The 144,179-nt window shown below is 32.6% G+C and overlaps 8 protein-coding genes across 26 annotated transcripts in view; 6 read left to right on the forward strand and 2 right to left on the reverse strand.

Annotated features, from left to right (window-relative positions):
* Nucleotides 1-3,369, reverse strand: part of LOC117929022 (mediator of RNA polymerase II transcription subunit 15a-like) — a 15,194-nt gene extending 11,825 nt beyond the window's left edge. Inside the window, exons 1-2 of the mRNA XM_034849209.1 lie at nucleotides 3,199-3,369; nucleotides 2,264-2,340 (exon numbers count right to left, since the gene is read on the reverse strand). Coding sequence (XP_034705100.1) covers nucleotides 2,264-2,340; nucleotides 3,199-3,270 — 149 coding nt within the window. The 5' untranslated portion in view covers nucleotides 3,271-3,369. The remainder of the gene's footprint in view (nucleotides 1-2,263; nucleotides 2,341-3,198) is intronic.
* A 10,708-nt stretch (nucleotides 3,370-14,077) lies between these two features.
* LOC117927866 (pentatricopeptide repeat-containing protein At1g11290, chloroplastic) lies at nucleotides 14,078-16,813 on the reverse strand. Its single transcript, XM_034847562.1, has one exon. It carries the CDS (start codon nucleotides 16,772-16,774, stop codon nucleotides 14,318-14,320), a length of 2,457 nt encoding a protein of 818 aa, XP_034703453.1. The 5' UTR covers nucleotides 16,775-16,813; the 3' UTR covers nucleotides 14,078-14,317.
* Nucleotides 16,814-17,699: 886 nt separating this feature from the next.
* Nucleotides 17,700-24,288, forward strand: LOC117929187 (mediator of RNA polymerase II transcription subunit 15a-like). 2 transcript variants are annotated; one of them, XM_034849440.1, is made up of 5 exons: nucleotides 17,700-17,978; nucleotides 18,920-18,996; nucleotides 20,014-20,125; nucleotides 20,265-20,416; nucleotides 24,034-24,288. In XM_034849440.1, the coding sequence occupies exons 1-5, from the start codon at nucleotides 17,907-17,909 to the stop codon at nucleotides 24,038-24,040; spliced, it is 420 nt and encodes a 139-aa protein (XP_034705331.1). In that variant the 5' UTR covers nucleotides 17,700-17,906; the 3' UTR covers nucleotides 24,041-24,288. The 2 variants fall into 2 exon arrangements, with proteins under 2 accessions (XP_034705331.1, XP_034705330.1); XM_034849439.1 differs by having other exon boundaries at nucleotides 17,704-17,978; nucleotides 18,908-18,996.
* A 3,705-nt stretch (nucleotides 24,289-27,993) lies between these two features.
* Nucleotides 27,994-72,720, forward strand: LOC117927559 (mediator of RNA polymerase II transcription subunit 15a-like). 4 transcript variants are annotated; one of them, XM_034847124.1, is made up of 5 exons: nucleotides 27,994-28,113; nucleotides 29,243-29,346; nucleotides 31,668-31,779; nucleotides 31,950-32,089; nucleotides 72,503-72,720. In XM_034847124.1, exons 1-5 carry the CDS (start codon nucleotides 28,051-28,053, stop codon nucleotides 72,507-72,509), a joined length of 426 nt encoding a protein of 141 aa, XP_034703015.1. In that variant the 5' UTR covers nucleotides 27,994-28,050; the 3' UTR covers nucleotides 72,510-72,720. The 4 variants fall into 4 exon arrangements, with proteins under 4 accessions (XP_034703015.1, XP_034703014.1, XP_034703016.1 ...); XM_034847123.1 differs by lacking the exon at nucleotides 72,503-72,720 and adding an exon at nucleotides 41,483-41,697 and having other exon boundaries at nucleotides 27,995-28,113; XM_034847125.1 differs by lacking the exons at nucleotides 27,994-28,113; nucleotides 29,243-29,346; nucleotides 31,668-31,779; nucleotides 31,950-32,089 and adding exons at nucleotides 67,326-67,397; nucleotides 68,251-68,332; nucleotides 70,551-70,662; nucleotides 70,852-70,973.
* Nucleotides 56,970-63,061, forward strand: LOC117927556 (mediator of RNA polymerase II transcription subunit 15a-like). Of its 2 annotated transcripts, none has more exons than XM_034847110.1 (7): nucleotides 56,970-57,068; nucleotides 57,393-57,481; nucleotides 58,931-59,042; nucleotides 59,228-59,301; nucleotides 60,493-60,604; nucleotides 60,802-60,908; nucleotides 62,882-63,061. In XM_034847110.1, the coding sequence occupies exons 1-7, from the start codon at nucleotides 56,997-56,999 to the stop codon at nucleotides 62,886-62,888; spliced, it is 573 nt and encodes a 190-aa protein (XP_034703001.1). In that variant the 5' UTR covers nucleotides 56,970-56,996; the 3' UTR covers nucleotides 62,889-63,061. The 2 variants fall into 2 exon arrangements, with proteins under 2 accessions (XP_034703001.1, XP_034703002.1); XM_034847111.1 differs by having other exon boundaries at nucleotides 60,493-60,547.
* A 10,145-nt stretch (nucleotides 72,721-82,865) lies between the features above and the next one.
* On the forward strand, nucleotides 82,866-103,976 carry LOC117927555 (mediator of RNA polymerase II transcription subunit 15a-like). 4 transcript variants are annotated; one of them, XM_034847108.1, is made up of 9 exons: nucleotides 82,866-82,940; nucleotides 83,078-83,277; nucleotides 85,238-85,349; nucleotides 85,724-85,844; nucleotides 90,240-90,402; nucleotides 92,595-92,706; nucleotides 93,111-93,222; nucleotides 99,658-99,728; nucleotides 103,447-103,976. In XM_034847108.1, the coding sequence occupies exons 2-9, from the start codon at nucleotides 83,171-83,173 to the stop codon at nucleotides 103,813-103,815; spliced, it is 1,167 nt and encodes a 388-aa protein (XP_034702999.1). In that variant the 5' UTR covers nucleotides 82,866-82,940; nucleotides 83,078-83,170; the 3' UTR covers nucleotides 103,816-103,976. The 4 variants fall into 4 exon arrangements, with proteins under 4 accessions (XP_034702999.1, XP_034702998.1, XP_034702997.1 ...); XM_034847107.1 differs by lacking the exons at nucleotides 99,658-99,728; nucleotides 103,447-103,976 and adding exons at nucleotides 96,161-96,562; nucleotides 96,680-97,077; XM_034847106.1 differs by lacking the exons at nucleotides 99,658-99,728; nucleotides 103,447-103,976 and adding an exon at nucleotides 96,161-97,077.
* Nucleotides 103,977-118,460: 14,484 nt separating this feature from the next.
* On the forward strand, nucleotides 118,461-126,731 carry LOC117927558 (mediator of RNA polymerase II transcription subunit 15a-like). Of its 11 annotated transcripts, none has more exons than XM_034847113.1 (5): nucleotides 118,461-118,535; nucleotides 118,673-118,868; nucleotides 120,830-120,941; nucleotides 121,309-121,429; nucleotides 125,697-125,874. In XM_034847113.1, the coding sequence occupies exons 2-5, from the start codon at nucleotides 118,762-118,764 to the stop codon at nucleotides 125,789-125,791; spliced, it is 435 nt and encodes a 144-aa protein (XP_034703004.1). In that variant the 5' UTR covers nucleotides 118,461-118,535; nucleotides 118,673-118,761; the 3' UTR covers nucleotides 125,792-125,874. The 11 variants fall into 11 exon arrangements, 10 of the variants coding, with proteins under 10 accessions (XP_034703004.1, XP_034703005.1, XP_034703006.1 ...); XR_004653371.1 differs by lacking the exon at nucleotides 118,461-118,535 and adding an exon at nucleotides 126,472-126,731 and having other exon boundaries at nucleotides 118,548-118,868; nucleotides 125,803-125,888; XM_034847114.1 differs by lacking the exon at nucleotides 118,461-118,535 and adding an exon at nucleotides 126,472-126,731 and having other exon boundaries at nucleotides 118,548-118,868; nucleotides 125,774-125,888.
* Nucleotides 126,732-135,640: 8,909 nt separating this feature from the next.
* Nucleotides 135,641-144,179, forward strand: part of LOC117927561 (mediator of RNA polymerase II transcription subunit 15a-like) — a 33,608-nt gene continuing 25,069 nt past the window's right edge. The window contains 4 exon segments of the mRNA XM_034847127.1: nucleotides 135,641-135,750; nucleotides 135,888-136,089; nucleotides 138,171-138,282; nucleotides 138,652-138,772. Of these exon segments, the coding sequence (XP_034703018.1) occupies nucleotides 135,983-136,089; nucleotides 138,171-138,282; nucleotides 138,652-138,772 (340 nt within the window). The 5' untranslated portion in view covers nucleotides 135,641-135,750; nucleotides 135,888-135,982.

Raw genomic sequence — 144,179 nt, forward strand, 5'->3', positions numbered from 1 at the left:
GACCACCTATGTAGACTAGCTTAACCTAGACTAATATTGCTTTTGTTAGAATATAATATACAATATGGGTCCAATTCTTGATAACTTAAAACTTTGAGGAAAATTGATTACTTAACAATATCAGATTTGAGGTTATTCAGAGGTCTCGAGTTGAAATCACTCCCCCATTTATTTATTTGTCTAATTATGTGTAATCACAAATGTATGATTTATCTACCACTACTATGATTTGGGAGGATTGAGATTTGTTTGCTACTACCATGATTTATGCCTCTCATGGTAGGTATAGGTCCACATGCATGCCTGGCTTAAACACTCAAACACAAGAATCAATGTTTTTTTCTTTATCAGAAACAATAGATGTATTAATTGATGATAAGAAAACATAAGAAGGATGAGAAATCCTCCCCATCAAATACAAGAATCAATGTTGAATCCATAGTTTTAAAAGGCTCAAGGCACACCAAGGCGCAAAGTAATCCTGGAGCCTGAGGCACAAGGCGCACCTAAGGCGTGGGCTTTAGTGAAGTGAGGCGCAACCTATTTTCCCTCTATTTTTCTCCTATTTTTCCCCTATTTTTATTCTTCTTCTTCTTCTTTTTCTTCACTTCTCCAGCACGGCTGAGGCTAGGGTATGATTGGGAGTGATCTCGAGTTGAGAAAGACCAGAAAAAGAGGCTGGAAGGGAGGAACAGACCAAAACGGTGTCGTTTTGGCCCATTTTCTTTTTAAAAGGAATAGGCTCCAAACCGACGTCGTTTTGGCCTGTTCTGTTAAAAAAGAACAGGGGCCAAAATGACACCATTTTGGACCCACAAAATAATAAATAAAAAATTAGGGCTCTACAACCCAACGGAAGAAGAAGAAGAAGAAGAAGAGGGAGAAGGAGAAGGAGTGCGTACCTGGTCGAACTGTAGGAGGCGAGTCACGCGACTGCCTCGCGCCTTGCCAGAGGCGAGCGCCTTGCTCGCCTTAGTGGCGCCTTCGTGAAGGGGCGTCGCCTACCTTTAGGCGAGGTGCCAAAGGGTGGCGTCGCGCTGCCCCGAGCCTAGGCGCGCCTTTCACAACTATGGTTGAATCAATGAAATTCAATTGTATTCCCCAAACCAACCCAAGGAGTTCTAGCTTAAATTCCAATTAAACCAAGGATTACAACAAGTTCTTTGCTCACCATGCTTATTTCTTACCAATAAGAGAAACCGGTTTGGAGATTAGAGGCCAAGAATATTTTTAAGCCACCTATGCAAACTAGCCCAACCTAGACTAATATTGCTTATGTTAGAATATGATATACAATATGGGTGGGTCCAATTCTTGATAACTTAAACTTTTAGAAAATTGATGACTTAACACAATATCATATTTTAGGTTAATTAGAGGTCTTGGGTTTAAATCACTCCCCCAATTATTTATTTGTCTAATTATGTGTGATCACAGATGTATGATTTATTTACCACTACTACGATTTGGGAGTAGTGCGATTTGTTTGCTGCTACCATGATTTATGCCTCTCATGGTAGGTATAGGGCCACATGCGCGCAATGGCAAATATGCAATTTGTAGATCGTGGGAATAAACCCACATGAGTGATAAAAATGTGTGACTTGTCTATCACTACTACTATAGTTTGTCTGTCACTCTCGAGGTAGTACAAGAACATGTTTGAGGGAGGTGTTACAACATGATATACATTTGTCTATCACTATTGCAATTTGAGAGGGAGGTGTGTGATCATACATGATCACAAATATATGATTTCTTTGTCACTATTGTGGTTTATAAGTCTCATAACGAGAATGGTCCATATGCGTGTGATCATGGTATGGGGACACACATGAAAGGGAATTTATAGCATGATATATATTATGGATGCAAATACTAACAGCTTAAACTTAACAACCAGGCTATGAATAGCCACATCATACAACTAGGCTACTCATGATCATTTGTACATGTGTTCTAGATCACCTTCAAAGCTGAATATAGCATTTCATAAAAATGAGGACTGTTCTACAAGCACCAGAATGGTCTCATTAAGGCCCAAGTACAGAGGATAAATGCATATCAATGACATGTTCAAAATCAAATGCATACATAAATATAGATATGGTTGCATAATCAACTCCAATGAGTCAAAGTTTCTATAAAAAATTAAAATGGGTAAGTTGTTTCATTTCTTTCTAAATTTTTCTCCCTATTACTCTTTCTTCTGTCAAAAATCATTCAAATGATCTAAAACCACGCAAAATGAAATTGTACTCACATTTTGTTAACAATCCTCTGGCGGGCATAAGGAGGAAGTTGAGTCCTCCAATCGCCTCCATCCATGACAGGTTCAGCCTTAAAAAAAAGGGGGGGAAGAAGAAAAACTTGTCAGCTTTCTGTACTCAATCAAAAAAGAACCTGAGAAAGAAAATCATGCTATGACATTAAAAACTGAAAATGAAAGCCATAAAGAAAACCACTCGATGATATTGAAATCAAGTGGAGTATTAGTTTTCTCTTCTTTATCAAAAATGGAAAATGAAACCCTAGAAAGAATGCTACGCTCTGATATTAAAATGAATAGAAATAGTCAGTTTTCCCCAGCGAATCAAAAATGGAAAATGAAATCCAAAAAGGAAAATCACACCCTGAATCGAAATGAATAAAAAATTGGAATGAGTTAAGTCATCAATTTCACTACTGAATCAAAACTACCAAAAATAAAAGAAAGAAAGAAAGACAGAAACGAATGGAATAATCAGCTTTCTCAAGTGAATCAACATAGGGAGAGAAATTAATAGAATAATGATCAAAAATTGAAATGAAACCCAAGGAACGAAGAATGAATCGAATAATCATTAGTTTTCTCTACTGAATCAGAAATTGAAAAAGAAACCAGGAAAGAAAATCAGAAATTGGATCATCTGTTTTCTCTAATATGTCAAAAAATGAAAATGAAAGCCAAGAAAGAAAACTACGCTTTGGTGTTGAAATCAAGTTGAATTATTAGTTTTCTCTTCTGTATCAAAATTGGAAAATGAAACCCTAGAAAGAATGCTACGTTCTGACATTAAAATGAATAGAAAGAGTCAGTTTTTTTCCAAATCCGAAAAAGGAAAACACGCCCTGGATCGAAATGAATTGAGCTATCGGCCTTCCCTACTGAATCAAAAATTGAAAATGAAAACCAAAAAGGAGAAAGTAAGAAGGAACCCGGGGCCACGAGAGATTGGGATGAGAGAATGGTTGCACTGAAACCCTTGCATTTCTGATTGGGAGTGTCATGGCGTTGATCGCCTGGGCTAAATTTTTTTGCTTCTGTTGATGTATCCACTCACACCCAGCTGATTCTCCCCTTTCTGTACGTTCGTCACAGGAGGAGTTGAAGTGCAAGCGTGCGGGGTCGTGTCTTACATAGACGTGGATTCGACTCCGATGGGTCGAACCGACCCGTATGTGATGTGTCTTACTTAACCTCAAAACTTTTTTTAAAGCCGGGCTAATTCCATTCACCACTTTAAAGTTTTAGTTAAATACCATTAGTCCCTATTGATTTAAAAAAAAAATTAAATATCTTTTTTATTTTAAATTAGAAGGAAAGTAAATAAAAATATCAAATAGAAAGAATAAAGAACATATTTCATGAAATTTCAAATGAATAAACGTTAAATATATTTAGCTAAAACTTCAAAGAAATCGATGAAATAAATTCTAAAAATAATGTTCAAACTATTTTCAAATGTTGAATAATTTGTTCTATTAAGATTTTTCGTCATAATTTAAAATTTAAACTACTCTTTGTAAAGAAATTGAGAACTTAAAAATTCTCCCCCGCAAATCCTTTGAAATTACTTTAAGCTATGTTTGGTTCTCAGAAAATTTGAGAGAAAATGCAAGGGAAAGAAAATACAAAGGAAAAATAGAAGGAAATAAAAAGTGAAAGAAAATAAAAAATGGATTAAAAGTTGATAAGTTATTTTTATTTTTTACTTCAAACTCATTTTATTTATTTTAACTCATCAATATAAAGATTAAATAATTTTAAAATACATAAGTTTTTAATTAGTTTTAATTATATTTGATTTTCTTTTATATTTTTCATAGTACAACCAAACATGAAAAAATCATTTTCCTTTGCATTTTTTTTCTTTTCTTAGTATTTTTCAGGAACCAAACATAACCTTAATTTATCTCACTTTCTTAGAGTAGTTGTTTGTTTTGTTGGCTTATAGTTGTTAAGTTCTTTTTTCTCCTCAAATTCATACAATGCAACCATACAAATGTTCTTTGAGTTGCCAAGAACATTTTGGGAAAGAAATGGAGTGAAATTTGATTTTTGTACCACTTTTTTTTTCCTTTTTTCTTTTTTTACTATTTCAAGAAACAAATATGAAAGTGCACTTTGTTTAAGTTGTTTCTTTGTTGGATCTAGGAAAATTATGATAATAGAATAGAGACTTGTTTACATTTGGGAAATGGGTAACCAAGTAAACAATTTGTTTGGCTTCTAGGAAAATTATATGTCAAAATAACAACAGAAAAATGTCGCAAATTATTCAATCTTTAGTTTTTCTATTTATTTAATTGATTTATTTCTACTCTTTTCTTGGATTTTTTATGTATGACACTTTTTGTTATATATCCCTTTTTTATTTTAGAATAAAGAGTCATGACAATGTTAATTTTATTTTTAAAAATTAATTTTTTTTCATGATATTTCTAAATAAAAAGTTCAACCAACCATTGACTTTTTTTATAGTTTCCAAATGCAGAAGCCATTAAAGTTCTTTTTTACATTTTGATTACTACTACAAGGGTTTATTAGGGTTGATTTTTAATTTGTTGGACATGATACATTTTCCAAATCCCCTTTGGTTTATATTTTAACTTTTTCCTTTCTCTATTGTTTCACATGCATCAAATGATTTTATGCTTTAGAACTGCCATACATCAAGAATAATGAAAGATTAGAAATTAAGTCAAAATAGTGAAAACATGTCCGTAAAGGAAAATGTTGCAAAAATAATTGGTTGATGGATGCTTGTCGATATATATTCTATTTTGCTAAGTTGGTGTTTATTTTTTGACTGAATAGAAAAAAAAAATATTTGGCTTTTTCTATTAAATTAAAAGTAATCTATTAATATCAATCAATATGATGAAAGTAAACTTATTATTATGACAAAGTAAACTTATTTTTTCTCCATCTCGATATCCAATTCTTCTCTCTAGGGGAAGATACAAGATGAAGAACAAAATGAGAGGAATTAGCTAATCAAAGACACTCGAATATAGACAACTAGTGAACATGAGGATGAGTATGTTGTGATATTGATTATTGAAGAAACCAAGGCTACAACTAGAATAGTAACACTCGGAGAAAGTAATGACACTAAACTACCCAAATCTGAAATCAAAGCCCCCTACTCTTTAGTACCTAAAAACTCATCTCTTTAAGAATATTCCTTAAGCTCTACTATTATAACTTCTCCTAATATTGATTTAGATACTTTTATGGTTTACAACTTACCTTTTAGGCATAATTGTGGCAAGTCACCAAATTGGTACTCATCAAATTTCCAAGAGAAAAGATCCATATACCCAATTACAAATTATGTATCTACTTGAAGTTATCAAAATGTCTCAAGGAGTTTGCATATAAATAATCCTAATGCCACATTCCAAACAAGGTCCAAAAAGCTTTAATTAACCCCTCAAAATGGGTTCAAGTCATAAAAGAAAAGAAGGAGAACCTACAGAAAATTGAAATATAGACCCTTCTCTCATTGTCAAAAGGAAAACAAATAGTAAGGTATAAGTGGGTATTCTCCATCAAATATAAGATGAACGGGTCTATCGAGAGATACAAGGTGAGACTGGTGGTGAAAAGATATACATAGAAATATGGCGTAGATTATCAGGAGGTCTTATTACATGTGGCAAAATTGAATACCATCAGAGTTTTGTTATCTCTCATAGCAAATTTGGAGTGGTCATTACATCAATTTGATGTAAAAAAAAAATGCATTTCTCTATAGCGACCTTGAGAATGAGGTTTACATGGATATTCCACTTGGATATACTACATCCACTAAGTCTCGAGTTGTATGTAAGTTACAATGGGCTTTGTAAGAGCTAAAACAATCACCCCACATGTGGTTCAATCATTTTAACATAGCTATAAAAAAGTATGGGTTTCAATAAAGCAACTCAAATCATCCTTTGTTCTTGAAAAGCTTATTAGGAAAATTATTAGCTCTTATAATTGTAGACCCTCAATTTTGTCCCTTTAGCACATGTCTTTAAATTTACTTCTAGTGCTCTACGGTAGTTTCTTGGTGGCCCATTACTACTCGTACGACTTACCTTTTTTGAGTCACCCTGGAGATTTTGGCTGAGAGATTATCTGACCCCTTATTGTGACTCTTGGCAACCCTAATTTAGACTTAGGCTTTTCTTGCTTTTTTTAGGATAGCTTTTAGATACACTTGGCCCATTAGGCACCACCCTAGGCCCACTTAGTCTCACCTTAGGCCCGTTTAGGCACACTGGACCTATTAAGACTTTTTTAGCGTGATTTATATGACTTGTGTGTTTGCATGGCTCGAGGGGCTCAGTTTTTGTTTACTTGTTTATTTTTAATTTTAGTTTTAGTTTTATGATTATCGATCACTCGTTTTTTATTTATTTGTTATCTTCATCTTTATATTATTTTCCTTAACTTATTTATTTATTAATTGTTTAACTGTTTTTTAATTTGTTTACTTATTTAGTTATTCATTCAATTATTTACTTTAAAAAATTTCATGCTTTTGCAAGGAAACTTACCGTTGGAGTTTAAGGAAAGTGCGACTCTCCTTGGAAGGTTTTGGAGGGGGAGTTTGAAATTGGGAGGATTGTTTTCAAATGGGAAGATTGGAAGAAGAAGGGAAAAAAAAAAAAGAGGAATCTCTCACAACCATATAAGGAGTAGACTACCATCATGAGGAGAGGAAGAATTTTTTGGCAAAGAGAGAGGAAAAGAGAATTTTTTTTTTTTGAGAACACGCAAGAGAGAATTTTTCGAGCAAAGAGGACACGTGATATTCTTTTTTGAAAGAGAGAGGAACAGAGGATTTTCTAGGAGGAGGCATTTTAACGCATCAAAGGCAGATTTTTTTCATAACACAGGTTAGTTTTTGAAAGAGTTTTCATTTTTTTTTATTAGATGTCTTTTTTTCTTTTTTTTTTTAATTCCAATTTAATTTAGTATTAATTCATTTGTTAGTATAGCTTGAATGAGTTTGTGTGTTTTAGTTTTGATTCATTATATTAGAAAAAAGAATGATTTGATCCCTATTTAATTTTGATTGATTGCATCAAATTGAAAACATTCGAGTTTTATTTATTTATTTATTCATGTATTTGCTACTTTTTTAATTACTTGTAATTCATTTATTTATTTATTGATAAAATTGATCTCATATTTGAAAGTTCATATTTTTAGTTTGCTTTGATTTAATGTGGTTCAATTTAATTAGTTTAGATACTTTTATAGTTTTAGTTCATTAATAAAATTGATTCTATATTTAAAAGTTCATGTCTTTAGTTTACTTTTGATTTAGTTTAATTCATCTATTTAGTTCAAATACATTTATAGTTTTAGTTCATTGATAAAATTGATTCTATGTTTGAAAGTTTGCGTTTTTAGGTTGCTTTAATTTAATTTGATTCATTATAGTTAGTTTAGATATTTTTTATAGTTTAGTTCATTAATAAAATTGATCCCATGTTTGAAAGTTTCAGTTTTTTTTTAGTTTGCTTTGATTTAATAATTCATATTCATTATTTTAGGTGTTTTTATAGTTTTAGTTTATTAATAAAATTGATCCCATGTTTGGAAGTTCATATTTTTAGTATTCTTTGATTTAATTTGGTTCATTTTAATTAGGTTATGTGTTTTTATAGTTTTATTTATTTATTGATAAAATTGATTCTTTATTTAAAAGTTCATGTTTTTAGTGTACTTTGATTTAATTTAATTCATCTATTTAGTTTAGACACTTTTATAATTTTTGGTTCATCAATAAAATTAATTCTATGCTTGAAAGTACATATTTTTAGTTTGTTTTGGTTCATTAGTAAAATTAATTCTATATTTGAAAGTTCATGTTTTTAGTTTAATTTAGTCAAACTTGTTTTAATTAGTTTAGGCACTTCTATAATTTTAGTTCCTTACTTGAATTGATCCCTTTTTAGTTATTGTTTCAAAATCATTAATATTAGATCCTGATCACCCTTATCTAAACTTATATGCTTTTAAAATCCTAGCGGTTAGTTAATGAATTGATACTTTGTTAGTTTCAAATTAATACACTTTATTGCTTTCAAATTAATTTCTTTTTATTTTTAAAATATAACACTATTCTCAAAGTCTCATTTCCTTAAAAATCCATTTCAAAAATTCATTTAGAGTTTCTTAGAATCAAAAGATCCCTTTAACAATCCATTTCAAAAATTCATTTAGAGTTCTTAGAATCAAAATCTCATTTTTTAAAATAATGTGCAACCATGTTTTGATCGGTTCACATCTTTCAAATAAAATTACAGTTTTGAATAAAACACGAATCAAAGCTTATGGTCCCAAATAAATGGGATAATTCTAGGCTAAATTTGTGTATATCGATTGGGGAATTGGTGAAACCCCTACATAAGAAAATCTTTTCAAAATTTATTTTTATTGTCACATTTGACACTTGTTAAAATCATGTTTATCTATTTTTTTAGGAATTATGTACAAGATGTATGTGATAATTGATGATTCTGTATACTTTGATCACTTTTGCTATACTAATTAGATAACGAGCATGCTAGGATTTCTATATTTTATTATTTATTATCTAACCCCTTACAACTTGAGGAAGCACGTTACAAATTATCTATGTTATCCAAGTATGTCCTCTATTACCTACTTTCTGAATTCTGTGAATATGTTTGTCATTGTGAAATAATGCCTATGTCTAATAATGCTTGAGTGTTCTGATATACATGTTTCATTATTTGATTAAAACACATGCTGGATGATATATTTTTTAAATTAAACATTGATATTTTATGATAGCGCTTGAGAAGCGGTCCGGGTACACATCCTAACCTTCCTTTATTATGATTTGATTTTGTTTGGCATGCTATTTTTTGGAACCACCTAGCCAACTTAGGTACCTATAATTAACCAATTAATTGCCACATTTCCCTCAACTTAGTTAGTAGAGACCTTTATAGGGCTTAGAGGGGTGCTACCTTTTAAAGGTACCTTCCCAATAGGTAACCTAATCCCCAGACTTAGACTTGGGTTTTTCAAAAACACGCTTTTCCAAAAATTATGGAGTCATTTTTTAGGGTTTTATTTCTTGTTTTATTTTCCCTTAAAAAAATAAAATAAGTGGCAACTCCAACTTTTTTTCCAAAAAGTAATTTTTCACAAATAAAAAAGCGAGTCTCGTCGATCGAGTGGAGGCGTATGTGAAAAATGCGGGTCCACAATAATATATGTAGATGGTATAATTATTATAGGAGATAATATGGAAAAGATCACCAGACTTCAAGAACAATTGATAGTTGAGTTCAAAATAAAAAACCTTGGAGGGCTTAAGTATTTTTTGGGAATTGAAGTGGCAAGATTGAAATAAGGTATATTTCTTTCTCAAAGAAAATACATGCTAGACCTATTGTCAGAAGTTAAGCTACTAAACTACAAGTCGGCGAATACTCCAATCATTCAAAATCACAAACTTAGAGAGCATACCAATCATATACCAACAAGCAAAGAAAAATGTCAAAGGATAGTTGGTAAGTTAATCTACTTATCCCATACTCGCCTAGATATTCCCTATGTTGTAAGCATAGTAAGCTAGTTCATGCACTGTCTGAGTAAAGATCACATGGATGTAGTAATATGGATTCTTCACTATTTAAAGTCCTTTATGGGAAAATGACTAATGTTCTTCAAGAATAATCATCGTAATATTGAAGGGTACACACGGATGCAGATGAGACAAGAAGTATTGATGATAGGAAGTCCATGTCGAGATATTTTATGTTTGCAGGAGGTAATTTAGTCACACGGAGGAGTAAGCAAAAGGTGCTTTCCTTATCAAGTGTTGACGTTGAGTTCAAAGAAATAGCCAAAGGTCTTTGTGAACTTTTTTGGCTTAAAAGACTATTAACTAAAATCAGCATAGCTACTAGTTCCAAGATGAATTTGTGTTGTGACAATAAAACAACTATTGATATTACATACAACCCCATCTAGCATGATTGTACTAAACATGTTGAAGTGGACCAACATTTCATCAAATAGAATCTAAAGCCAAGATAATTCATTTTCCGTTTGTGAAATCAAAAGGTCAACTTACCGATATTCTTACAGAGGTTGTTTTAAGCAAGGTCTTCCACAACTCACTTGACAAGTTAAGCATTAGAGATATCTATGCACCAACCTGAAGGGGAGTATTGGCATGAGCTATCAATGAACTATCATTGATAACTAATTGAAATTATTTTAGGCCAGGTTCAAATTATTATTGAAATCCCCTATTTCAAGGGATATAAATGTTTTTTTTCCTTAGATAACTCTTAGTCATGTATAACTTGTATGCTCTCTTTTGTATTGCTATGTAGAGATGCAAAATGTTGCTATGGAATACAAGCTAAAAATTCCCGAGTAAACAAATCCATCAAATTAATTATAATACAATTATTCATAGAAGACTAACACTAAAAAGTAAAATATTATATATATATATATATATATATATATATATATATATATATATATATATATATATATATATATATATATATATATATATATATATATATATATATATTTAAAAAGAAGAAGTGTATAAATGAGTATACCCAAATTAATATGTGAAAAAGAAGTGGATACTTGTGTTGTTGCTAAGTGAGGCTAGTATTTCTACTTTCTTTAATGGTAGACTCATTTCTACATCTCCCTTTTATATGCTTGTGGTATTCCATAAGACTTGAACTTGTAAAGCATATAAGGGACACAAAGTGTTCTTCTTAAGTCAAGCAAATCTTCAACTCTTCTTCCTTGCATGTGGAAAGTACCATCAGGACATATCACATGTAGAAAGGGAGAATCAAAGATTCCTATATACAGGGAAACCATGCCTTCCTTCCTTGGTGCCATATTGCCAAGCTTGCAACTTTATTGAAGATACTGAAAGTTGTTGCAAAAGGTGTACAAGGCCCCTCAAACCTGTTTATAAGGTTCATCGTTCAATTTAATTTTTATTCTTCTACTTGTGAGATTTGTTTGATTTGATTGCACACACTGAAATTTGTTGTCAAAAGTTATTTACATTGTGTGATTTTATTTTTATTTTTTTTTTGTTGAAGCCATTTCTTTATTCTGTTAGGTGTAGATTTATTTGGTTCTTATCTAAATTTCTTCCTTCAATTCCCACAAGCCACTTTTTGTGAGATTTAAATGTGGGTTTTGTAAAAGGTAGTGTGAAATCTAGATCGTTAAAATTATCAAATGAACTTTCATTGATAAACTAATCAAATTGTACACAAATAGTATGCAATAAAGGGGTACGTAGAGGCTTTCAACAAGCTAACATGAGTGGCCAATGTGTAGTGGTATGCTAATTTATGTGCAAGGATGAGCATTTTATTTGCATTAATATATATATATATATTTGCATTTATTTGAAAATAATCATACATAGAAGTTACATTATTATTATTATTATCAAAAACCATATTGGAAATTAAGTAAATGTATTCTTATAATGAATATTAAAGTATTTTTTTTTTAATATTGATATTGATAATGATAATGATTAGTGAATAAAAACTTCTATGTAATATAATAGTTGTGTTTTATTTTTTATTTTTTGGTGAAGTAGAAAAGACGACAAACATAAAAGTATAAACTTTTGACAAGACAAATATATAAATAACATAACACATACAATTACATATGACTAGTTAAAATTTGGAAGTAAAAATCAATTTAAATATTTAAAAGATCTATTTTTGTGGATTTTGTGATAAATTTATACATTAGAGCAATAGTTTGTGAATTGAACTTTTGGGGGGTGTTTGATACATGGGAATAGGGAGTGGGAATAGACATCTCATTCATTTTCTCCCTTATTCCTATGTTTGGATAAATGTTAAGAAGACGAAAATGAAATAAAAAATTATTCAGGCAGAAATCAAATCCAACTTATAAGTCGGATTTGCATTCATAAAAAATAGGTGGTATTCTAATTCATTAAACCCATTTGATAATATAAAATAACTTAAATTATTATTTTACCCTCTTATCTCATTCCTCAAGCCTGATGCTTATCTTCTTTGCAAAGGTAGAGACTCATTCATCGTCCACTTCTTATCTTCTTTGCAAAGTTAGAGACCCACTCATCATCCAATTCTCTGCAACAAGTGATTCTCAATCAAACCTTCCACGACATTTAGAAAAAAAATTTCAATTTCTAATTTCTAGGGTTTTGGATGTTCATTTTGATAAATAAAAAAAAAACGAATATTTAAAGTTATGGATTTTATCGGATATGATACTTGTTGAAAATTAGAATAAATTTGAATTCTTTTATTTATAATTTTATAACTACTTAAGTATGACAAATTATTCAAAATTTTAATAAAAATAATAATTGGATATTTGTATATTAGGGTTATATGATTTTTTATTTATTGAGTATATATATATATATTTAGTCTTATTATTTAATAACAAAAAACCTCTCAAAATTTTTTATTATTATTTTTTAAATTATTTTAAATTATATGTAAGGATATTATTGTAAATTTATTTCTTTTTCATTTCCATTCATGTTATTATCAAATATTAGAATGGAAACAAATAATCATTCAAATCTTGCATTTCTAAGTTCATCCAAATGTTATAAATTGAATCATTAAATTCATTTCATTCCACTAAGAAATAGGAATGAAAATAAAATATTCATTTTCATTCCCTATTCTACGTACCAAACACCCCCTTAATGTTTTAATATGGTATAATAATATAATTTAACTCTTTAAATAACAGTATCTTTTATGAAATTCGTGTTTCTAGTATATACACATATGTATATGTATATTTTTTCTATTTATTTTTAGGATATTAAAAACTTATGATACATAAATTAAATAAAATATATATATTTTAATAATTTAATCTTTATATAGAAGAAGAAAAATGAATAAATAAGTTTGAATTATCATATTAAAATAATATATTTATTATAATTCGTGTCACATGGAAGTCATGTCTTAACAAATAAAGATACAATTTAAAATTTAGAATTATGTTTGATTCTCGTATAAGTACAAAGTAAAAAAATAAATAAATAAAGGAAAATATGTATATAAAAAATCAAATGTAAATAAAATTAAATAAAAATGACATATTTTTAAATTATTTAATTTTTATATAGAAGATGAAAAATGAATTAAATAAATTCAAATGAACATATTAAAACAATTTATTAATGTTAATTCTACTTCTTTTTCTTTTTCTTTTTCTCATATATATTTTTTTATTTCCCTCGTATTTTCACTCAAAATGTCACTAGCCTAAATGTTCACATCCCTTATTCCTATAGGACATAAAGGGACTAAATAGGGCCATATTTCCCAAATATGTTATATAATAGATTGATTTTACTGTAATTTTTTTTGTAAATTTATTTCATCTTTGGTTTTATTATGAAAAAAAAAAAGTCAAATAAAATTAAAATTAGTAAAAAATTTATATATATTTAAATTATTTAATTATTATATGGAAGAGTTAAATAAGTAAAATGACTTTGAAGTAATTTATCAAAATAATTTAGTGATTTTGAATTTGTTTATTCTCCATTCTTTCTTTTCTTCTATTTTTCCTCTCTGTTTTCTTTCCTTCGTATTTTCCCTTAAACTTTTTGGGAACAAACCATGACTTAAGATGCTGGAGAAAAAGGTATTTGCTTCAATGAATTATGTGACTGAAAAGTGGTAAAATACATCAGTACATTTCATTACAATGCATAACAAAGAATCATGTACAGTAGGTGTAAAAGGCAGAATAAATATATAGACAATAATGTGGTCAATCTTACAACAAATTTATCAGTGTAGAAGGTGAGAAATAAATCAATAAATGTTGGAGCTTTCAGTACCTCTGGAGATGCAGCTCAATAAATTGATGACGTTTCCAAGTTGTCAAAGATCACAAAATTTGAGTGGAAACTTCATGTCAACACACCCAAATGGTTGCTACTCAGGAGTCAGGATTCTTGCAAAGACCAATTCACCAATAATCTCCACAAGAACAGGTTCCATCCTTGAAGTGATGAAAACGGCGCATATCCCTCACTATGATTTCTCGCTTGGTCACGAGTGAAATGTATTTCGTCGCGTTATGGCAGTCACCACAGACCCTGAGATTCTTGCGTAGGTGTATGGTTGTACCTGGGCTGGTATTTAGAAGTGAAAATGCAATAGCCAGCTTCTCACTATGGCTATTGAGTAACTGCTCCTTAACAACATCTTCCACATCATGAACTGAATTGGTGTCTGGCATGTAACCAGCAGCTTTGATCCTATTTCCAAGTGTCTCGAGGAAAGCATAGATTTTTTTGGCCTGGGGATGGCTTGTAGTTCCAGAGTAGAAAATGTGAACCTCATTTTGCAATTCTACAACACTCCACCCAGGGGTTTTCTGAATCCCTTTCTTCTCCATTGTTGTTCTCACTCTTGCAACTTTGTCCCACATTGAAGCAGTGGCATATATATTAGCAAGCAGCACATGGTACCCACCGTCATCTGGGTCTAGGTCAAATATTCTGTTTGCAGCCTTCTCCCCCAACTCAACATTTTTGTGAATCCTGCAAGCCCCCAACATGGCACCAAAAACGCTAATCGCAGGCTCGATAGGCATCTTTTGAATGAAATCCCAAGCCTCATTGAGCCGGTTGGCTCGACCAAGCAGGTCAACCATGGCTCCATAGTGATCCATTGCAGGCTCCAAGCCATAATCTTTCTTCATGCTGCCAAAATATTGGAATCCCTCTTCTACCAAGCCTGAGTGACTGCAAGCTGAGAGAACACATAAAAATGTCACCTCATTTGGTTTGATGACCTCCTTTTTCATCTTTTCAAACAGTTCTAATGCAGCTTTTCCAAGCCCATGTGTCCCATACCCATCTATCATAGCATTCCAAGTTGTGACATGCCGCTCATCCATCATGTCAAAGAGCTTCCTTGCAGTGTGAACGGCCCCACATTTTGCATACATGTCCACAAGAGCAGTAGCCACAAAAACATTCTTGTCCAAACAAGTTCTTATCACAAGACCATGGATCCACTTTGCTTGTGGTAACACCGATAACTCTGCAAGAGCAGGAATCACACTCACCATTGTGAATGAATCTGGTTTGATATTCTGCAATTGCATCTTGCAAAAATAATCTATAGCCTCATTTATGCGCCCATTTTGCGCATAACCTAATATCATTGCATTCCAAGAAACAAGGGTCTTATGCTGCAAGTTTTCAAATATCTCCGCAGCAATGTCAACTCTTTTACACTTGGAATACATGGAAATCAAAGAGTTCATCACAGAAACATCACTCCCAAGTTCCAACTGATCCAATAATTTATGAACGAACCTTCCCTGCTCAACATCACCCAAATCAGCGCAGGCATGTAAAGCGCCCATAACGGTAACATTGGTCATTTCCACCTGTTCATCCATCATCTTCTGAAAAATCTCCATAGCTGCCCCAGGATCTCCATTTTGCACATACCCATCAATCATGGAATTCCATGAAACCACAGTCTTACCAGTCATCCTATCAAAAATCAACCGAGCTGTGCCCACTGAACCACATTTTGAATACATGTCCACCAAAGCAGTAGACACATTCACAAACGACTCAAACCCAGCTCTCATACTATACCCATGAATCGACCTGCCAATTCTCAGTGATCCCATATCCGCTACAGCAGGCAGAATACTAACAATGGTGATGGAATCAGGCCTTTTTCCCTCCTCCTGCATTCGCAAAACCAATTCCAAAGCAGTTTTCCCAAACCCATTTTGCGCATAGCCGGAAATAATCGTGTTCCAGCAAACCAAGTCCCTCTCAGGCATTCTATCAAACATCTTATACGCTTCCTCAACAAGCCTACATTTGGCATACATATTCACAACACCAGTCATCGCAAACACATTCGACGCAAAACCATTAACAATCAACTGACAGTGAATCTCCTTACCCTTTCTAAGGTCCGCATTATCGCCACAAACTTTCAACAAATAAGTAAAATTATAAACAACAGGCCTCACACCATCGTACCTCATTCTACAGAAAAAGGACACGGCATCGTCCAATGAAGAATTCCTGGCGTACCCTTTGAGCATTGTGTGGTAAAGCTCATCGATTTTGTCCTCAATGGGTTGGAAAACTCGAGCAGCCTCATGGAGGCTACCGAATTTGCAGAACAAACTGACAAGTTTGGTCTGGAACAAATGCTCCGAATAGAGACCGTTCTTGATGATGAGGGGGATGAATTGGTGGAGTTCTTTCATGGAAGTACAGAGCTCGAGGAGTATGGCTGAGGGGTGCTTGTACACGTGAGAAGGGATGTAGGTTCTTGAGGATGGAGTGCGGTGGAGATTGGAGGTAGGTGATGGTGGTGGTAGCGGCAGTGTGTTGGTTGGGATGCGGCGAAGAGGGGTGAAGGAGAGAGGGTGTGAGCTCATTCTCCTTCTTTTGCTCTCTGGAATGGGTGGGGAAATCGAAATTGCCAAATGGCTAGCGCCATTGAAGTCAGGCCTCTCACTCATATATATATTCACGTGCATTTGATTGAAACTGTTTTCAAAACATTTTTTTTATTCTTTATAAAATACAGAACAATATCATCATGATGTTTTAAAAACAATTTTTTATTTTTAAAAACAGTTTTCTATTTTTTAAAATAAAAAATTATTTAAAAATTTTTTTAGTTGTTATTTAAAAACAATTTTAAAAAATAAAATAAAATAAAAAATAACTTTTAAAAAACAAGTAAAAGTTACTTTCACCGATTTTTAATATAAAAAGAAAATATAAAACTGTTTGACTATATTTTTCAAATGGGACTAATTTTGTTCAAAAGAAATTTTTAATTTTTAAAAATAATTTTATAATATTTTACTAGGTTAATTGGGAATCTAAAATGTTTTTCATATATGTTCTATATTTTTAAATATGTTCTAAAAATAATTCTTTTTATTTTATTTTTAATTATTTTTATATTCATATAATTATTATTTTTTTTAATTTTCTTAGCAAATATTAGAACCTTTTCTAGTTTTAAAAATAAAAATTTGACTTTTACATTTTTTATAAACAAAATTTAAAATATCAAGATATATCCCGATATATTCAATATTAATACATTTCGATAAAAATTTCTGATAAAATATATCCATTAATTAACATTTTTGTATATTTTTTCATTGTTTAAAACTCGAATCCAATGATTTTTTTTTTTTTTTGATATATTCGTAAAATCAATATCCTTTAAAATCGATCAAAAATGTTGTTTTTGTTTATTATGCAAAAGATAGGACATGCTTTAAAAAACAGTTGTGAACAGCGTCTGTCACACAGAAAACGGAAAAGAAAACAGTTTCTGTTACTGAAAACTGAAACCAGTGTTTTCTACAGACCAGTTTGAAGGTGGAAATCTATCCTTGCCGGCACTGCATTGACGAGTGCTATTGCTATTGCCGGCACTGCAGAGCATCAACGCCATTGATAAATCGACTTGGTGCTATTTGCTAGTTTCCAGTATTCCTAGTTTACTTCTCCCAGAAGCAAAAGCTTTTAGCCCGGACCATCACCGCCATGGCATTCCCAACCAGAAAATTTGGGGTTTCATTACGACCATTGTGTCATCCCTTTCGCTTCCGGCCCCAGGTTCCTTCTTACTTTCTCCTCTTTTTGTTTTTTTTTTCTTCATTTCACTTCATTCAATATCATGCACTGATTTTCTTTCTCAATATTTGATTCAATAGAGAAAGATGAATATTCCATTCGTTTTCTTTCTTAGGTTTCTTCTTTTTTTCTTTTTGATTCAGTAGTGAAACTGATGATTCAACTCATTTCGATATCATCTCCTGATTTTCTTTCTTTGATTATTTAATTCACTTAAATACCATGGCGTCATTTTCTTGTTTGGGTTTCATTTTCAACTTTTGATTCAGCAGAGAAGGCCAATAACTCGATTCATTTCGATTCAGGGCGTGATTTTCTTTTTTGTATTTCATTTTCCATTTTTGATTCGCTAGGGAAAACTGTCTATTTCTATTCATTTTAATATCAGAGCTTAGCATTCTTTCTAGGGTTTTATTTTCCATTTTTTATACAGAAGAGATAACTAATAATTCCCTTGATTTCAATATTATATCGTGGTTTTCTTTCTTGGATTTCATTTTCAATTTCTAATTCACTAGAGAAAACAGATTAACCAATTCATTTAAGTATCATGGCGTGATTTTCTTTCTTGGGTTTCTTTTTCAATTTCTGATTCAGTGGAGAAAACTGATAATTCAATTCATTTTAATATCATGGCATGATTTTTTTCTTGGGTTTGTCCTCAGTTTTTTTTATTCTCTGGAGAAAACTAATGATTCAATTCATTCTTGGATTTCCTTTTGAGTGTTTGATTCATGAGAGAAATAATTGTTCAATTTATTTGGGTTTCAATCTCAATTTTTGATTCAGCAGAGGATATGAAAACTGATTATTCAATTCATTTTATTACCAGGGCATGATTTTCTTTTTTGGTTTTCATTTTAAATTTTTTATTCATTAAAGAGACAAATAATTCTGTCCATTCTAATCAGAGACCTGCTCAGGCTGAACCTGTCATGGATGGAGGTGATTGGAGGGCTCATGTTCCACCTGATGCCCGCCAGAGGATTGTCAACTACATGTGAGTGTTTTATTTCAATTACCAAATGTAAATGACTCGGGCATCTTTGGAAAATTTCTATTGTTGGAATTTAATTCAATACGAATTCTTGAGATTGGTTAGGGTTTGAATCTACACCTTTTTTAATACATAATGCTTGAATTAATCTTTCAATTCCATGGGGTTATTTGTTTTTAAGACAATAAAGATACAGTCAAATTTTCTGTCAGAAAGGTTACTGGGGAAGCAGGTAAACAGTTCTCCTTTTTCTAGAACATTACATTCAGCTTTGAAGGTGATCTAGAACACATGTACAAATTATCATGAATAATCTAGTTGTATGATAAGACTATTCATCTGACAATGCTAGCATGATGATTTAGTATTCCACCTTGACATGATGTGATACAAGTAGTAGAAGTAATGAAATCTATGTTACATTGAAGCTGTTAGGATTTGAACCCACAAGATATATCATTCTTTGACATCCTTTCACATGCGTCCTCATACTATGATCACACAAATATGAACATACCCATTCTTAGAGGCACAAACCACAATAATTACAAAGAAATCACATATTTGTGATCATGTAAGATCACACGCCTCTCAAATCACATTAGTGATAGACAAATGCATATCATGCTGTAACACCCCCATCACACACGTCCCCATCCCACCTTGGGAGTGATAGACAAACTATAGTGGTAGTGATAGACAAATCACACATGTGGGTCCTATACACATGATAGACAAATCACACAAAAGCGATTACACATGGGTGGCCCTATACCTGCCATGAGAGGCATAAACTGTAGTGGTAGCAAACAAATCACACATCCCAAGGTGACTTAAACTTGAGTCCTCTAATTAACCTAAAATCTAATACTGTGTTAAGTTACTAATTTTCCTAAAAGTTTAAGCCAGGCAAGACACAATAAGTTATTGTGAGCATGAATTTGGGAGTTTTTTCTGATGAAAACTTTTCAATGATTGCATGATAATAACCCATTACAATTTAATGTTTTGTATGTCTAGCATGGACACATTGAAGAGAGTTGTTCCTGTTTCTGGACCAGAGCAACTGCATCAGCTAAGGAATCTTGCTGAAAGGTTTGAGGAAAAGCATTATTCTGCTGCCACAAGCAGGGTATATACATCATACTAGTATTTACTCAACCATTCCTCATGACCTATGAGCATATCTTAGTATAAAAGATCATAATGTGAAACTTGATATTATTTTTAAATTATTTGATGAAATAATATTATTTTTATTTCTAATTCAGTATGATTACCTGCGGAGACTAGCTGCGAAGTTGCTGACATTGGAGGGTTTGGCTAAAACCAATTATGCTGCTCAAAGCAAAAAGTCCTCTGATGGCAACAGATCCTCTGATGACCAGAAATTCTCTGCTATCAAAGAATCCCTCAGATCCAGGTAACAACATGAAGGAACAATGTGCTTTTTTGAAATGCTGCAATCGGAATTTTGCTTTTATGAAGTGCAACAATGGAAATGTTCCTTTTATGAAATGAACAACGGAAATTTTGCTTTTATGAAATGCAATGATGGAAATTTTGCTTTTATGAAATGTAATAATAGAAATTTTGCTAACTCATAAATATATCTTGTGTGTACCCTTGTATATAATTATTTTTTCTATTATCATGATTACACTTTCCTTTTGAGCTTCAAGTGCATTTCATAGTGTTTCTACTCGAAGTATTTTTAGGAGAATCACCTATCAAGTGTTTCTTCAGGAAATATTGTAAGTGATTTTTCAAATTTTTACAAGTATTTTCTAAATTTTGCCAAACACTTGATATTTTTTCAAAAATACTTTTTAGGTTAAAAGTATTTTTTAAATACACTGCCAAACGGACTCCTAATCTATGAAGGATAATTTGTATCAAAATGGTCTATGATTTTGAGCTCTTGGAAGCACAAAGGAGGAGTGGGTATAAAAGCAACTTTCTACTATTTCTTTGTCCCCCTTCCCTTGGGTTGGACGATAGGGTTATGGAAAGAAGTATGGAATTGATTGGAGCAATGGTCTATAATCTAAGCTCCTAGAAGTGCAAAGGAGGGGTGGGTATGGGAGTGGCTTATTGCTTTTTTTTTTTTCCCTTTCCTTTGGATTGGGTTAGGGGGTAGGGATAGGGTTGTGTATCAACATCTTTACTTGGATGATGCGGTATCAAGGCCTCATCAGATGGCACTTTGCACCCATGAGTTCCTATTCAACAAGGCAAGCCGATGACCAAGGTTTGATGAGAGATCATGTCAAAGGCTTGGTGGTTGCTCAAAAGGGCAATACGCAACATGTGGACTACCATGTGGGGCACCTTGACTTGGCTAGGCCAAAATTTAATTATTGGATTTTACCTAGCTGGTATTTTCCTTCAAAGAAAAGGCCTTAAGAAGGGGTTCCATGTGGAATTATGATTTTTTAGATTTTTTATTTTTTTGGAAAATTTATTATGCCTATTTAAGAACCTATGATGCGTCCTTCTGGTATTTTGGAAATGGCTCATAATGTTTTTTATAAAGAGGGTGGTTGGCTCAAAGGTGGTAAGGATGGCATGACCTATGCCACATTAAGAGCATAATGAGGGGCGAGCTCTAGGCATGATCAAGGGGTGATGATGATGACCCTTGCTAAGCACACACACATGGAATAGGGCATGGTGTAACTCATGGGCACAATGACATAGGGTGCCATTGTGGCACATAGATGAGCATGGTTGCTTCAGGTGAGACTGATCAGCATGCTTGGCACATACATGGGCCAATTTAGAAATAGGCCATGTGCTAGCATGTGGGCCAAGATGGGGCTTGAGACACATTAGCTGCCTAGAGACAAGCAAAAGGCTTGATGATGCATAAGGTTTGCCTATACATAAGGGAGGGTTGAACAACAAGCATGAGTTGACACTATCCATGGCATAAAGAGAACACCATGGCATTAGGACAAGCCCAAGCAAGAGGTTGTTAGCACTACATAATTGATGCTAGTGGGTTGAGATAGGTTGTGATGGTGCTAAACTCCTAGCACGAGCCAAACAATCTAACAAGCACCAAGTAAAAAACACTTGTACAAGGAACCAACTAAGTCCCTAAGATGGTGGAATGACAAGGGTGGTCTATTGTGCTTGGGAACATTTGCAAGCAATCAAAGGGCAAGCATTGCATGCAACCATAGGTGGTAAGATTAGAGGCAAGCATAAACATATGGCAAATGGTTGAAGCTTGAGGATAGCTTAAGACATTTGAATTAGAATTTGAATTTAAAGGTGTTTGCTCTTAGGTCGGTGGGAAGTGGTTGGTTCTAATTAGCCTATAATAGTATGCTATCAAACCTTTCTAAGACTAGGAACTCACTAATAGAGAGTGTGGGAGTCTTGCTTGAGACTTGAGAGATGGTTGAGTTGTTCTTATAATTCTATGTAGAGTAATATACAAGTTAGGGGAGAGTTATCCCATAAATCTATTGCTATGTGTGCTTTCTCTTGTTGGAATCTTGTGTTGTAGACATAGACTGGCTTGGAGAGCTTTTAAGCATAGCACAAATGCAAAAAAAATTCAAAGGGGAAATCACTCTTTTGATATTTTGGGAAGGAGTATGGGGGTGATGGTAGCAATGCTTTTCCTTGAGAGTTTGTGCACAACAAGCAAAGATGAAATATTATGAGTGTAAAGCACTTAGATAATATACTTGGATTATTATTAAGGCATTTTGAGTTAATGAACATATAGAAAACTTGAGTTAGGCGCTTAATGCCATTGAACCAAAGATTTCTACAATATTAAAGATAATATGACATATGTTCATGATAAAGAGTTGTATTAAAACATGAATTTAATACTATTGGAGGTTAATGAATGGATCATTGTTTCATCATTGTATGAATTTTTATAGATCACTATATTTGATTATTTTTATACCTTATATGACCTTTGACTATGTCATAAGGTAGAGAATTGGTGTAATGCTAAGTTAGTTTGTTGACTATGGTCATGAATGATGTGACGTACAGGAAAGTTATTGGGAAAGCAACTAGATCAAAGCTAAATGGCATGAGGGTGAAGGGAAAATTGTTTAATAACACATCTTAGTAGTGTGCTTACCTATAATGATTTATATTGCATCCTAATTTGTAATATATTTGTAAGCAGACTACTAAAAGTACGACCCTAATATAAATATTTTAAAATTTTCATATTGGTTAAGGACATCAATTTCCAACATTTTACATGTAATGAACCCTTCTCAAGTAGGTTGACCTTTTATAAAGTTGTGCGGTCATGGGCTTAGAGTGATAATGCTTATATGGGAGAGAATATGTCATTACTATCTCTGACCTAGTATAAGAGTTTGAGTGAGTGTTTAATTGATCTCATATTCTGTAAGACATGTTGATCGACGACATCATACTTGTATGGAGGTGATTGTGAGATGTCACATCAACAAATTGAAAAATAAGGTTTTGACACTTTACGTGTAGTAGGCCTCTCTTAACTATGTAAGCATGTTTTATAGTCATACGGGCCAAGGAACCATTATGGGCAAGATCTACATATGGAGTGGATCATTCCAAAGATGCTTAACTTGATGCAACTAAATATGTCTAAAGCATAACAATACATATTTTTGGAGATAAACTATGTTGGTCTATGTAAGATTTGGTGTGGTATTTCTACACCTTTCATATTTGCATCATAGTTTATTAGCCAAAATGAGAGCTTTAGAATAGAGATAACATAAGAGTTTTTTTTTTCATGTAACTTCATCCACTTCCCTTTGTTTCAGTTCTGATTAAATCTCTTTTCATATGGCTTGGTGTTAAGAAAGAAATGTTGCATCTTCAATTTGGGATCTTAAGATGCATGAAAAATGGTATCTTTGTTCTAAATTTTGGAATTTTTTTGATTGCTAATTTTTTGAGGAAAGCTGAAATTTTGGTTGTAATGTTTCTGCATGAGATAGGTGTAAAAGGTGTTTACCATAGAAATGTGTCATCTCTCATTATTTGCTTAACCATTATATTTTGCAGACTTTGAGACTGGAAAATGGAGTTGGTTGGAAGTTGCTGCTATCCTTGTTATTTCATAGGTCTACTATGATCTGGAAATGGAATTTTGAAATGTAAAATGTAGAATCTAACTAACAACTCAGTCTAGGCATGATGTGATTTCTTGATAAAATGTTGATATGATGTTTGAATGTTAAATGTTAGATTTGTAGTTGGAAGCTGATATGGAATGTTGCAGTTTTTACTAATCAATCCGGAACTTGGAGAGGAAATATTCTTCAAACAATACCAAATAAAACTGGATATAATGCCGAAAGTCACTGAACTCAATAAAATTAGAAAGTTATAGACCAAAATTCATTTTGAATGACTTTGCTAATTTCTTTTTTGCATATATCATATTTTTACAAATTTTTTCATTCTATAAAACAAACGTCAAATTAAGTAACACTCAATATGTTGAATTTATTCATGAATTTAGTAATTTTTAAAAATAATTTAAAATTCAAATAATAATTTAATTAATATTTGAAATTTATGGACTAAAGTTGGGGTAGAACGTTTTTATTATTTCTCTTCTACTATGAATAACCATATTTTCTTCCCCATTTTTTTTTATTTTTTAGATAGATATTGATGGAGTCTCCTCCATGTGAAAAAATAGATCATTAGGCAAAACAATAATAGATCAAATTATGAGTTCTGAATTTAGTGTTTCTCCTACCACATAACTATGTTTTCTAATTTTTATCATTAGGCAAATAAATTCTAGATTAAGTGATATATGATTAATAATTTAAAATTTTAATGAACCTTTTAATTTTTAAGAATAATTTCAAATTAAAATTTTTGATCCAATTAATAACAGATTAAATCAAAACATTCCAGAATGTTGTGCTCATAATTGAGTACTAAATGTATGCATGTGATGGAAAATTTAACTTATTTATATATTTAAAAAGTTAAAATTTATTTGTTATTCATTTTAAATAAAATATTATTAACAATTATTATTTTTAAATTATTATCATCCATTTTTGACAAAAAAAATTTAATTATGCTTTTATGAAGATATTAATATCCATATATTTTTTAACATATATATTTTTAATGAAAAAAATATTATTTATGATTTTATTATAATATTATTGTTCATGGTTTACTAAGAACTGTTTATTCTATAATTTATTTGTAATCACAAAACTATTTTAATTTCTAATCACTTGAATTAAATTTAATTAATATTGTATAAATTGAATTTGCAACGTCTTTACAAAATCAAAATAGAAGAATTATTTTTAAATGCAATTGGTTGAACACCTTTATTTTTATAAAATACTAAAAAAAACTCTTTTTTGTTTTTTTAATTTAAAAAACAAATTTTGAAAATAACCATTGAAAAAACATTGCCAAACCGGTCCAAAATGTATTTGAGAAAATTTCAACAAACACGTAATAGCCTATTTGGCACTGTGATTTAAAAATAATTTAAAAATTTTTTTTTATATAAAAAAAAATAATTTTTAAAAATTCTAATGTTTTAAAAAGAAGCATTAGAAAAACATGGTCAAATACACCCAAAGTGTCATTGAGAAAATTTCAACAAACACATAAGAGTCTATTTAGCATTGTGATTTAAAAACATTTATATAAAATCCTAAATAAGCTCATTGTTTTGGAAAATTGTTCTTTAATGTTTTATAACATAACAACATATTTGGGAATATAACATATTTTTAACTTATTTTCTATATTTTTAAACATGTTTTAATGTAATGCTTTATTTTTAATCGTTCTTTATATTCATATAATTACTTTTTTTTTTAACTCTCAAATAACAAGTAAAAACAAATTAAAATAACTAAAAGATGTTCTTTGAAAATATCTTTCAGTGATTACTTACCTAAAGGTTCTTATGTAGGTAACCCTAGATTACTTTGTTCCTAGACCCTAGATCATTAGGGTGCATAAAATCCTATTATGCTCTCTAGATTTAAGCATGGTGAAAACATGGTATTCAAAACCAAAAATAAAACTATAGATCTAGAGATTAAAGTCATCCTTGAGATATGTTCCTACATAGATTCTTGTTGGTTTAAAAAACTTCAAAATTGTAGAAGATCTTGTAAACATAATAGTCTTCCACCCAATAACTCTTTCTTAAGTCTAGGCACTGAGATAATGGAAATATGTGGGTTAGAGGCTAGGGTTCTTTCTCGAGACTAAAGGAATAGAATGATAAAAGTATGAAGTCTTAACCTTTAAGGAAGTATTTATTGGTTTTCTACTAGGCTTAAGTGACTTAAACCGACTTTAGGTTTGAGATATTTAATATAACCCAAAAGGGTCATCATTGACTAATTAGCCTAATTAGGTTTAAATTAATCAGTTAGCCAAATCCAAAGATGTCGTTTACTTACTCTATGCAACCATGTGTAATTACTAAAATGCATTTATGCACATAAGTAAAACAAAAACCAATCCAACCCTCATAAACCATGTCATTAAGGTATATGAGTTTAAACAAGGACCAAGTGGGACCCATAGGATAATACTAGCTCACTCATAGTCCAATTTTGAAGTTGACTCAACATCCTATTATAGATAATCAATTGCACTGAAATACTTTATATATATTACTACAAGACATTAAGTGTTTGAGTCCGTAACTTGTTATTCACGGTATATAGTCTCTTCATCAATTAGTGTTCGTAATCTAACAAGGTGAAAACTATTAGCCTCTCAAGATTACTTATGTTATCCTTGAATTATAGATTCTCCTATTATATGATGCTACACAATTCATGATACACATTTCATGGAGTCACACTATCTCAAAGTCCATGAGATATCATGGTGTTTTTATTGATAATACCTATTAATATCGACTTTCATCAACAATGATCCAATCCATAAGAAATATATGATCACTTTAGAATCTCACTCGTAGATCAAAGTCACTATTAATTTTGACACAAACTTAATCTCCTCTCAAGGTTGAGAGACAATACAACATAACAACTTGGTGAAACTATGATTATTTGATAGCCTTACTTCAAGATTCACCATAGATCTTGTCTAATATGTAACTGTACACGTTAGTGTACTCATCATAGCAACCTTATCTCAATACCAAAGATCGACCATCTATCTAATTAGGAGGTGATGCACTACAATGTCAAATGGATTGTCTAAATTCACAAACTAGTTGTGAATTAAGTAAGGAACTCATGATTGTGCAACTTCTAATATACTTAAATTATGTGCAATGCAAGATATGCTAAGCGAGAATGCTTATAATTAAAGTGTAATGCATGAAATAAGGATTGATAAAAGTGAAACTGAAATATCAATAAATTCCAAATCTATTACATCATGTTATATTTTTAAGAATTTTACATCTTAATTGCTAACAAATTCCAAATGTCGAAGCTGCAAACACCTTCTTTTCATTTATTCATCAATGATGAAAAAAATAGGAGATTTTAAAGAGATGCTTTAATTCTCGAAAAAATGGATGAGAAAAGAGAGCGTAGTGACGAGATTTAATTGATCCACTCCTCTCCAAGAGCAAAATGGGAACCATTTTAGGTTTATCATACCTGGGTTCTTATAAGAATTTCTTTCCTAATTAACTCAGATGTCCCATAAGTTGGGCCTATATTATTCCATTACAATCAAAATGAGGCCTTATTTAATTTGTCATTTTATATTTTTATTAAAAAATTATATAATATTAATTTTATTAATAATTAATTTCATTCACATACCTTATTTGAAATTTTATGAAATTTATAGGTGTATTTAGTCAAAATATCAAGGGTGAATGACATGTAAGTGGATAATTTTAAAAAATTATATAATATAATTTTATTGTCCGGCCTTCCACATAACCCATGACATGGGTTTTTATTTGTTTATTTATTTATTTATTAATAAAAATTCGTAGGTGCCATTCATTTCTCCGCAAGGCGAAGAGTTTTTCGTAGTCTGCATCTATCATAAGCAAAAAATAATTTAGCTTAGAGCATCAAAGCGATGACATTCCGAATCAGAAAGGCTAGGGTTTCGCTGAAACCGCCCTCTCATTCCCAGTCCCAGGTTCCTTCTTATTTTCATTTTTTTTTTCATTTCACTTCATTCGATATCATGCACTGATTTTCTTTCTCTATTTTGATTCAATGGAAAAAGCTGATTATTTCATTCGTTTCTTTTTTTTTTTCTTCGATTATTTATTTATTTTAATGACTCCGTAAAGAACTGATTATTCAATTCGCGTGAATACCATGGCGTCATTTTCCTTTTTGGGTTTCATTTTCAATTTTTGATTCAGTAGAGAAGGCAGATAATTTGATTCAATTCGACTCAGGGCGTGATTTCCTCTTTTCGATTTCATTTTCCATTTTTGATTCAATAGGGATAACTGACTATTTCTATTCGTTTTAATATCAGAGCGTAGTTTCTAGGGTTTCATTTTGCATTTTTGATAAAGAAGAGAAAAGTAATAATTCACTTGATTTCAATATCATCGCGTGGTTTTCTTTCTGGCTTTCATTTTCAGTTTTTGATATGCTTGAGAAAACAGATTATCTAATTCATTTAAATATCATGGCGTGATTTTCTTTCTTGGGTTTCTTTTTCAATTTCCGATTCAGTAGAGAAAACCGATAATTCAATTGATTTTAACATCATGGCATGATTACCTTCTTGTATGGTTTATCCTCAGATTTTTTTTTAAGTTTTATTTATTTATTTTTATTTTTATTTTTAATTCATCAGAGAAAATCAATGATACAATTCATTGAAAGATTGTGGTACAGTCTCATTCTTGGGTTTCCTTAGGGGTTTTTTATCCATGATAAAAAAACTGATTATTCAATTCATTTTTATATCATGGTGTAGTTTTCGTTTCTTTGGTTTTATTTTCAATTTTTTTTATTATTCTATTCATTTTAATATCGTTTCAGATTTCTTGGGTTTCACTTCCAATTTTTTGTTCAGCAGGGAATATGAAAACTGATTACTCATTTCTTTTTATTATCGTGGCATGATTTTCTTTCTTGCTTTTTATTTGAATTTTTTTTTCATTGGAGGAAATGGATAATTCACTTCTTTTAAATACCACGATGTGATTCTTTGATTTTCTTTCTCAGGTTCTTTTTTGTACAGGAAATTTATAAGTTTTTTTTTCCTCATTTTATTTTCTTTATTTTGGAATTGGGAATTAAAGGACACAAATAATCAGAGACCTGCTCAGGCTGAACCTGTCATGGATAGAGGTGATTGGAAGACTCATCTTTCTGCTGATTCACGCCATAGGATTGTCAATAAAATGTGAGTGTTTTATTTCAATTACCAAATGCAAATGTTTTGAGGATCTTGGGAAATTTCTAGTGTTGGAACTTAAAACTGCTTTTCAATAGGAATTCTTGATATTGGTTAGGGTTTGAAACTACTGTTCTTGGATACACAAATTCCTTTTTACTTGTATTTTAGACTTTGCTTAAAGATACATGATTCATTAATCTTTAAATTCCAAGAGGTTATTTGTTTTTAAGACAATAAAGATACAGTCAAATTTTCTTTCAGAAAGATTACTGGGGAAGCAGCTAAATTTGTCTGAGCTCTTGTTAAAATGAATATTTTTGGCTTGTATTTGGATGCATGTACAATTTCATTTTGTGTGGTTTTACATTTCGAAGTTTTGAGAACATATTTTGATTTGTGCAAGTATTCCTTTTGAAGTTTCACATTTCTCTTGGCTTGTATTTGGATGCATGTACAATTTCATTTTGCTTGTTTTTATATTTTGAAGTTTTGAGCTAAAAAATATTTTGATTTGTGCAAGTGTTCCTTTTGAAATTTCACATTTTCTCGCCTTATATTTTATTGACTATTAGCTTTCAATTTTAACTGATGAAGGTGATGTCAGTTAGAATTTCATAGGTGCAGAATATAAAGAATGTACTGTAATATTGCCAAATAAGGAGGAGAGGTTGTGGCAAGAAAATGAGGATGCCTGTATCTTAGCCTCACTCTGTGTAATTACACATTATATAAAAATTATTAAATCATTTAAAAGATTCTTGACAGAAGAAAGAGTGATGATAGGGGAAAAATTTAGAAAGAAATGAAGCAACTTATTCCTTGTTGTTGTTGATAAAAACCTTTTCGTCATAGTTGATTATGCCACCATATATTTGATTTTGAAGTTGTCACTGATATGCATTTATCCTCTGCACTTGGGTCTTAATGAGACCATTCTGGTGCTTGTACAGTAGAACAGTCCTCTTTTTTTATAGAATGGTATATTCAGCTTTGAAGGTGATCTAGAACACATGTACAAATGATCATGAACAGCCTAGTTGTATGATGTGGCTATTCATATGGCAATGCTAGCATGATGATTTGGTATTCCGCAAGGTTCTCAAGTCATTAAGTTTAAGCTTTTAAAATTTGGATCCATAATCATGCTCCAACATCCTTTTCATGAGTCCCCATGCTATGATCACACACATATGGACCATTCTCGTTATGAGACTCAAAAACCACAATAGTGACAAAGAAATCACACATTTGTGATCATGTATGATCACACACCTCTCAAATTGAAATAGTGATAGACAAACGTATATCATGTTGTAACACCCCCCTCAAACACGTTCCTGTACCCACCTTGGGTGTGAGAGACAAACTATAGTAGTAGTAACAGACAAATCACACATTTTCTATTGCATGCATGTGGCCCTATACCTGCCATGAGAGACATAAATCATGGTGGTAGCAAACAAATCTCAACCCTCCCAAATCATAGTAGTGGTAGATAAATCATACATTTGTGATTACACATAATTAGACAAATAAATAAATGGGGGAGTGATTTCAACTCGAGACCTTTGAATAACCTAAAATATGATACTGTTAAGTAATCAATTTTCGTCAAAGTTTTAAGGTATCAAGAATTGGACCCATATTGTATATTATATTCTAACAAAAGCAATATTAGTCTAGGTTAAGCTAGTCTACATAGGTGGTATAAAAATATTCTTGACCTCTAGCCTCCAAACCAGTTTCTCCTATTGGCAAGAAATAAGTATAGTGACCAAAGAACTTGCTTTAATCCTTGGTCTAATTACTGGAATTCCATGAATTGTTTGGGGGAATATAATTGAATTTCATTGATTCTTGTATTTGGGAGTTTAAGCCAGGCAAGACACAATAAGTTCTTGTGAGCATGTTAGGTACATTAAAAATCAATACATGAGGAAGTTCAAGTATGATCATTACAAAACAGGAACGAGAAAAAAGGTATTAGAACCTGGAGTAAATTGCAGGAGACAATCTTTTGTGTTTGACTTGTTCAAAGGAAGGGATGCAAGCATGGAATCCTATTAGTTAACCAGCTTTCTGGTTGTCTTACTCTCAAACCCTCTCTTATTATGGGATGATAGTCCCTTTCCTTTAATAAAAATATTCTATTTACTATAAATTCCTTGTTTCATGCAATATTGTTTTCTGGTTGGAAATTTATGTGACATGGTCAGTGCACAACTAGCATGATTTCCTATTGAAGAGTTTTATTTTTTTTGTTTTTAAAACTTTGCAATGATTACATGACAATAATTTATCACAATTTGATGTTTTTTTATGTCTAGCATGGACACATTGAAGAGACATCTTCCTGTTCATGGACCAGAGGGACTGCATGAGCTAAGGAAAATTGCTGAAAGGTTTGAGGAAAAGATTTATTCTGCTGCCACAAGCCAGGTATATCCATCATGCTAGTATTTACTCAACCATTCCTCAAGGCCTATGAGCATTTTTTGTATCTATCCTTAGTATAAAAGATTAAAGTGCAAAACTTATATTATATTATCTTAGTTTGTCATTCATAATTTGATGAATTGATATATTTTTTATTTTTACCTCTAATTCAGTCTGATTACCTCCGGAAAATATCTTTGAAGATGCTGACAATGGAAACAAAATCTTTTAATGCTGCAACCAATTCTCTGCCATCCAACTCTGCTGGTCACAGCAAGAAATCCTCTGCTAGGAAAAAATCCCTCAGATCCAGGTAATAACATTAAGGAGCAATGTGTTTTTTATGAAATGCAACAGTCAAAAATTTGCTTCTATGGAATGCAAGTGGAAATTTTGCTTTTTATGAAATGCAATGATGGAAGTTTTGCTTTCATGAAATGACACAATAAAAGTTTAGCTAACACATCAATATATTCTTCTTCCATTTTGTAGTTACACTTGACATGCATTACATTTATTGTGTGCACCCATGTATTATGTGTGTACACACGTGTATAATTCTTTTTCTATTACCATGGCTACACATTCCTCTTGTTAGGCAATAAAAAATTCGTATCTGAGCTTAATTTATGTAGGACAATTTGTGTTGAATTGGGTATGGAAGCAGCCAGTGGCTGCTTCTTTCCCCCCCTTTTCTCTGGGTTGGAGGGTAGGGTTATGGAAAGGAGTATGGAATTAATTGGAGCAATGGTCTATGATGTGAGCTCCTGGAAGCACAAAGGAGGGGTGCGTATGGGAGTAGCTTGCTACTTCTTTTTTTCCCCTTTCCTTTGGATTGGATTGCAGGGTAGGGATAAGGTTGTGTGTCAGCATCTTGACTTGGATGATACCGTACCAAGGCGACATTGAATGACACTTTGCACCCATGAGTGCCTATTCAGCAAGCAAGCTGATGGACCAAGGTTTGATGAGAGATCATGTGAAGGCTTGGTTGCTGCTCAAGCAGGCAGCAGATGACACGTAGGCTAGCATGTGGGGCAGCTTGACTTAGCCAAAATTCAAGTGTTTGATTTTAGGTCGCCAGTATTTCCCTTCAAAGAGGAGGTCCTAAGAATGGTTTCCATGAGGAATTATAATTTCTTCAGATTTTTCATTTATTTTTAGAGAATTCATTATGCATACTCAAGCACATATGATGTGTCCCAGTATTTTGGAAATGGCTTAGAATGTTTTTTGTGGAGAGGGTAGTTGACTCAAAGGTGGTGAGGATTGCATGAACTATGCGATGTAAAGAGCATGATGTAGGGGCATGACAATACACCTCTTTGGAGATAAACTATGTTGGTTTATGTAAGATTTGGTGTGGTACTTCTATACCTTTCTTATTCGTATCTTGGTCATAAGCTAGAATGAGAGCCCTAGAATAGAGAAACAACTTGATAAGTGACCCAGAGCCACAATAAGAGATATTTTAAATTTATTTATAATTATCACATGAGATAATCAGTGTGGTGTTTATTGAGCTCTTTAAATTTGATTTCCAAAAACCCATCCTTTATCTCATAGGCTCTATAACTAGGAGTTACTCTCCTTCTCTTAAATGTTTTGAGAAGCTGAGTAAATAGAATTGCTTGAGAGAGAGGGTCTCTTTTTTCATTGATCAAGAGATTTTTAGGCTATGGAAATATAGTGTATGCTCTATGGCATCACTGTTTGGGTGTTAGTATTGCAAGGAATGGCAGCGCATTCAATTGAGACTTCTGCTTCAGTCAAGTATGCTAATTTTATGATCCTTTAATTTTCTTTAAATGTCTTAACATAATTATGCTGTTTATGATTAAATTCTTAACAAGTGGCAAAACCAATCCCAAGAATTATTCTAATTTTTTCCCCAATAAATTTGTCCATTACTTTAACATCCGTTACATATTTGAAAGAACTAAAATCCTACCTCATAGGGCATATAGTTCTCACTAACTCCCATTTTCTGGAGGGTTACTCAATGAGTTGACAGCATTACTGTACTGACCTAAGTTTCTGAAATAACCAATTTCGAGTTTCCCATGTTCCAACAACCTATATTTACCATTAAAATTGTCTTTTGTTGGACTCGATGCTGATTCCTACCTCATAGGACACTATCATCTAAATGATTACTTGCTTTTTTCACTCACTCTACCCATTTGCCAGGAAGCCAGGAACCCATGAAAATGAGGGTGCATTCTTTTTCTTATCCACTTTCTGTGACAAACTTTGAATTTTAGGGTATTCTCCAGTTTATGACCTTTATCACACCTCCTTGAAATACATTTATCACCATGGGAAGTCAACATCAAAACGTCTATTTAAAGAAACAGAAGAAAAGGAGGGAACTTAAATTGTAATGGAGAATACAATATGAAAATTTTTGAATGACCAAAAGACTATCTTCATCCACAACTAACTTTCTACTAGCGTTTACCTTTGGAATTCCAACCAAATGCACTCTCAAATCCAATCTCCCAACATTGTAATTCATTATTCCAAAGTTCTTCTACCCATGCTTGCTTAACTTGAGTACAATCTGTACCTTATTGTCACAAGCTGATTCAAATGAGCCTCCCCATGGCCTTATATAGAGCCAGGAAGCTTCTGGAGACTCCTAGAGTGGGAAGAGTGTGGAAGGTTCTAGAGAAGCCTGGAGGAATCCACACAATTCTACACCATGGTGGAAGGCACGAGAGGAGTCCGGGGCTTTCTAGAGAAATCTAGAAGACTCTTGTATATACTTGTATATAGGCTTGTACCTAGAATGATGTAGGACATTCTAGAATAGTCTTGAGTTGTAAGGAACCCTCCAAGGTTCCAGAGAGTTCCATTGGTGCCTATAAATAGGTGAGGGCCTCATTTGGCCTAGGCACCAAGCAAGTGAGCTTCCAAGCACTTGTAAAGGCTTCTTTGAGTAATAAAGAGCTTCCATTCTTTAAGGAGTTGCCTACTAAGCTTCTTAAGCTTTCGAGTCGCGAGTGTCTTAGCCGAGCAAGCTAAGCATTGGGGATCAAGGCTGACTTAGCAAGATCAAGCGTCTTGACTTGCCTAAGTGCCGCACGAGCTTAGTGAACGACTAAGTCCGTGACAAGTGGTATCAGAGCGCGGTTATGAAGTGGGCATAGCAAAGGAAGCATGTCGGGCTCCAACATGGATGAGACTAGCGAGCAAACCCGTGGACGGGAGATGGAGCATACTGCACGGGGCCGAGGCAGGAAGGATAAGTCTCGTGACGCCTTAGCCAACATGGAGGCAAGGCTAGCCAAGGTGGAGCTAGCCATGGTGGACACCCGGGAAGGGGTGGACTTGATTGAGCAAGGCATGGAGAAGGGTTTAGAGGATCTAAGGGAGCAGATCCAAGACCTTCGCGAGGGGTTGCTAGGCTCACAAGTTCAGCCGGTGTCACACGAGGAGTTCATGTCCTTCCAAGACAAGGTCATGACCATGTTCGCTAGTGTGGAGTCAAGGATGGAGGCCTTGGCTGCACGCATGGATGCCCGAGACCAAGAAATTCGTCAAGAGCTGGTCATCTACAAGACTGTGGTGTCAGCACGAGTCATGGCCACTCATGAGGCACCAAGGGTGGAAGTACCCAAGCCACACACGTTCAGTGGCAAGAGGGATGCTAAGGAGCTAGATAACTTCTTGTGGCACATGGAGCGTTACTTTGAGGCCATTGCATTGACGGATGAAGCCACTAAGGTACGCACCGCGACCCTTTACCTCACTGATAATGCTACTCTATGGTGGCGTCGACGGTTTGCTGACATAGAGAAAGGGACGTGCACCATAGACACATGGGATGCCTTTAAGAGAGAAATCAAGAGACAATTTTATCCCGAAGACGTGGCTTATCTAGCAAGGAAGAGTTTGAAGCGTCTCAAGCACACGGGCTCGATCCGTGAGTATGTCAAGGAGTTCTCTACGCTTATGCTTGAGATACCTAACATGGCTGAGGAGGAGCTACTGTTTAACTTTATGGACAACTTGCAAAGCTGGGCCGAGCAAGAGTTGAGGACGCGTGGTGTCCAAGACCTAGCCACGGCCATGGCAGTAGCCGAGTCCATGGTGGATTATAGAAGGGGAGACTCTTCCAAGCTCAAGCCACCATCCAAGGGTAACCAGGCCAAAGGTGGGGGAGACAAGAGGTCGCAAGGCCACACTTCTAAGGAAGGATCAAGCAAGGGCCCTAGTGGTAAGGATGGCAAAGGCAAGGACAAGCGGAAGGAGTTTACGCCCAGGACCAATTGCTTCCTGTGCGATGGTCCGCACTGGGTACGAGACTGCCCTAAGAGGAAGGCTTTAAATGCTATGATCGAGGAAAAGGAGCAGGAAGGCGATGCTAAGGTGGGATCGTTGCAGCTCCTAAATGCCCTTAAGGCCAAGCCGATGCCTAAGACGCCTCAAAGCAAGGGGCTGATGTATGTGGAAGCCCTTGTGAATGGGAAGGCCACTAAGGCCCTGGTGGACACAGGTGCCACTCACAACTTTGTCTCGGAGGATGAGGCAAGAAGGTTGGAACTCTAAGCATCCAAGGAAGGAGGATGGCTCAAGGCAGTCAATTCAGCTGCCAAGCCATCACAAGGAGTAGCTCGCGGAGTGACTATGCACATCGGCTCATGGGAAGGAAGGGTCGACTTCACAGTGGCACCCATGGATGACTTTAAGATGGTGCTAGGAATGGACTTCCTACAGAAGGTCAAGGCCGTGCCACTACCTTTCCTACGCTCAATGGCTATCCTAGAGGAGGAGAAGCCGTGCATGGTCCCTACGGTCACTGAAGGTACGCTCAAGACCCCTATGCTATCTGCTATGCAAGTAAAGAAGGGGTTAAAGAGGGAAGAGGTGACCTACCTCGCCACCCTGAAGGAAGAAAGGGATGATGGGTCGGGAGAACCCATGCCTAAGGAAATTGAGGGGGTCCTTGATGAGTTCAAGGACGTGATGCCGCCCGAGTTACCTAAGAGACTTCCTCCTAGAAGAGAGGAAGATCACAAGATTGAGTTGGAGCCGGGAGCCAAGCCCCCTACTATGGGGCCATATAGGATGGCACTGCCTGAGTTGGAGGAGCTAAGGAGACAACTTAAGGAGTTGCTAGACGCGGGGTTCATCCAACCATCCAAGGCTCCCTATGGCGCGCCGGTCTTGTTTCAAAAGAAACACGATGGATCCCTACGGATGTGTATCGACTACCGGGCACTCAACAAGGTGACAGTGAAGAACAAGTATCCCATCCTGCTCATTACTGACTTGTTCGACCAACTGGGAAGGGCAAGGTACTTCACGAAGCTAGATCTAAGGTCGGGCTACTACCAAGTAAGGATTGCGGAGGGGGATGAACCGAAGACTACATGTGTGACCAGGTACGACTCGTATGAATTCTTAGTGATGCCCTTCGGACTCACCAACGCCCCAGCAACATTCTGCACCCTCATGAACAAGATCTTTCACCCATACTTAGACAAGTTTGTGGTGGTATACTTGGATGACATAGTCATCTATAGTAACACTCTAAAGGAGCATGAAGAACACTTGAGGAAGGTCTTTAAGATCCTGAGGCAGAACGAGCTGTACGTGAAGGAGAAATGCTCATTTGCTAAAAAAGAGGTGAGCTTCCTAGGGCATCGCATCAAGGATGGCAAGTTGATGATGGATGATAGCAAGGTGAAAGCCATCCAGGAATGGGATCCACCAACCAAGGTACCTCAACTCAGATCCTTCCTTGGTTTAGTTAATTACTACCGGCGGTTCATAAAGGGTTATTCGGCAAGGGTCGCTCCACTCACTGATCTTCTTAAGAAGAATAAGGCATGGGAATGGGATGAAAGGTGCCAACAAGCCTTTGAGGATCTAAAGAAGGCTGTGACTGAGGAGCCAGTGTTGGCACTACCCGACCACACCAAGGTCTTTGAGGTACACACAGATGCCTCAGACTTCGCTATTGGGGGAGTCCTTATGCAAGAAAGGCACCCAATCGCATTTGAGAGTTGCAAGCTGAACGACACGGAGAGGCGTTACACGGTGCAGGAAAAGGAGATGACCACTATTGTCCACTGCTTGCGCACCTGGAGGCACTATCTGCTAGGGTCTCACTTCCTAGTGAAGACCGACAACGTGGCCACTAGCTACTTCCAGACACAGAAGAAGCTGAGTCTTAAACAAGCTAGGTGGCAAGACTTCCTGGCCGAGTTCGACTATACGCTGGAGTATAAGCCAGGAAGTGCTAATCATGTGGCCGACGCCCTAAGCCGCAAAGCGGAGCTAGCGTCTATGACGAGTCAACCCCAAGGAGACATAATAGATCTTCTAAGGGAAGGGCTGCAACATGATCCAGTGGCTAAGAGTCTCATCGCCCTGGCTCATGAAGGGAAGACTAAGCGGTTCTGGGTGGAGGACGACCTACTCTACACTAAGGGGAGACGACTCTGTGCCTAAGTGGGGGAACATAAGGCGGAACCTGATAAAGGAGTGTCATGACACCAAGTGGGCTGGGCACCCTGGGCAACGACGCACAAGGGCACTACTTGAGTCGGCTTACTATTGGCCTCAGATACGGGATGAGGTTGAGGCTTATGTGAGGACTTGTCTTGTGTGCCAACAAGACAAGGTGGAGCAGCGACAACCTAGAGGCCTGTTAGAGCCACTACCTGTAGCAGAACGCCCATGGGACAGCGTCACCATGGACTTCATCATCGGGCTACCCAAGTCGGAGGACAGCGGCTCTATCATAGTGGTGGTGGATAGGTTCTCTAAGTATGCAACCTTCATAGCAGCCCCGACTGACTGCACTGCGGAAGAGACGGCGAGGCTATTCTTAAAGCACGTAGTCAAGTATTGGGGGTTGCCTAAGTTCATCATCAATGATTGCGACCCGCGCTTCACTGGGAAGTTTTGGACGGAGCTCTTCAAGCTTATGGGTTCGGAGCTTTACTTCTCCACAAGCTTTCACCCACAGACGGATGGGCAGATCGAGAGGGTGAACGCTTTATTGGAGCTATACTTAAGGCACTTCGTGAGTGCCAACCAGAAGGATTGGGCTAAGTTGCTAGATATAGCCCAGTTCTCATACAACCTGCAAAGGAGTGAGGCGACTAATAAGAGCCCGTTCGAGCTAGCCACAGGGCAGCAACCATTAACTCTTCACATTCTAACGATTGGCTATACGGGGAGAAGTCCAGCGGCTTTCAAGTTCGCGAAAGGATGGCACGAGCAAGCTGACATAGCACGCTCATACTTGGATAAGGCCGCTAAGAAAATGAAGAAGTGGGCTGACAAGAAGCGACGACACACGGAGTACAAGGTCGGAGACATGGTACTTGTCAAGCTCCTTCCTCAACAATTCAAGTCCCTAAGGCCGGTGCATAAGGGCCTTGTGAGGAGGTACGAAGGACCCTTCCCCATACTTGGGAAGGTCGGCAAGGCGTCCTATAAAGTCGAGTTGCCCCCGAGGTTGAAGATTCATCCTGTCTTCCACACAAGCTACTTGAAACCCTATCACGGAGACAAGGATGATCCAAGCCGAGGGTTGTCTAAGAGGGCACCTACAGCGGTCGTGACCTCCTATGATAAGGAGGTAGAACACGTCCTTGCAGATCGGGTCATCAGGAGACGAGGGGTACCTCCTGCTACATAATACTTAGTGAAATGGAAGAGACTACCAAAAAGCGAGGCTAGCTGGGAGCCAACAGAGGCACTATGGCAGTTCCAGGAGCAGATCGAGCGGTTCCGGGCATAAGGTGCGACGAGGACGTCTGCGGCATAGGTGGGGGAGAGTGTCACAAGTTGATTCAAATGAGCCTCCCCATGGCCTTATATAGAGCCAGGAAGCTTCTGGAGACTCTTAGAGTGGGAAGAGTGTGGAAGGTTCTAGAGAAGCCTGGAGGAATCCACACAATTCTACACCATGGTGAAAGGCACGAGAGAAGTCCAGGGCTTTCTAGAGAAATCTAGAAGACTCTTGTATATACTTGTATATAGGCTTGTACCTAGAATGATGTAGGACATTCTAGAATAGTCTTAAGTTGTAAGGAACCCTCCAAGGTTCCAGAGAGTTCCATTGGTGCCTATAAATAGGTGAGGGCCTCATTTGGCCTAGGCACCAAGCAAGTGAGCTTCCAAGCACTTGTAAAGGCTTCTTTGAGTAATAAAGAACTTCCATTCTTTAAGGAGTTGCCTACTAAGCTTCTTAAGCTTTCGAGTCGCGAGTGTCTTAGCCGAGCAAGCTAAGCATTGGGGATCAAGGCTGACTTAGCAAGATCAAGCGTCTTGACTTGTCTAAGTGCCGCACAAGCTTAGTGAATGACTAAGTCCGTGACATTATGCCCAAAAGACTAAAATTTTTACATTAAAATGGTTTATAATCATACCCCATTTTTTTTCCCCATTATTAATCCATCCAGAGCTTAAAGTTAAGAGTAAGATATTTTGTCTTTAGTTGGCTTAATCTTCTTGTGAAACACATTTATTTCATTCTCCTACAAGGATAAAATCCATAGCTTAACCATCAAAGTTCATTGTTAAAATATTCATGGCCTTTGATCCAGCAACTCCTGACAGCTTTCAATAGATTGAATGAAAATAAAATAATAATAATAATAAATAAAAAAAACATGAAACCCAAGGATAACATTCAAATACCCCTTCCAACATGTTACAGCAAATCATTCCATATATTGTAATGGAGGTTGAGATCATGCCCCCATTTGAATGATAAATCTCACTCAGTTTATATATTGGCCAATAAACAACCATCTTCCCTTTAGTCATCTCAAGCTCATGGCACAAGGGAGCTAATTCTGTTGGTTAAAATGATTAGCCAGAAAAACAATGGACTTCATGAATTTGGTGCTTCATCCTTTTTAACATCTACTTCTCATAATCCCATGAACCCTTGGAAGTTGTCATCACCTATCTCAGTATGTCCTTCAAAATGCCACACACCAGGCAATTAGCCTACAGAGATCCCTGTGGTGATGTTTTACCTATCAAGAAATCCATGGCCACCATCCCATGAATCTAGAAACTCAAACTACAGTCTTTCATGTTAATCTGCTAGCAGGAATGTTCACCAGACCTTGGAGATGCCTCAACATTAAAGGAATTTCTCATTTAATTATGGTAAGAGGCAAGTGGAGGAAACCAATCTCAACAGAAGATTCAGCCATTGGTAAATTGTGTAAGCACCGACAATTTTAAGAATCTAAGAGTAATTTAATCGATAACGTAGGAGTATTTTCATGCAACTTCATCCATTTTCCTTCATTTCAGTTCTCTGATTAAATCTCTTTTCATATGGCTTGGTGTTGAGAAAGAAATGTTACATTTTCAATTAGGGATCTTAAGAGGCATGAAAAATGGAATCTTTCTTCAGATTTCTTCTTAAGTTCCACAGATTTGGGAGGTTAATTCTCTTCCTTCTCCCCCTTCTCCCAACCAAGATTAGAATCTTTCCCAAATTCTATAACTCTAATTTTATCAACACTTCAAAGTTCTTAGTTGAATTTCAAATTAGGGAGAACTCAGGTTGCAATTTTGATCTTATTCTGAGTGGCATTAGTGAAATTTTGGTATTTTATTGATTGCTATGGAGGAAAGTTCAAATTTTGGTTGTAATGTAGTTGTTTATGTATGAGATAGGTGTGAAAGGTGTTTATTTGCTTAACCTTTATATATTTTGCAGACTCTGAGGCTGGAAAATGGAGTTGGTTGGAAGCTTCATAGGTCTACTATGATTTGGAAATGTAGAATCCAAGTAACAAACTTGGTCTATATATGCTTGATGTTTGAATGTCAAATCTTTTGTATTGGAATGTTAGATTTGCTGTTGGAAGCTGCTATGGAATGCTTCAGTTTTTACTAATAAAAAAGGAGATGGATGTCTTGTTTCCAGGTTTACCTTTTTATTTATACTTTATTTAATATTTTGCAAATATATTATTAAAATTCAAACCCTCTACAAACTATATTATGCAATGAATATTGTAAGATATGAAGTGATTGATTTACAATGAATAGACATTGCAAGAGCTTTTGTTGTGACAAAAAAAAAAAAAAAAGTTTTGGTTTTTTTTTAAAAAGTGAAATAAAGAATAATTTTTAAAACCAAAATAAAAATATAAAGAAATTAAAAAAAAAATCATTAAGAACAAATAAAATTCAATATGATATTCTTTTTCTTTTTTCATAATCCAATATAAATTTTGAAGAATTTTCATTAAACAAATAAATTGTAAATCAAATTTATTAAATTTTAAAAATAATTTGAGACCCAAAAATCAATTTAATTAGTATTAAAAAGTATCAGTAAAATTAGAAAATCATGGACTAAAATTTATTTTGAATGACTTGCTAGTTTCGTTTTTACATGTATTATTATTATTGTAAATTTTTTCAATAAGCAAATAAGCTCTAAATCATGTAAGATTTAATGTATTGGATTCATTAAAGAACCAAACAACTTTATTGTTTATCTTCTTTTTAGAGCCATATTTTTTTAAAAAATTTTTTTACTAGATTAAAAAATTTCAAATCAAATAATACTTAATATTCATCAATAATTTTTAAAAATAATTTGAAACTTAAGTAATGAACTCATTAATATAAGAAATTTATAGTTTAAATTTGATTCACAATGACTATTATTTCTTTTCTAAATATAATTATATTTTTATAAATTTTCTAACTAGATAAATGAACTTTTAATCAAGAGACACTCTGTGTTGAATTTATTAATAGTTTTAATAATTTTTAAAAATAGTTTGAAACTCAAAAAGTACTAGATCTAATCACTACAAATAATAATAATAATAAATCAAAACCAATATATCCTCATGACATTGGTGTCTTTCCTATTCATACAACTATGTTTTCTAATTTTCATCATTAGATAAATAGATTCTAAATAAGTGAGACATGATTAATAATTTAAAATTTTTAATAATTTTTTTAAAATTTTAATAATTATTTGAAATTAAAAATTTGGTCAGATTAATACATATTAAATCAAAGTATTTCAAAATAATGTGTTCATAATTGAGTATTAAATGTGTGCATGTGATGAAAAACTTGACTAATCTACGTATTAAAAATGTTAAACTTTATTTATTATTCATCTTAGATAAAATATTATTACCAATTATTATTTTTAATTATGTAATGAAAAAGTTGTTTATTTACAAATTAAAAAAGCTATATTTTATTTGTTCATAAATTTATTTTAAATAAAATATTATTAATAATATTAATTTTAAATTATTATTATAAGTGTTCATTTTTAACAAAAAAAGTCAATTATATTTTTACGAAGATGTTAATATCCATATTTTTATTATATATACTAAAATAATAATTTTTTATTTAAAAATATAATTTATGGTTTTAATAATATTACCATTTGTATTTTATTAAAAATATTAAATTTTAAATTTATTTAATTACAAAACAAATTTCACTTTTAATAAGACTTGAATTAAATTAAATTAATATTATATAAATTGAATATTAATTTTTTACAAAATCAAAATAAATAAAATTATTTTATCAACAACTTTTCCAAACAAGCTTTTAATTTTTTGTGTTTTTTTCTTTAAAAATTGCTTTTAAATATTTTCTCAAGTTCCTTCACATGAAGATCATGAAGTGTTGCCCCAAGGATTTTTAAACCTTACTTTGATGGTAAAATTAAAAAAAAAAAAAAGGATTGGTATTTAATCATTTTCTTGTAGTGTTGGGCAAACATTGCAAGGCTAGTGCAGACCCCAATTTTGGGCCCTTAGGAGGCACTTTTCTCACCACCCTTAGAAGCTTCGAGACTTCCATTTCTTGGCCACCTTTGGGGTAGAGAGAGCAGGTTTCTAGGTTTCTTTTGGCCCACCCGGGCTGAGACAGTGGAGGAGGAATATTTTCTACCGTGGCGGGTTGTTTCTGCAGATTGGTTGGGAAAGGTAGGCTGTCAGAGGAGGACACGTAGAGAGAGTGAGTTGGGTAGAGATTTTGGAGGAGAAACCATAGGGAAAAACCAGGGTGAAATCTAGAGCAAGAAGAGGAAAGGAGCATAAGATGATAGCCAAACAGAATACACTCAAGCTTCAGCTCTCCCAAACCAAACTGATCAAGAACTCAGCTCCCAATTAGTTACAACAACCTAGGGAAGTTAGAATAGTTGTACAATAGAGTAGTTAGTGTAACAGTTGAATAAACTAGTATAAAAACCATGATGCCGCTATTATATTCAAGTGATGAAATGAAAAACATAGTTTCAGTTCAATTTCTATCATGGTATCAGAGCAAACATTGAATATGGAAAGCAAATTGATTTTCAACCATTGTTTTAAATTTGATGAATTTGTGACTCTTTGCAATTGGACAAGCAGAACAAGCATCCCGTTTATTTCTTTGATAAACAATATTACAAGAATCAAGAGCTTTTGTTAGAATATCATCAGTTGGATGACCAAGCCTGGAATGCCAGAGGCTAGAAGTGATGTTTGACGTTGTAGGAATGTAGAAGACTGCAAGGGCATCATCAATCAAAGGAGGAAATTCATATAAGCCATTCTTAAGTTGTCCTTGAAGAAGAACTTGTCTTGAGACCTGATCTCTGACAAGAAAGAACTTTGGGTGAAACTAAAAAAAGACGTTATTATCGGTACAAAATTTGGAAACACTAATTAGATTAGTAGTGAGGTGAGAAACATGGTAGACTTTCTTTAAATGAAAATTTATGAAGGTGGACGGAAAGAATTTTGAACCAGTGTGGAGGATTGGAAGTTTCTTACCATTTCCAACAATAACTTGCTCATTTCCTTTGTATGCTTGAACATCAGAGAGAGTCTTAATATCTCGAGCTAGATGATGAGTGGCCCCAGTGTCAAAGAACCATGTCTCACTATTTTTCGGAGCTGGAGATGCAACCATAACTTGCGTTTGGTTGTTGTCGTTGGATGTATTATGTACAGAAGAACTATATGCAGATGTATAGCCTTGAAAATTAATATCAAATCTGTGATAGCACTTGTGAACGATGTGACCATATTTTCCACACAATTGGCATTATGGACGATCAGTAGAGATAACATGGTTTTCTTATCCTCTACCACTAGATGGATATCTTCTTGGTCTAGGGCCATTTTTGTTTTGAGAGAAACTGAATCTGTTGTTGTGCCTTTTGTTGCTGTTATTTTTGTGTTGAGATGTTGCAATATTTGCAATGACAAGATCACTTTCAGGTACTGTATTTTGGAGACACAATCGTTGCTCGTGAGTAAGAAGAATACCATGTATTGAGTGAAGAGATAGATCATTTTCTCGTGTTGTCAAAGAAGCTACTATGGAGTTATAATTAGCTCCAAAACCCGTAATAAGTTGAAGAATTCGGTCCCTTTCAAACACTGATTCTCCAATTGTTGCTAGGTTATCAAAAATATTCTTGATCCTGAGGATATTCGACATCCAATGATATTACTATCAGTAGGAGGAGGAACTAGCTGTCAGGTATGGTTTTTGTATGAGAGCTTTGTATTCCGTTTCCATGGCTGAAACCCAATTTGGATCCTTGGAGGCTTGTTGGAAAGAATAAGGTTCAGTAGGTTTATGAGCTAAGAGAAGCTTCTTCTTAAAGATTCCAGTTCTTGCCCGGGTGATCCTAGGATGTGAGTTGTGTGGTGCTGAGGGATTACTAAGAGAAGAACTGGAAGATGCACTGAAAGGAACTGGAATAGGGTCGTGTACAGGAAGTAAGAAAGCTGAATTATGGGAAGAATGACATAAATGGGCAGAATTAGACAAGTGAGGAGACTAAGATGTAGGAACTGAAGAGTGTGAAGTCTGAGTTGGTGGAATAGACAATGGTATAGGTAATAAGGTTGGAGTAGACGTGAACTGAGAAGAAGAAGATGCAGATGAGGTGTTAATAGTCTGCTGGAATGGAAATTTTGTCTCATGGAATTTTACATGTCGAGTGATATATATGCGGTTGGAGTTAAATTCAAAGCACATGTAACCTTTGTGAGTAGGACTATAGCCTAGAAACACACATGGACTAGAGCGATAACAAAGTTTATGTTTATTATACGGGCAAAAGTATGGATAGCATAGGCAGTCGAACATTTTGAGATGGTAATAGTTTGGAATTTTATTAAACAACACTTGAAAAGGAGATTGAAATTGAAGAACTTTAGTTGGTAACCGATTAATGGGGTGAGTAGTTGTATGAAAGGCATAAATCTAGAATTGTAATGGTAAAGAAGTTGTGGTTAATAAGGTAAGACCAGTCTCAACTAAATGTCTCATTTTTCGTTCAGCTCGACCATTTTGTTTAGGAATATAGGGACAAGAACTTCTATGTGTAATCCCATGAGTGGTAAGATAAGATGTGAAAGTTTTGAATTATCCACCATTATCATATTGCAAAGCTCACTTAGTCATTCAAGGTTTCACGCAAACTCCATGTTTGGATTACTTTGAAACTTTTAGTCATGTGATGAAAGCTTCAACAATAAGAATTGTGCTTGCCATTGCTGTTTCTTTCCAGTGGTCACTCAGACAACTAGACGTTCAAAATGCGTTTCTAAATGGTAACCTTGATGAACAAGTATTCATGGCTCAACCCCATGGTTTTATGGATCCTCAGTTTCCTTTCTATGTGTGTAAACTCAACAAAACACTATATGGACTTAAACAAGTCCCACGAGCTTGGTTTCATAAGCTTAGTCATGCTCTTCTTCAATGGGGATTCCAAGCCTCAAGAGCTAATAGTTCCATGTTTTTTTGGTATTCAGCAACTGATGTTTTAATCTTACTTGTTTATGTTGATGATCTTCTGGTGACTAGAAGTAATTCTTCTCAAGTTTCCTCTTTTATTTCCTACCTCAACTCTACCTTTGCCATCCGTGATCTTGGACACCTGAATTATTTTCTTGGTATTGAGGTAATACACCATGGAAGCAAGATGCACCTCGGTTAGCACAAATATGTCCAGGATCTTCTTGCACGTACAAATATGTTGGATTCCAAACCAGCACGCGCACCTCGAATGCTGGGCAGAACACTTTCACAACATGATGGTCCTCCATTTTTGGATATCAAGCTCTATCGTAGCACCGTCAGCACCCTTCAGTATGTCACTTTAACTCAGCCCAACATTGCATTTGTTGTTAACAAAGCTTGCCAATTCATGGCCAATCCCACAGAAACTCACTGGCTTGTAGTTAAACGAATCCTTCCTTACTTAAAAGACACCTCAAGTTATGGTCTACAACTGCACCAAGCTAACTCCTTTGATCTTCAAGGGTATACATATGCAAATTGGGCCTCTTGCCCAGATAACCGTCGGAGTACCAACGGGTATTGTCTCTTTCTTGGACCCAACCTAATATCTTGGTCATTGCCTAAACAAAGGCTGGTATCCCACAGCAGTGCAGAATCTGAATATCGCGGTCTAGCTTCTCTAACTTCAGAAATCATATGGGTCCAGTCTATGCTCCAAGAATTATGTCTCTCTCCCTCTGTTCCTCCTTTTGTTTGGTGTGATAATCAAAGCGTAGCTCATCTGGCTGCTAACCTGGTTTTTAATGCTCGATCTAAGCACATTTAACTAGATCTTCACTTCATCCGAGATCATGTCCTTCGCAAAAATCTCAGCATCCACTACATTACAAGCTGTGATCAAATTGCTGACATTTTTACCAGGCACTTACCAAACTCTCAGTATCTTGGATTTAGAACAAATCTTTCCATTGTTCCTCGCCCTGTGAGCTTGAGGGGGGATGATAGTCAAACATAATACACTCAAGCTTCAGCTCTTCTAAACCAAACTGATCAAGAAAATTCAGTAGACAAAGACTAATTTTCCATGGTTGCGTTTAAACTCTAGATTCATGTTTTCATTTTTTTAATTCAACATATACCAAAAACCCTTAAATCCAAACCAGTTGCGACTCTAAGCTATTTCATTAAAATTTAAGATTCAACTAAAAGAAACCAATAATGTCTCCATGAATATCATTGTCACATTATGCTATTTTCATTGACTTAAAAAAATTGAACTCTAACAAGCCATTAACACCATTGAGAACCAATATGCATTACCAAGTAAATGATTAAACAACAAACATGTGTGGCCTTTCTTACATTCACACCAAGTCACTATTCCTATAATCTAATAAAATAAACATGAGAAAGTGATTTAAAATTGAATAAAATTATACTAACCTATGTTTAGTGATGCTCTGAAGTTGATGGAAAGGGTGTATTATAGCCAAACCTCACACAGTGATGAAGATAACAAACAGTGGTGTGTTGATTCTCTGATAATAGTGATGAATGACTTTAGCAATAGTGAATTCAACGATGGATCAAACTATAAGTTTCGATGGGTCTCTAGCAATGGTGAAGATGCAAACGAAAATCTAAACCCTCTTTTCAGATGAAGACATTGGCAGTGGTGAAGATGTGCTAGAAACAAAGGAGCGGTATAGATGCTGTAATACCTGAGTTTTTAAGGACATGTCATATTTTAGGAGTATAAAGTTTTTTATAAAATTTTGGGTCAAATGGTCAAAAAGAGTTGTGAAAATCCACGTGTTAGTATCTAATTAGAAGAGATATTGGAAAAGTTAATCAAAAGTCAATAGTTTGAACTTTTGTCACGTAGATGTAAGGAGTTTGAATTTTGGAAATTAAATTTTGATTTGGTGAAAAAAATAACCATCAAATAATTGAGATTAGGTTTTAAAAATTTGAATATTAAGTATGTTATAAGAATTAATTTAATTATTATTGGATAATTATCAGAAAATTGTAGTAAGAAAAACTTGATAAAAATTTATATTATATCAAATTGTTATCATGGATAATTAAAAAGAAATTGAATTTAATTTTATAACAAATCAATTTAATTCTTATAATTGGAATTAAACTTTATAGAATTACAAAACATTAAACAACGTTGAATTGAAATTAAATTAAGATTAAATTATGATATGTGAATTTAGAAAAGATATACAAAAGGGGTAAATTAATTAAATGTGAATTTTATGAATTTAACTTTTGAAAATTTGATGCGATTTAATATTTTGACAAATGAAGTAAATTAAATAAAAGTTTTACCAAAGGGTTGAGAATTTGATTTTTATAAATTGAATTACTAATTAATTTATGGAATTAAGTTTTAGAATATTACTTAAATTTTTGTTGGTAAATAAATATTGATAAAATTAACAGGTTAAGGGTTATTATAAATTTCAACTTCTTGGTTGCTAAAAAAATTATTTTATGTTTTTAATATTTTTATGGAATTGAATTTTGTTAATAGTTAATTATATCATGTTTTAAGTGAATTTCAGAGTAAAAAAAAAAGAAAAAAGTTTCAGGTAATTATAGTCAAATTATACTTTTTTAAGAGCAGACTTATAGTAAATTAAATTACAAATACAATAGTATTTTTCATGTAGTGGAAAATCATAAGTTGGGTATAATTCATAATTCCGAAAGGTGAAGTTAAGAATAATGATTTTAATTTATTGAGAAATGGACGTGCATGGTATTTTAAAGTTTGTTTTAATAATAATAATCGTTACATATATACATATATTATAAGTGGCTTGCTGGGCATGGGAGACAAAAGAAAAAAGAAATGAAGGGAAAGTGAGACGCATGGGAAACACAGGGGAGGTTTTCCGTTGCATACCTCCATCGATCCGATGGTGCAAAAACCTCCGATCGTGACAAAATTTCAGATGGTGATAGTCTTCAACGTGGTGAACACTTTTACAGAATCGGATTTTTGATCCCACAATTGGATTTTACTGTATAAGTAGGAGTGTGTTTTTCCTAAATTTCTCTCTCGACTTTTTTTGGGCTTTTCCTTTTGCTTTTATTTACTTTAAAAACACTTCATGGAAATGGGTGAGTTGTTGGATTGTATAGATCGTCATATAATTTTTATTTAAGTTGTTTTTGGAAACCCTAAACGTGTAAAATGATTTGGTTTTGCTTTGAAAATGTTAAATGGGAAGTAAATGAAAGTTTAATGCAAGATAAAAATATTAGAATTGTTGGTATTTAATTGTTGTTCCTGTGACAAGATTTACTGGATTATTGTAGTTGTGAAAATTCTTTTTTATTGTAATATTGGTTAATATATTTTTGTGATTGTTGTTATATTAGAAATTATATAAATTATTGGTGATAAATTAGTGTTGAAAATAATGGAAAATATTGGTTGAAAATTTTGAGTATTGAGATATGTTTAAAATGATTGTTTTAAAATTATTAATATTATTAGAAATAAATAAATTGATAATATAAATTAGAGTTTTGTTGATATTTGAATTATTTGAAAAATATTTTCCAAATTTTGTGGTGGCGTAATTGTGGAAAATTGTTGTATTGAGTGTTAATATTATTGAGATTATTGGAAATAAATAAATTATGACATAAATTGTATGTTGTTGATATTTGTATTAGTGAGAATTTTCTTGAATATGTGTGGCTATTTAATTGAAGAAAAAAAAGGTTATGTTGGTTGTTAGAAATTATTAAGCATGTCGGGAATAAATAGAATTTATGTGGCTAAAGTTTAAAACTATGTTTTGATGCTATACAATTAAATGTGAATTTCCTTTGATATTTATGGTGATTAAAGTGAAGAAAAATCGTTGTGTGGATTATTGAAAATTATAAGACATAATGGGAGTAAATAGAATTATGTCTTGAAAAATTATGGATGTTGAAATATGATTTGATTGCACTTGATATGCATCATGGTTGTGTGAAGAAAAAGAAAAATTAAACAAATGGTTGTATGAAATGGAAATGAAAATGAAAAGACCTCGAAGAGGGAAAAAATGAAAAGAAAAGAAAAAAAAATGGAATTACCCCAAAGAGGACGAATTAAGAAATAAGTGAGATTCGTAGGGTGAAAGACCCAAAAGTTAACCCCAAGAAGACTTCGAATGGGGAGTGTATTTGGGTATGGAAGCGTATCATTCGGTGAAAGCCCGAGAACAACAGTGCATTGTGTGATTGCGTGTAAGTATTTACATCATCGTTGCATTTGGAAGAAGGATTTGTATTATTTGTCAAGTGTATGTTTGAATATATTACTCAAGACTAAAATGACTTGTTTATTTTGTAAATTTAGAATTGTTGATATGCTAGACATATGATTGAATAAGGAAAATGATAATTTTGATTGGTTTAAATTTGTATGACTGATGTTTCTTTTAGTGTGTATATTGTAAATGTAATATTATATTTTGGCATATGGTTGTATTATTGACCTAGAATTTCTAACTTATTTGGGTGTAAAACACCCTACTGAGCAACGTGGAAATGCCCATCCCTTTATTTTCTAAAATTTTAGATGCAGAGATAGTTTTTGAGGGACCACAGAAAGATCAAGAAGTGTTCTAAACAACAAAAGAACCATAATAATGATTGTTTTTAAATTTATATTATCGTTTTGACACATACTAATTTGAGTTATATGGCATTTTGCAAGTTAAATTATATTTTGTTAGTTTGTAAAACATTTTTGGAAATATTTTTTTTAGACTTAGAGATTATTGTAAATATTTGAGCTTTTGGGTAGGAAGATGACTAGTGGTTTTATTATAATTGTGATTAGGAGATAGTGTGATGGTTGGTTTTGAAAGAAAAAATAATAATAATATGTTACAGTAAATCTTAACTTAATAAATTTATTTATAATTATACGCTTTATTGAAAAAGAAAAAAAAAATTCAAGGTGTTTTAATTGATTGCCAGTGTGGATAGAAGTAACCCTTAGGATCAAACCTTTAACCTAGGGTCACGAGTCAAGTTCTGGGTTGCCTAGAATTTGGGGCATGACAGATGCGGTACTCCGAAATCATGAACGAAGAAGTAGTGACGGAGACTTATGTAGAGTGAGGTGATGATTAATACGGTGTTGCAGGTACTTCTTGGAGATCTCTGTTTCAAAATTGCAAATGCATTGGTATGCTGTAGGTGCAATGCCGATGGAGACGAGCTATAAAGATGAACTATTGTTCACACAAAAATGGTGATTTGTAGGTTTGATGATGATGATTGTAGCTCATTTGCAAACAATCACCCTCTAATGGCTATGATGATGACAAATGTCGATTTTCAGCATGGTGGAAATGGCGAGTGCCAGAGGTGGTGGTAACTTGTAGCAGCATCGATCTCCAATGGCGAAAATGGCAAGCTCTAACGGTGGTGGTGACCTGTAGCAGCGTCGATTTCTAGTGACTGTGACGACAAGCTCTAATGGCAGTAAACTACGTCGGCAGAAACGATCTCCATGAATAGAACAACAAGCTTCCACTGTGGTGAACTACTCCGACAGCGATGAACCTACCTTTTTCAATGTAGAATTTGCATTCCTCCAGAAAATGCCCAAAAACAGACTCCCTATGTCGGTGATGAACTCTCCTCCTCCAAAAAATGCCCAAAAAAAAAAATAAACTCTCTATGTTAGTGATGAACTCTCATTTCTCAACCTCAAAAGTCTCTAGAACTACAACTGTTACTCGTACCCGGTGTGGTGTGCATGCTCCCTCAACATAAAGATTCCTCTTTTGGAGACTTCCCCCATAAACCGCCTCATCGAATGTATGGCAGTTCAAAAACGTGACTGGCATTAGCTTTCTTGCATGGCCTGTGGTGATGCTCCCTCACCTGAGACTCCTCCTAAAACCATCATGATGTCATGTTCTGGAAAAAAAAATGGTGATCTTTTTCAAATGTCTCATCGTCATGCCGAATGCATGTCTCCATCTCACCCGGAGCACATGTGTGATAGCCATCCAGGATGTACGTGCCTCTAATCTTCTGGAGTCTTCTAGATCCCATGCATGGAGGTTATCCTTCGCTGTGGTGCAGACCTGAGAAACTGTGTGAGCAATCTCAGATAACAATAACACTATCATTCTATGAAAAATTGTAGTAGATTTTCCATCTTGGGTGAAAGAAATGCCTTTCGACGCATGCCTTGGCCATTATAGACGTGTTCATCCTTATCTCATCCAAGCACCAGAATAATTACACAAAGATATTTTCTCCAAATTCACGTGTCCCTATCTCATGACCTTAAAAAATAAACATGTAGCAATGATCAAATCCAAAAATTTTTTTTTATGTAAATCCACATGCAAAAATGTAAAATCCAAATTATCACACATGTCATACAATATTAAAAAAATTAGTGTCATGCATCTTAAAAGAAAAACTAGAATAAAAAAAAATCATATAATAAGGAAAAAACACATTGAAATACATCTAACAAAAAAATTAAAATTCAAACTTATGAAATTAGAAAATCAAAATGTCAATCATATGCAATCAAATATTGAAAACAACCAATACAATAAATAATAATAATAATAATAATAATAATTAATAAATTGATCCAAAATTTCCTTGATCCTAGAATCAAACAAAGGAAAATAAGAAACACCTAAATGCACTAAGAAAAACAATCAAACAAAATCCTAAACTAAGAATCAAGAGTCACTGCAATCAAAGTTGGGATCCATTTAATCTCTCCAAAATATCTTTCACATAAAATCCAAAAACTAGTGGTTTGAAACAGTCACAATTGACCACCAATGAGAGCTCAAAGATAGCTCAGAAAATGATCACAAGTGTACAATAATGTAATAGAGAATAAATGAGGGCAGACTTGGGCATCATGTGCCAAGAGGACAAAATGGAGGGTCTACACTTGTCTGAGTGTTAGAAGTGAAAAGAACATAAAAAGATAAGTTTTCAGGCCAAAAATGGTGAACCGATCGAGGCACTAACCAACCTGCTTAACCGACTAGGGTAATGATCAACCGGTTATACATTCCCAATTGAGGTACAGTCGAGAGATGCAAAAAATCTTCTCTCTTTTCCAATAGTCTTACATTCTCGGTCGAGGAATATGCATTCCCAGTTGAAATCCGATCAAAGTCCGGTCAAGGACCAATCAAGGCTTAACGGTCACTTGCCACACATTTATTACCCAACGACTAGTCAATTGGTCGAGTACCAGCTTGATCAATCGAGACTGTTTTTTGGCATTTTAGCTTCCGAGTCTAGAAACCTATAAATTGAGAGCTCCACTTCATTTATAAAAAAGAGAACACCTGCATTTATTTGTCTACCTACTTGTTCTTGCCTCAAAAGCTCTCATTCTTTTCTTGGTACATTAAATCTCCATTTGCATATTCTTTAGTGCACCTTTGTGATTCATCCTAGCATTTGAGTTGTATTTGAGTCATTGTTGAGCTAGGTTGAGAGATTTGAATTTGTTATTTGAGTGTTAGAATATTCAAGTGAGTAGAGACTTGAAGGGATTGTATAAGAGCACATTGAAGTCGGAATCCAAGTGTAAAGGTGTTGAAAGCTTGGTTGAAGCTTCAACTATAGTGGAACCCTCACTCAGTTAGGAGCTTGAGGATAGTGGATGTAAGTAAAGGGTATCAAACCACTATAAAATCTGAGTTTGCTTCCTCTATCTTATCTCTTTATATTTGTGCTTCATTTGCTTGAATTTGTTGTGTTTGAAAAAGATTTTTTTTAAAGCCCAATTCACCCTCCTCCTTCCCCGTCTTAGTGTTTTTCTATTAAGATTAGTCTTTATTTTCTTAGGGAGGTAATACAATTGACAAAGAAATTGATTTGTGCTTCATGTCATAGAAAATGATTAGATGTTGTTGTTTATATTCTTAACTATAATCATGCAAAATTTAGGGTATGTTTGATTGTTGGAAAATTTAAGGGAAAATGTTAGATAAAGAAAATAAAGAAGAAAGGTAAACGAAAAGAAAAAATGGGTTTAAAGTCAATAAATTATTTTTATTTGCTACTTCAAACTCATTTACTTATTTTAACTCATCAATATAAATATTAAATAATTTGAAAATGTATAAGGTTTTTACTGGTTTTAATTATATTTAATTTTCTTTAATATTTTCCTTATGACAACCAAATATATTATTTTCCTTGGTATTTTATTTATTTCTTTATCACTTTTCGAGAATCCAACATAACCTTACGACTTACTGCAACTCCAAGACAAGAACTCCATTTATTTTAGTGCAGCTATAGGATGACACTCAAGTCCTAATACAAATGTTAGTTGGTCCCGATGGAAGAGGACCGGTATCTAAGCTTTGCTTGTAACATCTTAAAGTTTTGTATGTGTTCAAAGATGGTGATTTAATTTAAGTTCTTCTATTTTGGTATTTGTCTCCATATTGAAATCATATATTTTTTCAATTATTTTTTTTGCACATCAAAATTTCTAAATATAACTCCATTGTAATACTTTTTCGATAGTTTAAACCATAAATCCTTACCTCATGGCATTATCCATCAAAATTACTCTAAAAATATTTGGATATGTTTGACCATATTTTCTTAGAGTTGTTTTTTAAAATTGTTTGTAAGTTAAAGAATAAAGTACAATTTTTAAAAACAAATTTTAGAAAACATGATCAAATTGGTCCATATTTTCCTTTTATTTTTAAAAACGAATGAAAAACAACTTTTACTTGTTCTCTAAAAATTATTCTCTATTTCACATTGTTTTTAAAAATTGTTTCTAAAAAACAACGGTCAAACAATATTAGAAAATTTTAAAAAAGGTTTTATGTTTTTAAAAATAAAAAATTCTTTTTAAATCATACTACCAAACAAACTCTTTGATTTTGATTTTGTTTGAAATACAACAAATTCTTTTATATTTTGAGTGTTGGTGAGTATTATTATTGTTAGACGAATTCAAAGAATTTTATTTTTTTAAAATAAAATTCAGTTTTGTATTTGATAATCCCCACCCCACCCACAAAAAAAAGGGGAAAAAAAAAACAAACAAACAAAAAACAAAAAATCAAATGACAACCTATGGTTGCCAACTCTTGACTAAAAAATTAAATTTTTTTAGTGGGTCATAAGTATAAGAACACGTTTGCTGCAATTTACTTGTGCATGCTTTCTATTGCACTATAAGATATACTTGCACTGCTCCACTTGGTCAATTTTGCATGTAACCAGTTTGAAATGTTAGTAAACATAAATATATAGTTGAATTTTACGGATATATTAAAAATATAAAAATGTATCAAATTTTTTATAAAAAATTTAACTTAAAATTTTTTAATATATTTATATTCATTTATTTTAAAAATTAAAAACTATTTTTATTAAAACATATTTTATTGCATTTTAAATAAAAAATTGAATCGATTTACATAAAATATTTTATTTCAAATATAATTTTTAAAATTTTGTTATACATTTGTGGTGAAAATTTTTTGTTATTAACATTAATTTATTTAAATAATTAAAATTATTAAAAAATATATTAATAATTTATTTTATCAAATTAATTTTAATTTATAAAATATTAAAAGAACTTCATTAATTTTTTTATATTTTAGTAATTTTTTAATAAATTTATATTTTAAAATAAAAACATTTAAAATTAACTAAAATTAGAAGGAAAAATATAAGAAAAATAAAGTGAAGTGATAGTAATTTTTAAAAATAAGATTAATAAGATAAATATAAAAAATAATTAAAAATAAAATGATAATATAAAATAGAAGGATGATATAAATTTAAAATAAAAGATAAATTAGAAAAAAAAAAAAAACATAGGTAATTTTATTTTTTTTTAAAGGTTGTTTGAAAAAAAAGTGGTAAAAAAAATTGTTAATTTTTTGGAAAACCGCCATCCCCATGCAGGCGTCTGCTGATTTTTTTCAGCAAATTTTTGGGATTTTCCTAGCGATATTTCATCCATATTACCGATTTTTTTTTTTTTTTGGTGATTTTTCACCCAATAATCGATAACCGATTTCGTTTTGACCACCTTCGATATCAGATATTTATCAACAAAATTTTTTAAATTTTTTTATTTTTCAAACCTTGCATGCAACCATATGTTATAGGAAGAATGATCAAAATTTTATATTCTATTGTATACATTACAATACTTTCCAAAATGCATATGAGCTATGCAAGGTAAACATAACATTATTCCAAAGATAAAGGTTGACTGTTCACTATGATCCTTGAATTGTGGGATCAGATTGACTCTCTCAATAGTAATCTTCATACTCACCAGAGGTGGACGTGGTGCTATTCGCCTTCTCTGCCAAGCAAAAAAACTTTATATAAGAGGTTAGAGCATCAAGCCCATGGCATTCCCAATCGGAAGAGCTGGGGTTTCACTGCGACTATCCTCTCATTCCACTTGCTCCCAGTTCCAGGTTCGTTTTCTCCTTTCTTTCATTCCACTTCATTCAACACCATCATGGCATGATTTCCTTCTTGGGGGTTTATCCTCAGTTTTTTTATTCATCAGAGAAAACTAATGATTCAATTCACTGAAGGGTCGTGGCACCACTTCGTTCTTTGGTTTCCTTTTGGGTTTCTGTTCATTTTGACTATTTCCAATGTTTGATTCAGCAGAGAATATAAAAACTGATTATTGCTTTCATTTTACTCTCATGGCGTGATTTCTTTATTGGGTTTCATTCTGAAGTTTCTGATTCAGTAGATGATGCTAATAATTTAATTCCTTTCAATATCAGAGACCTGCTCAGGCTGAACTTGTCATGGATGGACGTGATTGGGAGACTCATCTTTCTCGTGAATCTCGCCTCAGGATTGTCAACAGTATGTGAGTGTTTTATTTCAATTACCAAATGTAAATGTTTTGGGGATCTTGGGAAATTTCTACTGTTGGAATTTAACAGTGTAATTGTTGATGGAAACTTCGATTCATAGGAGTTGATGATGCCACCGTATCTGTATGTATGCATTCGATTCATATGATAGGGCAATTTATATGACAATGCTAGCATGATGATTTGGTATTCCACAAGGTTCTCAAGTTGTTAAGTTTTTAAGCTGTTAGGATTTGGATCCATAACGTATATTATGTACGCATATGGACCATACCCGTTGTGAGACTCACAAACCACAATAGTGACAAAGAAATCACACATTTGTAATCATGTATGATCACACACCTTTCAAATTGCAATAGTGATAGACAAATGTATATCATGATTGAAAACCCCCCAAAAACATGTTCTCGTACCCACCTTGGGAGTGATAGACAAACAATAGTAGTGACAAACAAATCACACATTTTTATCACGCATGTGTGACCCTATACCTAGGATCAACAAATCACGCATGTGCTATTGCATGGCCCTATACTTGCCATGAGAGCCATAAACCATAGTAGTAGCAAACAAATTACACATTTGTGATCATGTATGATCACACTCCTCCCAAATCATAGTAGTGGTAGATAAATCATACATCTGTGATCACATGTAATTAGACAAATAAATAAATGGGGAGTGACCTAAACTCGAGACCTCTTATTAACCTAAAATTGGATAATGTGTTAAGTTACCAATTTTTCTAAAAGTTTAAGGTATTAGGAATTGGACCTTATATCATATTCTAACAGAGACAATATTAGTCTAGGTTAGGCTATTCCTTGGTGGTCTAAGAATATTCGAAGCCTTTGGCCGCCTTACTAGTTTCTCCCCTTGGTAAGGAATAAGTATAGAGACCAAAGAACTTGCTTTAATCCTAGATCTAATTGGAATCTAAGCTGGAACTCCATGAGTTGGTTGGGGGAATACAATTGAAGTTCATTGATTCTTGTATTTGGGAGTTCATCCCAAGCAACAGTAAGTTCTTATGAGCATGTTAGGTACATTAAAAATCAATACATGAGGGAGTTCAAATAGGATCATTGAAAAATAGGAAGGAGAAAAAGGGTATTAGAACGTGCAGGAAATTTCAAGAAGCAACCTTTTGCCCTTGACTTGTTTAAAGGGAGGGGTGCAAGCATGGAGCCCTATGAGTTAACTAGCTTTTTGATTGTCTTGCTCTCAAACCCCCTCTTTTTATGGGATGATAGTTCTCTTCCTTTCCTTAATAATAATATTCTGTTTACTCTAAATTCCTGTTTCATGCAATATTGTTTTCTGGTTGGAAATTTATGTGACATGCAATGTTGGTTTCCTATTTAAGAGTTTTAGTGTTCAAAAGTTTTCAATGATTTCATGACAATAACCCATTACAATTTAACATTTTTTATGTCTAGATCGAATACGTTGAGGAGACATCTTCCTGTTTCTGGACCAGAGGTACTACGTCAGCTATGGAAAATAGCTGAAAGGTTTGAGGAAAAGATTTATTCTGCTGCCACAAGTGAGGTATATCTATCATGCTAGTATTTACTCACATTCCTCATGATCTATGAGCATTTTTTGTATCTATCATTTTTTATTTTTAAATTCTTAGTATAAAAGAGCAAAGTGCAAAACTCTATTATCTTATCTTAGTTTGTCATTAATTATTTGATGAAATGATATATTTTTCATCTTTATTTCTAATTCAGTCTGATTACCTCCGGAAAATATCTTTGAAAATGCTGGCAATAAAGGCTGCTATGAAAGAATCCCATAGATCCAGGTAACGACATGAAAGAGCAATGTGTTTTTATGAAATGCAACAATCGAAATTTTGCTTCTATGAAATGCAACAATGGAAAATTTTCTTTTATGGAATGCAACGATAGAAATTTTGCTTTTATGAAATGCCACAATAGAAATTTTGCTAACATATCAATATATCATGTTGCAAAACTCCCCCTAAACATGTTCCCGTAGCCACCTTGGGAGTGATAGACAAACAATAGTAGTGACAAACAAATCACACATTTTTATCAATTATGTGTAGCCCTATACCCATGATCGACAAATCACACATTTGCTATTGCACACATGTGGCCCTATACTTGCCATCAGAGACATAAGCCATAGTAGTAGCAAACACAATACACATTTGTGATCGTGTATGATCACACTCCTCCCAAATCATAGTAGTGGTAGATAAATCATACATTTGCAATCACATGTAATTAGACAAATAAATAAATGGGAGAGTGACCTAAACTCAAGACCTCTAATTAACCTAAATCTGATAATGTGTTAAGTTACCAATTTTTCTAAAAGTTTAAGCTATTAGGAATTGGACCCTATATCATGTTCTAACAAAAACAATATTAGTCTAGGTTAGGCTAGTCTAGTTAGGTGGTCTAAAAATATTCTAGGTCTCTGGCCACCTTACCAGTTTCTCTTTTTGGTAAGGAATAAGTATAGTGACCAAAGAACTTGCTTTAATCCAAGATCTAATGGGAATGTAAGTTGGAAGTCCATGAGTTGGTTGGGGGAATACAATTGAATTTCATTGATTCAACATTGATTCTTGTATTTGGGAGTTCATCCCAGGCAAGAGTAAGTTCTTGTGAGTATGTTAGGCACATTAAAAATCAATACATGTGGGAGTTCAAATAGGATCATTAAAAAACAGGAAGGAGAAAAAGGCTATTAGAATGTGCAGTAAATTTCAAGAGGCAACCATTTGTGTTTGACTTGTTTCAAGGGAGGGGTTCAAGCATGGAACCCTATAATTTAATCAGCTTTCTGATTGTCTTACTCTATTATGGGATCATAGTCCCCTTCCTTAATAATAATATTCTGTTTACTCTAAATTCTTGTTTCATGCAATATTGATTTCCTATTTTAGAGTTTTTTGGTGTTTTAAACTTTCCAATGATTGCATGACAATAACCCATTACAATTTAACCTTTTTTATGTCTAGCATGGACATGTTGAAGAGACATCTTCCTGTTTCTGGACCAGAGGAATTGTGTGAGGTAAGGAAAATTACTGAAAAGTTTGAGGAAAAGATTTATTCTGCTGCCACAAGCGAGGTATATTCATCATACTAGTATTTACTCAACCATTCCTCATGACCTATGAACATTTTTTGTACCCATCGTTTTTTGTTTTTTATTTTTTAATTCTTAGTGTAAAAGATTAAAGTGCAAAACTTGATATTATCTTACCTTAGTTTGTCATTAACTATCTGATGAAATGATATATTTTTGTATCTTTATTTCTAATTCAGTCTGATTACCTCCGGAAAATACCTCTGAAAGTGCTGGCAATGGAGACAAAATGTTTTAATCCTGTAACCAATTCTCTGCCATTCAACTCTTTTGCTCACAGATCCAGGTAACAACAATGAAGGAGGAATGTGTTTATATGAAATGCCACAATCGAAATTTTGCTAACACATCAATATATTCTTCTTCTATTTTGTTGTTACGCTTGACACACATTACATTTATTTTGTGCACACATGTCTTGTATGTGTACACACCTGCATGTAATTCTTTTTTCTGTTACCATGATTACACTTTCCTCTTGATAGGCAATAAAACGTTCATAGCTGAGCTTAATTTATGCAGGACAATATCTATTGGATTGGGTATGGAAGCAGCTTGCTGCTGCTTCTTTTTCCCCCTTTCCTTTGTGTTGGGACGGTAGTGTTGTGGAAATGTTGTATGCAATTGATTGATTGAAGCAATGGTCTATGAGCTGAGCTCCTAAAAGTGCAAAGATGGGGTGGGTGTGGGAGTAGTTTGCTGCTTCTTCTTTTTCCCTTTTCCTTTGGATTGGGTTAGGGGGTAGGGATAGGGTTGTGTGTCAGCATATTGATTTGTATCATGCAGCACCAAGGCCACATTGAATGACACTTTGCACCTATGAGTGACTATTCAACAAGGCAAGCTGATGGACCAAGGTTTGATAAGAGATCATGTCAAGGCTTGGTGGCAGCTTAAGTGGGCGGTAGACAACATGTGGGCTAGCTAGCATGTGGGACAACTCAACTTAGCCAAAATTCAAGTGTAGGGTTTTAGGTGGCAGGTATTTCCCTTCAAAGAGGAGGTCTTGAGACTGGTTTCCATGTGGAATTATAATTTTTTTACATTTTTTATTTTTTATATAGAAAATTCATTATTCCTATTCAAGCGCAGTGTTTTGGAAACGGTTTAGAGTGTTCTTTATGGAGAGGCTAGCTGTCTCAGAGGTAGTGAAGATGGCTTGAGCTACACCACATCAAGAGCATGATGTAGTGGCTTTAGACATAAGCAAGGGGTGATGGTAACCCTTGCTAAGCATGTACACATTGACATGATACCATGGGGTGTGGTGCAACCCATGGGCACAATGACATGGGCGTGGTTGTGACACACAAATGAGCTTGGTTCCTTCCAGTTGGAGTAATCAACATGATTGGTAGACACATGGGCCAATATAAAAACACGAGCCATGTGCTAAGAGAAGTCTTAGTGTCAAGGCAACATATCATGCATGTGGGCCAAGAGGGGGCTTGGCACACATGAGCTGACTAGAGATAAGCAACGAGCTTGATGATGCATAGGGCTACTTAGACACATGAGTGGGCTTGACTACACATGAACTGCCTAGACACATGGGTGGGTTCAACAATAAGCATGAGTTGATACTAAGCATGGCACAAAGCTATGGGAGTTGTGGGCTTAGAGTGATAATATTTATGTAAGAAGTATGTCATTACAAATGGTATCATAACCAATCCTTTACTCGATATGAGAGTTTGAGTGAGTATTTAGTTGGCCTCAAATCCCGTAAAACATGATGATCAAGGACATTGTACTTGCATAGAGATGATTGTGAGATCTCACATAAATTGTTTAGGTGCCCACATTTTTAAGAATCTAAGAGTGATCTACTAGATAACATGAGTGTTTTCAGGTAACCTCATCCACTTTCCTTCATTTTAGTTTTGATTAAATTTCTTTCCACAAGGCTTGGTGTTGAGAAAGAAATGTTGGGTTTTCAATTTGGGATCTTAAGATGCATGAGAAATGGTATCTTTCTTCTAATGTTCCACAAATTTGGGATGCTAATTCTTCTCTTCCTTCTCCCTCCATCCCCAACCAAGATTGGAATATTTCCCAAATTCTAAAACTCTAATTTTATCAAAACTATCCTTTACCTCAACTCTTCAAAGTTCTTAGTTGAATTTCGAATCAACTTGATTGCTAATTGTTGGAGGAAAGCTCAAATTTTGGTTGTAATGTGATTACTTATGCATGAGATAGGTGTACAAGGTGTTTATCATGGTGTCTCATTATTTGCTTGACTGTTATATTTTGCAGAATCTGAGACTGGAAAATGGAGTTGGCTGGAAGTTGCTGCTATCATCGATCTTTCGTAGGTTACTATGATTTGGAGACTTGGAAATGTAGAATGTAAGTAATAATTTGGTCTATGCATCATATGGAATGTTAGATTTGCAGTTGGAAGCTGATATGGAATGTTGCAGTTTTTACTAATCATATTTTGAATCTTGAATAATTTTCTTCAACAATACTAAATAAAGCTGGAAATCAAAGGGAATAGCATTTGAATAATCAAATCCTAGCTTTAACAAGGATTGAAAAGGAAATGGAACACAAAGTGCTTGAAAATTTTCAGTAAACACTAAAGAGAGTGTTTGGGGTGTGATTCAAAAATAGTTTTTTGTTTTTAAAAACAATAGTGTGCTTTTAAAAATTCATAATACTATTTGATTTTGAAAAACAAAGTGAAATGGAGAACAAATAAAAATTATTTCCACTTATTTTTAAAAACAAAAGCAAAATATGGAAAAATAAATAAATAAATAACCCATAAAAAGTAAATAAAATTGAATATGATATATTTTTTTCCTTCTCTATGACCCAATATCGAAAATCTTTAAAGAATCTTCAAAACGATCTTTGTGTTTTTCTGAATTTCCTTTAACCTCTTTAAAAATTTCATTAAGCTAACAAATTCCAAACTAAACTATATTTGATACATAAATTTATTAATTTTTAAAAGAATTTGAATCTTAAAATTCAATTTAATTAGTAATGGAATGTTAAAAAACTCAATAACATTAGAAAGTCATATTAAAATTCATTTTGAATGACTCAATTAGTTTCTTCTTTGTATATGATCATAGTTTGTAAATTTTTTCACTAGACAAATAAATTCTAAATTAAATAGACTTAATACATTGAATTCATTAAGAGACTAAGATTATAAATTTATGAACAAAAATTGATTGATATAAAACAACTCTATTGTTGCTCTTCTATGTAGAACCATTTTTTTTTCACTTAACAAATAAACTCTAGTCAGTACTTAATGCATTGAATTCATTAACTAGTCTAATAATTTTAAAAAATAATTTAAAACTCAAATAGTAATCCAATTAATAAAAATATAAAAAAATATATGGATAGAAATTGGTCTATAATAACTTTATTATTTTTTTATACACATAATTATACTTTTATAAATTTTCTCACTTAAGAAATGAACTTCAAACCATATGACACTTTATATTGAATTATTAATGAATTTAATAATTTTAAAAAATAATTTAAAACTTAAAAAAAAAATAATTCAACTAATGGAAGATTAAATCAAAGCATTCTAAAATACATTGTCCTTGATTGAGTACTACATGCACAATGATTGAATGTCATATGTGTGCATATAGTATTCCATTACATAATGAAAAGCTTGACTCATTTATATATTAAAAAAGTTAAATTTTATTTTATTTTAGATTCATTTTAAATAAAATATTATTAACAAAACTATTTTTAATTTATTATTATTATTTAGATTCATTTTATTATTTTTCTTAGATTGATCATTCTTGAAGCATCTTCAAATTCTTTCAATTGTAGAGTTGAGATGAAGATCATGAAGTGTTGCCCCAAGGTTTTTTAGAACTTATTTTGATGATAATAATAAAAAAAAAAAGGTAAATAAAGATTGCTATTTAATCATTTTCTTGTAACGTTGAGTAACTTAAATACTGCAAGATTTGAAGAAGACTTGTACAAAAGATGGACTTAAAAGCAAGAGAAAACCTAAGGCCATGTTTGGTATATGAGAATGAAAAATGAAAATGAATATTTTGTTTTTATTTTCACCTCTCTTTAAATAGGATTGAATTTGATGATTTCATTTCTTGTGAATATAAGATTGGAATAATTATTTAGTCCCATTCATATTAAATAACAACAGAAATAAGAAATAATAAATAAATAAATTGATAATAATATCCATACATATAATTTAAAGTAATTTTTTATTTTCAATAAAAAAATTTGAGAGTTTTTTTTTCTGCCAAAAAATGAAAGCTTGTTTGACCATGATTTAAAAACAATTTTCTATTTTTAAAAACAAAAATTATTTTAAAAATTTATGGTACTTTATAGTTATTCTCTTAAAATAATTTTAAAAGAATAAAGTGAAATAGAAAATAGTTTTTAGATAACATGTAGAAGTTGTTACTAATTTTTGAAAACAAGGAAATATAGAGAAATAAGAAAAATAAAATAAAAATGAAAAGCACAAAAAGTAAATAAAGTAGAACAAAATATATTTCTTCTTTTATTCTTTCTTTAGTACCAAACACCAATACGAAAAATCTTTAAATATAATCTTCCTTTGAATTATATATGTTTTTATGAATTTCTTTTAACTTTTTAAAAATTTTTAAACAAGTAGATTTCAGATCAAACAACACTTAATACAAAAATTATTAATTTTTAAAAATGATTTGAACTCAAAAACTGATCAAATTAACGCTAGAAAGTCACAAACCTTAATTCATTTTGAATAACCTTGCTATTTTTTTTTCTTTTGCATAATCATGATTTTGTAAAATTTTTCACTAGATAAATAAACTTTAAATTAAACATAACCTAATGCATCGAATTCACTAATGAGTCAAGTAATTTAAAAAAAAAAATCCAAGTAGTGACCTGATAAATATCTAATATTTATGGACAAATATTAGTTTGGAATGACTCTATTTTTTTTTTCTTTTGCATTAAACCAGTTATTTTTTTTTCTTAATTTTTCACTAGAGAAATGATCAGTTTCAAATCAAGCAAGTCTTTATATTGAATTTATTAATGAGTTTAATAATTTATAAATTCATTTAAAATAAAATAATATTAACAATTATTAAATTTAAATTTTTAGTTTTTATTTTTAAAAAAATAAATCAATGATGCATTTATGAGGATGTTAATATCCATATTTTCATAATATTTATAAAAAATATGTAATTTATGATTTTATTATAACATTAGTATTTATATTTCATTAAAAACTATTTGTTTTTTAATTTATTTGTAATTACAAAATCACTTTTTTTAAGAAGATTTGAGTTAAATTTAGTTTATATTATGTAAATTGAATTTTAATTTTTTTATAAAATTAAAATATAAAAAAATATTTAAAAAAAAATTTATCGAAACAAGTTTTTTATTTTTTATTTTTATTTTTTGAAAAGTGTTTTTAAAAACAACTTGCATCACAAGAATTAGAATATTTCCTATATATCAATTGAAATCCCACTATTTGAAATCATTTTTTATTTGAAAAGTGTTATTCAAACATGAGAATGAATGAGAAAAGAAATGAGATGTTCATTCCCACTCTTATTCTCAGTTATCAAATATTACCTTAAAATTTTGTACATTTGGTTTTCTTGTAAAGTTTTAAAAAACTTAGGTCTATTTGGTGACTATTTTTAACAATAATCCTGAAAAATAGTTTTTAAGAACAGTTTTTGGAAATTATTCCCTAATGTTTTATAAAACAAAGTTTATTTGAAAACCTAAAAAGTTTTTAACCTATTTTTAATATTTTTAAATATATTTTAAAAATTATTTATATATTTATTATTATTTTTAATCATTTTACATATTTGTATAATTATTTTTTAAAACAACCCTAAAAAAATAACAGAAAACAACTAAAATATATTATCTAAAAATACCATATTTTCTATTCTTAAAAATAGAAAATAGAAAGCAATTTTTATTTGTCAAGCATGTTTTCTTTTTTTTTTTTGTTTGGAAAATAGAAAACTATTTTCAAACTGCTTTAAGAGATGTGCGTGTAATTATATCATAATTTTACATGATATCTTTTGTATAAAGTTTTGCAAATGAAAAATGACAAAACCTTTTGTTATGCAAAGAAGTATGAAAACACATTAAAAATCGGAAAGAGAATATAATGGAACAAAAATTAGATGAAAATTATCTTAAAATAGGGATACAATATAAAACATGAAAATATGATTAAAAAAAAAAGCAAGTTTGGATGAAATTTAAGATAAATAATAAAATAAATAAATTAAAAGTAATAACATAAAAATAATAGAATCTCCAAAACTATAATTATAATAGAATATTTTTATTTTAAATTAATTCGATAATTTAAATTAATGATTTTTAAAAAGAGAGAGAAAGTAATAATTGGTGGGAAAATGAGTTGATGGGGCAGGAGTGATTGAATTTGAAGCGATCGCTGAAGGGGCATTTTTGTCCAAAATGGGTCATTTTTTAGGCTGTTAAAAGTGGAAGATTAGTTTTGCAATTTCTTGGGATTCTCCCTTTTATTAACTAACGGTAATCGGTTATCCCTTTTATTAACTAACGGTAACGGTCGACGCGGTGCTATTGGCAGTTTCGTTTTCCCGCCAACCAAAAAACTTTATATGGCCCGGAGCATCAACGCCATGGATATACTGCGTTGGTGCTCTGTTCTCTCATCAGAAAAGCTAGGGTTTCACTGCAACTGTTCTCTCATCCCCCTCACTCCCAGTCCCAGGTTCCTTCTTAATTTCTCTTTTTTTTTCTCATTTCACTTCATTCAATACCATGCACTGATGTTCTTTCTCTATTTTGATTCAATGGAGAAAGCTGATTATTCCATTCGTTTCTTTCTTGGGTTTCTTTTTTAGTTTTGATTCAGTAGTGAAATTGATGGCAACTCATTCCAATATCATCGTCTGATTTTCCTTCTTCGTCTATTTATTTATTTTAATGACTAGGTAAAGAACTGATTATTCAATTCACTTGAGTACCATGGCGTCATTTTCCTTTTTGGGTATCATTTTCAATTTTTGATTCAGTAGAGAAGGCCGATGATTCAATTCATTTCGATTCAGGGCATGCTTTTTCTTTTTTGGATTGTGCTTTCCATTTTTGATTCGTTAGGGAGAACCGACTATTTCTATTCATTTTAATATAAGAGCGTAGCATTCTTTCTAGGGTTTCATTTTCCATTTTTGATACAGAAGAGAAAACTAATAATTCACTTGATTTCAATATCATCGCCTGGTTTTCTTTCTTGGCTTTCACTTTGAAGTTTCTGATTCAGTAGATGAAACTAATAATTTAATTCCTTTCAATATCATGGAGCGGTTTTCTTTCTTGGTTTTTATTTTTCATTTTTGATTGATCAGAGGAAATGGATGATTCAGTTCTTTTGAATACCACTACGTGATTCTTTGATTTGGTAGAGAAGCTTCTTGAATTAAATTCACTCTATCGTGGCATGATTTTCATTCTTTCTCAGGTTTTTTTTTTTTTTTATTGAGTACAGAAAACTGATAAGTTTTTCTTCTTCTTTTTTCCTTTTTTTTTTTAATTTTCTTTGCTTTGGAATTGGGAATGGAAAGACATGAATAATCAGAGACCTGCTCAGGCTGAACCTGTCATGGATATTTCTCCTGATTCACGCCAGCTGATGGTCAACAAAATGTGAGTGTTTTATTTCAATTACCAAGTGTAAATGCTTTGGGGATCTTGGGAAGTTTCTATTGTTGGAATTTAACAGTATAAACGTTTTTCAATACGAATTCTTGAGATTGGTTAGGGTTTGAAACTACTAGGTTCAAAGATACATGATTCATTAATCTTTCAATTCCAAGTGGTTATTTGTTTTTAAGATGATAAAGAGATACTGTCAAATTTTCTTTCAGAAAGGTTACTGGGAAAGCAGCTAAAATTTGTTTCAGCTCTTATTAAAATCAATGTTTTTGCCTTGTATTTGGATGCATGAGCAATTTCATCTTTGAGTGTCTTTATACTTTGCAGTTTCACATTTTCATGCCTTATATTTTGTTGACGTGTGTTGCACTTTCAATTTTAACTGATGTAGGTGATGTCAGTTAGAAGTTTATGGGCACGGAATATTAAAAATGTACCATAATAATGCCAAATAAAGAGGAGAGCTTGTGGCAAGAAAATGAGGATGCCTATATGTTAGCCTTGCTCTATGTAATTACACATATATATAAATTATTAAATCATTTGAATGATTTTTGACAGAAGAAAGAGTGATAGAGGGGAAAATTTAGAAAGAGAGGAAACAACTTATCCATTGTAATTGTTGATAGAAACTTCGACTCATAGGAGTTGATTATGCCACCATATCTAAATGTATGCATTTGATTTTTAACTTTGTGTGCATGTCACTGATATGCATTTAATGTCCGTACCTGGGTCTTAATGAGACCATTCAGGTGCTTGTAGAACAGTGCTCTTTTTTTATAGAATGCTACATTCAACTTTGAAGGTGATCTAAAACACATGTACAAATGATCATGAATAACCTAGTTGTATGATAGAGCTATTCATATGGCAATGCTAGCATGATGATTTAGAATTCCACAAGGTTCTTAAGTCGTTAAGTTTAAGCTGTTAGGATTTGGATCCTCAATGTGTATCATGCTCTAACATCTCTTTCATGTGTTGCCATACTATGATCACACACATATGGACCATACTCAGACTCACAAACCACAATAGTGACAAAGAAATCAAACGTTTGTGATCATGTATGATCACACACCTCTCAAATTGCAATAGTGATAGACAAATGTATATCATGTTGCAAAACCCCCAAAAACATGTTCTCGTACCCACCTTGGGAGCGACAAACAAACTATAGTAGTAGTGATAGACAAATCACACATTTTTATCACACATGTGTGGCCCTATATCCATGATCGACAAATCACACATTTTCTATTGCGCACATGTGATCCTATACTTGCCATGAGAGGCATAAACCGTAGTAGTAGCAAACAAATTACATATTTATGATCGTGTATGATCACACTCTTCCCAAATCATAGTAGTGGTAGGTAAATCATACATTTGTGATCACACATGATTAGACAACTAAATAAATAGGGGAGTAGTTTAAACTCAAGACCTCTAACTAACCTAAATTCTAATACTATTACCAATTTTCCTAAAAGTTTAGGCTATCAAGAATTGAACCATATTCTATATCATATTCTAACAAAAAACAATATTAGTCTAGGTTAGGCTAGTTTGCTTATGTGGTATAAAAATATTCTTGGCCTCCGGTGTCTAAACCAGTTTCTCCCATTGGTAAGAAATAAGTATAGTGACCAAAGAACTTGCTTTAATCCTAGGTCTAATTGGAATTTAAGATGGAACTCCATGAGCTGGTTGGGGGAATACAATTGAATTTCATTGATTGACCATTGATTCTTGTATTTGGGCGCTCAAGCCAGGCAAGACTAAGCTCAACTAAGTTCTTGTGAGCATGTTAGGCACATTAAAAATCAATACATGAGGGAGTTCAAATAGGATCATTAAAACATAGGAAGGAGAAAAATGGAGTAAAATTGCAAGAGACAACCTTTTATGTTTGACTTTTTTAAAGGAAGGGATGCAAGCATAGAACCCTATAAATTAACCAGCTTTCTTATTACTCTCGAACCCCTGCTTATTATGGGCTCATAGTCCCTTCCTTTCCTTAATAAAAATACTCTATTTTCTCTAAATTCCTGTTTCATGCAATATTGTTTTCTGGTTGGAAATTTATGTGACATGGTCAGTGCACAGATAGCATGTTTCTTATTTAAGAGTCTTTTGGTGTTTAAAACTTTTCAAATGATTGCTCGACAATGACACATTACAATCTAATGTTTTTTATGTCTAGCATGGACAAGTTGAAGAGACATGTTCCTGTTTCTAGACCAGTGGAACTGCATGAGCTAAGGAAAGTTGCTGAAAGGTTTGAAAACAAGATTTATTCTGCTTCAAGATGGCAGGTATATCCATCATGCTAGTATTTACTCAACCATACCTCACGACCTATGACCATTTTTTGTATCTATCCTTTTTTATTTTTTAATTCTTAGTATAAAAGATCATAGTGCGAACCATGATATTATCTTATCATAGTTTGTCATTAATTATGTGATGAAATGATGTATTTTTTATTTTTATTTCTAATTCAGCTTGAGTATATACGGAAACTATCTTTGAAGATGCTGGAATTGGAGACAAAATCTTTTAATGCTGCAATCAATTCTCTGCCATCCACCCCTGCTGCTCGCAGCCGAGAATCCCTCAGATCCAGGTAACAACATGAAGGAGCAATGTGTTTTTATGAAATGCAACAATTGAAAATTTTCTTCTATGAAATTCAACAATTGAAATTTTTCTTCTATGAAATTCAACAGCAAAAATTTTGCTTTCATGAAATGCCACAATAGAAGTTCTGCTAACAAATCAATACATTCTTCTTCCACTTTGTAGTTACACTTGACATATATTACATTTATTGTGTGCACACATGAATATAATTCTTTTTTCTATTACCATGATTACACTTTCCTCATGATAGGCAATTAAACATTTGTGGCTGAGCTTAATTTATGAAGGACAATTTGTATCGGATTGGGTATAGAAGCAGCTTGCTGCTGCTTTGGTTTCCCCCTTCCTTTGGGTTGTTGGGGGTTGGGTTATGAAAAGAAGTATGGAATTGATTGAAGCAATGGTCTATAAGCTGAGCTCCTGAAAGCACAAAGGATGGGTGGGTATGGGATTAGCTTTCTACACCTTTCTTATTTTTATTATTTGTATCTTAGTCTATTAGCCAAAATGAGAGCCGTAGAATAGAGAAATAACTTGATAAGTGCCCCAAAACCACAATAGGAGATATTTTAAATTTATTTAAAATTATCTTATGAGATAATTAGTGTGGTGTTCATCAAGCTCTTTAAAATTTCAGTTCCAAAACACCATCCTTTATCGCATAAGCTCTATAACCAGGAATTACTCTCCTTCACTCAAATGTTTTCAGTAGCTGTGAGTAAAAAGAATTGTTTGAGGGAGACAGTCTCTTTTTCCATCAAGAGATTTTTAGACAATTGAAATATAGCATATGCTCGATAGCATCACTATTTCGGCATTAGTATTACGAGGAAAAGCAACACATTCAATTTAGCATTCTGGTTCAATCTATCATGTTTATTTTATGGTCATTTAATTTTTTTTTTAAATGTCTTAACATAATCATGCTACTCATGTTTAAATTCTTGACATGTGGGAAAACTAATCCCAAGAATTATTCTAATTTTTTTCCCCAATAAATACTCATATTTTATTTGTCCATTACTTTAACATTCGTTTCATATTCCTAAGAACTCAAATACTACCTCATAAGAGTATTTTCAGGTAACTTCATCCATTTTCGATATTTTAGTTCTGATTGGTTTGGTGTTGAGAAAGAAATCTTGCATTTTCAATTTGGGATCTTAAGAAGCATAAAAAATGGTATCTTTCTTCAGATTTCTTCTAAAATTTGACAGATTTGGGAGGTTAATTCTCTTCCTTCTCCCTCCCACCCCCAACCAAGATTGGAATATTCCCCAAATTCTAAAACTCTAATTTTATCACAACTATCCTTTTTGTTGACCCTCCAAAGCTCTGAGCTAAATTTCAAATTAAGTTGAAATCATGTCGTAATTTTGGTATTTCATTGATCGCTGGTTGTTGGAGGAAGGTTGAAATTTTGGTTGTAATGTAATTGTTTATGTATGAGATAGGTGTTTACTATGGAAATCTGCCATCTCTCATTATTTGCTTAACCATTATATTTTGCAGACTCTGAGGCTGGAAAATGGAGTTGGTTGGAAGTTGCTGCTTCATAGGTCTACTATGATTTGGAAATTTGCAAATGTAGAATCTAAGTAACAACTCGGTCTACGCATGATGTGATTTCTGGATAAAATGTTGATATGATGTTTGAATTTCAAATCTTTTGTATTGGAATGTTAGATATGTAGTTGGAAGGTGATATGGAATGTTACAGTTTTGACTAATCAATCCAGAACCTGGATAGGAAATATTTTGAATCTTAGAATAATGTTCTTCAAACAGTACTAAATAAAACTGAAATTAAAAGGGAATAGCATTGAAAATTCAAATCCTAGCTTTAACAATGATTCAAAAGGAAATGGATATGTATTTTTTACAGGTTTATTTCAAGTATGAGATTAGAATGCCTTCCCTTTATAATATGAAATAGGATAAAATAAAAGTAAAGTGATTGGTAACTTTTTATTTTTTTTACATTATTTCATATTTTGCAGATATATTATTACAATTAAGGTTATAATATTAGCATAAACTTTAACTCTAATGTATCTTGGTTTGTCCCAAGCTTACCAATTTTGATAAACCATTTCGAGCAAAGGAAATAATGTATCTTAAAGACTTCATTTTAACAATAGAATCACATTGTTAGTAGACACTTTGAATTCTCTTTTTAGTATTGAATTATGAACTTAACTTTTATATATTGAACAATAGTTGGTAGTGCTTCTACTTGGATTTTATATATTATAATAATAGTTATAAGATTGTCGTGGTTTCAAAGTTATTTAGTTATGTTTGTGTGGACCTCATATTTTCACACGAAGCATTCTCACTCGATGGTGTGACTCGCTTTTTTATTTATTGGTGAAATTTTTGATTTTTTGAAAAAGATTTAGAGTCGTCACTTATTTTTGTTTTATTTTTAAGGGAAAACAAACCTAAGTGTGACTTCTTATTTGGAAAAAACAGTCTATGGAAAATTAAAATGGTCAGGTTACCTATTAGTAAGGTACGATGGTAAGCCGTACCACCCCTCTAAGTCCCTAAAAATGGGTATCTACTAAATAAGGTGAAGCAAGTGTAGCAATTGGTAAGGAAATTAAATAATACCAAAATGAGCATAAATCAAATAATAAAACGAATCATGCATAAAAATAAGCAAAGTGGGAGTGAGATTGTACCTTGATAGCGGGAGATAAAGCGCTATTATGAAACAAGGTTAGTGCACAATGATAAGTGTAAAACATCTCATACAAAATTAATCAAAATCAAATAATATCAATCATGCAATTCACTTGAATTATTTTCGAAAGAAATGTAATGAATGTTGGGCCCCCACCAAAGCCCGATTTATTTTGCATGAATTAATCCCACAAATTCCATTATTTTGAAATTATGAAAATTGTCTTCATGTTTATTTAAGATAAAGAGAAATAAAAGATTATTTAAAAATCAAATAAAAATTTTGAAAGTGTTTACCTGAAGGGAAAAGTAGCAAGCTTATTAAAAACAAGATTTTTTGTCCTAAAACCCTAATAAAGGATGAAAAGTTATAGAATTAAAAAATATTTGAAAACTATAGTGAAATTAAAATTATTTGAAAGAAAATTAGAGCTTTGAAATTTATTTGAAAATTGAAGTCTCGAAAATTGAATTTAAAAAAATTGGGATTTTGAAAAAGAAAATTGAAAATGGGAGTTAAAAAATTAAATTTAAGAATTGAAATTTTGGAAATTAAATTTGAAAGAAATTGGAATTTTGAAAATTAATTGAGAATTGGAATCATGAAAATCAAATTTAAAAATTAGAATTTTGAAGAATTATTTGAGAACGAAAATTTTAAAAATTAAAGTTTTGAAAATTAAACTTAAAAAATGGAGTTTTGAAAATTAAATTGAGAATTTGAGTTTTTTTTTAAAAAAAAACTAAAAATAAAATTAAGAATTGGAATTTTAAAAAATTATTTGAGAATGTAATTTTAAAAAATAAAATAATAATACTAATAATAATAATTAAATAAATAAGTTTGGAAATTTGAAAATTATTTGGAAATTGAAAGTTTTAAAAAATTAAATTTCAAAAAATTGGAGTTTTGGAAATTATTTGAAAATGGAATTTAAAAATAAAAATATAATAATAATAATAACAATAATAATATTAATGGTAATTAAATAAATAGATTTAAAAATTGGAATTTTGGAAAATTATTTGAAAATTGGAGTTTTGAAAATTATTTAAAATTTGAAGTTTTGAAAATTATTTGAAAATTGAAAGTTTTAAAAAATAAATTTGAAAATTGAATTTATGATAATTTAATTTTGAAATGTGAGGATGAATAACAAAAAGAATGAGATGTTTGGGCAAGGATGAAAATATCGGTAATCACGGATATATCGGTAATTTGATTTTACGGATATATCGGATATATCGGAGATATTTTTGGATATATCGGAGATATATCGGTGGATATTATTGGTAGGCTTAAAATTGTTAAAAACTCATGGAAATGCAAGAAAAACCTCATAATAATATAATTAGAAGTATAATAGACATTTTAAAGTTATTTTATTGAAAATTTTGATATATGTATAACATGATTTATCATATTTGATAATAATATCGTATACATCGATAAAAATATGAATTTTATAAGTGTACATTTATTATTAAATTACACCTAATATTATGATATTTGATTATAATATGTCTAATTTTAAAATATATATTAGTATTAAAATATGATCCATTTAATTCAATTGTATTAAACAATATAAAATGAATAATGATATATATATATAATTTTTTAATATTTAATTAATTATTAATGATATTAAAAACATTATGAAGAAAATTATATAATTTTTATATTTTTGGTAATTAATTAAAAGACTTTGCATTTAATTATAAAATAATTATAATTAATTTGCTCTTTAAATTATTCTTATATTTTCTTTATATAATTAATTTAAGTATATATATAGTTGTTGCATAATATATATCAAAAGAGGGCTTAGCCCAGGTGGTAAGTGGGTGAACCCCAAACCTTTTGGTTTGGGGTTCAAATCCCCTCGGCAGCACAAATGGGAGAGGTCTTGTAGCTACTGTATCGGCGTTGACCGACACTGTAGCGGAGTTGACCCGCGTTGACCGCGCGATAAATCGGCGATTTATCGTGTGTCGGCGATATATCGCCGATTCTGGGCGATTTTGGGCGATTTTTCGCCCGGCCGACTTATCTCCTTGCCGTGTCGTGTCGCCGCCCGCCGACACGCGATATATCGGCGATATTTCGCCGATTTTTTCCGATTTTTTCCTCCTTGTGTTTGGGAGAGATAGTTTTATAGTAAAAAAAAAAAAAAACTTGCTAAACCCATGGGCAATGGTGGTCAAAACGACCAACACAGTTATTACATATAAAGCAATGAGAGCATGTTGGTGGGCTAGCATGCATGTTTGGCACTATTTGACCTTAACTCCCATCCCATTGACCATGACATCTTTTGTGGGAGGTTTATCATAATATATACTTGCATCTAGACCAAATATAAGTCTTCCACCACAGAAGAATCTATTGTTGCCTTTCCAGATTTGATAAACCTCAAATTCATTCATTCCATCATCAACCCAGGAATACAAAGAATAAAATTAAGAAAATAAAATGATAGTAATATGAAATCAAATGAGTAAACAAATAAAATAAAAAATAAATAAATAAAAGGCATGGTGAATCTTAACAAACAAGCAGATTAGAACTGATTATTCATCATAATTATCTTATTTAGTGTGTCTTCCATGTTGAGATGGCAATGCGTTGTCAGTGCGTAGGTTATAATCAAATGATGGAGCTAATGAAGAGGATGACGGGCACTGATCCGAAGTTGTAGGTGAATTGGTAGAAGTGGAGACTATCTTGCAATGATAAATGAGATGCGGAAAACGAAGACGGATTGCAAATATGGGAAACTAGATGTTGAGGACAAACTAGTGCATAGGGTGAATTGGTTCTCATATTATCCAGATGGTATGGCGCATGTTGTAGAAAACTGATGAGTCTAGCGTACTAGAGATGAAGATGTTGGTGGTGGTGATCTTGGGGTTGAGTTTGGTCTGGTTCAAAGTGCCATGGCTGGACGGCTAAAAAAAAGGTCCCTCCCATGCATGTGTCCATGCATGTAGCTCTCAGCACTTGAAGAAGTTGGCCCCTCCCACTTCTCCAAGATGTCGCCAACTTTCCCAGGGTGATATGAAAATAGTGCTCTAAAAATAACAAAAAAAAACTAGACCAAAATAAGGGTCTACAATTTGGTTTCGGAAAATTTGAGGGCAAATACAACGGAAAAGTAGAAGGAAAGAAAAAGTGAAAATAAAATTAAAAAATAGATTAAAACTTAATAAATTATTTTTATTTGCTACTTCAAACTTTATTTATTTATTTTAACACATCGATATAATGATTAAATAATTTTTAAATGCATAAGTTTCTAACTAGTTTTAATTATATTTTATTTTCTTTAGTATTTTTAATAGGGCAACCAGACATGAGAAAATTATTTTTCCTTAGGCTATGTTTGGCTCCCAAAAAATATTAAGGAAAGAAAAAAAATGTTAAGGAAAATGATTTTTCCATATTTGGTTGTTCTATGAAAAATAAAAAAGAAAATCAAATATAATAAAAATTAGTTAAAAACTTATGTATTTTACAGTTATTTTATTTTTATATCGATGAGTGAAAATGAGTAAAATGTTAAATTTCATCATAAAAAATTTGTAATTGTATATTTTGTTTTTGTAGTTTTAGCAATGTTATTTCTTTCCACCATTTTTTTTTTTTTTTGTGAAATTTTATTCAAATGAATCTATATTTAAAAATCTAATTTAAAATTATAATCTATTATAAAACAAAGTGGAAAATGAAGAAGAAAACAAGAAAGAAATAATAGAATGCACGAAGAGAAATTGAATTGATTTTCATTAGGAGTCTTTCCCTTTTATAGGGAGTTACAAAAAGATAAACATCATTACGAATGATCATCCATAAGTTCCAACAATGCTACAAATTCCCATATTTTATAACACTCCCCTTGGATAATCATAAGAATATAGTAACTACTTCGTTAAAAACCTTGCCAGTAAAACCCAGTGGGACAAAACCTGAACGAAGGAAAAAAGAGAGAGCAATATATCCATATTAGTATTATCTCCCTCATATAGACATGATTATGATTTCTTCAATATTTCAATTGGTAGATCTCTTAATTTTCGCATTCCAATGTCATACTTTAAATTTTTCAATGTGGTCGAAGGTAAAGCCTTTGTGAATAAATCTGCTAGATTATTGCATGATTGAATTTGTTGAACATCAATCTCACATTTCTCATGGAGCTTGTGAGTATAGAAAAATTTAAGGGAGATATGCTTAGTTATATCACCTTTTATGAATCCTCATTTAATTTGTGCAATACAAGCAACATTATCTTCATGTAACTTAGTTGCACTGCCTCTAATAAAAGGTAGTCCACATGTTTCTTGAATATGTTGAATCATTGACCTTAGTCATACACATTCACAAGTTGCTTCATGAATTGTAAGAATTTCTGAATGATTTGAAGATGTGACTCTTGACTGATCTCTAAGATATTGTTGTACTATCATAATTAAAAATATATCCGATTTGAGGTCGAGTTTCATGAGAATCTTAAAAATATTCTACACCTGCATATCCAATCAATTGTGATTTTGATTTTTTTTGAAAAATATAAGTTCATGTCACTTGTTCTACGAAAGTATCACAATATATGTTTAATCTCATTTCCATACCTTCTAGTTGGGGCAGAACTGTATCTTGCTAGCAAGTTGATAGAAAATGCTATATCTAGTCTATTACAATTTGCAAGATACATTAGTGCATCTATTGCACTAAGATATGGTACTTTTTAACCAAACAATTCTTCATTTTCTTGTTTAGGATAAAATAGATCTTTGTTCACTTCAAGTGAACGAACAACCATGAGGGAATTGAGTGGATGTGATTTTTCCATATAAAATCATTTTAATACTTTCTCTATATATGTCGATTGATGGACTAATATGCCATTTGAATAATGCTCGATCTACAGGCCCAGACAATATCTTGTTTTCCACAAATATTTCATTTCATATTCCTTCTTTAAATAATTGGTTGTTTTTTGTGAGCTCTTCAGGAGTCCCTATAAGGTTCAAATCATCCACATGTACTGCAATTATTGTAAGCCCAGTTTCCGATTTCTTAATAAAAACGCATGGGTAAATTGGATTATTCACATGTCTTTCTTTTAACAAATACTCACTCAAATGATTATACCACATGCCTCCGGATTGCTTTAATCCATATAGAGATCTTTGTAGTTTGATTGGGTACATGTTTCAAGGTTTTGGATTAGTTGCTTCAGGCAATTTGAATCATTAAGGGAGTTTCATATATATGTCAGTATGTATAGACCCATATAAATAGGCTATAACAACATTCATGAGACGCATATCTAGTCCTTCAAAGACTGCTAAACTTATCAAGTATCGAAATGTGATTGTGTCCATTACAGGGGAATAAGTTTCCTCATAGTCTATATTAGGTCTTTGAGAAAAACCTTGAGCAACAAGTCGTGCTTTATATCTTATGATTTCATCATTCACATTTTGTTTTCTCATAAAGACCCATTTATATCCAACAAACTTTATGTTTCCAGGTGTTTGAATTATTGGTCCAAATACCTCTCATTTTGTTAACGAGTTTAGCTCTATTTGGATTGTTTCTTTCCATTTTGGCCAATCATTCTTTTTTTCAACATTCATCCACAATTTGTGGTTCTTGATCTTCATCACTTCTCATGATGTCTACAACCACTTGGAATGCAAATATAATCTCTATGATAATGTCACTATGGTACGGTGTTTCTACAATGTGCCTCATTGAGATCTCTTCAATTCTAGATATCGATATTTGATCAATTTGTGCCTCTTCATGGACTAACTATTTATCAAGTTGGGTTTCATCATTTGACCATTTCACATTTGTGAACTTTTCAAGAGTACCAACCTTTTCATATGTTATTCCTTTTCTTTTTATAAGAACTGAATCCTTTGAGCCAATAAGTCTACCACACTTCAAGCGTGTCCTAGATTCTCTTTTTATGACATTCTCCAATTGTCCTTCAGGGACATCAATATGTGTCAAGGTATTCACATCCATAACATGTGACTTTGTTACTGTCTTTATATCTGTAAAAGCATTAAGAGGTAACTAATTTGAAAGTCCTTACAAATGAATATAATCCTTTGAACTTCTAGTTCACATTGCCTTGTACAGGGATAAAAATAAGACAAGGAGGGTACATACCATGTAATGTCTCGTCATTCTTATGGAATTGACTTGCATTCCCCTAATGGTGGGAAAATCATCTCTTTAAACTAGAAATTTGCATAACATCTAATAATATCCTTCAAAGGTTCAAACATACTAATCACTAGTTGAAGAAACTTCTGGTTCTTTAATGAATATCCATTTGACATTTCAAGGAGTTGATGCATCATTGTTCACCCCGGGGGAACAAGTTGGTCTTCTCAAATTCTTCTAGATTTGCTAGAATGTCAAGTATCATTCATATGAATTCATGTGCCACTAGTGACATAGTATGAGCTCATCTGGAGCTTTCAATCAAGTTTTCATAAATTCATATATGTAGTAATGGCATCAATCAACTAGTGACATAGTATGAGCTCTTTAAGAGCTTTCAATCAAGTTTTTATAAGTTGATATGGTAATGACATCAATTATTACATATTGTACAATTAATGAGACAAACATCTTAGAAAATACTTATTAAGTAATCAATATTATGTGTAAATAAAACATAAACATGTATTAGCAAATATGATATGTACTATATTACATAAAAAGACACAACATAAGAAAGTAAAGATCTTACATGAGAATAAACATTTTTTCATCACCAATCAATCAGTAAATTTTATTAGTAGGATTTTTAAAGAAAGTTATAATAATCTAGGTTAGATATGTTAACCTTCTATTTACTAATATTTTTCTTCTAATTTTGGTAGAAGTCGATGAAATGTTTGATCGTATGACTAGTATGCATCAACAATCATTTCTTATTCAACTATGGTAGGTTTATTCTACAAACCTAACTTTTTTTTTTTTTTTTCATTTCACCACTTCCAGTGGTAGGGTATGAATTTCTTCTTAGGAAAATAATGACCCTTATGGATTAAGAAGTTATTGTATACTAGATTTTATTGTATACTAGATTTAGATCATATCTTATTCTATGATCGTATTCCCAATTGGTTACAGGGAACAATTCCATTCCGATTAGAAAATATTGGTGGTTGTTAATGAAAAATTCACTATTCTCAATTACATCAACTTACAGTGAACTTAAAGAAGGATAGTAGTCTTTTAGTGGGTATACTTTCTTTTTATTATTCTAAAGAACTAAAGGGTTATCATATTTTAATGACATAGAAATTACCTACAACAACAAACTAAATAGAAAACTAAAAATATTTAAATAAATTTATAAATGTGAAACATGATGACTATTTTAAAAATGGATTATGAAAATTATAGATCTAGATATTTAAGCCTCCATATCGAATAGTAAGAATACTAATGATACATTCAAATCCAAAACATAGAAAATTAAGGATTTCAATAATTGAATTTTTTAAAAAAAGAAGAATTCATATTTCATAACTTCAAGCTATAAAATTCTTGTAGCTTTAGGTTATAAGTGAAACAACAATGCTTATATCATAATACTTACAATAATCTCTATTTATGTATAACATATATTTTGCTTTATATATATGACTTCAGATCATAAATTTTCTATATGGCTTCTAGCCATGAAAGATTATAAAATTAATTATTCAATATAGATCTTAGTTGTGAGAAATTATATAATATTAACCTTTTTTTTTTGTATAGCGTTTAGCTATAATAACATATAAAATAATAATCTCTATAGTTTTCATTCATAGGAAATACCTATTTTCTTTCATAGAACTTCAACCTATCAAAATATTTTACACATTTTTTTTTCAAGATATAAAATATATACAAAAAAATTTCCATTTAGCTTCAGGCTTTGGGCTACAAAAATATATAAAAGTTTTTCATATAGTTTCAGGCTATAAAAATATACAAATTAATTATTTATATAGTTTTAGACTATAACGATATATAAATTATTTTTCATGTAGCTTCAGGACACCAAATACAAATTATTATATAACTTCTAATTATAAGAATATATAGAAATATATACCTTCCTGCTTTATATAGATTGATCATAATAAACAATATTTTTCATATTATCATAAGGGAAAATAATTACTATGAATTCAAGAAACTAGTAATATTAACTAAAGAATAAATTTATTAGAACTTCTAGCCATAATTTTATTATGATAAAATGAAAATTTTTGCATAGCATCAAACTACAAGATATTCTCTATATAGCTTCTACCTATAAAATTTCCTAAAATTATTAATTGGCAATTTAATTTGTATAACTTTTAGTTATATATAATAGGTGTGGGAGACATAATCTATGAAAAATAAAGAATAAATCAACAATCAAATTTTTTTATTAAAGTGACCCCTTATAAGAAGGAAATGGAAAAATGCACACCATTTTTCCAATTATTTGTGTAACATTTTTATTTTATTTTTAAAACATTATTAATTTAAATTAGAAATTATTATTTTTTAAATTGAAAATGTTTATTGTTTAGGGTTGACTAGACTTCACACTAATTTTTATCAAATTTTAATTTTTAGCATGACAAAAATTAAAATTTATTTTTTTTCAGAACAAAAATCTTCATCATGTGTTTTCTAAGATCAAATATTTGATAAATTATAATTAAAGTTTAAAAAAACATGATTTGACAAATATGTAAGAATTTTAATATTTTTAAAATATTTAAATATTTTTATTAAATTTACATATTTAAATGTAAAACTATTTAATTTTGGGGAGATGCACGTGCCTCTTTTCATAATAAAGTCCCAAGTGAAATAATCATCCCTTGTCATTTATTGCTTAATAATATTCAAAAGAAACTTTTATAATTAATATAATAATTTAAAAATATAAATAAAATTATATTCTTTTTATTAAAATTTATAATTTGTTTATATTTATCTTGTTTTTTTCATGTTTTATTTTTTCTTTAAATTTTTCATAAAATCATTATTTAAATTTAAATCTTATTCTTTAAAATTTATATAGAAAATTAAAATAATAATATTTTCAAGTTTTTGCCATTAACTACATAAACTATGACTTATATAGCTGTTGGGCAAAACATTGATAAAAGGAGGATGATAGGTCAATTTTTAGCCCATCTATCCTCAAAGCACAGTTCTTCCTTTTCGAATCAGGTGAAAATTTTGGGGTTTCAACCCACCGAACCCTCTCTTTTCATCTCGTTTACTTCTCGATCTTCCTATTTTTCATTTCCAGTCTTCTATCTTCGTCTTGTTTCCTTCAATCTTATGCTTTGTTTTGGTGTTTCTAGGGTTGAATTCAGGAGACGGAGCTGAAGCTAGCCGAGCCTTTTGATCTGTGTGTGTGTTGTTTGGTGGATTCGTTTTGGGACAGTTGGATTCTGATGGATACCAATAATTGGAGGCCTGCTCAGGCTGAGCCCGCCATGGATCTGGGCGATTGGAGGACCCAGTTGCCCCCCGATTCACGCCAAAGGATTGTCAACAAGATGTGAGTGTTGTTTGTTTACCGATATTGATTTTTTTTCCCCCTTTGGAGATGTCTTGGGAGTGTTTTTCAGTTCATGCATGTGTGAATTTTGAGAAATGTTTTTGGTGGTGTGTAATGATTTTCGTGGACGGTTTTTTATTGAATTCTTGAGAGTTGGTTTGTGGAGTTGCGTGAGACTACCGGTTGGACCAGAATTGAGTAATTAAGAAAAAATTTGAAAGCAGGCTTGGACCTGGCTTAGGGTTTGAAAGTAGTGTGTTGGGCTACTTGATTTAGATGGATACATATCTTGAATTATTATTTTTATTCCAAAGAGTTCATTTTTCCCTGATAAATAGTTGAAATTTAAGGTATTATTGGCTGGATAGTTGATGAGGTTATCGGAAATGAGCTTCCTTTGAGCTCTTGCTAAATGGATATTTGCAGCTTCCATTCTGAGTCAGTTGCCATATTGTTTTGTTGTGTGTACACTGTTGCGCCCTTTCTTAAGGCTTTTAATATATTAGCAGAATTTATGTATCAAAAATAAGTTGCCATATTGTTTTGTGGGTCCTATGTTTTGAATTTTGGCGCCAAAACTTGTTCGGGATTGGCACGTGCTTCTTTTGAAGTTTCACATTCTCACATTCTCTCCCTTCATATTTAGTTGGCATGTGTTGCCCTATCAATTTTGACTGGTGCAGTGCCGTCAATAGTAGTGTGGTTTGTATGCAAATAAATGAACTGTGATAATTCTAAAGAAAGCAGACAGCTTGTAGCATAAAAGTGAGGACCCTGATGATTGCCTAGCTCTTCTCAGTTATCTGTTTATATAAGCCATCAAATTAATTGAACAATTTTTGACAGGTGAACAAATGATTGAGAAAAAACTCTGAATAGATGAAACAACATTACCTTTTATAATTGTTAGGAGCAAATTCCCTAGGGCTTACAGAACTCATTTAAGTTGTTTATGCCACATCATCTTTGACATTGAAGTTGGTTCTGGGATGAGGAGTATGCACATGGCTGGTCTAGAGGCATGCTTTTGTGTATTTTGCCATATTCAGCTAGGTGGGTGATGTAAAACACATGTACGATGGAACAAAGAGGAGGGTTAGTTCTGCATTAGTATCAGAAGATACCATGGATAAGCTAGTCAACAGGGTTGGGAAAGGAAACTGAGTTGTATCCTTTGTTATCATATGCTGAACTTTGCCTAGAGGGGCTTGTTAACAAATCTGTTTCACTGAGGTCATGGCCTAGGCAGTCTAAGACAATAGTAATCTATGTTAGACTAGTCTGTTAGGTAGTTTAAAGACATTCCTGGTTTCTAGCCACCAAACCAGTTTCTTCTATTAATGTCCAGAAGAACCTGCTTGAATCCTGGGTTCAATTGGAGTATATGTTGGGATTTCATGAATTGGTAGGGAGGCAAGGCATAATTGATACATGGCTCTATCAAATCCACTGAATATTGGTTCCCATGGGTTGAAATTTCAAGCCAAGCAAGGCATAATAAAGATTTGTGAACATTTTAGGCACATTGAAAATTGATTGATGAGTTCGTTCTCACATAAACATACAAGAACAGGAATGAGCCTGGAGGCAGCAAAAGTAATAAAATGTGCAGTAAATGTCAAAGGATGACCGCAAATCCTGTAAACTAGGCATCTTTCTGATTTACTTAGAACTGTAGAAATGTTATATACTGGTATAGGCTTTCAGCCTCAAGAAAATTCTGAATGAAGTTTCTTGTTTGTGGGTTTAAGAAATAAGGTTTGAATTATCATTTTCTATCTGCTTTTTCTTTTTCTGTGTATTCTAAATTTGAGTTTCATGCAATGCTGTTTCTAGGTTGGATATCTACTGGACATGGTTTACATATTGCTGATGTGATTTACTAATCAAGTGTTAAGAACTTCTCTGTGACTGCATTTCAGTAACCCATTTAAACCTTTTGTTTATTTCTTACCTCTAGAATGGACACTTTGAAGAGGCATCTTCCTGTTTCTGGACAAGAGGGTCTGCATGAGCTTAGGACATTGGCTGTAAGGTTAGAAGAAAATGCTTATACAGCCGCCATGAGCCAGGTATATCCATCATGCAAAAGTCTTATAAATTTGGTAACCTGCATGAGGTAGTTTATTCTATTAAGTTTCTGCTGTTGATTCCTTTTCTCTGTTGTCTGGTCATCTAAGCTGTGTATGTCCTGTGTATTCCGGTTACCTTTACGGCTCATTTTTATAAAAATGATAATAATTTTGTTCTGTGTGCTTTATCTGTCAAAATATTTACTTAACCATTCATCTCTTCATCAATCTAGGAACATTATTTGGTATTTGATATATATATATATATATTTTGTCTATTCAAAATATTAAAACGCGTATGTTGGTTGAGGTTTTAATCTGTGATTCATTGATGTGTATATATATATATATAATTTTTTTCTTTTAAATTTCAGTCTGACTACCTGCGGAAGATATCACTGAAGATGCTGGCAATGGAAACTGAATCTCAGACAGCAATGCCTAGTAATCTGCCATCCAACTTTGCCAGCAATAGTGAAAATCCCCCAGATCCAGGTAACAGAATGGAGAAGCAATTTACTCTCATGAAATGCCACAGTAGAAATTTTGCTGGCATTATAACATACTCTGTCCTTCCATTTCCATATTTACGCTGGACTTATAGTATGATGTTCTTACTTTTTCTTTATTTTCCAATTTTCATATTTCAAGCACACATGCATGCACTCACATGTAAATGCACTATTATACATGTATATACCATTCCTTTTCTATTAAAAATTACTCTCTACCCTTTTATAGGCATGAAATTTTCTCGATTTGTTTCCTGTGCATTGAAGCCAAATTCATCCTTATGAGTGGATTTTACAGAGAACAGAGCTATCATAAAACTAATGCTTAGGTTTTTTTTTGTTAGGCAAAGAGAAAATATATCAATAGTGCCTAAAAAGAGGGCGCACCAAAGTACACATGATAAAAACTAATGCTTAGTTGTAAAAAATTTAAGACACCGCAAAACAATACCTTTTTTTATACATAAAAAATGATACTATCACTTGTATAGATCTCATCTTATATGTATCTTGTGATGTGCATGTTATAGATAGGATATATGCTAGTAAGACATAAACACCTTTGACCATTCTAGTACTTTCTAAGAATTTCTTTTCAGGATAAAATTCCTAGATTAGTCACTTGGAATGGATTTTATGGTTACCACTGGATGGCTAAATGGAAAGGAAGAGAGCCAATGGTCCTATTCGAGAACACCACACCCATGTTGTCAAAGGCATACCTGAAAGATTGAAGCTTAAGCATAATTTTGTTGCAACGAGTATTAGGGAAGTTTATTTGAATAATTTAAATTTTGGCCTTGAAGATGATGATGAATGAAAACTTTTACTTAGTATATTGGTTTTTCTTTTTAGGAACGAGACTTGATTTGCTTAATTAGTTTTCCTTTTCTTTTTTACTCCCTTTATGATAGGGGATAAAGATAGATTTGGAAAGTTAGAATCTTATTAGAATTGACAACTATGCTAATACTATAGAAAGATAATATCTTCTGCAGATTGGTTGCCAAAGCCAGGAGCTTCCTTATTAGGAGTTTATGTAGGAGCCTTCCTTCCTCTTGAGTGATTGCGAGGTGTCTTAGGCCTTTTGGAGTCCCTTAATACTTGGTTTGCTTCTTTTTGTTTGGCTTGAGGGATAGCTCATCCTTCCTAGCATTTCCTTTGTTTTGTTATACACTAACTAATTGTTTTTTTTTTTTTCCATCTGAAATAAGATAACCTATTTTCTTAAAATGGTTACATGATCAGTGTATTGGTTTCATTACTATTTGCTTCATTTCAGGTACGGGGTTGGTTCTAGCTGCAAAATTGAAAGATACCTCCATTCTTTGTCCCCCCAAAAATTCCAACTCATTTTGGATTGTTCTAGCTGAATGGCAAACATTTCAACGCCCTGGTCGATTTCTAGGGATTTGGGTTGATTCTTCCATGTTTAAGAGAGAGAGATGACAATGGCCTTTTCAGTATCAGATTTCAACATTAAAGTGCGTCTGTGATCTAAAACAACCTTAAGATAGGTTACTTATGATCTCTCATAAATAAAAAGATAGGTACTTATAATCACAAAACTGCAGGCTAGGACTTCAATTCCTTAAGATTTATGGAGGGGATTGACAAACTTCAGCAACAAAGAAAGAAATGAAATCGACAAAAGAAAAAGGAGAAAAAGATAAATGTTCAACCTTAAGAGTCTTGCTAAACCCTTTTAGGATCTCCCCGGGAGAGAATTATTATTATTATTCATTTTATTTCTATTTTACTGCAATTAGTTTTAATTATAGAATTTAGGGAACTTTAGAACTCCACAACACCATAAAAGAAAAACCTAACATAATAGTGACCTATTAGAATTCTAGTTCTTTTCCTAGGACTCCTAAACCTTCCAAATAATAGAGCAGAAATATAAAGAGAACCTTGTTGAACCAATTGACAAATTAAAAGCAAATAAGCACTTTTAGAAAATAGGAAGTTTATAGGTACCTATTATAAGAAAGTTCTAGAAAAGGAGATATTAAAAAATTCTAATCAGGACTCAAATAACCAAGTATCCTACATATTAGACTAAAGTCTCTTGCCAAATACTTTTTAAAAAAATTTTGAACATATTTTGGTTTTCAGAAATTTTCAAACATATTTTTGTCTTTTGTTTTCTCTTTTTTCCCCCTCTTCTACAAACCTTAGGAGCACATTGCTCTTCTTGATCCTTCCAAATGATTAAGAATATTCTATATGATATCAGTGAAAATGATTAGAAATGTCAATTATGTTTTTCTTCAAAATGATAAATTTTCACCAAGTTACCAGTAATAGATTAGTGTGTGTGTATTTTTCAAATTGATATGTAATATATATACCATAGATTTTCTTTGTGATATTTCGTGAAAGTTTGAGGAAAAAATTGTTCCTATAGATATTTGAAGTTAAGGATTACAACATATATATATTGGACTACTTTTAAGTACATGCAAAAGGAACAAAAAATAAAAAGATACAGCTTTGCAAATAATGACTACCCTGAAAACAGAAAAATAAATAAAAACTAAATTAGAAACATTGACTCAGTTGATTCTATCCCTTAATTTACTCCACTAAATCAAATCACAACATCCCATTTACAACACTAAATCAAATCTCCCACATATTTTATGATTTTCCACATTTAACATTTATTTATTCTTTTATGAGTAGATTAATTAAAGTACCTTGAAGGGGGCGAACCATTGGACCATGGTCTATGCAAGGAATCAACCAAGATAAGAGATAGAAAAACCGCTTTTTTTGGATAGGTAAAGAAAATAGGAATCACAAAAAAAAAGTGCCCTCCAAGCATACATGAAGTATACAGTAAAAGCCTAAAGGCTCAACCCAAAGGGGAAGGGAAAGAAGGAAAAAACATCACATGTCCTTACTTAGAGCCTAACCAATCAATGAAGCTAACAAGAGAAATATGGCTCGTATCTACAGACGCCCTAGACCAAGACCACATTACATACAAAAGAATTTTTCAATCTTTAAATTGATAACTTCTTATTGTCAATTGCTAATATGTTTCTTTCCTTCCACACTATCCAAAATATATATAAAGGAGCCGTTTGCCAAGCCTTTTTATGAGCTTTACCCACAAATGACCCATGCCACCCAAGAAGTGAAATAGAAAAACCTAGACAACTCTAAGCTCTCAGTGACCATGGTATATGTGCTAGAGATTTACTTTGTGATCTGTTGCATTCCTATATCCTTTTGTTTCTTTAATACACAAGTATGAGTAGACTAATAAAGCATCATGAAAGGTGGCACACCCTAGTGCAAGGGGGTTTATGAGGAAATCCAAGAAAAAAGACAGAAATTTTTTGGCCAACATAAACGTAAACTCTTAATTAACTTAAGAAAAGACAAAGTCCTCTCCTCCTCTCCCATGGAAGGTCTAGACCATGTGAATAAGGATTTTAAGTGTCTTTAAGCTGAAAAACCATTATCTTTTTCTCTTCAAAAGCTCACCTGTTGCTCTCCTTCCATCTGCACAAAAAAGAGAGAAAAAAAAATGCTCAATGATGCTGCTACTTTCATCCTTCTCTTATAAACAAATGATCATATCAACAAGCCGGGGCGCCCTTTTCACTAAATGAGGTATACCCATGAAATGCCAAACATGGAGAAAAAGTAACATCCATGAAGATCCAACCACCTCTCAATGGAGGAGAATGTTATTTGCAGACTCAACTTGGTAACTGAAGTAGCAACGAGTCACCATGGTCCATCTCCTCCTTATTAATTGAGCTATGTTAACAACCTTCTCCCAAGCTGCTTCCTAAGTGGAAAAACCTACCTTGGATAGGGCACCAGAATGGCAAATGCTTCTCACCAACAATGAAGGGAATGAAGACGCGATAATAGGAGGGGCCACCCTATAAAAAAATTAATCCAAGAAGCACCTCTTTCTAGGTGCCTTCCATCAAAGTGAATCTTTTATTTCTACTGGAATGGTAAAGCTGTGAATTCAGGCCATGAAAGTCACCACCATCTTGGAATTTAAAATAAAACCAGAAAATAAGGTTTGACTGAGTTCTATTATTCTGGACTGTTTAGTTTAGATAAGTCCTAGTGTGCTTAAATTTGTTTTTATCTCTGGTTTGAATTAGAGAGAATATCCGATGATATTCTATGGGATTGCTTTGTTTATTTAAGTTCTTGATGTAAACCAAAATTTTTTTGATATAGAGTATCATTCAGTTTCTCTTCCAAATTCAATATGTAGCAACAATGCAGCAGAATAATGTGCCAAGCTTACAGCCTAGTTCTATGTCTTCTTTATGTGGCCTGTCAAATCCACAGCAGAATATAATAAATTGACTACAACCCAGTGCCAATTTGGATTCAGGACAAGGAAATGCGCTGACTTCATTGCAGCATGTTGCTGTAGGAGCTCTACAACAAAACCCTGTGAGTGCTCCCCAGCAGGCAAACAATAACAACTTGTCATCACAAAATGGGGTTAATGTGCTACAGCAGAACATTAATCAATTTCAGAGATTGAATTTAGAGTAAGATAATTTCTCTTTAGCTGGCTTAAGCTTCTCGTGAAACATGTTTATTTCATTCTCCTACAAAGATAATTCTAGAGTCAGATTAATCCTTGAAGTATTTAAGTATCTAAAACTGATAACATAAGAGTATTTTCAGCTAACTTCATCCATTTTCCTGATTTTAGTTCTGATTAAATATCTTTTCATATGGCTTGGTGTTGAGAAAGAAATGTTGCATTTTCAAGTTGGGATCTTAAGAAGCATAAAAAATGGTGTTTTCTTCAGATTTCTTCTAAAATTCGACAGATTTGGGAGGTTAATTCTCTTCCTTCTCCCTCCCACCCCCAACCAAGATTGGAATATTCCCCAAATCCTAAAACTCTAATTTTATTACAAATATTCATTTCGACCCTCTAAAGTTCTGAGTTGAATTTCAAATTAAGCTGAAATCATGTCATAATTTTGGTATTGCATTGATCTCTGGTTGTTGGAGGAAGGTTGAAATTTTGGTTGTAATGTAATTGTTTATGTGTGAGATAGGTGTAAAAGGTGTTTACTATGGAAACCTGCAATTTGGGATAAATAGTTGAAATTTAAGTTATTATTGGCTGGATAGTTGATGAGGTTATCGGAAATGCAGCTTCCTTTGAGCTCTTGCTAAAATGGATATTTGCAGCTTCCATTCTGAGTCAGTTGCCATATTGTTTTGTTGTGTGTACACTGTTGCGCCCTTTCTTAAGGCTTTTAATATATTAGCAGAATTTATGTATCAAAAATAAGTTGCCATATTGTTTTGTGGGTCCTATGTTTTGAATTTTGGCGCCAAAACTTGTTCGGGATTGGCACGTGCTTCTTTTGAAGTTTCACATTCTCACATTCTCTCCCTTCATATTTAGTTGGCATGTGTTGCCCTATCAATTTTGACTGGTGCAGTGCCGTCAATTGTAGTGTGGTTTGTATGCAAATAAATGAACTGTGATAATTCTAAAGAAAGCAGACAGCTTGTAGCATAAAAGTGAGGACCCTGATGATTGCCTAGCTCTTCTCAGTTATCTGTTTATATAAGCCATCAAATTAATTGAACAATTTTTGACAGGTGAACAAATGATTGAGAAAAAACTCTGAATAGATGAAACAACATTACCTTTTATAATTGTTAGGAGCAAATTCCCTAGGGCTTACAGAACTCATTTAAGTTGTTTATGCCACATCATCTTTGACATTGAAGTTGGTTCTGGGATGAGGAGTATGCACATGGCTGGTCTAGAGGCATGCTTTTGTGTATTTTGCCATATTCAGCTAGGTGGGTGATGTAAAACACCTGTACGATGGAACAAAGAGGAGGGTTAGTTCTGCATTAGTATCAGAAGATACCATGGATAAGCTAGTCAACAGGGTTGGGAAAGGAAACTTAGTTGTATCCTTTGTTATCATATGCTGAACTTTGCCTAGAGGGGCTTGTTAAAAAATCTGTTTCACTGAGGTCATGGCCTAGGCAGTCTAAGACAATAGTAATCTATGTTAGACTAGTCTGTTAGGTAGTTTAAAGACGTTCCTGGTTTCTAGCCACCAAACCAGTTTCTTCTATTAATGTCCAGAAGAACCTGCTTGAATCCTGGGTTCAATTGGAGTATATGTTGGGATTTCATGAATTGGTAGGGAGGCAAGGCATAATTGATACATGGCTCTATCAAATCCACTGAATATTGGTTCCCATGGGTTGAAATTTCAAGCCAGGCAAGGCATAATAAAGATTTGTGAACATTTTAGGCACATTGAAAATTGATTGATGAGTTCCTTCTCACATAAACATACAAGAACAGGAAAGAGGCTGGACGCAGCAAAAGTAATAAAATGTGCAGTAAATGTCAAAGGATGACCACAAATCCTGTAAACTAGGCATCTTTCTGATTTACTTAGAACTGTAGAAATGTTATATACTGGTATAGGCTTTCAGCCTCAAGAAAATTCTGAATTAAGTTTCTTGTTTGTGGGTTTAAGAAATAAGGTTTGAATTATCATTTTCTATCTGCTTTTTCTTTTTCTGTGTATTCTAAATTTGAGTTTCATGCAATGCTGTTTCTGGGTTGGATATCTACTGGACATGGTTTACATATTGCTGATGTGATTTACTAATCGAGTGTTAAGAACTTCTCTGTGACTGCATTTCAGTAACCCATTTAAACCTGTTGTTTATTTCTTACCTCTAGAATGGACACTTTGAAGAGGGATCTTCCTGTTTCTGGACAAGAGGGTCTGCATGAGCTTAGGACAATGGCTGTAAGGTTTGAAGAAAACACTTATACAGCTGCCACGAGCCAGGTATATCCATCATGCAAAAGTCTTATAAATTTGGTAACCTGCATGAGGTAGTTTATTCTATTAAGTTTCTGCTGTTGATTCCTTTTCTCTGTTGTCTGGTCATCTAAGCTGTGTATGTCCTGTGTATTCCGGTTACCTTTATGGCTCATTTTTATAAAAATGATAATAATTTTGTTCTGTGTGCTTTATCTGTCAAAATATTTACTTAACCATTCATCCATTCATCTCTTCATCAATCTAGGAACATTATTTGGTATTTGATATATATATATATATATATATATATATATATATATATATATTGTCTATTCAAAATATTAAAACGCATATGTTGGTTGAGGTTTTAATCTGTGATTCATTGATGTGTATATATATATATATAATTTTTTTCTTTTAAATTTCAGTCTGACTACCTGCGGAAGATATCACTGGAGATGCCAGCAATGGTAAAGACAGCAATGCCTAGTAATCTGCCATCCAACTTTGCCAGCAATAGTGAAAATCCCCCAGATCCAGGTAACAGAATGCAGAAGCAATTTACTCTCATGAAATGCCACAGTAGAAATTTTGCAGGCATTATAACATACTCTGTCCTTCCAATTCCATATTTACGCTGGACTTATAGTATGATGTTCTTACTTGTTCTTTATTTTCCTATTTTCATATTTCAAGCACACATGCATGCACTCACATGCAAATGTACTATTATACATGTATATACCATTCCTTTTCTATTAAAATTACTCTCTACCCTTTTATAGGCATGAAATTTTCTCGATTTGTTTCCTGTGCATTGAAGACAAATTCATCCTTATGAGTGAATTTTACAGAGAACAGAGCTATCATCAAACTAATGCTTAGGTTTTTTTATTTTTTTTGTTAGGCAAAGAGAAAATATATCAATAGTGCCTAAAAAGAGGGCGCACCAAAGTACACATGATAAAAACTAATGCTTAGTTATAAAAATTTAAGACACCGCAAAACAATACCTTTTTTATACATAAAAAATGATACTATCACTTGTATAGATCTCATCTTATATGTATCTTGTGATGTGCTTTTTATAGATAGGATATATGCTAGTAGGACATAAAAACTTTTGACCATTCTAGTAGTTTCTAAGAATTTCTTTTCAGAATAAAATTCCTAGATTAGTCACTTGGAATGGATTTTATGGTTACAACTGGATGGCTAAAAGGAAAGGAAGAGAAACAATGGTCCTATTCAAGAACACCACACCCATGTTGTCAAAGGCATACCTGAAAGATTGATTGAAGCTGAAGCATAATTTTGTTGCAACGAGTATTAGGGAAGTTTATTTGAATAATTTAAATTTTGGCCTTGAAGATGATGATGAATGAAAACTTTTACTTAGTGTATTGGTTTTTTTATTTTACTTAGTATATTGGTTTTTCTTTTTAGGAATGAGACTTGATTTGGTTAATTAGTTTTCCTTTTCATTTTTACTCCCTTTCTATCCCCTTGATGATTGAGGATAGAAAGATAATATCTTCTGCAGTTTGATTGCCAAAGCATGGAGCTTCCTTATTAGGAGTTTATGTAGGAGCCTTCCTTCCTCTTGAGTGATTGCGAGGTGTCTTAGGCTTTTTGGACTCCCTTAATACTTGGTTTGCTTCTTTTTGTTTGTCTTGAGGGATAGCTCATCCTTGCTTGCATTTCCTTTGTTTTGTTATATACTAACTAATTGTTTTTTTCTTCCATCTGAAAGAAGATAACCTATTTTCTTAAACTGGTTACATGATCAGTGTATTGGTTCCATTTCTATTTGCTGCGTTTCAGGTACGGGGTTGGTTCTAGCTGCAAAATTGAAAGATACCTCCATTCTTTGTCCCCATGAAAATTCCAACTCATTTTGGATTGTTCTAGCTGAATGGCCAACATTTCAATGCCCTGGCCGATTTCTAGGGAATTGGGTTGATTCTTCCATATTTAAGAGAGAGAGAGATGACGATGGCCTTTTCAGTATCAGATTTCAACATTAAAGTGGGTCTGTGATCTAAAACAACCTTAAGATAGGTTACTTATGATCTCTCATAAAAAAAAGATAGGTACTTATGATCACAAAACTGTAGGCTTGGACTTCAACTCCATGGTATTTATGGAGGGGATTGACAAATTTCAGCAGCAAAGAAAGAAATGAAATCAACAAAAGAAAAAGGAGAAAAAGATCAATGAACCTTAAGAGTCTTGCTAAAACCTTTTAGGAAACTCCCCAGGAGAGGGTTATTATTATTATTCATTTTATTTCTTATTTATTACAATTAGTTTTATTTATAGAATTTAGAGAACTTTAAAACTCCACAACACCATAAAAGAAAAACCTTACATAATAGTAACCTATTAGAATTCTAATTCTTTTCCTAGGACTTCTAAACCTTCCAAATTATAGAACTGAAATATAAAGAGAACCTTCAGTTGAAACAATTGACAAATTAAAAGCAAATAAGCACTTTTAGAAAATAGGAAGTTTATAGGAACCTATTATAAGAAAGTTCTAGAAAAGAAGATATTACAAATTCTAATTAGGATGCAAATTACCGAGTATCCTACCTTTGACTCTAAAATCCTAGACATGCACTATCAAAATGCCCTCAACTGAGTCTACTTAAGAATATTATAATTGTTTTTTATTCTTTTATTTTTTATTTATTTATTTTTATTTTAGTTTTTGTTGTGGTTTGATAGGTAACCTCTTTTTAAAAATGTTTTACATAGAGTGGAACCTTGAACATCTCTATTCCCTCCCTAAACCCTTGCTATTTTGGATTTCTTTGTACCATTTTCTTTTCATGAATAAATCTTAAGGGGCTCATCCTTATTAATTTTTGTCATAGTCTTGCTAGCCATCAACAAATGTTGCTTGTTTAACAAACATCACTCTCACCATAAAGGAAAGGAGTAAGGGACTTGTAAATGAAAGGGATGCTCTTCATGCCCCACTTATGCTCCACTCCAAAACATTCATTCAGATGCTAGTAGAAACTAGTGGAGTATAAATGAGAATTGAGTAGGAATAAGATGTTGATTCTTTTTGTAATCACAGGGGGGATTTTTTGTTTATAATGTCCTTAACTCTGGTTTTCAGAGTGCTATTTATGATATTAGAATGAAATATGCGATTGCAAATGGGGCTTCAATTGTTTTTTTCCTCTGTGTAGGGGATGGGGAGATATATTTTGCTCTTTTTCAGAAGCGGAAATCCTGATTGATCCATTAGTTTTACATACCAGTCTAATGGGAAAAATAAAAAACCAGTTGAATTGAATTTGATGACTCTGGAAATGGACCCTTTGCTTTGAATTAGACTGATTTGAGATACAGCTCTGTTCATTGTAGTGTTAAAGTACCTCTTACTGTGTAGTTGAGCATGATTCTTAGTTTGCCTGTTTCAAACATTTATTCTTCTAATTAAATGTCCTCTTATCTTGAATAGCATCTCACAGTATGCAACCCCAAGTGCACAACCAAGGGCAACAGCTCCCTGTCCCATTGGCACCTAATCAGTCTCAAACACGCCAACAGCTGCTGGCCCAAAATATTCAAACTAACATTGCATCTGGAGTACCAAGTTCTGCCAGCTTGCCATCCACACTATCTTCTGTTACTAGTTTGAACCAGACTCCCATGCAAAATGTTGTTGGCCAGAACTCTGGGATGCAGAACATCTCTGGTATTCCACAGAACTCAGTAGGGAATTCAATGGGACAAGGGGTGCCTTCAAATATGTTTGCCAATTCTCAGAGGCAGAGTCAAGGAAGGCCACAGGTAGTTCCACAACAGCAACAGCAGCAGTCCCAGAGCTCACAGCAGTACATTTATCAGCAGCAGTTGCAACATCACCTTTTAAAACAGAAGTATCAGCAGGGAAATATTCCTCTCATGCAATCTCACATCCAGCAACAGCAGCAGTCCCAGAGCTCACAGCAGTACATTTATCAGCAGCAGTTGCAACATCAGCTTTTAAAACAGAAGTATCAGCAGGGAAATATTCAACTTCCTCTCATGCAATCTCACATCCAGCAACAGCAGCAGTCCCAGAGCTCACAGCAGTAGAAGTATCAGCAAGGATTTTAAACACCTCTCATTCCTCTCTCACCCTCCCTTTCAGAATATTTTATGTACCTTTGCTCTCCCCCCTACCCCAGCCATGCGTACACAAAGTGGTCACTGCTGTTCTCATGATTTCTTGATGATGACATCCCCTACATCTAGCATGAAACCAAGATTTGAAATATATTTTTTCCAAACCTGGTATTTAGTGTGAAGCTGATGTTTATAATAAATTTTGTCCAAACTAGGTAGGAAATGCGTTGGACTGGTAATAATGGTAAAGGTATTTCTATTAAATTATAGTGGGTGTTTTGAGTAAGATGCTTTGCATGAGGGCTACAAACCTAATAGACCACCTGAATTAATTAATTAGAAAAGAGCATTATACTATTTGTTAATGCAAAACCTATAAAGCATCTAAGTGAATTACCTTTCAATTTTAGTAGGGAGAGTTTTATTTCCCCTCATTTAATTTTAGATGTTGCTTAGATTGGTGAAGTTGAGAATTCTTCTAGTTTTGTTGAGGTTCTAGCATTTCCAACTTGGTAGAAATAAATTGGGTCTATTTGTCCTGGTCCATTTTTTTTTCTTTTTAAACCAGCCTTTAGTGCAATACCCTTTTTTGGCACATCCAGTGACTTGTTACACATTAAAAGAAAAGAAACATATTATCCTTTCTTCAAATATCTAACTACAATTATTCTCTTTTGTGGTTTGATCATTGAAACAGAATGTCTCTTAAATGTGCATTTCCTACATATTGGACTAAAGTCTCTTGCTAAATACTTTTTAAAAAGTTTTCAAACATATTTTTGTCTTTTATTTTCTCTTTTTTTCCCCCTCTTCTGCAAACCTTAGGAGCACATTACTCTTTTTGATCCTTCCAAATGATTAAGAATATTCTATATGATATCAGTGAAAATGGTTAGAAATGTCAGTTATGTTTTTCTTCAAAATGATAAATTTTCACCAGGTTACTAGTAATAGATTAGTGTGTGTGTTTTTCAAATTGATATGTGATATATATACCACAGATTTTCTTGGTGATGTTTAGTGGAAGTTTGAGGAAAAAATTGTTCCTCTATATCTTTGAAGTTTAGGATTACAATATATATATATATATATATATATATATATATATAGGACTACTTTTGAGTACATGCAAAAGGAAAAAAAAAAAAAAGATGCAACTTTGCAAATAATCACTAACCTGACAACAAAAAAAAAATAAAAACTAAATTAGAAACATTGACTCGGTTGATTCTATCGTGTAATTTACTCCACTAAATCAAATCACAACATCCCATTTACCACACTAAATCAAATCTCCGACATATTTTATGATTTCCCACATTTAGCGTTTATTTATTCTTTTATGAGTAGATTAATTAAAGTACCTTGAAGGGGGTGAACCATTGGACCATGGTCTATGCAAGGAATCAACCAAGATAAGAGAAACAGAAAAACCTAGACAACACTAAGCTCTCAGTGACCATGATATATGTGCTAGAGATTCACTTTGTGATCTGTTTCATTTCTATATCCTTTTGTTTCTTTAATACACAAATATGAGTAAACTAATAAAGCATCATGAAAGGAGGCACACCCTAGTACAAGGGGGTTTATGAGGAAATCCAAGAAAAAGGATAGAGAATTTTTGGCCAACATAAACGTAAGCTCTTAATTAACTTAAGAAAAGACAAAGTCCTCTCCTCCTCTTCCATGGAAGGTCTAGATCATGTGAATAAGGATTTTAAGTGTCTTCAAGCTGAAAAACCAATGTCTCTTTCTCTTCAAAAGCCTGCCTATTGTTCTCCTTCCATCTGCACAAAAAAAGAAAAAGAAGCTAAATTATACTGCTACTTTCATCCTTCTCTTACGAACAAATGATCATATCAACAAGCCGGGGCGCCCTTTTCACTAAATGAGGTATACCCATGAAATGCCAAACATGGAGAAAAAGTGGCATCCACAAAGATCCAACCACCTCTCAATGGAGGAGAATGTGATTTGCAGACTCAACTTGGTAACTCAAGTAGCAACAATTCACCATGGTCCATCTCCTCCTTATTAGTTGAGCTGTGTTAACAACCTTCTTCCAAGCTGCTTCCTAAGTGGAAAGACCTACCTTGGATAGGGCACCAGAATGGCAAATGCTTCTCACCAACAATGAAGGGAATGAAGACGCGATAATAGGAGGGGCCACCCTATAAAAAAATTAATCCAAGAAGCACCTCTTTCTAGGTGCCTTTCATCAAAATGATTCTTTTATTTCTGCTGGAATGGTAAAGCTGTGAATTCAGGCCATGAAAGTCACCACCATCTTGGAAACCAATGATGCTGTTAGAACTCCAATGAGATGACCATACTTTTGAGCTCCAACAACCTGCAACAGAGGCCTCTTTGTTGGATGCTGAAACCAAAAGACTGAAAAAAGATCCTCAATTGATTGATCCCTGCATCAGCCATCAAGTAAAAAATTTAATCCTCAGCCTATTCCCTGCCCATATACTAGTGAAAGAATGGAATATATCCCTACCTTTTCATATAGCTTGCCAAATGCCATGATCAATCTGCCCTAACCCTTCCTCATGCACCATTGCCCCTATATCGTTGTTCTTTTAGTTTTGCTGTCTTCATTTTTTGGAATGGGAGTGCTATGAAAGAAAACTAGGTTATTATTCTCAATCATTTTTTGGTTTTGTGCTTAAAATTTTACTTAATTCCATTTGGAAGAATGTTGCTGGCATGTGCATTTGTAAGGTTTGTGTGTGGGAATTTTTTTCCCTTTTCTAGTAACATTTCTCTGAGTTGTGCTTCTTTTCTCCCCCTCTCTGACAGACATCTATTAAGTGCACATATTCTATATTTGTTTTGTAGCTTCTTTGGATTCCACAGCCCAGACAGGGACTACTAATGTGGGTGATTGGCAAGAGGAGGTGTATCAAAAGGTAATATGTTCTTTTTTTTGCTCATCTGATTGCACCCACCAGTGGAGGACTTAAAGGGGGGAAATTAAAGGGTGTGGTGCATGGTTTATTATTATTATTATTTTTAATAAAAATAGTGTTGGGTTGGGAACCAACTAGGATTTATGATAACCAATTTTAGTTGCTAGAATAACAAAAAACAGTAAGAAACTATTAAAAACCTGCAAAGGGATGATGACAAAGGGAAAAAGATTACTGCTGTCACACTAAGTAGGTTTTAGAATAAATTCCTTCAAAGAGGAAAGATTGACCCCTTTTTAGGGATTGACAAAGATCTCACGTTCAGTAGCAAAATAATAGAAAATCTTATATTTATTCTTGAAAGAAGATATTACAATTCTTATAGAGAACTGCCCACAACTTGTTCTACTAATAATCAATCTTGATCCTTAAACACATACTAATCTTGACATACTGTCATAACTTAATAGAAGTTTCATAGAAAAACTTAAAATACATCCTGTTTGATGCTAAGGTAGCATGAATAATGCTGAAATAGAAATGTGAATAGTGCTGCAATACAGCCCTAAGCTGTAATTCTATTTTCATATAAATAGTAATGCTATATAGCAGTATTTTAAAAACCGGACCGGACCGGCTGGTCCAACCGCCGATCGGTCACTAGTTCGGTCCAGTTCAGTTGTTTAAGTTGGGTAGCTGTTGAACTGGCGTTGAACTGTTGAAATCAACGGTCGGACTGGTGAACTGGACGAATCGACCGGTTTCAAATGTGAACCGAATGGTTCAAAAAACCCCTTTCCTCCAGCACAAACACGTCCCATTTCATTTCCAGGTTTATATATATATATTTATATTTATTCTCATTTACCTTTTTAGTTCATCTTGGATTCTCCATAATTATTCATTTTATTTTATATTTGTTATTTTTTTAACTCTATGATTTTTAAAACTTGTGATTTTAATTTAAATGAATGAAAACATCATAATTTTAAATAAATTTCTGGTTTTAAAATAAGTTTTTGATTTAAAAATAAATTTAAAAAATTTTAATTTTAAATTAAATTTTGATTTAAATTTTAATTTCTAATTTGAAACTAATTTTTTTATTTTCAAATAATATTATGATTTTCAAATAAAATTTTCATTTTTAAATAATATATAAATTATTATTTTTATTTTTATAATTATTTTTAATTTTAATAATATATAAATTATATATTTATGATATCATTGGTTCGACCACCGGTTTGACTGGTGAACCATGAATCGATAACTTTTTTAGTTCAATGACCGATCTGGCTTTGAAAACATTGCTACATATCCATGATTGTTGACATTGCTATGAAAAGCTACTTAGGTTTTAGATCTACCTAAGACCAAATTCATGGGACATGGGACACAAGTTTGCTAGTTGAAGTGGTCAAATTTTCTTGTGCACCACATGGTAAAACCACAAAATGAAATATCAATGTGGTATGGAAGTATAGGTCCATATTAAGAGAGTATCCTTGAGAACTTGGATTAGATATGTGTTTATTTATTTATTGGATTTGGACATGCTTGTTTAGTATGACATTATTATTGGACTTGTACCTATACCACTTAGTTTCACACATAGTAGCTTGGGAATGTGGATTTTTGGAATATTTTTTTAGTTGTATCTGCACTTGATTGTCATTTTAGTTGCAACAAGCTTTTACACGTGTGCATGCTAATTGTTAGTTGTAATTTCTCTCTAATTGATATACTAATTGTTACACGTGTGCATACTAATTGTTAGTTGGACCCCTCCTTTCTTAAGGGCGTTTAATGATTGGGAGGTAGAGTTGGTGGAATGCTTATTGCAAAAGATCCAAGTCTTTAGGGTGCAAAGGGAGGTGGAAGATAGAATGATTTGGATAGCTTCGAGGTGTGGCACCTTTACGGTTAAGTCTCTTTATTCTATTTTGGAGCCCAGAGATTCTCCTTTGTTCCCTAGTGGTAGTATTTGGAGGGTGAGTGTGCCTCCTAAGGTGGCTTTCTTTGCTTGGGAGGCTTCTTAGGGTAAAATCTTAACTTTGGACCAACTTCAAAGGAGGGGTACTCGTTGGCAAATAGGTGTTTTCTATGCCTCTTTGAAGTAGAGACGGTGGATCACCTTTTACTTTATTGTGCAAAGACTCGGGTTCTATGGAATCTTCTTTTCTCCCTCTTTGGTGTGGCCTAGATTCTCCCTTGTTCAATGAAGGAAACTCTTCTTGGGTGACATAGGTCTTTTGTGGGGAAAACTCGTAAAAAGGTTTGGCAAATGACCCCCTTATGTATATTTTGGACAGTCTAGAGGAAAAGGAATATGTTAGCATCTGGTAATGAGGAGCTTTCGCTCCAAAGATTGAAAAATTCTTTTGTATGTAATCTTTGGTCTTGGGTTAGGGTGTCTATATTTTTGAACCCTTCTTCACTTGTAAGCTTTTTTGATTGGTTAGGCTCTAAGTAAGGGCAGGTGATGTTTTTTGTTTCTATCCCTTCCCCTTCGGTTTGAGCCTTTGGGCTTTTTTTGTATACTCCCTGTATACTCTAAGGGCACTGCTTTTGGTGCTTCCTTTTTTCTTTATATACATCTTTTTTATCTGTCAAAAAAAAAAAAAATTTGTTGCAAATTCATAAATTGTTTTGAAAACTCCGCAATCTTCCACTTGGTGACTTCTCCTTAAGTCTTGGCACTTAGATGGTGGAGATTTGGAAGGATGGAGGCTATGACTTTCTCTCTAGAACGTATGAGAGAACGAATGAATAACAAAAGTTTGAAACCCTAACCCCTGAAAGAGTATTTATTGTCTTTTCCATGAGCTTAAGTGACTTGAGCCTACCTCAGGCTTGGGTCACTTAATCTAACCCAAAGAGGACCTAAATTATTAATTAACTTAATATGGTTCCAATTAATTAATTAGCTCAATTTAGAGATACAGTTCATTAACTCTTGTGCAACATTGAGAAGGGGACAATTGATGAAAGTCTTAGAAGGCAAATGTTGGTTTACTGTAGAGTTGAAGTCCTTGTGATGGGGGATCAACCTTGGGTTCTCGATTTCATATTCTTTATAGAGTTACATTAGTTAAAAATTCTCCTATATCATCTGAATTACGGGCGCTTTTTCCCTTTTACTTGGAACTTTAATTTTCATGTAAACCTTATGACTTAGAGATACAAGGTCTCGAAAGTCTCTTGTCCATTCGCTCTCGTGTGACCCTATCCTTGTCTTCCCAAATGAGAGAGTTTGGTCATTATCGTCTTTAGTTGTATTCATGGTAAAATCGTTCTTCAGTTCTTCTTAGCCTTATGTAATCAATCGACTCTAGTTCTTCTCTCTTCATCAAAATTTATATGGAAATCAAGAGTTTCATCAAAGGTTAAGGCATTTGCTTGGTTAGCGGTCAATAAGGGGATCAATACCAATGACTTGTTTTAGGTGAGAGGACCTTTCAAAGCCCTTAGTCTAGATCATTGCACTTTGCATATAGGAAAGTGGAGAATCGATTAATCGCTTGTTGATAGGTGGGGTGGGGGCCTGCCATTCCAAATATTGCAGCCTATTCCTGGGGAATGGTAATACACCATTTGTTGTAATACCAGAAGAAAAGAAAAAAGAAAGAAACTTCTAACAATTACTTTTATAGATTATTCTTTTACTTTCTGTTGTGATCTTGTTATTATGTTTGCTTTTATTGTTGTTTTCCAGCATGATTCTCTTCCTCAGCAACCAAAGACAGAGCAGCTCGAGAAGCTCAAATTTAAAGCAATGTCGGAGAGGATGATTGCAGTCTTGCAGTTTTCCAAGAATAGTATTACACCTAATTTCAAGGAGAAGCTGAGCGGCTATGAAAAGCAGATAGTTGACTTTATTAACACACATAGGCCCCGGAAGCCTGTTCCTCCACTGCAGCATGGACAATTGCCTCTGTCTCATATGCACTCCATGCAGCAGCCACAGCAGTCACAATCTCAACTTACTCAAGGTCAGCCACATGAAAATCAAATGAACCCTCAGTTGCAACCAATGAATTTACAGGGTTCTGTAGCAACAATGCAGCAGAACAATGCCCCTTAAAGACTTCATTTTAACAATAGAATCACATTGTTAGTAGACAATTTGAATTCTCTTTTTAGTATTGAATTATGAACTTAACTTTTATAGATTGAACAATAGTTGGTAGTGCTTCTACTTGGATTTTATATATTATATAATAGTTATAAGATTGTCGTGGTTTAAAAAATTATTTAGTTTATGTTTGTGAAAAAATAAAGGTTAATCTTAATAGAGAAAACACCCAAAAGGGAGGGTGAATTGAGTTTTAAAAAATCTTCTTCAAACACCATAAATTCAACCAAAAGAAGCACAAATATAAATAGATAGGATTAGAGGAAGCAAACTCAAAATTTATAGTGGTTCAACACCCCTTGCCTACATCCACTCTCCTTGAGCTCTTAACCATGGTTTCAAATGTCATTTTTTATCATCGAAATTTCGGCAAAATTTCGAATATTAGAGGTGGCCAAAACAATTTTGGCCATCAATTATCGATCTGTAGGAATATCGTCAAAAAATCAAGAAAATCGCTGAAATATCGTCTGAAGGGTGATAAATCGATGAAAAAATCATGCTATTATTTCGGTGTGTTTTTCAATAATATCGATCGATATATTGGATCTTTTGTCGATTTTTTGGGAAATATCTCGATTTTTTTGGTTAGTAAACTCTTGGTCTTTTTTTGGTTAGTCAACTCTTGGTCATGCGTGTTCATGACCCCACAAGGCCCTTTCAAATTTCAAATTTCCCTACCCTACACGCCACAAATTTCATGCAAAAATACTAAAATGAAAAAATAATAATAATAATAATAATAATGAAGTTTTAATATTTTATAAATTAGAATTAATTTGATTAGATAAATAATAAATTATTAAGACTGATTATATCCTTATCGATATTTTTCTCTTTAACCATACTTATGTCAATTAAACTTAGAAAATAACTTTAAGATATATATTCTTATTTATTTTATCATTTTTTTTTTAGTTTTTCTAAACATTTCCATAAATTTTGAGTAATTTTTGCCTTATTGGTATTTTTGTCAAAATATCCACTGATATTTCTTCGATATTTCCAATATATTCGTAAAATCCAAGCACCAATATATCCATATTTATCGATATTTTAAACTATGTTCCTAACCGAGTGAGAGTTCCATTAAACTTAAAGCTTAAACCAAGTTTTCAACACTTTTACACTTGGATCTGCTCCAATGAGCTCTTACACAATCCCTTCAAGTCTCTACTCACTTGAAGTTTCTAACACTCAAATAATAAGTTTAAATCTCTCAACCTAGCTCAATAATGGCTCAAATACAACTCAAAACTAGGATGAATCACAAAGGTGTACTAAAGAATATGCAAATGGAGATTTAATGCACCAAAAAAAGAATGAGAACTTTTAAGGCAAGAACAAGTAGGTAAACAAATAAATACATGTGTTCTCTTGCTCATAAATGAAGTGGAACTCTCAATTTATAGGTTTCTAGCATTGGGAGCCAAAATGCCAAAAAGATAGCCTTGATCGGTCGAGTTGGGGGTCGACTAATACACTAGCCGTTGGGTATTAAATGCATGACAAGAGACTTTTAGGCCTCAACTGGACCTCCATCAGGAAGACATATCCCTCGACTAAGAAAGAAAGACTATTATAAGAAAGATAAAGTTTTTTGCATCTATCGATCGGACCTCGATCGAGAAGGGTCAATTGGTCGACCGGTACACTACCGATTGAGCCAATTCACTAGTGCCTCGACCGATTCACCATTTTTAGCCTGAAAACCTATCTTTTTATGTTCTTTTCTCTTCTAATACTTAGACAAGGTCTTTAAGTAAATTAATATGTCAATTTTGAAACGATTTGCCTAAGGTTCATTTGATAAAACTCGGGTTTTGATGGAAATGTAATTTTAATGCATAAACTGAGTTTTTAAATATGCATGAAAAGATATGAAAATCCTAAGTGCACCTATGCATTCATCTTACATATATTTCTTATGAATAAATGTCTTCTAAAAGTTTTGATCTTGCATCCATTTGATTTTTTGATGAATTTCCAAACTAACACCTAAAATTCTTTATCATTCAAATCAATTAGTCACTTAACCATAGTTTGTTATCATCAAAACATAATTAGGAGAACCCTTGAGCTAACAGTTTGGTTTATGAAAAATTTAAGGGAAAATACAACATAAAGAAAATATGAAGGAAAAGTAAAAGAAAGTAAAAAGTAAGGGAAAATAAAAAATAGATTAAAACTCAATAAATTATTTTTGTTTGTTAATTCAAATTTATTTTATTTATTTTAACTCATTGATATAATGATTAAATAATTTTGAAATGCATAAGTTTCTAACTAATTTTAATTATATTTTGCTTTATTTGGCATTTTTTATAAGACAACCAAATATGAGAAAAATTATTTTTCTTTAAACCATGTTCGGTTCCTAGAAAATACTAGGGAAATAAAAAGAATGTTAAGGAAAATGATTTTCCTGTATTTGGTTGTACAATGAAAAAAAAAAATCAAATATAATAAAAACTAGTTAGAAACTTATGTATTTTAAAGTTATTTAATTTTTATATCGATGAATGAAAATAAGTAAAATGAGCTTGAAGTAGCAAATAAAAATAATTTATTGATTTCAATCTATTTAATTTTTATTTTCATTCACTTTTTTTTGTTCCTTCCACTTTTCCTTTATATTTTATTTCCCTTGCATTTTCTCTCATTTTTTTTCAAGAACCAAACTGTGAAACCAAGGTTTGGTAAATCTTGATTTTGATGATAACAAAACAAGGTTTAGAACTAATTATCATATTTCAAGTGTGATTAGGCAAGACGATTTCAAAAGTGGCAATCACAAAGATAAATCAAGCCAAGGAGAAATCATGAAGAAGAAGATCACCTCAAAGAGAAGAGTTTTTCAAGACCAAAGCTTCATAAGATCTCTTTGTAAGGTTGTTGGTGCACTAGGACTTTCATGCATTTCATTCTTTATTTATACACCAAAATCATCCAAGAGTAATATTGTTTTAAATATCTTAAGAATTGGATGATTTCATGTTTTCAACTAAAACTTTGTGTTAAATGATTTTCAAAGTTGTGTTAAAAGGTTTTAAGTTGAAAAAGGTTGGGTGTTGAGCCAAAAAATGGCTCAACCGGTTCAACCGGTTGACCGGTTGTGCTCGTCCGGTCAAGGACCTGTTAAGGGAGGCCAAAAAGTTTTTCTCTCCCAGTGGCCTTCTCTTCCCGGTTGAGGTCCAGTCGAGGTCCGGTTGAGGTTCGATTGAGGCCCAACGGTCACTTGCCAAGCATTCAATGATAACGGCTAGTCAACCGGTCGACCCCTAGCTCGATCGGTCGAACCCCCAACGGTTAGTTTGGCTTTTTTATTCTATAAAAAAGCTCTAATCTTCATTGTTTCATGAGCTTAACCTTCCCAAACCTTTCTTGATTATATTTGAGCCTTGCAAGAGTATTTTTTAGTGCACCATTATTTCAAAACTTGCATATATTTAGTGCACCATTCAATCCTAGTTTTTCTTGTATCATTTGAGCTTAAAGTTCTTGTGCTAGGATTTTTGAGAGATCATTAGATTTGTAAACCTTTGAAAAGAAGTTTCTCAAGTGTGGGGTATCACTTGAGGGGTTGTTCAAGAGTGGGATATCTCTTAAGAAGTGTAAGGAGTGCTTGGAACCAAAAGTCCAAGAGGGTGAATTGGAACAATAATCCAATTGTATTGCTAGAAGGCTTGGTTTGGAAGTCTTGGATTACTAGAACCTCAAGCTCGGGATTAAAGCTAGAGGAGAGTGGATGTAGGCTGGATTGCGTCGAACCACTATAAACTCTTGTGTTTGCTTTCTCTCTTCCTTACTCTTTAATTTATATGCAATTGTCTTTATATTGCTTATTATATACTTGCATATAATTGTCTCTTGCATTCACTTATTTAAATTTGCGAAAAGAGACTATCACCCTATTCACCCTCCCTCTAAGGTGATTACTATAAGTTGGATTAGCCTCAAATTCCTAACACAAACATTTTTCATTTCTTAGTATTTCCTGGGAACAAACATAACCTTAAGTTTCAATTTGTATTCAATAAAAGATTTTGTATATATTTAGCTTATTTCATTAAGAGGGCTCATAATGTATTTTTTTTTTTTAAAAAAAAAAAGCCTTATCGAAAGCCAAAAAATGGTACTTCCTTTAATAATTGTTGTAGTTTCAAAGTTGTTTAAGGTTTTAAAGAGCACATGGGGTAATTTTTTTAAAAACATATTAAAGCTAGAAAATGGTACTTTCTATAAGAAGTCAATTGATGTTTAATGAAACTTTAACAAAATCGATATTAGTTTTTAAAAATTATAACTTTGACTTTATTTACAACCGTTACCTGATCATTAAAACAAAAAATAATTTTTAATAAGTCTAAGAATCCATTTGGTAAGAATCCAATTTTCCATTCTTAGACTTATCTATACTTACCTGTATCATCTCAGCTGATCATTCAAAAACCTTAAGTCTTCAATAGAGAGTAAGACACAATCTAAAAAATACTTAAACCAAAATGTTTAAAACAAAATTACCACCTTTAAAAATATATAGCCTAATGTACCAATAGGAATTATTAGTGTTAATTTTTTAATGGTTGAAATAATTGATTAAACTACGTGATCCCTTTAGGCCTAGAGTAGACAATATCTACGTAGTTGGGTGTGAGTAGTTACACCATATATCTAAAACACCCTTGAAAGATATGAGAGTTAATTTTTTAATGATTAAAATAATTTATTAAACCAATAACCAATAGTAGGTTGGATATTAAGGTAAAATCAGTTATATATGATTGTTTTAAGAAAAGAAAAAAAAAATTTACTAGTTTGGCATAGCTAATTTTTGAGATATGAGCATGATATTGACTATCATTTACAAGAATACCCAAAGGAAGGATGATGAAGATAATAGCTATAATTGTGTTATTATAGGAGGATTAAGTCAACATAATTAAAGTAAAAATAGTATAACAACTTAATATTACAACTTAAAGTAAGAACGATATAACTTTAAGTATTAAGTCATATAATAACTTATTCTTAATCTCAAATCTCTTTTTACCTGATTACTCATGTTTAGTGAGAGTATGTTTTACAATTATGATTATACATTACTCATATTTTATAATAAATATTTTTGTAATTATCTTATGTATTTAAAATACTTTAAGTTTGAATATTTAACAAATAAATTTATTGCTAAAAATGAGTAAAATATAAATATTAATTAAAATCAACAATATTAAATATGTCAATTTGATGATTTAGAATAAATTTTTAATTTAATTTTAGCAAACAACCTTAATGCTTAAAATAAAAAAATAAGAAATACGTTATAGTCTGAATATTACAATTAAGGTTATAATATTAGCATAAACTTTAACTCCAATGTATCTTGGTTTGTCCCAAGCTTACCAATTTTGATAAACCATTTCGAGCAAAGGAAATAATGTATCTTAAAGACTTCATTTTAACAATAGAATCACATTGTTAGTAGACACTTTGAATTCTCTTTTTAGTATTGAATTATGAACTTAACTGTTATATATTGAACAATAGTTGGTAGTGCTTCCACTTGGATTTTATATATTATAATAATAGTTATAAGATTATCGTGGTTTCAAAGTTATTTAGTTTATGTTTGTGTGGACCCCATATTTTCGCACGATGCATTCTCACTCGATGGTGTGACTCGTTTTTTTATTTATTGGTGAAAATTTTGATTTTTTGAAAAAGACTTAGAGTCGCCACTTATTTTTGTTTTATTTTTAAGGGAAAACAAACCTAAGTGTGACTTCTTATTTGAAAAAGACAATATGTGGAAAACTAAAATTGGGTCCAGGGGTCAGGTTACCTATTGGTAAGGTACGATGGTAAGCCGTAGCACCCCTCTAAGTCCCTAAAAACGGGTCTCTACTAAATAAGGTGAAGCAAGTGTAGCAATTGGTAAGGAAATCAAAGGATACCAAAATGATCATAAATAAAATAATAAAATGAATCATGCATAAGAATAAGCAAAGTGGGAGTAAGATTGTACCTTGACAGCGGGATATAAAGCGCTATCATGGAACAAGGTTAGTGCACAATGATAAGTGTAAAACATCTCACACAAAACTAATCAAAATCAAATAATATCAATCATGCAATTCACTTGAATTATTTTCAAAAGAAATGTTATGAATGTTGGGCTCCTACCAAAGCCCTATTTATTTTGCATGAATTAATCCCACAAATTCCATTATTTTGAAATTATGAAAATTGTCTTCATGTTTATTTAAGATCAAGAGAAACAAAAGATTATTTGAAAATCAAAGAAAATTTGTGAAAGTGTTTACCTGAAGGAAAAAGTAGCAAGTTTATTAAAAACCAGATTTTTTGTCCTAAAACCCTAATAAAGGATGAAAAGTTGTAAAATTAAAAAATATTTGAAAACTATAGTGAAATTAAAATTATTTGAAAGAAAACTAGAGCTTTGAAATTTATTTGAAAATTGAAGTCTCGAAAATTGAATTTAAAAAAATTGGGATTTTGAAAAAAAAAATTGAAAATTGGAGTTTTGAAAATTAAATTTAAGAATTGAAATTTTGGAAATTAAATTTGAAAGAAATTTGAATTTTGGAAATTAAATTTGAAAGAAATTGGAATTTTGAAAATTAATTGAGAATTGGAATCTTGAAAATCAAATTTAAAAATTAGAATTTTGAAGAATTATTTGAGAACGGGAAATTTTAAAAATTAAAGTTTAGAAAATTAAACTTAAAAAATGGAGTTTTGAAAATTAAATTGAGAATTGGAGTTTTTTTAAATAAAAATAAAAATAAATTTAAGAATTGGAATTTTAAAAAATTATTTGAGAATGTAATTTTAAAAAATAAAATAATAATAATAATAATAATAATTAAATAAATAAGTTTGAAAATTTTTAATTTTGGAAAATTATTTGAAAATTGGAAATTTGAAAATTATTTGGAAATTGAAAGTTTTGAAAAATTAAATTTCAAAAAATTGGAGTTTTGGAAATTATTTGAAAATAGAATTTAAAAAAAATAAAATAATAATAATAATAATAATTAAATAAATAGATTTAAAAATTGGAATTATTTGAAAATTGAGTTTTGAAAATTATTTAAATTTTGAAGTTTTGAAAATTATTTGAAAATTGAAAGTTTTAAAATTAAATTTGAAAATTGAATTTATGATAATTTAATTTTGAAATGTGAGGATGAATAACAAAAAGAATGGGATGTTTGGGAGAGATAGTTTTATAGTAAAAAAAAAAAAGGAAAAAAACTTGCTAAACCCATGGGCAATGGTGGTCAAAACGACCAACATAGTTATTACATATAAAGCAATGAGAGCATGTTGGTGGGCAATATAGCATGCATGTTTGGCACTATTTGACCTTAACTCCCATCCCATTGACCATGACATCTTTTGTGGGAGGTTTATCATAATATATACTTGCATCTAGACCAAATATAAGTCTTCCACCACAGAAGAATCTATTGTTGCCTTTCCAGATTTGATAAACCTCAAATTCATTCATTCCATCGTTATTGGTATCAACCCAGTAATACAAAGAATAAAATTAAGAAAATAAAATGATAGTAATATGAAATCAAATGAGTAAACAAATAAAATAAAAAATAAATAAATAAAAGACATGGTGAATCTCAACAAACAACATATTGGAACTGATTATTCATCATAATTATCTTATTTAGTGTGTATTCCATGTTGAGATGGCAATGCGCTGTCAGTGCACAGGTTATAATCAAATGATGGAGCTAATGAAGAGGATGACGGGCACTGATCCAAAGTTGTAGGTGAATTGGTAGAAGTGGAGACTATCTTGCAATGATAAATGAGATGCGGAAAACGAAGACAGATTGCAAATGTGGGAAACTAGATGTTCAGGATAAACTAGTGTATAGGGTGAATTGGTTCTCATATTATCCAGATGGTATGGGGCATGTTGTAGAAAACTGGTGCGTGAGTCTGGTGTACTGGTGATCAAGATGTTGATGGTGGTGATCTTGGGGTTGAGCTTGGTCTGGTTCAAAGTGCCATGGCTGGACGGCTAAAAAAAATGTGAGTTATGAATCCTGATAGGCTCCGGTTGTGGTTACAAGGTGAAGTAAATGAGAGATTATGATAAAAAGTCAGCAAAATGAATCTGGTCGCCTTTCTGAATAGCTTCTTCAGAGAAAACTGCATTGGAAAGGTCGTTATGGGTTCCATTTGCTTTCAAGTTGTTCGAGTTCTCATGGAATTGAATCAACTTTTTCACTAGTTTATCCAAATATCACGTGGCCAATATCCAACATCATCAACTGGTGATGCACACAATGCTATGTACCCAGAACACCCCACAGAAAACATAGGAGGATAACAAGAAAACATAGCATGAAGAAAAGAAACAAAAATACACCACTGAACTTACCTGAGAGTCTTCCAAAGCACGAATAACTGGATTTCTCAATGCCCTTCCTTCATAGCTCTAGCTTTTCTTTTCAGCTTTCTACTCACATATTTTTCTCTCAAACTCTCAAAAACTCCGAAAATCTCTCACACATGGGCCACCTTACTCCTCCTCTCCAGCTTTTATATATTTTTTTCTCTTTTTTTTTTACAGCTCGAGTTTATCTTGCTCTCCCATCAGCTTTCACCAGCTCTCTCCTCCCCATCCACTCCTCTATTTTTCGTTCAAAAAAGGTCCCATCTCGACCACCACCATGGCGAGGTGGTGGCGTCCTTGGCCATGTGTCCATGCATGTAGCTCTCAGAACTTGAAGAAGTCGGCCCCTCCCACTTCTCCAAGATGCCGCCAACCCCTCCCACTTCTCCAAAATGCCGCCAACTTTCCCGAGGTGATATGAAAATAGTGCTAAAAAAATAACCAAAAAAAACTAGACCAAAAAATGGTCTACAGTTTGGTTTCGAAAAATTTGAGGGAAACACAACGGAAAAGTAGAGGAAAGAAAGAGTGAAAATAAAATTAAAAAAATAGATTAAAACTTAATAAATTATTTTTATTTGCTACTTCAAATTTTTTTTATTTATTTTAATACATCGATATAATGATTAAATAATTTTTAAATGCATAAGTTTCTAACTAGTTTTAATTATATTTTATTTTATTTTAGTATTTTTTATAGGACAACCAAACATGAGAAAATTATTTTTCCTTAGGCTATGCTAGAAATGTAATAAAAATTAGTTAAAAACTTATGTATTTTATAGTTATTTTATTTTTATATCGTTGAGTGAAAATGAATAAAATGTTAAATTTCATCATAAAATTTTGTACTTGTATATTTTGTTTTTGTAGTTTTAGCAATGTTATTTTTTTCCACCATTTTTTTTGTGAAATTTTATTCAAATGAATCTATATTTAAAAATCTAATTTAAAATTGTAATCTATTGTAAAACAAAGTGGAAAATGAAGAAGAAAACAAGAAAGAGATAATAGAATGCATGAAGAGAAATTGAATTGATTTTCATTAGGAGTCTTTCCCTTTTATAGGGAGTCACAAAAAAATAAACATCATTATGGATGATCATCCATAAGTTCCAACAATGCTACAAATTCCCATATTTTATAACACTCCCCTTGGATAATCATAAGAATATAGTAACTACTTCGTTAAAAACCTTGCTAGTAAAACCCGGTGGAACAAAACCTGGACGAAGGAAAAAAAAAAAAGAGCAGTATACCCATATTAGTATTATCTCCCTCATACGAACATGATTATGATTTCTTCAATATTTCAATTGGTAGATCTCTTAATCTTCGCATTCCAATGTCATACCTTAACTTTTTCAATGTGGTCGAAGGTAAAGCCTTTGTGAATAAATCTGCTAAATTATTACATGATCGAATTTTTTGAACATCAATCTCACATTTCTCATGGAGCTCGTGAGTATAGAAAAATTTAAGGGAGATATACTTAGTTATATCACCTTTTATGAATCCTCATTTAATTTGTGCAATACAAGCAACATTATCTTCATGTAACATGGTTGCACTGCCTCTAATAGAAGGTAGTCTACATGTTTCTTAAATATGTTGAATCATTGACCTTAGTCATACACATTCACAACTTGCTTCATGAATTGTAAGAATTTCTGAATGATTTAAAGATGTGACTCTTGATTGATCTCTAAGATATTGTTGTACCACCATAAGTAAAGATATATCCCATTTGAGGTCGAGTTTCATGAGAATCTTAAAATATCCTACACTTGCATACCCAATCAATTGTGATTTTGATTTTTTTTTTTTTAAATATAAGTTTATGTCACTTGTTCTACGAAGGTATCACAATATATGTTTAATCTCATTTCAATACCTTTTAGTTGGGGCAGAATTGTATCTTGCTAGCAAGTTGATAGAAAATGCTATGTCTAGTCTATTATAATTTGCAAGATACATTAATGCATCTATTGCACTAAGATATGGAACTTTTTAGCCAAATAATTCTTCATTTTCTTCTTTAGGATGAAATGGGTGTTTGTTCACTTCAAGTGAACGAACAACCATGGGAGAATTGAGTGGATGTGATTTGTCCATATGAAATCATTTTAATACTTTCTCTATATATGTCGATTGATGGACTAATATGTCATTTGAACAATGCTCGATCTACAGGCCAAGACAATATCTTGTTTTCCATAAATATTTCATTTCATATTCCTTCTTTAAATAATTGGTTGTTTTTTGTGAGCTCTTCAAGAGTCCCTATAAGCTTCAAATCATCCACATGTACTGCAATTATTGTAAGCCTAGTTTCTAATTTCTTAATAAAAACACATGGGCAAATTGGATTATTCACATGTCTTTCTTTTAACAAATACTCACTCAAATGATTATACCACATGTGTCCGGATTGCTTCAATCCGTATAGAGATCTTTGTAGTTTGATTGGGTACATGTTTCAAGGTTTTGTATTAGTCGCTTCAGGCAATTTGAATCATTAAGGGATTTTCATATATATGTCAGTATGTATAGACCCATATAAATAGGTTGTAACAACATTCATGATACGCATATCTAGTCCTTCAAAGACTGTTAAACTTATCAAGTATCGAAATGTGATTGTGTCCATTACAGGAGAATAAGTTTCCTCATAGTCTATACTAGGTCTTTGAGAGAAACCTTAAGCAACAAGTTGTGCTTTATATATTATGATTTCATCATTAACAATTTGTTTTCTCATAAAGACCCATTTATATCCAACAAACTTTATGTTTCCAGGTGTTTGAACTATTGGTCCAAATACCTTTCATTTTGTTAACGAGTTTAGCTATGTTTGGATTGTTTCTTTCCATTTTGGCCAATCATTCTTTTTTTCAACATTCATCCACAATTTGTGGTTCTTGATCTTCATCATTTCTCATGATGTCTACAACCACTTGGAATGCAAATATATTCTCTATGATAATGTCACTATGGTACCTTGTTTCTACAATGTGCCTCATTGAGATCTCTTCAATTCTAGATATTGGTATTTGATCAATTTGTGCCTCTTCATAGACTAACTATTTATCAAGTTGGGTTTCATCATTTGACCATTTCATATTTGTGAACTTTTCATATGTTATTCCTTTTCTTTTTATAGGAACTGAATCCTTTGAGCCAATAGATCTACCACACTTCAAGCGTGTCCTAGATTCTCTTTTTATGGCATTCTCCAATTGTCTTTCAGGGACATTAATATGTGTCAAGGTATTCACATCCATAACATGTGACTTTGTTACTTTCTTTATATCTGTAAAAGCATTAGGAGGTAACTAATTTGAAAGTCCTTACAAACGAATATAATCCTTTGAACTTCTAGTTCACATTGCCTTGTATAGGGATAAAAATAAGACAAGGAGGGTACATACCATGTAATTTCTCGTCATTCTTATGGAATTGACTTGCATTCCCCTAATGGTGGGAAAAGCATCTCTTTAAACTAGAAATTTGCATAACATCTAATAATATCCTTCAAAGGTTCAAACATACTAGTCACTAGTTGAAGAAACTTCTGGTTCTTTAATGAATATCCATTTGACATTTCAAGGAGTTGATGCATCATTGTTCACCCCGGGGGAACAAGTTGGTCTTCTCAAATTCTTCTAGATTTGCTAGAATGTCAAGTATCATTCATATGGATTCGTGTGCCACTAGTGACATAGCATGAGCTCATCTGAAGCTTTCAATCAGGTTTTCATAAATTCATATATGTAGGAATGGCATCAATCAGCTAGTGACATAGTATGAGCTCTTCAAGAGCTTTCAATCAAGTATTTGTAAGTTGATATGGTAATGACATCAATTATTACATATTGTACAATTAATGAGACAAACATCTTAGAAAATACTTATTAAGTAATCAATATTATGTGTAAATAAAACATAAACATGTATTAGCAAATATGATATGTACTATATTACATAAAAAGACACAACATAAGAAAGTAAAGATCATATCCTATTCTATGATCGTATTCATAATCGGTTACATTCACTTCAGGGAACAATTCCATTGTGATTAGAAAATATTGGTGGTTGTTAATGAAAAATTCACTATTCTCAATTACATCAACTTACAGTGAACTTAAAGAAGGATAGTAGTCTTTTAGTGGGTATACTTTCTTTTTATTATTCTAAAGAACTAAAGGGTTATCATATTTTAATGACATAGAAATTACCTACAATAACAAACTAAATAGAAAACTAAAAATATTTAAATAAATTTATAAATGTGAAACATGATGACTATTTTAAAAATGGATTATGAAAATTATAGATCTAGATATTTAAACCTCCATATCGAATAGTAAGAATACTAATGATACATTCAAATCCAAAACATAGAAAATTAAGGATTTCAATAATTGAATTCTTAAAAAAAGAAGAATTCATATTTCATAACTTCAAGCTATAAAATTCTTGTAGCTTTAGGCTATAAGTGAAACTACAATGCTTATATCATAATACCTACAATAATCTCTATTTATGTATAACATATATTTTGTTTTATATATATGACTTTAGATCATAAATTTTCTATATGGCTTCTAGCCATGAAAGATTATAAAATTAATTATTCAATATAGATCTTAGTTGTGAGAAATTATATAATATTAACCTTTTTTTTTTTTTTTTGTATAGCGCTTAGCTATAATAACATATAAAATAATAATCTCTGTAGTTTTCATTCATAGGAAATACCTATTTTCTTTCATAGAACTTCAAGCTATCAAAATATTTTACATATTTTTTTTCAAGATATAAAATATATACAAAAAAATTTCCATTTAGCTTTTGGCTTTGGGCTACAAAAATATATAAAAGTTTTTCATATAGTTTCAAGCCATAAAAATATACAAATTAATTATTTATATAGTTTTAGACTATAACGATATATAAATTATTTTTCATGTAGCTTCAGGACACCAAGTACAAATTATTATATAACTTCTAATTATAAGAATATATAGAAATATATACCTTCCTGTTTTACGTAGGTTGATCATGATAAACAATATTTTTCATATTATCATAAGGGAAAATAATTACTATGAATTCAAGAAACTAACTAACAAGGTAATATTAACTAAAGAATAAATTTGTCAGAACTTCTAGCCATAATTTTATTATGATAAAATGAAAATTTTTGCATAGCATCAAACTACAAGATATTCTCTATATAGCTTCTAGCTATAAAATTTCCTAAAATTATTAATTGGTAATTTAGTTTGTATAACTTTTAGTTATATATAATGGGTGTGGGAGACATAATCTATGAAAAATAAAGAATAAATCAACAATCAAATTTTTTTTTTTATTAAAGTGACACCTTACAAGAAGGAAATGGAATCACAATCAATATTATTGTCTTGTGCATAATTTTACTACTTTACCCTTATGCACACCATTTTTCTAATTATTTGTGTAACATTTTTTTTAAACATTATTAATTTAAATTATAAATTATTATTTTTTAAATTGAAAATATTTATTGTTTAGGGTTGACTAGACTTCACACTAATTTTTATCAAATATTAATTTTCAGCATGACAAAAGTTAAAATTTATTTTTTTCAGAACAAAATCTTCATCATGTGTTTTCTAAGATCAAATATTTGATAAATTATCATTAAAGTTTTTTAAAAAAATGATTTGACAAATATGTAAGAATTTTAATAATTTTAAAATATTTAAATATTTTTATTAAATTTACACATTTAAATGTAAAACTATTTAATTTTGGAGAGATGCACGTGCCTCTTTTCATAATAAAGTCCCAATTGCAAGTGAAATAATCATCCCTTCTCGTCTATTGCTTAATAATATTCAAAACAAACTTTTATAATTAAAATAATAATTTAAAAAATATAAATAAAATTATATTCTTTTTATTAAAATTTATAATTTGTTTATATTTATCTTGTTTTTTTCATGTTTTATTTTTTCTTTAAATTTTTCATAAAATCATTATTTAAATTTAAATCTTATTCTTTAAAATTTATATAGAAAATTAAAATAATAATATTTTCAAGTTTTTGCCATTAAGTACATAAACTATGACTTATATAGCTGTTGGGCAAAACATTGATAAAAGGAGGATGATAGGTCAATTTTTAGCCCATCTATCCTCAAAGCACAGTTCTTCCTTTTCGAATCAGGTGAAAATTTTGGGGTTTCAACCCACCGAACCCTCTCTTTTCATCTCGTTTACTTCTCGATCTTCCTATTTTTCATTTCCAGTCTTCTATCTTCGTCTTGTTTCCTTCAATCTTATGCTTTGTTTTGGTGTTTCTAGGGTTGAATTCAGGAGACGGAGCTGAAGCTAGCCGAGCTTTTTGATCTCTGTGTGTGTTGGTGGATTCGTTTTGGGACAGTTGGATTTTGATGGATACCAATAATTGGAGGCCTGCTCAGGCTGAGCCCGCCATGGATCTGGGCGATTGGAGGACCCAGTTGTCCCCCGATTCACGCCAAGGGGCTGTCAACAGGATGTGAGTGTTGTTTGTTTACCGATATTGATTTTTTTTCCCCCTTTGGAGATGTCTTGGGAGTGTTTTTCAGTTCATGCATGTGTGAATTTTGAGAAATGTTTTTGGTGGTGTGTAATGATTTTCGTGGACGGTTTTTTATTGAATTCTTGAGAGTTGGTTTGTGGAGTTGCGTGAGACTACCGGTTGGACCAGAATTGAGTAATTAAGAAAAATTTGAAAGCAGGCTTGGACCTGGCTTAGGGTTTGAAAGTAGTGTGTTGGGCTACTTGATTTAGATGGATACATATCTTGAATTATTATTTTTATTCCAAAGAGTTCATTTTTCCCTGATAAATAGTTGAAATTTAAGGGATTATTGGCTGGATAGTTGATGAGGTTATCGGAAATGCAGCTTCCTTTGAGCTCTTGCTAAATGGATATTTGCAGCTTCCATTCTGAGTCAGTTGCCATATTGTTTTGTTGTGTGTACACTGTTGCGCCCTTTCTTAAGGCTTTTAATATATTAGCAGAATTTATGTATCAAAAATAAGTTGCCATATTGTTTTGTGGGTCCTATGTTTTGAATTTTGGCGCCAAAACTTGTTCAGGATTGGCATGTGCTTCTTTTGAAGTTTCACATTCTCACAGTCTCTCCCTTCATATTTAGTTGGCATGTGTTGCCCTATCAATTTTGACTGGTGCAGTGCCGTCAATTGTAGTGTGGTTTGTATGCAAATAAATGAACTGTGATAATTCTAAAGAAAGCAGACAGCTTGTAGCATAAAAGTGAGGACCCTGATGATTGCCTAGCTCTTCTCAGTTATCTGTTTATATAAGCCATCAAATTATTTGAACAATTTTTGACAGGTGAACAAATGATTGAGAAAAAACTCTGAATAGATGAAACAACGTTACCTTTTATAATTGTTAGGAGCAAATTCCCTAGGGCTTACAGAACTCATTTAAGTTGTTTATGCCACATCATCTTTGACATTGAAGTTGGTTCTGGGGTGAGGAGTATGCACATGGCTTGTCTAGAGGCATGCTTTTGTGTATTTTGCCATATTCAGCTAGGTGGGTGATGTAAAACACATGTACAATGGAACAAAGAGGAGGGTTAGTTCTGCATTAATATCAGAAGATACCATGGATAAGCTAGTCAACAGGGTTGGGAAAGGAAACTGAGTTGTATCCTTTGTTATCATACGCTGAACTTTGCCTAGAGTGGCTTGTTAAAAAATCTGTTTCACTGAGGTCATGGCTTAGGCAGTCTAAGACGGTAGTAATCTATGTTAGACTAGTCTGTTAGGTAGTTTAAAGACATTCCTGGATTCTGGCCACCGAACCAGTTTCTTCTATTAATGTCCAGAAGAACCTGCTTGAATCCTGGGTTCAATTGGAGTATATGTTCGGATTTCATGAATTGGTAGGGAGGCAAGGCATAATTGATACATGGCTCTATCAAATCCACTGAATATTGGTTCCCATGGGTTGAAAGTTCAAGCCAGGCAAGGCATAATAAAGATTTGTGAACATTTGAGGCACATTGAAAATTGATTGATGAGTTCCTTCTCACATAAACATACAAGAACAGGAAAGAGGCTGGACGCAGCAAAAGTAATATTTTTATGCAGTAAATGTCAAAGGATGACCGCAAATCCTGTAAACTAGGCATCTTTCTGATTTACTTAGAACTATAGAAATGTTATATACTGGTATAGACTTTCAGCCTCAAGAAAATTCTGAATGAAGTTTCTTGTTTGGGGGTTTAAGAAATAAGGTTTGAATTATCATTTTCTATCTGCTTCTTCTTTTTCTGTGTATTCTAAATTTGAGTATCATGCAATTCTGTTTCTGGGTTGGATATCTACTGGACATGGTTTATGTATTGCTGATGTGATTTACTAATCGATTGTTAAGAACTTCTCTGTGACTGCATTTCAGTAACCCATTTAAACCTGTTGTTTATTTCTTACCTCTAGAATGGACACTTTGAAGAGGCATCTTCCTGTTTCTGGACAAGAGGGTCTGCGTGAGCTTAGGAAAATCGCTTTAAGGTTTGAAGAAAAGATTTATAAAGCTGCCACGAGCCAGGTATATCCATCATGCAAAAGTCTTGTAAATTTGGTAATCTGCGTGAGGTAGTTTACTCTATTAAGTTTCTGCTGTTGATTCTTTTTCTTTGTTGTCTGGTCATCTAAGCTATGTATATCCTGTGTATTCCGGTTACCTTTATGGCTCATTTTTATAAAAATGATAATAATTTTGTTGTGTATGCTTTATCTATCAAAATATTTACTTAACCATTCATCTCTTCATCAATCTAGGAACATTATTTGGTATTTGATATATATTTTTTTTTGTCTATTCAAAATATTAAAACGCATATGTTGGTTGAGTTTTTAATCTGTGATTCATTGATGTGTATATATATATATAATTTTTTTCTTTTAAATTTCAGTCTGACTATCTGCAGAAGATATCACTGAAGATACTGACAATGGAAACAAAATCTCAGACTGCAATGCCTAGTAATCTGCCATCGAACTCAGCTGGCAATAGCAAAAATCCCCCAGATCCAGGTAACAGAATGGAGAAGCAATTTGCTCTCATGAAATGCCACAGTAGAAATTTTGCTGGCATTATAACAACTCTGTCCTTCCATATCCATATTTACGCTTGACTTATTGTATGATGTTCTTACTTTTTCTTTATTTTCCTATTTCAAGCACACATGCATGCACTCACATGCAAATGTACTATCATACATGTATATACCATTCCTTTTCTATTAAAATTACTCTCTACCCTTTTATAGGCATGAAATTGTCTCAATTTGTTTCCTGTGCATCAAAGCCAAATTCATCCTTATGAGTGGATTTTACAGAGAACAGTATCATAAAACTAATGCTTGGATTTTTTATTTTTTATTTTTTGTTAGGCAAAGAGAAAATATATCAATAGTGCCTAAAAAGAGGGCGCACCAAAGTACACATGATAAAAACTAATGCTTAGTTGTAAAAAATTTAAGACACCGCAAAACAATACCTTTTTTTATACATAAAAAATGATACTATCACTTGTATAGATCTCATCTTATATGTATCTTGTGATGTGCATGTTATAGATAGGATATATGCTAGTAAGACATAAACACCTTTGACCATTCTAGTACTTTCTAAGAATTTCTTTTCAGGATAAAATTCCTAGATTAGTCACTTGGAATGGATTTTATGGTTACCACTGGATGGCTAAATGGAAAGGAAGAGAGCCAATGGTCCTATTCGAGAACACCACACCCATGTTGTCAAAGGCATACCTGAAAGATTGAAGCTTAAGCATAATTTTGTTGTAACGAGTATTAGGGAAGTTTATTTGAATAATTTAAATATTGGCCTTGAAGATGATGATGAATGAAAACTTTTACTTAGTATATTGGTTTTTCTTTTTAGGAACGAGACTTGATTTGCTTAATTAGTTTTCCTTTTCTTTTTTACTCCCTTTATGATAGGGGATAAAGATAGATTTGGAAAGTTAGAATCTTATTAGAATTGACAACTATGCTAATACTATAGAAAGATAATATCTTCTGCAGATTGGTTGCCAAAGCAAGGAGCTTCCTTATTAGGAGTTTATGTAGGAGCCTTCCTTCCTCTTGAGTGATTGCGAGGTGTCTTAGGCCTTTTGGAGTCCCTTAATACTTGGTTTGGTTCTTTTTGTTTGGCTTGAGGGATAGCTCATCCTTCCTAGCATTTCCTTTGCTTTGTTATACACTAACTAATTACTTTCTTTTTTTTTTCCATCTGAAATAAGATAACCTATTTTCTTAAAATGGTTACATGATCAGTGTATTGGTTCCATTACTATTTGCTGCATTTCAGGTACAGGGTTGATTCTAGCTGCAAAATTGAAAGATACCTCCATTCTTTGTCCCCACAAAAATTTCTACTCATTTTGGATTGTTCTAGCTGAATGGCAAACATTTCAATGCCCTGGCCGATTTTTAGGGATTTGGGTTGATTCTTCCATGTTTAAGAGAGAGAGATGACAATGGCCTTTTCAGTATCAGATTTCAACATTAAAGTGCGTCTGTGATCTAAAACAACCTTAAGATAGGTTACTTATGATCTCTCATAAATAAAAAGATAGGTACTTATGATCACAAAACTGCAGGCTAGGACTTCAATTCCTTAAGATTTATGGAGGGGATTGACAAACTTTAGCAACAAAGAAAGAAATGAAATCGACAAAAGAAAAAGGAGAAAAAGATAAATGTTCAACCTTAAGAGTCTTGCTAAACCCTTTTAGGATCTCCCCGGGAGAGAATTATTATTATTATTCATTTTATTTCTGTTTTACTGCAATTAGTTTTATTTATAGAATTTAGGGAACTTTAGAACTCCACAACACCATAAAAGAAAAACCTAACATAATAGTGACCTATTAGAATTCTAATTCTTTTCCTAGGACTCCTAAACCTTCCAAATAATAGAGCAGAAATATAAAGAGAACCTTGTTGAATCAATTGACAAATTAAAAGCAAATAAGCACTTTTAGAAAATAGGAAGTTTATAGGAACCTATTATAAGAAAGTTCTAGAAAAGAAGATATTACAAATTCTAATCAGGACTCAAATAACCAAGTATCCTACATATTAGACTAAAGTCTCTTGCCAAATACTTTTAAAAAAATTTCGAACATATTTTGTTTTTCAGAAATTTTCAAACATATTTTTGTCTTTTGTTTTCTCTTTTTTCCCCCTCTTCTGCAAACCTTAGGAGCACATTACTCTTCTTGATCCTTCCAAATGATTAAGAATATTCTATATGATATCAGTGAAAATGATTAGAAATGTCAATTATGTTTTTCTTCAAAATGATAAATTTTCACCAAGTTACCAGTAATAGATTAGTGTGTGTGTATTTTTCAAATTGATATGTAATATATATACCATAGATTTTCTTTGTGATATTTCGTGAAAGTTTGAGGAAAAAATTGTTCCTATAGATATTTGAAGTTAAGGATTACAACATGTATATATTGGACTACTTTTAAGTACATGCAAAAGGAAAAAAAATAAAAAGATACAGCTTTGCAAATAATGACTACCCTGAAAACAGAGAAATAAATAAAAACTAAATTAGAAACATTGACTCAATTGATTCTATCCCGTAATTTACCCCACTAAATCAAATCACAACATCCCATTTACAGCACTAAATCAAATCTCCCACATATTTTATGATTTCCCACATTTAGCATTTATTTATTCTTTTATGAGTAGATTAATTAAAGTACCTTGAAGGGGGCGAACCATTGGACCATGGTCTATGCAAGGAATCAACCAAGATAAGAGATAGAAAAACCGCTTTTTTTGGATAGGTAAAGAAAAGAGGAATCACAAAAAAAAGTGCCCTCCAAGTATACATGAAGTATACAGTAAAAGCCTAAAGGCTCAACCCAAAGGGGAAGGGAAAGAAAGAAAAAACATCACATGTCCTTACTTAGCCTAACCAATCAATGAAGCTAACAAGCGAAATATGGCTCATATCTACAAACGCCCTAGACCAAGACCACATTACATACAAAAGAATTTTTCAATCTTTAAATTGATAACTTCTTATTGTCAATTGCTAATATGTTTCTTTCCTTCCACACTATCCAAAATATATATAAAGGAGCTGTTTGCCAAGCCTTTTTATGAGCTTTACCCTCAAATGACCCATGCCACCCAAGAAGTGAAATAGAAAAACCTAGACAACACTAAGCTCTCAGTGACCATGGTATATGTGCTAGAGATTTACTTTGTGATCTGTTGCATTCCTATATCCTTTTGTTTCTTTAATACACAAGTATGAGTAGACTAATAAAGCATCATGAAAGGTGGCACACCCTAGTGCAAGGGGGTTTATGAGGAAATCCAAGAAAAAAGACAGAAATTTTTTGGCCAACATAAACGTAAGCTCTTAATTAACTTAAGAAAAGACAAAGTCCTCTCCTCCTCTCCCATGGAAGGTCTAGACCATGTGAATAAGGATTTTAAGTGTCTTTAAGCTGAAAAACCATTATCTTTTTCTCTTCAAAAGCTCACCTGTTGCTCTCCTTCCATCTGCACAAAAAAGAGAGAAAAAAAAAATCTCAATGATGCTGCTACTTTCATCCTTCTCTTACAAACAAATGATCATATCAACAAGCTGGGGCGCCCTTTTCACTAAATGAGGTATACCCATGAAATGCCAAACATGGAGAAAAAGTAACATCCATGAAGATCCAACCACCTCTCAATGGAGGAGAATGTTATTTGCAGACTCAACTTGGTAACTGAAGTAGCAACGAGTCACCATGGTCCATCTCCTCCTTATTAATTGAGCTATGTTAACAACCTTCTCCCAAGCTGCTTCCTAAGTGGAAAAACCTACCTTGGATAGGGCACCAGAATGCCAAATGCTTCTCACCAACAATGAAGGGAATGAAGACGCGATAATAGGAGGGACAATCCTATAAAAAAAATTAATCCAAGAAGCACCTCTTTCTAGGTGCCTTCCATCAAAGTGAATCTTTTATTTCTACTGGAATGGTAAAGCTGTGAATTCAGGCCATGAAAGTCACCACCATCTTGGAATTTAAAATAAAACCAGAAAATAAGGTTTGACTGAGTTCTATTATTCTGGACTGTTTAGTTTAGATAAGTCCTAGTGTGCTTAAATTTGTTTTTATCTCTGGTTTGAATTAGAGAGAATATCCGATGATATTCTATGGGATTGCTTTGTTTATTTAAGTTCTTGATGTAAACCAAAATTTTTTTGATATAGAGTATCATTCAGTTTCTCTTCCAAATTCAATATGTAGCAACAATGCAGCAGAATAATGTGCCAAGCTTACAGCCTAGTTCTATGTCTTCTTTATGTGGCCTGTCAAATCCACAGCAGAATATAATAAATTGACTACAACCCAGTGCCAATTTGGATTCAGGACAAGGAAATGCGCTGACTTCATTGCAGCAGAACATTAATCAATTTCAGAGATTGAATTTAGAGTAAGGTAATTTCTCTTTAGCTGGCTTAAGCCTCTCGTGAAACATGTTTATTTCATTCTCCTACAAAGATAATTCTAGAGTCAGATTACTCCTTGAGGTATTTAAGTATCTAAAACTGATAACATAAGAGTATTTTCAGCTAACTTCATCCATTTTCCTGATTTTAGTTCTGATTAAATATCTTTTCATATGGCTTGGTGTTGAGAAAGAAATGTTGCATTTTCAATTTGGGATCTTAAGAAGCATAAAAAATGGTGTCTTTCTTCAGATTTCTTCTAAAATTCGACAGATTTGGGAGGTTAATTCTCTTCCTTCTCCCTCCCACCCCCAACCAAGATTGGAATATTCCCCAAATCCTAAAACTCTAATTTTATCACAAATATTCATTTCGACCCTCTAAAGTTCTGAGTTGAATTTCAAATTAAGCTGAAATCATGTCGTAATTTTGGTATTGCATTGATCTCTGGTTGTTGGAGGAAGGTTGAAATCTTGGTTGTAATGTAATTGTTATGTGTGAGATAGGTGTAAAAGGTGTTTACTATGGAAACCTGCCATCTCTCATTATTGTGTAACCATTATATTTTGCAGACTCTGAGGCTGGCAAATGGAATCGGTTGGAAGTTGCTGCTTCATAGATCTACTATGATTTGGAAATTTGCAAATGTAGAATCTAAGTAACAACTCGGTCTACGCATGGTGTGATTTCTGGATAAAATGTTAATATGATGTTTGAATGTCAAATGTTAGATTTGTAGTGGGAAGCTGATATGGAATGTTGCAGTTTTTACTAATCAATCCGGAACCTGGAGAGGAAATATTATGAATCTTGAATCATGTTCTTCAAGCAATACTAAATAAAACTAGAAATCAAAGGGAATATTATTGAAAATTCAAATCCTAGCTTTAACAATGATTAAAAAGGAAATGTATTTCTTTTTTCCAGGTTTATTTCAAGTATGAGATTAGAATGCCTTCTTTTATACTATGAAACAGGATAAAATAGAAGTAAAGTGAATAGTAACTTTTTATTTATTACTTTATTTCATATTTTGCAAGTATTTGAGGTTCTACAGAATATTGTAAGATATGGAATGCTTTTATTTGCAGTGAATAGTGTGCCACTGGAAGTCTGGAAATAGTCCTGAGGACAAATAAGGTCCTATAAACTCCCTCTCTCTTAAAACCTTGTTTCAATAGAACTTCATGTCAGTGCTCCCAATGGATCTTACCTGGATGCCTGAGGGAATGCAAATCTCCTTCTCAACTCAATAAATATAAGAATAAATGTTTTTTAGAGTTTTAGGAATGGGAAGGCACATTAGGTTTTTTTCCAATGTTTGCATTAAAGAGGAAATCCTTTTAGACAAGGTATCTTCCATAAGATATTGAGCGCCTTAGAGCATTTGAGTGCTTTCTAACACTTGCATGCTCTAGAGAGCACTCGAGTGCTCAAGGGGTTCTTTAAACCTATTTAAAAACATTTTAGCTCTCTTTAAAAAACCTATTATCCATATCATGTTTTAATTAAATCCAATTTTCCTTTCTTAGACTTGTCTATACTTACCTGTATCATCTCGGTTGATTATTCAACAACCTTAAGTCTTCAATGAAGAGTAAGACGCGATTTAAAAAAGACTAAAGTCAAAATGTTTAAAATAGAATTGCCTAACTTTAAAAATACATAGCCTAATGTACCAATAGGAATGATCAGTGTTAATGTTTTAATGGTTGACATAATTTATTAAACTAATAGTGGGTAGGACATTAAGATTAAGTCGATTATATGTGGGTATTTTAAGAAAAAAGTTTACAAATCATAGCATAGTTAATTTTTTTAAATAGAAGTATTAAAAATTAAATTTAAAATTGAGTATTATTTACAAGAATATCGAGATATACGACAAATGATGAAGATAATAGTGACAATTGTCTCATAAAGAACTCAAGATGGAGAGTAGGGATACTAAGAAATCACTTTTGGGACATCCCTCATCGGATAGAGGGAAAAGTTTATGGTGCTATATAATTATGAATTCCTTTTAATCATGTAAACGTGTTTTAAAGCCGTGAGGACCCCTTTAGGTTTAGAGCGGACAATATCTACATGGTTGAGTACGGGTCGTTACACCATGTATCTAAAATACCCTTGAAAGAGAAGACAAGTTTTTAAAGTTTTTAAAAAACTTCAAAAAAAAAAAATCATTATTAAATAAAAAAAATACAATGCAAAATGAATGGAATGATATAATTGGAAGAAAAATAATGATGAGTGTTAATTTTTTAATGATTAAAATAATTTATTAAACTAATAGTAGGTTGGATATTAAGGTAAAATAAGTTATATATGGGTATTTTAAGAAAAAAAAAAAAAAGATTACTAATTATGGCATAGCTAATTTTTGAGATATGAGCATGACATTGAGTATCATTTACAAGAATACCCAAACAAGGGATGATGAAGATGATAGCTATAATTGTCGAGGATTTAATGACTTCAATTAAGTCATTAAATCATTAAGTCATCAAGTTGATTTAGTAAATACCGTCTTAGTATCCTTACATTAAACATATTTGGTAAAATAACTTAATATTACAATTTAAATAAAAAAAATATAACTTTTATTATTAAGTCAATATAATTAACTTATTTTTAATTTCAAATCTTCTTTTATTGATTACTCATGTTTAGTGAGAATATATTTTACAATTACGATTATATATTACTTATTTTTTTATAGTAAATATTTTGTAATTATCTTATGTATTTATAATACTTTAAGTATAATATTTAACAAATAAATTTATTGCTAAAAATGAGTAAAAATATAAATATTAATTAAAATTAACGATGCTCAATATGTCAATTCGATGATTTAAAATAAATTTTTAATTTAATTTTAGCAAATAATAAAGTAAAAAATAAGAAATAAGTAATAGTCCAAACATTACAATGAAGGTTATAATATTAGCATAAACTTTCACAACTCTAATGTATCTTGGATTGTCCCAACCTTACCAATTTTGATAAACCATTTCGAGCAAAGGAAATAATGTCCCTTAAAGACTTCATTTTAACAATAGAATCACATTGTTAGTAGACAATTTGAATTCTCTTTTTAGTATTGAATTATGAACTTAACTTTTATAGATTGAATAATAGTTGGTAGCGCTTCTACTTGGATTTTATATATTATATAATAGATATAAGATTGTCGTGGTTTCAAAAATTATTTAGTTTATGTTTGTGAAAAAATAAAGGTTAATCTTAATAGAGAAAACACCCAAAAGGGAGGGTGAATTGAGTTTTAAAAAATCTTCTTCAAACACCATAAATTCAACTAAAAGAAACACAAATATAAATAGATAAGATTAGAGGAAGCAAACTCAAAATTTATAGTGGTTCAACACCCCTTGCCTACATCCACTCTCCTTGAGCTCTTAACCATGGTTTGAAATGTCATTTTTTATCATCGAAATTTCGGCAAAATTTTGAATATTGGAGGTGGCCAAAACAATTTTGGCCATCGATTATCGATTTGTAGGAATATCGTCAAAAAATCAAGAAAATCACTAAAATATCGTCTGAAGGGTGATAAATCGGTGAAAAAATCATGCTATTATTTCGGTGAGTTTTTCAATAATATCGATGGATATATCGGATCTTTTGCCGATTTTTCGGGAAATTTCTCGATTTTTTTTGTTAGTAAACTCTTGGTCTTTTTTTGGTCAATCAACTCTTGGTCATGCGTGTTCATGACCCCACAAGGCCCTTTCAAATTTCAAATTTCCCTGCCCTACATGCCACAAATTTCATGCAAAAATACTAAAATGAAATAATAATAATAATAATAATAATAATGAAGTTCTAATATTTTATAAATTAGAATTAATTTGATTAGATAAATAATAAATTATTAAGACCGATTATATCCTTATCGATATTTTTCTCTTTAACCATACTTATGTCAATTAAACTTAAAAAATAAGTTTAAGATGTATATTCTTATTTATTTTATCATTTTTTTTTTAGTTTTTCTAAACATTTCCATAAATTTTGAGTAATTTTTGCCTTATTGGATTTTTGTCAAAATATCCACTGATATTTCTTCGATATTTTCGATATTTTAAACTATGTTCCTAACCAAGTGAGAGTTCCATTAAACTTGAAGCTTCAACCAAGTTTTCAACACTTTTACACTTGGATCTACTCCAATGAGCTCTTACACAATCCCTTCAAGTCTCTACTCACTTGAAGCTTCTAACACTCAAATAGTAAGTTTAAATCTCTCAACCTAGCTCAATAATGGCTCAAATACAACTCAAAACTAGGATGAATCACAAAGGTGTACTAAAGAATATGCAAATGGAGATTTAATGCACCAAGAAAAGAATGAGAGCTTTTAAGGCAAGAACAAGTAGGTAAACAAATAAATACATGTGTTCTCTTGCTCATAAATGAAGTGAAACTCTCAATTTATAGGTTTCTAGCATTGGGAGCCAAAATGCCAAAAAGATAGCCTTGATCGATCGAGTTGGGGGTTGACTAATTCACTAGTCGTTGGGTATTAAATGCATGACGAGTGACTTTTAGGCCTCAATCGGACCTCCATCAAGAAGACATATCCCTCGACTAAGAAAGAAAGGTTATTATAAGAAAGATAAAGTTTTTTGCATCTGTCGATCGAACCTCGATCAAGAAGGGTCAATTGGTTGACTGGTACACTAACCGATTGAGCCAATTCACTAGTGCCTCGACCGATTCATCATTTTTGGCCCGAAAACCTATCTTTTTATGTTCTTTTCTCTTCTAACACTTAGGCAAGGTCTTTAGGTAAATTAATATGTCAATTTTGAAACGATTTGCCTAAGATTCATTTGATAAAACTCGGGTTTTGATGGAAATGTAATTTTAATGCATAAACTAAGTTTTTAAAAATGCATGAAAAGATATGAAAATCCTAAGTGCACCTATGCATTCATCTTACATATATTTCTTATGAATAAATGTCTTCTAAAAGTCTTGATCATGCATCCATTTGATATTTTGATGAATTTCCAAACTAGCGCCTAAAATTCTTTATCATTCAAACCAATTAGTCACTTAACCATGGTTTGTTATCATCAAAACACAATTAGGAGAACCCTTGAGCTAACAGTTTGGTTTATGAAAAATTTAAGGGAAAATACAACATAAAGAAAATATGAAGGAAAAGTAAAAGAAAGGAAAAAGTAAGGGAAAATAAAAAATAGATTAAAACTCAATAAATTATTTTTGTTTGTTAATTAAAATTTATTTTATTTATTTTAATTCATCGATATAATGAGTAAATAATTTTGAAATGCATAAGTTTCTAACTAATTTTAATCATATTTTATTTTATTTAGCATTTTTTATAGGACAACCAAATATGAGAAAAATTGATTTTCTTTAAACCATGTTCGGTTCCCAGAAAATACTAGGGAAAGAAAAAGAATGTTAAGGAAAATGATTTTCCCGTATTTGGTTGTTCTATGAAAAATAAAAAAGAAAATCAAATATAATAAAAACTAGTTAGAAACTTATGTATTTTAAAGTTATTTAATTTTTATATCGATGAGTGAAAATAAGTAAAATGAGCTTGAAATAGCAAATAAAAATAATTTATTGATTTCAATCTATTTAATTTTTATTTTCCTTCACTTTTTTTTTGTTCCTTCCACTTTTTCTTTATATTTTATTTCCCTTGCATTTTCTCTCTTTTTTTTTCAAGAACCAAACACAACCTTAGTATTTTTTTTCCTTTCTTAGTATTTTCTGGCAACAAACATAACCTTAAGGTTCAATTTGTATTCAATAAAAGATTTTGTATATATTTAGCTTATTTCATTAAAAGGGCTCATAATGTAATTTTTTTTTTTTTTTAAAAAAAGCCTTATCGAAAGCCAAAAAATGGTACTTCCTCTTATAATTGTTGTAGTGTCAAAGTTGTTTAAGGTTTTAAAGAGCACATAGGGTAATTTTTTTAAAAAATATTAAAGCTAGAAAATGGTACTTTCTATAAGAAGTCAATTGATGTTTAATGAAACTTTAACAAAATCGATTTTAGTTTTTAAAAATTATAACTTTGACTTTATTTACAACCGTTACCTGATCATTAAAACAAAAAATAATTTCTAATAAGTTTAATAATCCGTTTGGTAATAATTTTATGGAACACTTCTAACTTTTTCAACACTTGAAAGATAAATACACTAAAAAAAAATTATATTTTAAATATTAGAAATACTATAAACACTTTTTACAATCATTATCAAACCCATTCTAAATATGTCTAATTATTATAAAACACCAAATGACACATTTTTACCAACCTAACCAAAAATAGATTTCATGTAATGACTTGCATCCAATCATGTAGATATTATCCGCTTTGTACCTAAAGGGGTTTTTACGGCTTTAAAACACATCTATGTTATTAAGAAGAACTTATATTTATAAAAGCTTAGAAACCATCTCCCCTATTCAATATGGGATATCATAAATACTCCATCAGACAAAACATCCTTGTTGTGTTTCATGAAATTATAAGACCAAATAAACAATCACCCTTTATGAAATCAAACAAACCCCAACACTGAAATTAGTGATAAGCTTTGATACCATTTGCAATGACTCTCTCACAATCATGTAAATATTATCTACTTTAATTGAAAAAGACCCTTACAATTTTAAAACGCGTTGACGGAATTAAGAAAAGTTTATATATATTACATAAATAATCAAAGATATTATTTTTGATTAAAAAGTATATGAAATGCTAATTATTTTTAGATAATTACTTAAAATTTATATTTTATAAACACATTTTTCCCTTAAAGTTGTTTAAACTTTCAATAAATATGCAACAAGTTGAAACTTGAGATGAAACACTTACAAAAGTAAACAAAGAAATAAAAAAATATATATTTTATTTCTTATTCTTGGATTTGGTTCAAACTTAATTAAAAAAAGTATTTTATTGATATTCTCCAAATTTTTTAAAGAATATTTTATTTGATTAAAACTTTTCCTTTCTTTTAATTCCATGATTTTTAAATTTTCATTTAAATAAAAAAGGCACGTGAAATCATGAAAATGCTCTCCTTTTTTTTTTTTTTTTTTTTTTCTTTCTGTTTTTGTTCTTTTTTATTTAAATATTGACTTCTGCCCTCTCTGAAATTCGCGACTGGTGCTTTGATATTTAGAAAATTACATTGTGATATCATAAAATTTTCAAATGATTTATTTTTTTAGTAAATAATTTTGAAATAGTTTTTTTTAATTTTATTTTTAAGATCAAAAGAAAATTTTCATTCCTTCTCTCAAACATGATTTTGTTAATTTCATTATCCTTTATATATATATATATATATATATATATATATATATATATATATATATATATTTTAAAAAATACATCTCATCCAACTTTTGATGAAAAGCTACATGGTTTGGTATTGAGCTAATTAGGTACACTCTTTCCTTCATGGTACTCTCTCAAAAATAAATTAGTGAATGTCCATTTATATATATATATATATATATTATATATATATATATTATATATATATATATATATATATATATATATATATATTTCTAATATGTTTTTATTTTTTAAATTAAAAATTTGATAGAGTAAAATATTTTTTAATACCTTAATTATTTTTAAAACAAATTTTAAAATCATTATTGTTTTTAATATAAGCTTCTAAAAATTTTACTATTGATTTTATATAAGAGAAAACGTATTTAAACAAATACTCAATTATTTTAAGTAGACAAAATGGAGGAAAATATTTTTTTATTAAGAGTCCATTTGACAATGATATTAGGAAGCAATTTTAGCTTAAAAAGTGTTTTTGAAAAAAAAAAATTTGTTTAACAAATTTTAGGAAACAGTTTTAAAATTTTGAAAAATCACTTATTTAAGAAAGTTAGAAACAAGAGTCAATCATATAAAAAAAACGCCTAAAAGAGACCGAGTTCCAATATTTCTTATCTAATCAACCAATTAGGGGATGATATTTATTATCCATACATGTTATCAATACAACATTTCTCGATGACGTGATATTTCGTTTGAGTATGTCCATTTTGCCTCTAGTTTTAGGAACATTTTTTTTTCTAATAATAGAAAATATTTGAAAATCATACAATAAGTGTAAGTAAAAACTATGTTGATGAATTGTGAATTATATATATAGTAAATTTATAATGAAAATTATTTAGTAAAGAGTAGTGGTATATAAATTTAAAGATTTGGACACAATCCACGTATGAAATTGTAGAAAATCTCAAATAAAAAGAAAAATAAAATAAAAAAGAAGATAAATGTGGTTTGTGTGGACAAGAATAAGGGTGGGCTAGGTTTAAGGAAGCTAGCACTTTTGAACAAAGCTTGCTTGGTAAATGGATTTGGAGGTTTGATTTTGATAAAGACAATCTTTGGAAACAAGTGATAATGGCGAAATATGGGCAAGAAGGTCATGGTTGGAGGACAAAGAAGGCTAATGGGGCGTTCAAAGTAGGGATTTGGAAGGAAATTTTGAAAGAAACTGATTGGTGTTTGGATAACATGGTGTTCATAGCTGGGAAGGTGACCAAAATCAGTTTTTGGACTGATGTTTGGTGCACTGGTACAACACTGTCCCAAAACTTCCCTCATCTATTTGCTTTGGCTTCCCATAGGAATGCTACATTGGAGGAGATGTGGGATCAGAACTTTGGTCAAGGGGGTTGGAATTTAAGATTTTTGAGAGATTTTAATGATTGAGAGTTGGATATGGTAGGGGACTTGCTCTATGTTTTAAGGGGTCACAGGCTCTCTTTGGAGGAAGACTTAGTTTTTTGGAAGGGAGGAAGAAACAGACAGTTTAGGGTCAAAGAAGCGTACAACTTGTTGGCCAATCCCAATGACATTGCTTTTCTGTCAAGTTGTATTTGGGTGGATAAAGTTCCAACCAAGGTTGCGTTATTTGCTTGGGAGGCTATGTGGGGGAATGTGCTTACTCTTGATAGACTTCATAAAAGAGGATGATAACTCCCTAATTGTTGCTTTTTGTGTGAGTGTGAAGAAGAAATTATAAATCATATTCTTATACACTGTATAGTGGTCAGAGTCTTGTGGAATATCGTATTTGGGTTATCAGGTGTGCAATGGGTCTTTCTAGAAACTGTAAAGGAGGTCTTAACTAGTTGGAGGGGCCCTTTTGTGAGGAAGAAAAGGAAAAAGATATGGAAATCCATACCATTGTGTATTTTTTGGATTGTTTGAAAGGAAAGGAATAGACTATCTTTTAGGGAGGAGTGTTAGATATTCAAAAACTTAAGAATTTTTTTATTTGTAATTTATGGAACTGGATTAGATTGTATATTGGAGAGACGTCTCTTTCCCTTATAAGTTTCTTGAAGTAGTTAGCTTCCAATCAAGGGGAGGTGAGGCTCTGTTGACTTTTTTTTGGTTTGAGAGGTTCTAATTGCTTTATATACCCCTTGTATACTTTATAGTTTTTTTTTTTTTTTTTAATATAAATATGATTTACTTATAAAAGAAAAAAAAAAAAAAGATAAATGAGAGAGCAGGCAAGAAATTAGAGGAGGTGAGACCGTGAGAAAACAAGTCACCCACGCAGGGATAGCAGTCAAGAGTGGCAGACTTTCAACGTTTTTATCACATCAACCAATAGGGGAAAGCCACGTGTCGTCAAGGCAGCGTCCCTCCGTAAGACCTATCGCCGCTCTGTCCCAAGACTTTCCAAAAGTTCATTCGAGTGTCTTAAACGGACCAGAGGGGAGCCAAAAAGCAACAAAAGAAAAAGATTCTGGGCAATGAGTTTCCGAATCAGGTGAAAATTTTGGGGTTTCAACCCACCGAACCCTCTCTTTTCATCTCGTTTACTTCTCGATCTTCCTATTTTTCATTTCCAGTCTTCTATCTTCGGCTTGTTTCCTTCAATCTTATGCTTTGTTTTGGTGTGTCTAGGGTTGAATTCAGGAGACGGAGCTGAAGCTAGCCGAGCTTTTTGATCTCTGTGTGTGTGTTGTTTGGTGGATTCGTTTTGGGACAGTTGGATTTTGATGGATACCAATAATTGGAGGCCTGCTCAGGCTGAGCCGGCCATGGATGGGGGCGATTGGAGGACCCAGTTGCCCCCCGATTCACGCCAAAGGATTGTCAACAAGATGTGAGTGTTGTTTGTTTACCGATATTGATTTTTTTTTTCCTCTTTGGAGATGTCTTGGGAGTGTTTTTCAGTTCATGCATGTGTGAATTTTGAGAATATTTTTGGTGGTGTGTGATGATTTTTGTGGACTGTTTTTTATTGAATTCTTGAGAGTTGTTTTGTGGAGTTGGGTGACTCAGCTCACAGAACGGAGACTATCAGTTGGACCAGAATTGAGTAATTAAAAAAAAAAAATTTGAAAGCAGGCTTGGACCTGGCTTAGGGTTTGAAAGTAGTGTGTTGGTTTACTTGATTTAGATGGATAATTTTGAATTATTATTTTTATTCCAAAGAGTTCATTTTTCCCTAATAAAATAGTTGAAATTAAAGATATTATTGGCTGGATAGTTGATGAGGTTATGGGAAATGCAGCTTCCTTTGAGCTCTTGCTAAAATGGATATTTGCAGCTTCCATTCTGATTCAGTTGCCATTTTGTTTTGTCGTGTGTACGCTGTTGCGCCCTTTCTTAGGGCTTTTAATATATTAGCGGAATTTATGTATCAAAAATAAGTTGCCATATTGTTTTGTGGGTCCTATGTTTTGAATTTTCGCACCAAAACTTGTTTGGGGTTGGCATGTGCTTCTTTTGAAGTTTCACATTCTTGCATTCTCTCCCTTCATATTTAGTTGGCATGTGCTGCTCTATCAATGTTGACTGGTGCAGTGCCATCAATCGTAGTGTGGTTCTTATGCAAATAAATGAACTGTGATAATTCTAAATAAAGTGGATGGCTTGTAGCATAAAAGTGAGGACCCTGATGATTGCCTAGCTCTTCTCAGTTATCCGATTATATAAGCCATCCATCAAATTAATTGAACAATTTTTGACAGACAAACAAATGATTGAGAAAAAGCTCTGAATGGATGAAATAACGTTACCTTTTATAATTGTTAGGAGCAAATTCCTTAATTGAACAATTTTTGACAGACGAACAAATGATTGAGAAAAAGCTCTGAATAGATGAAATAATGTTACCTTTTATAATTGTTAGGAGCAAATTCCCTAGGGCTTACAGAACTCATTTAAGTTGTTTATGCCACATCATCTTTGACATTGAAGTTGGTCCTGGGATGAGGAGTATGCACATGGCTTGTCTAGAGGCATGCTTTTGTGTATTTTGCCATATTCAGCTAGGTGGGTGATGTAAAACACATGTACAATGGAACAAAGAGGAGGATTAGTACTGCATTAGTATCAGAAGATACCATAGATAAGCTAGTCAACAGGGTTGGGAAAGGAAACTGAGTTGTATCCTTTGTTATCATACACTGAACTTTGCCTAGAGTGGCTTGTTAAAAAATCTGTTTCACTGAGGTCATGGCTTAGGCATTCTAAGACAATAGTAATCTATGTTAGACTAGTCTGTTAGGTGGTTTAAAGACGTTCCTGGCTTCTAGTCACCGAACCAGTTTCTTCTATTAATGTCCAGAAGAACCTGCTTGAATCCTGGGTTCAATTGGAATATATATTGGGATTTCATGAATTGGTAGGGAGGCAAGGCATAATTGATACATGGCTCTATCAAATCCACTGAATATTGGTTCCCATGGGTTGAAAGTTCAAGCCAGGCAAGGCATAATAAGGATTTGTGAACATTTTAGGCACATTTAAAATTGATAGATGAGCAAGTTCTCACATTAACACACAAGAACAGGAAAGAGGCGGAGGCAGCAAAAGTGATAAAATGTGCAGTAAATGTCAAAGGATGACCGCAAATTCTGTAAACTAGGCATCTTTCTGATTTACTTAGAACTGTAGAAATGTTATATACTGGTATAGACTTTCAGCCTCAAGAAAATTCTGAGTGAAGTTTCTTGTTTGTGGGTTTAAGAAATAAGGTTTGAATTATCATTTTCTATCTGCTTCTTCTTTTTCTGTGTATTCTAAATTTGAGTATCATGCAATGCTGTTTCTGGGTTGGATATCTACTGGACATGGTTTATGTATTGCTGATGTGATTTACTAATCGATTGTTAAGAACTTCTCTGTGACTGCATTTCAGTAACCCATTTAAACCTGTTGTTTATTTCTTACCTCTAGAATGGACACTTTGAAGAGGCATCTTCCTGTTTCTGGACAAGAGGGTCTGCATGAGCTTAGGAAAATCGCTGTAAGGTTTGAAGAAAAGATTTATACAGCTGCCACGAGCCAGGTATATCCATCATGCAAAAGTCTTGTAAATTTGGTAATCTGCATGAGGTAGTTTACTCTATTAAGTTTCTGCTGTTGATTCTTTTTCTCTGTTGTCTGGTCATCTAAGCTATGTATATCCTGTGTATTCCGGTTACCTTTATGGCTCATTTTTATAAAAATGATAATAATTTTGTTGTGTATGCTTTATCTATCAAAATATTTACTTAACCATTCATCTCTTCATCAATCTAGGAACATTATTTGGTATTTGATATATATATATATATTTTTGTCTATTCAAAATATTAAAACGCATATGTTGGTTGAGTTTTTAATCTGTGATTCATTGATGTGTATATATATATAATTTTTTTCTTTTAAATTTCAGTCTGACTACCTGCGGAAGATATCACTGAAGATGCTGACAATGGAAACGAAATCTCAGACTGCAATGCCTAGTAATCTGCCATCGAACTCAGCTGGCAATAGCAAAAATCCCCCAGATCCAGGTAACAGAATGGAGAAGCAATTTGCTCTCATGAAATGCCACAGTAGAAATTTTGCTGGCATTATAACATACTCTGTCCTTCCATATCCATATTTATGCTTGACTTATTGTATGATGTTCTTACTTTTTCTTTATTTTCCTATTTTCATATTTCAATCACACATGCATGCACTCACATGCAAATGTACTATTATACATGTATATACCATTCCTTTTCTATTAAAATTACTCTCTACCCTTTTATAGGCATGAAATTGTCTCAATTTGTTTCCTGTGCATCAAAGCCAAATTCATCCTTATGAGTGGATTTTACAGAGAACGGAGCTATCATAAAACTAATGCTTAGTTTTTTTTTTTCTGATAGGCAAAGAGAAAATATATCAATAGCGCCTAAAAAGAGGATGCACCAAAGTACACATGATAAAAACTAATGCTTAGTTGTAAAAAATTTAAGACACTGCAAAACATACCTTTTTTATACATAAAAAATGGTACTATCACTTGTATAGATCTCATCTTATATGTATCTTGTGATGTGCTTGTTATAGATAGGATATATGCTAGTAGGACATAAAAACCTTTGACCATTCTAGTAGTTTCTAAGAATTTCTTTTCAGAATAAAATTCCTAGATTAGTCACTTGGAATGGATTTTATGGTTACAACTGGATGGCTAAAAGGAAAGGAAGAGAAACAATGGTCCTATTCAAGAACACCACACCCATGTTGTCAAAGGCATACCTGAAAGATTGAAGCTGAAGCATAATTTTGTTGCAACGAGTATTAGGGAAGTTTATTTGAATAATTTAAATTTTGGCCTTGAAGATGATGATGAATGAAAACTTTTACTTAGTGTATTGGTTTTTTATTTTACTTAGTATATTGGTTTTTTTTTTAGGAATGAGACTTGATTTGGTTAATTAGTTTTCCTTTTCATTTTTACTCCCTTTCTATCCCCTTGATGATTGAGGATAGAAAGATAATATCTTCTGCAGATTGGTTGCCAAAGCAAGGAGCTTCCTTATTAGGAGTTTATGTAGGAGCCTTCCTTCCTCTTGAGTGATTGCGAGGTGTCTTAGGCTTTTTGGACTCCCTTAATACTTTGTTTGCTTCTTTTTGTTTGGCTTGAGGGATAGCTCATCCTTCCTTGCATTTCCTTTGTTTTGTTATATACTAACTAATTGTTTTTTTCTTCCATCTGAAAGAAGATAACCTATTTTCTTAAAATGGTTACATGATCAGTGTATTGGTTCCATTTCTATTTGCTGCATTTCAGGTACGGGGTTGGTTCTAGCTTCAAAATTGAAAGATACCTCCATTCTTTGTCCCCATGAAAATTCCAACTCATTTTGGATTGTTCTAGCTGAATGGCCAACATTTCAATGCCCTGGCCGATTTCTAGGGAATTGGGTTGATTCTTCCATATTTAAGAGAGAGAGAGATGACGATGGCCTTTTCAGTATCAGATTTCAACAATAAAGTGGGTCTGTGATCTAAAACAACCTTTTTTTTTTTTTTTTTTGATAAGTAAGCACAGAATATATTGATAAGAGGCCAAAAAGCCACACGTATACAGGGGGTATACAAATTAGCTAAGCCTCACCACCAAAAAGACAACAAAAAACCCACCAGCCCTTAAGTGGAGGCTATCCACTCCAACGAGCCTATAAGAGACAGCGACCTCTATCCACTATACATTCTCGCCCAACACCATAAATTACAGACAAAAGAATTTTTAAGTTTGTGAATATCTATCATCCCTCCCCTAAAAGCAAACCTATTTCTTTCCTTCCAAAGGGTCCAAAAAATGTACAACGGAATAGACTTCCATATCTTTTTCCTTTTTTTTCCTACAAAAGAGCCCCTCCAGCTTAATAAGACCTCCTTTACAGTTTCTGGAAAGACCCACTGAACACCAACCAAAGCACATATCATATCCCATAGGACTTTTGCCACTATACAATGTATGAGGATGTGATTTACAGTTTCCTCTTCGCAGCCACACAAGAAGCACCGATTAGGGAGGTGCCACCCTCTTTTCTGAAGCCTATCAAGCGTAAGCACCTTGCCCCAAGTAGCTTCCCAAGCAAAAAACAGAATTTTTGTTGGGACTTTATCCACCCAAATGTTGTTCTTCGGAAAATTATTAGCCACGGTATTAACCACCAAGTTGTATGCTTCTTTTACTTTAAACTGTCCGTTTCTCCCCCCTTTCCAAAAAACAGCATCCTCTTCTAAAGTAGGATTGAACCCCCTCAAAAAATGAAGCATATTACCTACCATCTCCAGCTCCCAATCATTGAAACCCCTCACAAATCTTAAATCCCAATCTCCTTGGCCCACATTCTGATCCCACATTTCTTCTACTGTGCCATTCCTATTAGCAGCCATCCCATAAAGGTGAGGAAACCTTTGGGACAGCACTGTACAACCGCACCAAGGATCATTCCAAAAATTGATTTTGGAACCATTCCCCATATTAAACGCCATATTTTCCCAACACCAATCTTTTTCCTTCATAATTTCCTTCCAAACCCCTACTCCAAACGTCCCATTAGCCTTTTTGGTCATCCAACCAAGTCCCTCTTGCCCGTATTTCGCCAAAAGCACTTGTTTCCACAGATTTTCCTTTTCACAAGCAAACCTCCAAATCCATTTTCCCAACAAAGCCTTATTTAGCGGGTTAGCTTCCTTAGGCCAAGCCCCCCTTTTCCTTCTCCGTACACACAACCTCCCAATTAACAAGGTGCACTTTCCTTTCTAAGTTTCCTCCTCCCCAAAGAAAATCCCTTTGCACTTTTTCAAGCCTTCTCGCAACCGACTTGGGCATACGGAAGAGAGACATTTGATACAATGGTATACTAGCCATTGTGCTCTTAATAAGAATAAGTCTCCCACCTTTGGAGATATATTGACGCTTCCAATGCGCAAGTCTTCTTCTCATCTTCTCTTCCACCCCATCCCACACGGTAGCACTCTTGTTAGGAGCCCCCAAAGGCAGCCCTAGATACACCGAAGGCAAAGAGCCCACCTTGCAGCCCAATTCCGCTGCCATCTCCTCCATCTCTTCCACCTCTCCAACTGGGATTATTTCACTTTTATCCAGATTTATCCTTAACCCTGAGGCGGCTTTAAACCAAAAGAGATCCAACTCAAATAAGTTAGGAACTCCTTCTTGGCTTCACAAAAACTATAGTATCATCCGCAAAAAGCAGATGGGAAACATGCACAGGCTGCCTTCCTCCTCCTCGGATCCTACATCCCGACAAAAACCCCCCTTCAACAGCCCTCCTAATAAGATTGCTCAACACCTCCATTCCCATCACAAAAAGGTAAGGGGAAAGGGATCTCCTTGCCTCAACCCCTTAGAACTTGGAAAGAACCCAGCCGACACTCCATTCACCAACACCGAAAACTTGGCTGTGGAGATGCAACTCCACATCCAACCCATCCACTTTGGACCGAACCCCATCTTTCTCATGACTTTCATCAAAAATTGCCAATTTAAACTGTCGTAGGCTTTCTCTATGTCCAGCTTACAGATGAGACCTCTCTCTCCCCTTTTTTGCCATGCATCAATAACTTCATTTGCAATTAAGGAGGCATCAAGGATCTGCCTCCCCATTACAAAAGCATTCTGATCAGTTGATACCACTCTCCCTATCACTTTTTTGAGTCTATTGGCTAATACCTTGGCCAAGAGTTTGTACAGCCCCCCCAAGAGACTGATTGGCCTGAAATCCGCAAGATCCTCTACCCCCCCCTTCTTGGGAATCAAAACCAGAAACGTATTGTTAATGCTCTTGATGAAGGCCCCTTGCTCATAGAACTCTTTGAATAATTCCAGCACCTCCTCTTTAACCAGGCCCCAGCATCTTTGCCAAAAGGCCATAGTAAAGCCATCCGGTCCTGTGGCTTTGTCCCCATTCATCTCCATCAGGGCACTATGGATTTCCTCCTCAGAGAAGGGGTGCTCCAAGTTCTCTGCCTCTTGCTGATTTAGTTGCTCTAACTGTAGCATTTCAATATCCGCCTTCCAATCTGAATTTTCCGTAAGTAAATGCTGGAAAGCATTAACAACCCCTTCTCTCACATCCTTCTCCTCAGTCATCCACACCCCATTTATCTTAATTCTGTCCATATGATTGAATCTACGATGGGCAGCCACCATGCGATGGAAGTAGCCTGTATTTTTGTCCCATTCCCTTAACCATAATTCTCTGGAATGCTGCCTCCAGTGAGTTTCCTCCAAAGAAGCCCACTTAGCAAAACTGTCCTTTGCTTCCTTTTTTGATATTGTTTCCTCCTCTGATAGTCTTCTCTCACATTCCACCATGTCCCAGTGATCCACTAATTGAAGGGCAGTAGCTTTATTATCTTCCAATCTCCCAAACACTTCCCTATTCCACACTTTAAGCTTTTGCTTCACTGCTTTCATTTTTGTAGCCAACCTATAGCTGACACTGCCTCTCACCTCCACTCCCTGCCACCAGCTATGGATTAACTCTTGGATCCCTTCAACATTAAGCCATATGTTCTCGAATCTGAACAGAGAAGGACCTCTTCTCACAGTACCACCCTCCAGCACCACCGGAAAATGGTCCGAAACAGGCCTAGACAACCTTTTTTGAGTCACGCTACTGAATTGATCTAGCCAACTAGAAGAAACCAAGAATCTGTCCAACCTGGCCCAATACAGATTATTAGGCCCCCCACTCCACGTATAATCTCCTCCTTGCAACGGGAGATCAATCAGACCTAGCTCATCTATAACCTGAGCAAATTTCCTCATTGCTGCAGAAATTCTCCCTTGTCTATTCCTCTCATTTTGAGAAAGAATAACGTTAAAATCCCCCCCTACACACCAGGGTTCTTCCCATAATCCTCTAATTGCCCCTAACTCATCCCACATACAATCCCTTTCATTTTTGGTGAACGGGCCATACACCCCCGTGAACACCCAGACAGCTCCATCTTCCACCTTCCTAAAATGACAAGAGATAGAAAATTGACCCTCCTCCCACTCCAATAGCTCCAGCAGCCTTTATCCCAACAGACCAGAATGCCTCCTGCCGATCCAGAAGCATCCAAGGCCCTCCAATCCAAGAATCTTCCCACTCCTATGCTTCTAACCACCCACTCAGACATCAATTGAATTTTCGTTTCCTGAATACAGAGTAAATCTACTTTCTGACTTTTCACAACGGCTTTAATTATTTCCTTTTAGAGCTATCATTAGCTCCCCTCACATTCCAACACATAATTTTAAGCTTCATTCACTTCTACAATTTGGCACCCTCTGTCCTGTGAAGGACTGCTCTGCTTGCTTCCTCCCTCATAATTTATTGAGCACTCCAGCCTTTTCAACTCCCTTTCAAATTTTGTCTTCTCTAAAGCACCTCTACTGTA

This window comes from Vitis riparia, chromosome 13 (assembly GCF_004353265.1).
Source record: "Vitis riparia cultivar Riparia Gloire de Montpellier isolate 1030 chromosome 13, EGFV_Vit.rip_1.0, whole genome shotgun sequence".
Taxonomy (NCBI): domain Eukaryota; kingdom Viridiplantae; phylum Streptophyta; class Magnoliopsida; order Vitales; family Vitaceae; genus Vitis; species Vitis riparia.

Coding starts and splice junctions, on each gene's coding strand:
- LOC117927558 (XM_034847113.1), top strand. CDS start 118,762: ATGGATACCAATAATTGGAGGCCTGCTCAGGCTGAGCCCGCCATGGAT. Junction 118,869..120,829: donor CAAGGGGCTGTCAACAGGAT/GTGAGTGTTGTT, acceptor TCTTACCTCTAG/AATGGACACTTTGAAGAGGC. Junction 121,430..125,696: donor CAAAAATCCCCCAGATCCAG/GTAACAGAATGG, acceptor TTCAATATGTAG/CAACAATGCAGCAGAATAAT.
- LOC117927559 (XM_034847124.1), top strand. CDS start 28,051: ATGACATTCCGAATCAGAAAGGCTAGGGTTTCGCTGAAACCGCCCTCT. Junction 28,114..29,242: donor CCTCTCATTCCCAGTCCCAG/GTTCCTTCTTAT, acceptor TGGGAATTAAAG/GACACAAATAATCAGAGACC. Junction 31,780..31,949: donor ATTCTGCTGCCACAAGCCAG/GTATATCCATCA, acceptor CCTCTAATTCAG/TCTGATTACCTCCGGAAAAT.
- LOC117927555 (XM_034847106.1), top strand. CDS start 83,171: ATGGATACCAATAATTGGAGGCCTGCTCAGGCTGAGCCCGCCATGGAT. Junction 85,350..85,723: donor ATACAGCCGCCATGAGCCAG/GTATATCCATCA, acceptor TTTAAATTTCAG/TCTGACTACCTGCGGAAGAT. Junction 90,403..92,594: donor TTTCAGAGATTGAATTTAGA/GTAAGATAATTT, acceptor TCTTACCTCTAG/AATGGACACTTTGAAGAGGG.
- LOC117929187 (XM_034849439.1), top strand. CDS start 17,907: ATGGCATTCCCAACCAGAAAATTTGGGGTTTCATTACGACCATTGTGT. Junction 18,997..20,013: donor CAGAGGATTGTCAACTACAT/GTGAGTGTTTTA, acceptor TTGTATGTCTAG/CATGGACACATTGAAGAGAG. Junction 20,126..20,264: donor ATTCTGCTGCCACAAGCAGG/GTATATACATCA, acceptor TTTCTAATTCAG/TATGATTACCTGCGGAGACT.
- LOC117927866 (XM_034847562.1), bottom strand. CDS start 16,774: ATGAGCTCACACCCTCTCTCCTTCACCCCTCTTCGCCGCATCCCAACC.
- LOC117927556 (XM_034847110.1), top strand. CDS start 56,997: ATGGCATTCCCAATCGGAAGAGCTGGGGTTTCACTGCGACTATCCTCT. Junction 57,069..57,392: donor CCACTTGCTCCCAGTTCCAG/GTTCGTTTTCTC, acceptor TTTCAATATCAG/AGACCTGCTCAGGCTGAACT. Junction 60,605..60,801: donor ATTCTGCTGCCACAAGCGAG/GTATATTCATCA, acceptor TTTCTAATTCAG/TCTGATTACCTCCGGAAAAT.